Source organism: Quercus robur, chromosome 6, assembly GCF_932294415.1.
Source record: "Quercus robur chromosome 6, dhQueRobu3.1, whole genome shotgun sequence".
NCBI lineage: Eukaryota > Viridiplantae > Streptophyta > Magnoliopsida > Fagales > Fagaceae > Quercus > Quercus robur.
In genome coordinates this window covers 42,684,260-42,828,438 of record NC_065539.1, presented here as the reverse complement: position 1 = coordinate 42,828,438, position 144,179 = coordinate 42,684,260, and the positions used below count along the sequence as shown (strand labels likewise).

Genomic DNA, 144,179 nt, shown 5'->3' with positions numbered 1-144,179 from the left:
CTGAGCATATGGTCCGACAAGCCAGGCAAGACTAAGGTTCTGTTTAATCACTTATATAGATGTCACGGAGCGTTAACTTTCCCAAAGCGCCTGGTCTGAGTTGCCGGGCATGACTAAGGATCTGTTTAAACACTTATAAAGATGTCATGGTGTGTTAAATTCTCAAAAACATCTGGTCCGAAGAGCCAGGCATGATTAAGTTTCTGTTTAATCACTTATAAAAGTATTATAGTGTCAAATTCCCGAAAGTATCTGGTCCGAGGAGCCAGGCATGACTTAGGTTCTGTTGAAACACTTATAAAGATGTCACAGAGTGTTAACTTCCCCAATGCATCTGGTCCGAGGAGCCAGGCATAACTAAGATTCTGTTTAATCACTTATAAAATGTCATAGAGTGTTAACTTCCTCAAAGCCTCTGGGCCGAGTAGCTAGGCATGACTAAGGTTCTATTTAAACACATATAAAGATGTCATAGAGTGTTAATTTCCTCAAAGCATCTGGTTCGAGGTGTTAGGCATGACTATGATTCTGCTTAATCACTTATAAAGAAGTCATAGAGTGTTAATTTCCCCAAAGCATCTAGTTCGACGTGCAAGGCATGACTATGGTTTTGCTTAATCACTTATAAAGAAGTCATAGAGTGTTAATTTCCTAAAAGCATCTGGTCCGACGAGCCAAGCATGATTAAGGTTCTGTTTAATCACTTATAAAGATATCATAAAGCGTTAACTTCCCCAAAGCGTCTGGTCTAAGGAGTTGGTCATGACTAAGGTTCTGTTTAAATACTTATAAAGATGTCATAGAGTGTTAATTTCTAGAAGCGTCTGGTCCGAAGAGGCAGGCATGACTAAGGTTCTGTTTAAAAACTTAGAAAGATATAATAGAGCATTAATTTCTCCAAAGCGTTTGGTCCGACGAACCAGGCTTGACTAAGGTTCTGTTTAATCATTTATAAAAGTATCATAGAGTGTTAATTTCCCGAAAGCATCGGGTCCGAGGAGCTAGGCATGACTAAGATTCTGTTTAATCACTTATAAAGATGTAATAGAATGTTAACTTCTCCAAAGCATCTGGTCCGAGGGGTCAGTCATGGCAAAGGCTCTGTTTAATCACATATAAAAATGTCATGGAGTGTTAATTTCCCCAAAGCATCGAGTCCAAGGAGCCAGGCATAACTAAGGATCTGTTTAATCACTTCTAAAGATATCATAGAGCATTAATTTCCCCAACGCGCCTGGTCTGAGTAGCAAGGCTTGACTAAGGTTCTGTTTAATCACTTATAAAAGTATCATAGAGTGTTAATTTCCCGAAAGCATGGGGTCCGAAGAGCCAGGCATGACTAAGGTTCTGTTTAATCAGTTACAAAGTTGTAATAGAAAGTTAACTTCCCCAAAGCATCTGGTTCGAGGGCACAGTCATAGCAAAGGTTCTATTTAATCACGTATAAAGACATCATAGAGTGTTAACATCCCCAAAGCATCTGGTCCGAGGAGGCAAGCATGACTAAGGTTGTGTTTAATCACTTATAAAGATGTCATAGAGCGTTAACTTCCCCAAAGCGTCTGGTCTAAGGAGCTGGGCATGACTAAGGTTCTATTTAAACACTTATAAAGATGTCATAGTGTGTTAATTTCTCGAAGCGTCCGGTCCGAAGAGGCAGGCATGACTAAGGTTCTGTTTAAACACTTATAAAGATATCATAGACCGTTAATTTCCCGAAAGCATTTGTACGTTTTTAGACCCCTTAAAAACATAATTGGATTAACCTAGATAATTAGTCAAGTTATTACTTAGTCCAAATTCCAAATCTAGGTTATCACAGCCAAACAATCATATCATGCATAGCAGCGGAAAGATAAATAAGACAATGATATGATCACCGAGGAAACCAAACCGGTAAAAACCTGGGGAGGATTTAACCTAACTATCCTCAAGGTAAACCTGAATCCACTATGAAAGAATCGAAGTTTTACAATAGGACTTAGACCACTAACATCCTATTGGTACCCACCAGTAGAAACTTACTGACACGATCACGTGCAAGCTCGGATGTTAATAGAAACGTAAAGACCAGGGACTCCTTCTTTCTTGGATTCTCCAGCAAATACAAGCACACCCGCTTGTGTTTCTTTAAGTTCTCATGGCATCAATTGAATGATCATCAAGTTCTTGAACGACTCTCCTCTTGACAATGCTAAGCATTTGGTTAATCACTTATAAAGATGTCATAGATTTTTAACTTCCCCAAATCATCTGGTCCAAGGAGCCAAGCAAGACTAAAGGTTCTGTTTAAATACTTATAAAGATGTCATAGAGTGTTAATTTCCCCAAAGCATTTGGTCCAAGGAGCCTGACATGACTAAGGTTCTATTTAATCACATATAAAGAAGTCATAGAGTGTTAATTTCCCCTAAGCATATGGTCCGACGAGCCAGGCAAGATTAAGGTTCTATTTAATCACTTATAAAGATGTCACAGAGCTTTAATTTTCCCAAAGCGCCTGGTCTGAGTTGCCAGGCATGACTAAGGATCTGTTTAAACACTTATAAAGATGTCATGGTGTATTAAATTCCCAAAAACATCTGGTCCGAAGAGCCAGGCATGATTAAGTTTCTGTTTAATCACTTATAAAAGTATCATAGAATGTTAAATTCCCGAAAGCATCTGGTCCGAAGGTTAAGTTAGAGAGAATTTCTACAACTCTAGAGTGCTAGAGCTAGGTGAATTACGCGTACCTTGATTTGTGAGGGTTTTGGGGTTTTTATAGTAATGTAGAGCCAATCTTAATTTCTTGGTGGAGAGGGTATTTCCTTATAGGGAAGATCTCCATTAATATTCGCAATTTACGGGATTATTTCCTTACAGGGATTCCTATGATTATGGTGGGCGTGGAGCACAAGACATTTCCATACTAGAATCCTTGGAGAAAACCCATGCCACGTGGATGCCATGTAGATGCCATAAGGGTGACATGTGGCTTCAACAGACCGTCTCCTTTTTATCCGTTCATTTAAAAGTTTCTATCTGTTTCCTTATCTTTCTGTCCGGGTCGTTTCGGGTTACCTCATCTCTAAAGTTTGACTTTGTTAATTCAATCCATCTACGTTGGGATTTACCCCTATCAGTTTCATTTCAAATGGAAATGATCCTTATCGGGTGTTGATATGGGATAAATGAAAAGGTAAAAACATAACTAAAATCTTGGACCTTTGTCAAAAAACAGGAAAGAAGATAAAGAGAAAGAAGAAAAAGATTAAAGAAAAAAAAAAGATGAAAAAGGAAAGTTAATAAAGAAGAATGAGAATAAGATCAAAATTCATATTTTTCCGTTTCAATTTACAATCATTCATATTATTCAGTGCATTCTTTGATGTGGATTGGGTAGGAGTTCACACTAATCGAAGGTCAACCACTAGCTATTATTTTCTTCTTGGTTCTTCTCTAATTTCTTGGCAAATCAAGAAACAAACTCTCCAGTATTGAAGTGGAATGTCATGCCCTTCCCAAGAATTTAGATGCGTTCACATCCTCTGCCACTCCTCTTTATTGTTATTACTGGAGCGCCATTTAGATTGCTCACAATGATGTTTTCCATGAATATATTAAACACATCGAGATTGATTGTCATTTTATCTGTTATCATATTGTCCATGGTGCTCTCGAGATGCTTTCTGTCTCCTCTCAAGATCAACTTGCAAATATTTTCACTAAGTCACATCCTAAGGGACATCTTTGTACTTTGGTTGACAAACTTAAGATGGTCTCCCCCACCCACCTTGAGTTTGAGGGGGGTTGTAACGTGTAATAGGCTTGTGGGTTTTAGGCTTGTCTTGCACACATACTTGTACTTGCCTCCTATATTATTGCACTCCTATAGTCTTGTATATTTTTATTACTTGAGAAATAAAATACAATTATTTAGTATTTCTAACAATTGAAGCATTTTATTTCATCTTCCACAATGTCAGAACCACTTCTTTCACCTAGTGTAAAATTTTGCTTTAGCTGTTATGTCCTCTTTCGTTGGATAGAAAATGTGACAAATTTATGTTTTTGAGTTCTTTATAGAATCTAAGACTAAATTTTTTTTAATGGGTTTTGGTTTGTGGCTAGATTGTGAAGGAATTTCTAAAGCAACCCAAGGTGTTTATGGTATTGTAAAATGGATCTAGTTTTCATCTCATTGCCTTTTGCAATTATGTATTTATTTAGTCAAATTTTTTTGGGTGTGATTTTGATTTTGTTGGGAATGTGTAGGTTGTTTTAGCTCAATGAAATTTTTGAAGGGCAAGAGGCCTGGAAAGGGTGAGAATTGCTATTGGAAGACCCTTGGGTTGAAATTTGTTGAGGTCTAAAAGAGGAAGTAGCAGCGAAGACCTTTGAACCAGCAGAGATGGATTTTGCTCACTTGAGAAAAATGACAAAGAGGAAGGACGGCCAAAAGCTGAACGATAAGGGGTAAGAGGTTTTGAGGAACGTGAAATTAGGAACAAGCGCACTTCGGAATGGAAAGTCAGCCATGGGCTTTCAAAGAAACAACACCAAAAGGAGGAAAATATGAGAAACAGGGAAAGGCTCAACCTTCTGGGTGATGGGCACAAAACGGGCTCTGGTACCCAGGGAGCAAAATAGGGGAATTAATAGTTCCCCGGGACCCTAGAATAACACTATAAAAAGGGGGGGAAACAGCCGGCAAAAGGGAGGAATTTTTTAGGGAGAAATAAAAAAATCTCGACAAGAAACCATTAAGAGAACTTTGTCAAATTCAAGGGAAAATAGTGAAATATCTCCCGGTATCCCAGAAACAACCACTATAGCCCATACTTGGATTCAAAAGGGTTCAAATTTTACAAGTCTTAGAGGCCTAGATAGTCATCAAAGTCTGTAATTTTTGAGCTTATTTGAACCTCGTATCACGTCTTAGTGAGCGCAATTTAACTATAATTAAGAAAAACTAATGAAGTATTTCTTATTAATTTGAGGATCCCTAATAATTGTTTTGTGTATTTCCTGATTACTTTGCACTCTTTTGCTGTTTTCGTTGTTGATTCAATACAAATATTTTTGTTTTGCTAGTTTATGTGTATTGTAGAAAACATGCCATGTGCGCCACTTGGTTCTTAAACAACCCCTTAGCTGCGGCGAACCAAGCCCACTCCACCAAACTACAACTATTTGGCCCAGGATCCTAAGGCCAGTGTGCTGAAGAAAAAAGCACTCTCACAAAATTTAAGAGCATTGGCTCAATTTTTTTTTTAATTTAAAATTTTATTTTATTGAATCCCAAATGAAAATAAGGAATGTAACAATTTCTTTTATAATGTTAATTGTAAATATTATGTATAAATGCACTTTTGGTTCCTACATTTTGGGTCATTTCTCAATTTGATCCCTAAATTAATTTTGCTCCTAGGTCAGTCATTGATTTTTTAAAATCGTTTTTAAAATGGTCCCTACCATCAACCCAATAACAGAAAAATTTGAGGTAGCAAATGGAGTGCATAAGTGGCATGTTAGATACTGATGTGGCTAATAAAATAACATTAATAAATACCACGTCAGCATCCATGCCTGTATTTTAATGACAAGTCAGCATTTTAATTAATAAAAATTTAAAAAAAATTAAACTAAAAAAATTCAAAATCAAAAACAAAAAAAGATTTTTTTTTTTTTTTCCAGATCCTCTCTTTCTCTGTGTTTGTGTCTGTATCTATCTTCTTTTCTTTTCCTTTTTTTTCTTCAAATCCTCTCTTTCTTGTCTCTTGGTGCGTATTTGTGTTTGTATCTTTCTTTTTCTTCTTTCTTTGTTCAAGCTTTCAATCCCTCTCTCTCTCTCTCTCTCTCTTAATCTCTGACATTTCTCTCTCTCTAAACCCGACTCTCTAATCTCTGGGTTTTTCTAGTTTTCTGTGGGTGGTCAGTAATGGAGATGGAGATTGGTGGTCGGGGTGGAGACCGGTAATCCATGGGTCTTGGATTATGGGTTTGGTTAGAGATGGAGATGGAGATGGCTGGGTTTGGTTGGAAAGGCTGGGTTTTTCTAGGTTTTAGTGGGGGTGGTCTGTGGCCGTGGAGATTGGTGTGGTCGTGGAGATTGGTATGGGTCTTGGATTTGTGTTTACAGGTTTGGTTGTAGGTGGGGTTTTTCTGGGTTTCTGTAGGAGTGGGTGGTCGGTAGTGGCCGTGGAGATCAGTGTGGCCATGTTTGTGTTTCGGAGATCGAGATGTCTTGGTGAGTTTGGTTTTGTGTTTGTGGGTTTTTTTATTTTTTTATGTGAATTTGTATATTTATTTCTTGGATTTATTGGGTTTGATTTACTAGAGGTTTCTGGGTTTGATTTCTTGGATTTGTTGGGCTTGATTTACTGGATGTTTATGGGTTTGATTTCTTAGATTTATTGGGTGGTTTATGAGTTTGATTTCTTGGATTTATTAGGTTTGATTTCTTGGATTTATTGGGTTTGATTTGGGGAAGAACATGAAGCATGAAGTTCATGTCCTGTCCTGGGGAAGAAGAACAATGTTCTTCTGAAAATAATGAAAAGCAAAAAAAAAAAAAAAAAATTAAGATGTTTAAAAAAATTTATTTCGTTATTTGTTTTTTAATTTTCTGAGATGGCTTTTTTATTTATTAAAATGCTGACATGCATGTTGATGTGGTATTTATTAATGTTATTTTATTAGCCACATCAGCATCTAATATGCCACCTATACACTTCGTTTGCCATCTTAGATTTTTCTGTTACTGGGTTGACGAGGGACCATTTTAAAAACAATTTTAAAAAATCAAGGACTAACCTAGAAGCAAAATCAGTTTAGGGACCAAACTGAAAAACGGCCCAAAATGTAGCGACCAAAAGTGTATTTATGCCTAAATATTATTAATAATATTTAGTGTATTTTATATGCATACTAGTCTTGGCTAATTGCTTTGATTTTGTTAGTTATTGTGTATGCCAACCAATACCCGGGAAAAAAAAGGCTTTTTTTTTTGGCTGAAGCGAAAGATGCATTGTATTACTATTACACGATCAATTGACTCAACTTAGATGATGACGTGGGTTCCAGTTAGCTCAACTAGTAAAGTCTCTGATGGTTGTATAAGAGATCTGGAGTTCAATCCCCGCCTACACCAAAAACTGATTGGTGTCTTGGTCAGATGATAATGAGCTATCATTAGAAGCAGACGCCATAGGTTGAAACTCTCTCAAAAAAAAAAACTTAGATGATGACATTTTTAGGCTTTTTGCGTCAACAAAATTTTTGATGCGAAATAGATATTAGTTGACACTAAAAAATTTTATTTTTGTAGCATAACTCTGCGTCAAATACTTTTTTTTTTTTTTTTTTTTTTTTTTTTTGATAAACATAGATTCCTCATCGAACAACATAGTCAGGTCCTCAATCTTCATTTGGATCTTTTTTAATTCATCTTCTGATAATGGGAGGCTTTTTTTTGAATCATGCAAAATATCGAAGACTTCTTGCTTATACTGTTCAGATTTAGTATTACCTCTTTTATTCTTCTTAATAGATTTGTTTATAGTCTTTTTAGCATTCAGAGTACTATCTTCTTCATTATTGGTACTCTTTTCTTAAGTCTGTGTACTATCATCTTGATTCAGTGTACTCTCTTCACGGATACTCTCTTCAAGGGTACTATCATCACGGGTACAATCATCTTGATTCAGGGAACTATCATCTTCATTTAGGATTGATTTAGTCTTCTCTTCATCCTGGGTACCGTTCGATTGCATTTTAAAATATTTCTTGTAAAACTCTTTCCAAAATCTTATTAATTCCTTTTTAATATTATCTTTTTCTAGGCTTTTTTCTATTGCTATTTCAATCCAATTATTAGGATTTTTGATTCTAGGCATGGCTTTCCATTATTAGAAATACAATATTGCGTATTACATTGGATTGCCCTTCAAATCTTATCGGCCTTGATTCCATTTCCCTTCGCTTCTTTGTTTCTTGAATCTGGAATCTTGAATCTTGTCTGCTAGAATGAGGTGTCTCTACCCTGGACGCTCTGTCTCCTTTTATGACTTCCCTACAGCTATGAGAGGTTTTCGGTCAGCCGAGTCTGAATACATACCGCCAGTAGAACGGCATTGAATAGTCCCTAGATCCTTACAGTGAAGGTGAGTCTATTCAAGGGATTTCCTAAAGTGCCACAACCCAGCCATAAAAGTACGGAGGTATCCCTCCAGTTATACTGCTAGAGTATAACCAGAGAACGACATGAGTAATACTCTGAAGGAGGACATATTGGTTGGAGAACTTTTTTTAGAAAACACATTGAAACTATTATTATAACAACATCACAGTACAGATATATCCTGGATAAGAGCTTGCTGAATATAACAAGGAATCTCTTCAATCCAAATTACATCATTGACAAGGTTTTGAGCTTGTCTTGCTAGAATATGGGCTGGCTTATTGCCAATTCTGCGTACATGAGAGAAATGAACAACACCAATTTCAGCACCTAACTCATGAATGCCTTCCATAATAGCATGAACAGAACAGGGTGGTAGTGTAAGTCGCTTGAGAGCATTGGAGATTATCAAGGAATCACCTTCCAGCACAACATCTCGCAGCCCCAAATGCCTTGCCAGCAACAGACCAGCCTCATAGGCCTTAGCTTCAACTTCGAGTGATCCCAATGGAGCTTTAATTTTTCTGCATAAAGCTGCCTTTAATCTGCCTTCAACATCTCTTATCACAACACCAATCCCAGCTCTGCGTCAACTACTTGGTTGACTCGAAAAACGTTTTTCGCGGCAACATACTATTTTTAGTGTCAATTATTAGTTGACGCTAAAAGTCGTTTTTTCTTGTAGTGCAAGACTAGCATTGTTTTATTTCAAATGGAAAGGACTAAAATCTATAGACGTAGAATGGCAATCAAGTTTCTAGAAAAAAGGAATGAAAGAAAGAAATGGCAATCAAGAAGAATGAAAGTGTATATATATATATATATATATATATTTTTTTTTTTTTTTTTTTTTTTTGAGAAAAGAGTTGATTAAAATTCGTATTGTAATTTTTGTTCAATTTACAATTATTTATTTCCATATTGACTGGTTAGTTTTATTTATGCATATAGGTCATATCTGAGAACAGAATACAATTTGTTTCATTAAGCACACACAAATTGGATATGTCAAAATTCAAATCTCCTAAAAAGAAAAGGTGGAAAATTAAGTAAGAACATATATAATAAAATGATTTAAGACATCAAATTTTGAATTTAACATTTTATATTATTAGTTCAGTTTCTTTGATATGCCAAATTTCATTATTGATTTCTGCCTTGGTATCTCTCTCTTGACTTTTCTCTATATAGTATCCAAAGTAAGATTCTTGCTCCAACCGGATGGAAGTAAATGCAAATCTTAACTCTTATTCCCACTCTTCCTAGGTGTTGAACGTTTATTCAAAACACTCGATGTTTGTGCAAACCAGAGCAAGGTGAATATGAAGAAAGGAAATGAATCGTCATGCTTGATCGATTTCAGGATGCAAGAAACTGTGAAAGAGTTGACAGCTATACCTGAAGTGGGCAAAACTATGAAAATATTTCTTTTTTGGTGCTGGACATGTTTTGTAGTTAGTTCTTTAATATAAAACTGACAATGAAGAAGAATATGAGTTTAATACAAATGATTAAATGGGATTTATAGTAATGTCAAGGAGATTTTGCTTCTAGGACTCCATCATGATTCATATACAAATATTTGTCCACTGTCTCACGCTAGACAGTGGACTTCGTCGCTCCTCTGGGTTGTGATTCCCCCAAAGAAGTCTATGAGTGCGTTTGGAAAGCACAAAATGCTTTGGGTTTTGTGCTTCCCAGATGCACATTTGCGTTTCAGAATTTTTTTTTTTTTTTTTTTTTCCCCAGCCGTAACTTTTTGACTTTTCTTCTGTGAACAGTGTTCTCGTGCACTGTTTATGGGTCCCACAAACTACACTTTTCAGCAACTTTTTCATTAAAAATAGGTACCACGGTACTATTCACACATTTAAAAATTATTTTGCTACAGTGTTTTTCAGTTTACAATTTCAGTTTTCGGTTTTCAGCTATATCCAAACGGACCCTAAAAAGATTGATAGTGAGATATTGGAAGACATTAGGGCTACGTGGTTTTATACTTTAATTTTGCTCTATTTCTCTTACTCTCTCAAGTTCAATGTTCAAATTACAAAGTCTAAGCCTTTTAAAAAAAAATGATATAGCAGGATTTGAACTTATAACGCTCGTTCCGTGGTAATTATTCTTTATCATAAACTCATTACACAAATGGATTTATTGGAACCCAAATAAACTCTAAGCTTTTGAACAAACAAGAGAAAAAAAAAACTTAAAACAACAATTTTGTTACGCATATAATCATAAAGACTCACAAAAGATTTATTTATTTATTTATTATCAACCAAAAGGTTACATACTTTAAACAATGAACCAAAAAACACTAGAACTTGTTTTCTTGTAATCAAGCTATAGGCATAGAATTAATGTAGATGAGATCTGGCAATGTTACCATTGCCTCCTTTTGGATAGAACCCACCAGGTTTATGCTCATCACCGGAGCCATAAACAACCCTCAATATCTCCTCAGCGGTCCTATCATATGCAACAGAGTCTGCATCTCCAGCAAGTGCGTTCCCATTGATCTTTCCCTCAGCACCCTCAGATTTGGGAACCCAAAGACCTTCATCTTTGACACCTTCATGTCCAAGCTTGTTCCTTAGATCCGAAAAGTAATTTGAAAACTGTGCCACCGTTATTCCATATGGTTTCACAATCTTGTGTGCATGCTCATACAGGTATGCTCGAATAACTGCATCTTGGCCCGATTCCACACCTAATAGGCCTGCAACGAGCTAAACATATACACGTCCACATTCTTATCATAATAACTTCATGATTTTTGGACAAGTAGTAATATATTATGATATCAGAGTAAGTGTTATGAACTGAATTTGTGTTTTTGTGCTCTACTAATCTACCTTTCAAATCAAAAAAGGGTTTGGTTTAAATTAAACTTGGTGTAACTTTTATCAATGTTATATCACTTAATAACTATATATCAAACGTGGAATTTGACAAATCCACTGTTAAATAACTTGAATTGCATTGTCTCCTTATACCTTATATGCATGCAATATTTAAAGACGAGCAGAGATTAATTATAATGTCATATATAAAATGTTTAACTTTCCATTTTTGTACTTTGAAGTTAGGCAGAAAAAATGAGTTGATGGAGTAAAAAGGAAAATTACATATAATTGATACCAAATTTAGCGTGTATGTTAAAAATTTAGAGAACATAGGTAATCCAACAATAGGATTTTTAAAATATTAATCCCAAAAAAAATTATTAGGTGAGTTATACCAAATATAAGTTGATTATGGACCTTTGAAAAATTACAAATTCCATTAGTCAAGCTTTATCATTTCTAAGAGGAAAAATGATAGTTTATTCTATAAAAAACAATGGTAGTATATAACTATGTATATATACACATACATGCACGTAAAAGCAATAAATTGTGATTACTGTTTATTTCTTAGAACATTACTAGGGATCAATAATCAAGTTTAAATATCAGTTACCCTTCTAGAAGTAGGGGCCTGGAGTTTTGGAATTGTTCCAACGTAGCCCGTGAGTCCAACATAAGGAATAAGGTAAGATGCAAGGAGGTAGTGAACTCCACTATAATAAGGATCAAAAGGTGGGGACAGCTTTTTCCCTACTGCAGCATCAACCACTTTTGCAAATGATTCTTTACTTAAGTCCAATAATGGTCTTGGAAATCCTTTAACAACTTTTTGAATGGCCCTGCATCAAGAACTTAATAGTTAGTACCTTTGACATTTAAAAGAAATTATTGCTACGATAGGATTTAAAATTTATAGTATCTACGTTATGATAATTGTTGTTTGTCATTATGTTAAGCCATCAATGTGTTTCTTTTCATTATAGATGGTATTCAAATCCAAATCCCTTATTCAAGGATGAAAATCTTTATCTAATAAACTAACTAGAACCCATTAGTCATTATACCAACACACATAAAGACATAAATAAATTAAATAATGATTTCAAGAGAAAAACCTCAAGTGTCCAACTTCTTGGTAAGCAAATTGCTCAATAACATCCCTGGTAAAAGGATCTAAATTTGCCTTTTTAGCACCAATGGGTGTTGGACCTCCCTGCGTTAAATTTGGAGCAACTTTATCTAATCCATAACCCAGAGCGCCATACAAAAAGAATTCAGCTTCAAAGAACTCTAAATTTAGAGGAAATTCCAGAAGATCCACATCTGCTTTTGCGATTGATGTGTGTGAGTCGAGTTCAGAAGAATAAAATTTGGGAAGGAAGAGTAGGGATATTAGTAAAGTGGTGATGGTGGTTGTGCTAGCAGCAGTTAGTGCCATAATTTTCCTTTTTGTTGTCTATTGTTGCTAGATAGCTACTCTCAGATATGTCTGATTGATGTTACTACTGTTTATATTTATATATAATCTCTGGCTGGTTATATTTAGAAAAATGCCACATCGCTAACGTCGTTGGTTTTTTTTTTTTTTTTTGCTTATTTTTTTGATAAGGCTAATGTCATTGCTTATATTTAGATAATGCTGATGTAGATATGTCAGATTGATGCTGTAGCTACTGTTTATATTTGGAATAATGTCAACGTACGTAGATATGTCAAATTGATGATGCAGCTACTATTTATATTTGGAATAATATGGACATTATTTTTGAATGGTTCGGTGGCTGTTGAATGGGGGATGATTTGAAAAGGTAAAACTAATTCTATTTTATTTGAGTTGTGAATTTATGATGCACTTGACCCGTACAATAAGTCTAATAACAACCGTTTCTACCATTTTATTATTATTATTTTTAGATAAAAACTCTACCATATTATTTTTCTCTTATATTTTTCGTAGTTGCTGAAGTGGTGGCTTATGATTGATATATATTGTGTATGTAGCATTGTTTGGGTTCCATAGGATTTGGCTTATAGTCAAGCACATTGAGTCTATCCATTATGTGACATGGATGTCCCTTGGGAGGCTTATGCGCACGCTCTTTATGAATCCATGAAATGGTCTATTTCTAGGCGCTATTCCATGGCAATTTTCCTGCTGCAACTGGATGTAAATGATTGATAAATATAAGATAAAAGTTACAAAATGTGGAGAATGTGGCAAACCGTAGAAGTATGCAAGCAAGCCACGAAAACCGTCTCCTTATAGTGATATTGAATTCATTAAAATATTTTTGTTGAGCTTATAAATGGGGAGAAACAATTTGAATTTTGGATGTCCTTGTTATAATTACCAAAAAGTGCAAATTAATTTTCGAAGTTATTAGCAAATATAACTGTCCATTTCGTTGACCTAAAAAACATCATCCAATGCTTTTTATCAGCAATAAATCATTATACGATGAGTGTCTATAAATAAACATCAAAAAATTTATATTTGCTTCTACTTATGGGTGATTCTATTTTTCAAGTCTTCAAGAGTTATTTCTCAAAAAAAAAGTCTTCAATAGTTGTATTTTATATCTCAAGATATGGCTATTATAAACTATTAGTATATAATCTGTGGCTACACACAAGAATGATAAATTGAAGTGGTTCTATTGATGTTAGCTTGAATTATTAAATATATCTAGATCTTCGCATTTTGCCTCCTTGGCAACTGTATCAGCAGGTGACACTGGGGCCTTTGATTGCTATAAGTTCTTTTCAGCAGAGGCCGAGGACTTCGCATCGAGCCGATGTGAGATGGCAGCCACCACACACTACCTTGCCGTGGATTGGCAACCACGGATTTCAAGAACTTAGTCTCCTGACAGGAATTTCACCTTCTGATGCAAGGAGGAGGCAACAGCCCCCAAGGTATGGAGCCAGGGCCTACCTACGATGGCTGTATAGGGAGAATAGGTGTCCACCACGATAAAGTTCACCTCCACTATCTCTGGGCCGGTCTGAATGGGTAGCCTAATCATGCCCTTTGGAATAACAAGCTTCCCGTCAAAGCTCATCAAAGGAGAGTTATAGGGCATCAAATCTTCCGGTTTTAGCCTCAACCCTTTGTAGAGGTCGAGATACATAACCTCGGCCCCACTGCCACCATCCACCATCACTCTTTTCACATCGTAGTCCCCGATTCTGAGAGTGATCAACAGTGCATCCTCATGGGGTTGGGTGGTTTCGATCTTGTCTTCTTCTGAAAAACTTAGGATTGGGTGAAAATTCATTCTGGCCCTCTTCGGCTCTGGCTGGGACTCCTCGGCAAGCAGCTGAGCCACAGATAACACTCGTGAAGGGCACGTGCCTGTTCTTCCTAGCACGGCCAAGATCACATTGATCGTCCTTACGGGTGGCCTTAGGGCAGTATCTCTCTGGGGTTCCTGATGGGTCTGGCCTTGATGACCACTGGAATTATGCAAAAGGTGCTTCAGCTTTCCTTCTCGGACTAGCTGGTCTAGATAATTCCAGAGGTTCCTACAGTTCTCTGTGGTATGTCCGTGGTTCTGGTGGTATTGGCAATAAAAGTTCTGATTGCGCCTTGTGGACTCTCCTGCCATCTATTCGGCCACTTAAAGTATGGCTCGTTCTTGATTTTCTCCAACACCCGATGTACTAGTTCTCAGAATACAGTATTGACAGTCTGTGTGTTGGTTGCTCCGGATTGCCCTACGAAAGCTCTCCTCGAGCGGTTGCTATTATATCGGTCCGACCTGAAATCCCTCCTCTCCTGAGGGATAATCTTCTCTTTTCCTTTACCTTGCAGCTGGTCTTCCTCTACTCGTTTATACTTATCGATCCGATCCATCAGTTGGCGCACACTGGTGGCCGGCTTGCCAGTCAAAGACTTCCTCAAGCCATGCTCGGCTAGGAGACTACTTTTGAAGGTGCTGATGGCGACATCATCAAAATTGTCGTCCATTTCATTTTACATCTCCCAATATCTGTCCGAGTAGGCCTTTAGAGTTTCTCCATCATGCATGGATAATAACAATAACGCACTCAAGGGCCGAGGAGCTCTGCTGTTTGTAACGAAACGGGAGCCAAAGGCTTGGGTTAGCTGCCTATATGAATCTATGGAATTCGTCTTTAAGCCATTGAACCACCTCATTGCCACTGGTCCCAAGCTAGATGGGATTAGATGGGAAAATCTTGCACATCAGCTCCTCATTTTTAGAATGGACAGCCATCCTTTGGTTAAACTGGCTCACATGCTCCACGGGGTCTGTTTTGCCATTATAAATGGTGAAGGTTGGCTGCTGGAATCGTCGAGGAAGTGTAGCCCCTTCTATGTGGCGTATGAAAGGTGATTTGGAGAGTTGATCTAGTGCCCTGCTCATGGCATCATTTCCCAAGCCCCTAGGAGATAGGCTTTTATGTTTACGCCTCTGATAGTGCTCTTTTTTGTGAGAGAAGGCCTCGCTTGGAGGAGTCCTCGATCTTTGCCTATAGTCATCATCGCTTTCATCATCGGAGGGCATGTCAGGGCTAGAATGAGATCGCCTTCGTTGTGCATAGCACAGCCTTCTCTTCAAGTCGTCTATCTCTCGCTGCATGGCTTGCTTATCATTCTGTCTCTAGGATATGTGACTCCTAACTTCTTCTAGTTGCATGGCCCGGTCATTATTTTGTCTCTGGAGCACATGACTACCCACACGAGAGTAGCTTCTGCTAGTTTGAGTGGTGTGCACACTTCCCTCCCGAAACCTTCCATTCTCTTCATTTCGATCACGCTCAAGGTTGGGAAAGTTACCCTGTTGTTAGGATCTAGCCGGTTCAAGCTAATGGGAGCCTGCCTGATGAGGGCCTGATCCTACCATGCTTGATCGTTGCCCTTACTAACACACAAGTTCTTCCCACAGACGGCACCAATTGTAGGGACTGGGTTTGAGTACTTCTTCTATTAGATGAGTGGACTCAGACCCAACTAGCCCAATACAATAAATTTATAGAGAATGGGTTTAAGAATTAGGTCTTAGTGAGGGTTACAACAATTAGACATGGTTATGAGTGGGTTGAATAACAAGGACGTGGACTAAAGTGTGAAATTCTGTCCTCAGCCCTCATCTGAGGAGTTTCTTGTTCTTATTATGTCTTCAGTGATTGGTTACAAAGGTTTCAAAGATCATACAAATTGCTCCCGTATTCTCTATTTCTAATTCCTAATCCCTTTTACTGGAGGATTTCTCACATTATATACCCCCTTTCAGTTGATCTTGGCTCTCCATCTGTTGATTATGCAGGTCACCACTCGAGTAGGTCACCACTCGAGTGTTTGTCCCATCAGCCGCCTTCTCAAACCTTCTGTGAGTTGCAGTAACCAAGGCAGCACTACTCAGGGGTCATTTCCTTATTAATGCGGCCAGAACGTTAGTTGTGGGCATTTAATGTGGAGGTGATAGTTTCTCCTTGAATTGCTCCTCCACCATGCTCCCATGGCTGTCCCACTGTACTTGTCCTTTTTCTTGGGATGCTCTGGGAGGCTACCTTCGACGGCGTGCCTCTCTTCCCTTCTTTGATCTCAGTTGGCCAAGAACAGGATTGTCCTCGGCGATGTTTCTTGGCAATTTGGGCTTTCTTCGTTCATCCTCGGGCATTTCTTCCTCCTCGGCATGGGTCTTGGGCTTAGTATAAAGTGGGCCGAGGTTGCCAAATTCCTTGACCCCACAATTACATAAATAACTTATAAATTTGAATTATTTTTCGTTACACAAAAAAATGACTCATAAATATAAAATCATTCAAACTCTCTTTCCCTCTAATTTTATATATAGAGTTAGATATATGATTAGGTTTTTTTATGGCCTTTTTATATTGAATTTCTCATTTTCTACACTGAATTAACTCACTTGGCACGAAAATTAAAAACTTAGATTAGATAGGACACGTGGTGCAAAATTAAACTATAATTGAAATCTAATTTTTATACTAAATTAACTCACAATATATATAATTATTTTTTACACAAAAAAATTGCTCATAAATATAAAATCACTCAAACTCTTATTTCCTCTAATTTTATATATAGAGTTAGATATATGATTAGGTTTTTTATGATTTATTTATATTGGACTCCTCGTTTTCTACACTGAATTAACTCACTTAGTACAAAAATTAATAACTTAGATTAGATAGGACACGTGGTGTAAAATTAAACTCTAATTGGAATCCAATTTTTACACTGAATTAAGTCACTTGGCACAAAAATTTAAAAACTTAGATTAGATGAGACACATAGCGCAAAAGTAGACTCTAATTGAATTCCAATTTAAAATCTAATTTAATTTTCTCTTAACTTTAGCTATTAATATATATATATATATATATATATTGACTTTATGTAGGGTTTTTCTTGCCCCATATCTTGTTTTGAATATATGGTGACCTTCTTTTTTTTTTTTTTTAAGAATATATGGTGACCTTGATCCAAGAGAAGATTGCCTTTATTTAATTATTATTTGTATTCAATTTCAGTTGGTCTCTTGCTTGGCTGAAGCCATTAATTTGGCGAATTGTGTTGCTGTTAACCGCGGGTTTGAGTTTGTAGTGGTTGAGAGCGATGCCAAAGCCTGCATTGATGCACTCAAAGTCCCCTTTGATGAAGTGCCTTGGAGAATTTCATCCATTACAGCTGATACTCTTTTGCTGGCATTCCATGGTAAGAAGTTTGTTTTCAGGTGGAGTCCAAGAAAATCAAACAAAGCAGCCCATGTTTTAGCTTCTTGGTGCCTTGGGAAAAATTTATCTGGATGTTTTGGTCAGGGTTATGCTCCTAGCCCTTTTTTAGATGTAATTAATTCTGACCTCTTAACAGCTGTAGCTGCTGGCTAGCCTTTGTTTCTTTTTGGTTTGTCAATAAAATTTTATGTTCATCAAAAAAAAAAAAAGTTGGTCTCTTGCTTGGTTTGTTTTTATTAAACTTCTGTACGACTGCATTATGGGCAACATCCTAGAAAAAATGTTGGAATGTGTTTGGCTGTAAGTTTTTACTAAAAGTTTATTTGTTTAAAGTTGGTTAAAATGTGATTTGCCTTTTACCAAAAAAAATTTACTGTTTTAAAAAACGAACCAATGAACTAAAAATTAAAAAGTTGTTGAGGAAGAAATCAATATTTTAACTTTTTTTTTTAGTACATATTAACCACCAAACTCTTTACCATAATTTACTAATGAATTCATCTACTTTCAATTATAATCATTTTAAATAAATAAGTGATGTAAATGTAATTCATTTCAGTGAAATGAGAGAGGGATCCGATTCCTAATTATTTTTTTGTTGAAAACACTAAAAAATACAATGTAATGATATAAAAATAGATTCTTTTGCGTGCAAGAAATAGTAGGAGATGGATGCATCTCCTCTTTTCGTGGCTTTCTTTATGAAGCAGTAACCACCAGAAAATTTGGTGATAAGACTCGCCATGGTGACAGTTACCACTGGCAAATTTGGTATTTAGTCAAGCCTTGGTACGAATACTGGTTTTGTGTCATTTTGTGATCACGTGGCAAGCTCTACAGTTGTCAATTTTCAGATTAAATGAAATTTCCCCTTATTTGAGAGTGATACACTCCAAATTAATTATCTTATTAAAAACATATTTTTTATATATGTATTGTGGAGAGAGAGAGAGAGAGAGAGAATCCTCCATATGAAGGTTTTTTTTTTTTTGATATTTCCATAGGAAGGTTTTGATCACACATATAATGCACCACAATAAGAACTTACATATAAAATAAGTGTATTTTTGGACATCTTTGTTACATATAATTCTGGACGCTTTCAATAAATACACCAAAAAGTGCCAATTAATTTACAAATCTGTAAAAAAAATATAAGCAGCCATTATTCGTTGACTTAAAAAACATCACCCAATGCTACCATATAAAGCTATGAATCGCTATAGGATGAATTTCTATAAATAAGCATTTAAGCAATCATATGGTGAGCGTTTTTTTTTTTTTTTTTTTTAAAGAAGAATATATGGTGACATTGATCTTAAAGAGAGCTAGATTTCCTTTATTTAACTATTATTTGTATCCAATTACAATTTTGGTCTCTTGTTTGGTTTGTTCTTATCAAACTTTTGTACGACTACATTATGGGCAACATCCTAGACAAAATGTTTGGAATGCGTTTGGCTGTAAGTTTTTACCAAAAGTTTATTTGTTCAAAATTGATTAAAATATGATTGCCCTTGTACCTTTTAAAAAAATTGATTTATAAAGCTAACAAATAAACTAAAAATTAAAAAGTTGTTGCCACACAGATAATAAGGAAAGAACAATATTTGAACTTTTTTTTAGTACTTATTAACTAACAAACTCTTTACTAAAATTTACTAAAGACTTCATCTACTTTCAATAATAATAATTTTAAAAAAATTAATGTAAATGTAATTCATTTTTATGAAATGGGAGAGATGGATTTGAATCCTAGATATAATTAGTTGAAAACATTAAGAAATACCAAGTAATGATGTAAAAATAGATTCCTTTACATGCAAGAAATCCTTGAAGATGGATGCATCACCTCTTTTTGTGGCTTTCTTTATGAAGCAGTTATCACTAGCAAATTTGGTGATAAGGCAAACCATGGTGATGGTTACCACTGTCAAATTTGGTATTAAGTTTGGCCTTGTTGCGGGTACTAGCTTTGTGTCACTTTGTGATCACGTGACAATCTTTTCAGTTGTCAGTTTCATATTAAAGAAATTGACCCCTTATTTTAAAGTGATACACTCCAAATTGATTATCTTACTAAAAACATACTTTATATATATATATATATATATATAGAGAGAGAGAGAGAGAGAGAGAGAGAGAGTATGTATATCCTTCAAACAAAGGTTTTGATCTCACATATGATGCACCACAATAAGAACTTATATATAAAATAAGTTTCTTTTTTTTAATAATTTGATAGTTATGAGAGGAACAATTTGAATTCGGGACGTTTTCGTTAAAAACACCAAAAATTGCCAATTAATTTCCAAAGATCTTAACAAATAAAAGTGTCCATTATTTGTTGACTTTAAAAACTCCAATGCCACCGTATCAGCAATAAATCATTATAGGATGAGTGTGTATAAATAAACATATAAATATATATATATATATATAGGTTGGGTTCAAGTTACATTTGGTATAACTCTAAGTTATGTTATATCACTCAATATTTCTTTATTGAATGCGAATTTTAACAAATCCACTGTTGGATTAAATTCTATTTTTATACTCTATATGCTTGCAAAATTTCAAGATAATCTGAGATCAATAATTATGTCATTGATCATGTGCTTAAATCTTAAGTTTTTGCATTTAAAATTGTGCATAAAATATGGGCTTTTAGATCAAATGGTAAATCGCATTTGATTGATACGAAACTTGGTGTGCATATTAAGAACATAATGAACATATAATTCAATGCTTGGATGTTCTAAAGATTAATCCAATAAAATGTTATTAGATGATGTAACATTACTTGGAGCTATACTAGGTGTAACTCGAACTCTATCTATAAACATGGAGTTACATTAGGTGTAACTTGAACTCTACACACACCACACACACACGCTTGCACACACACATACGAAGGTGATTCTTGATTTGAAAGTCTCTTCAAATTTTATATCTCAAGATATGGGCTTTAGGCTCGTTGTAGTGCTTTCCTTGCCTCAAATCTTACTTAGAATATATGGTGACCTTGATCCTAAAGGGAGCTAGATTTCCATTATTTAATTATTATTTGTATCCAATTTCAATTTTGGTCTCTTGGTTGGTTTTTTTTAATCAAACTTATGTACGACTACATTTTGGGCAACATCCTAGACAAAATGTTGGAGTGCGTTAGGCTGTATATTTTTACTAAAAGTTTATTTGTTTAAAGTTGGTTAAAATATGATTGCCCTTGTACCTTAAAAAGATTATGGTTTTCGGAGGCATACAAATAAACTAAAAATTAAAAAATTGTTGCCGAGCAGAAAATAATGGAAGAAATCAATATTTTTACTTTTCTTCGGTACATATTAACCACCAAACTCTTTACTAAAATTTACTAATTAATTAATCTAATTTCAATAATAATAATTTTTTAAAATAATTAATGTAAATGTAATTCATTTTAATGAATTGGGAGTGGGAGTAGGGGATTCAAATCCTATATATTTTGGTTTGAAAACACTATGAAATTCCATGTAATGATGTAAATATAATTTCCTTCACATGCAAGAAATGGTAGGAGATGGATGCATCACCTCTTTTTGTGGCTTTCTTTATGAAGCAATTACCACTTACAAATTTGGTTATAAGACTGGCCATGGTGATGGTTCTCTCTAGCAAATTTGGTATTAAGTATAGGCTTGGTACAGTTACTGGCTTTATTTCACTTTGTGATCACGTGGCAAGCTTTGCAATTGTCAAATTTAGATTAAATGAATTATCCCCTTATTTTAGAATGATACACTTCAAATTGATCTAAATTGATTATATTAATAAAATCATATACATTCTCTCTCTCTCTCTCTCTCTCTCTCTCTCTCTATATATATATATATATACACACACGTGTGTATATCTTCCATACAAAAGTTTTGATCTCACATATGATGCACCATATATATATATATATATATATACACACACACGTGTGTATATCTTCCATACAAAAGTTTTGATCTCACATATGATGCACCACAATAAGAACTACACATAAAATAAGTGTTTTCTTTTAATAATTTGATAGTTATGAGATCAACGATTTGAATTCTAGACATTTTCCTTAGAAGCACCAAAAATTATTTTATAAAGCTCTTAACAAATATAAGTGTCCATTTTATTCATTTACTTCAAAAATAAAATCACCCAATGCCACCGTATCAGGAATAAATCTTATAAAATCACCCAATGCCACCGTATCAGGAATAAATCTTTATAGGATAGGTGTCTTTTAATATACATTAAAAATAAATAAAATCTTTGCTTCTACTTATGGATGATTCTAGTTTTCAGGAGTTTTATTTTATATCTCAAGATATGGGCATTATAAAGGCTCCTTGTAGGCTTTTCTTGCCTCAAATCTTGTTTAGGATATATGGTGACTTTTTTTTCTCTCTTTTTTTAAAAGAAGAATATATGGTGATCTTGATCCTAAAGAAAGTTAGATTTCCTTTATTTAATTATTATTTGTATCCAATTACAATTTTGTTCTTTTGTTTGGTTTGTTTTATCAAACTTTTGTATAACTACAATATTGGCAACATCCTGACGAAATCTTGGTGTGCATTTGGCTGTAAGTTTTTACTAAAAGTTTATTTGTTCAAAGTTGGTTAAAATATGATTGGCCTTTTATCTAAAAATTTAAGGTTTTAAAAAGTGAACAAATAAACTAAAATTATAAAAATAAAAAAAAATAAAACCTGTTCCCGGAGTAAGAAATCAATATGTTTACCTTTTTTTAGTACATGTTAACCAAACTCTTTACTAAAATTTACTAATTAATTCATCTACTTTCGATAATAATAATTTTAAAAAAAATAATTAATGTAAATGTAATTCATTTTAATGAAATGGGAGAGAGATTCAAATCCTAGATTTTGGTTGAAAACATTAAGAAATACCATGTACTGACGTAAAAATAATGTTATATATTTACTTAGTTATTATGATAAGTGTACTGATGTAAAAATAATGTTATATATTTAATTAGTTATTATGATAAGTACGTGTGTGTTTGTATTTATTTCCTGAATGAAGATCTTTGTATTAACCTCTCAGAAAGAGGAAGCATTTCATAAAACAACATTTACACGGATGGAAGCACATTTATCTACTGACTTTCTCAGCTCTCAGACTTCTCCCTCCCTTATTTCTTAAGGTAGTAGATCTGTCTTCAGTCTCATCCTTGACAACAATAATCCCATCTTCGAAGTCATCATCATGACCGTCAATCTCATCATCATCATCATCCTCCTCATCCTCTTCATCATAATCAATATCATCCTCCTCTTCATCATAATCATCCATATCTCCACGCAGGGTGTGGAACTCAGGAGGCGGAGGGCAATCCTCTGTGATCGCCTCATCTCTCTTTATCACAAGATGCCGAATGACCCTTTCATCTTTGTCCAGCATGCTCTTAAAATCATTAATCCATTTTGCTTCTAACTCAAAGTTCATTAAGATGTAGTGGGCATTCTTGGCTTTTTGTATCTTGTATGCTAATCTTCTCATACCCCAATCACTCACTCTCCATATCCTGCCTTTCTTCTCCCTCAAAAAATCTGCAACAAGCATTTCCCAAATATCAGATACTAATGCAGATTTTAAATGTGACTTAATAAAATAATAATAATTCTGCTTGAATTTGGACATGCATATGCATCAAGTCATGAGTTCCTACATGACGACCTATATTAAAGTAATACCTGACTTTTTTTCCCTCTAAAGTTGAATCTACACTTAGGAGGCTTTAATTTAAGCCTTTTCATTCTGGAAATCTTTTTTTTTTTTTCCAACTATTTTTAATTTTCAGATATGACACCTTTTATACACTACTAACAATCATTTCAATGACTGTAAAAGTCATTCTTGCATAGAGGTTTCCATTGCCTGCTTTTCTTATAGTAACAGTAGACTACCTTTGGTTGTGAAGAAACAAAAGGCAAAACAAAGAGTGCAAACAGTTCTCACAGATATCCAAACTAGTGATTGTATCACCATAGACAAGCTAAATTCAGCACCCTGGAAGATTCAACAGAGTCACTATCATCATTTCAAAAACATCCAGGCTTCTTAAAATTTTATCACTCATCTGAACTCCCGTCTTTTGACAGGTTTTAGTCCATTTATAACATAAAAGACAGTAAAGCAGAACCAGGAAGCATACAAGGTGAAAATACTATGAGCTAATAATAAATCTATTTCCATGGAAATTTTATCATATATGACTTCAGAAGAAATGTAGACTAAAAAGAAAGGTAGAAGGGATCACCTTGAACCTTCTCATTAACACTCCCAACCTCTTCTGCATGCATCTCATGAATTAAATAAACAACTTCATAGTGGCGCACTGTAGAATCAAGGGAAAGAATTATTCACAGATGTATAAGTAGCTCTTCTCTCTTAGTGGTAATACATTCTGGCCCCAAATTTTCATTAATAAATTCAACAAACAGAGCTGGTTCAATAGATGAAAGTAAATCACAGAATGTTAAGAAATGCTGCCTTAATCAATCTAGATCAGATTGCACCAAATCACATCCCACAAAATACAGGGATCCAAAGAAACACAAATTCCCTTCATTTATTGGAATGCTAAGAAAATAAGAAACACGTATCTATTTCTATCACCGGAAATCTCAGTAACCAAAGGACAATAACCCATCTAGCAAGGACTGGCCAACTGAGGTGAAAGCACACTTACTTTGTTCCACAAACGTTTCGCTTTCCAGCTGAAGCATCAGAGTTTCATAGAGATTTTCTGCAAATCAACAATCATTTCAGCAACTGAAACCTCTGCATAATCGGGGGGAAGAAAGGACCTTATATTTGAAAAAAGGAAGAAGAAACTAGAATTAATTTGAATTATGATAATAACTTACGTTCCTCAGCATCGGCAAACTCAGGCAGAAATTTACCATCCTGAAATTTCTTCTGAAAATCAAAGTAAAACTCCCACCTCAAAATCAACCAGAAAACTAATTAAATGAAAAAAGACTATCACACTCTTTAGAGAAATAGATAAAATCCAGGCTAAGCCAAAATATTTTTTGATAAGTATGATAAATTTACTAAAACACAAGGAACTCAAGTTACAAGACAATCCCCTCAAGAATAAACGAAATTAGAGCAACAAAGTCATGAATACAAAGATTGAGAATACGCAAAACTCATTACACAAGAAACAAGGCATACTCTACAGCACAGAACACAGAAACAGCAGGACTAAGACCTGCAACACACCAACAGCAGGGCAAGTAGCTTGAAAAAACACAAGAAGAGCCACAAAGAGCAACACTCAAACAACTCAAAATACAAGCAGCAAACCTATCAGAAGGGATTTGGCTTTGATGCAAAATTGCATTTCTCTCATCTTCCATATATCGTACACAACCAGTAACTACCATAGCATCTCCCATTGACCCACAAACATCTAACCAAATCTGTACAAAAAAGCACTTGCCAACTAGAGTACACATCTATCATCTCCCTTACCATCTCCCATTGACCCATAAACATTTAACCAAAAAGCACCGTAATGTTGCAAAGGAGCAATGAAGCAACAGATGATCAACATGTTCATCACCATTTTTTTTTTTTTTTTAATATTTACATACAGCACCAATTAAATAGTCTAACATCATGTTTTACATTTATGAGATAGTCAAGCTCAAGCAATTAAATTTTAACTTCACAACTTTTTTCAAAATTTTTAAGGGAGAAAAGTTATGGCTAGTACATCACTTTCAAATGAGTCCATCACTAACACAGTAACACCGCTTTTCTTGTATACCAAACACAACAAGTATCTCAACAGTTGTGGAAATGTTCGTGTCACTAGATTTATTGTTAAAGTAAATGCAAAAACTATAAACATTATTCATGGTTTTTGTATATGGCTATATTCTATAACATGTTCAGTTAAGACTTTAAGTTTTTACCCCTAGCAGAATCAGTAGCATACATAATAAAAAACTATCAAGTAAAAGAACCCAACTTTCAAAAACATCTAAACCAAGACTAAAACTACTATTTTTTTTCCTATATAGCACTCTGGGAAAGTAAATTAAAAATAAATAAATAGAATGAACACGGGATTTTGTGTAAAAAGCACCTCTTTAAGGAGAACAGCTTCAGGGAAAAATTCAGTAGCCTCTTCTGGTTTGGGCACAAAGCTATGAGTGTCTGGCTTTTTGTTCTTGTGGTTCTTCTTTGCCCCCACTATCACTGAGTCTCTATGTCCAGCAGAGAGCTTCTGGGTAGTGAATGGCCTTGAAAGAGAGATGGGAAAGTACCCATTTGCAAATTTCGTATATGGGTTTTGATTCCTGAGGAAAGAGCTAATTTTGATAGCAAAGTTTGAGGCTTTTGGTGTAAGATAGGCTGCAGAGGCAGTGTTGGTGAGTGCCTCCATTGGAGCTCTAGAGAGGAAAATAGATAATTGCAATTGATACCTGTGTTATAATAAAGGATGGAACTAATAAATAGGGTTGATTTGGTAATTGCAATGAAGTTTGCAGGTTTTTTTTGTAATTTTACATTTGGGTAAAGTTCAGCAGTTCAACTTATTCATCTCAAAATTTCACAAGTTTTTTTTTCTTTTCTTTTCTTTTTTTTAATAAATAATGTGGATATTTTCTTTTTATCTTTTAAAATGCACACATCAACGGTGAATATTATGTAAAAATGTAAATTAAGTGTAAGAGAATATTTTTTCCCAAAAGCAATCCGAATATGTTACCTCAATAAAAAAAAAAAGGTTGTTTACTTGTTTGGAATCTGGATGATTTTTTTTAAAACTTATTTGTTTATTTATTAAAAGTTGGTTAAAGTATAATTATATCTAAAATTATGAAACTGTACAAATTTTCTAATAAGTTAAAACCTAAAAGAAAAAGTTGTTAACAAACAGACTGGGTGGGGGAAAATAACTTTAAGAATAAGCTCATCTATTTGTAATAAGTTCTAAATTTGACTCACTTAGAACAGAAAAATTGAAAATTTTGAGATAACATGATTTTAATAGGAATTATCATTAGAAATAGAGCCAATTTCAAAGCAAAATATATTATAGTACAAGCCAGATATGTCTCTTATCAAAAGTCGGGACACCTCCACAAGCATAAAGTCTAAAATAAAAAAAATCTTGTTGAAGCTGAACTCCTTTCCCTAATTTAAGCTTCAGCGTAAGCCCTAGTTTCCTTAAGCAGTTGTTAATCTTTATTGATGAAATTTTGGTCATGAGACTCCTGCAATCATCAATAATTGGTGCAAAGTCAGCATTAGAATCATCATTGTTGGTAACAGATTTGCATCAATTCCTAATTCAACTGCATGGATTAAGAGAAGAATACATAAAGTAAGGATTGAGATCCAGTGTAATTGCAATATTTTTTTTTTTTAATAGTTGAGATTGAAAGTTGTTTTTTCCAACTCTCAATCTCAACCATTCTGATAGCCCCTAACTTAGTTTCTAAGCTATTAGTTCAACCTATAGCTCTGGCAAAGCCTTTAATCCAATATCCATGTCAGTCTCTACATGAGTCCACCACAACCAGCAAGCGTAGGGCACCAAAGTGCTATGCCATCAGCGTACAACTTTTGCCAATTTTGGATTGGAGGCTCCCATCTCACCAGAACATAGAGATGAGGAAACGTATTAGCGTGGCCTATATCTATCTTGCAAAATAAGTTATTGTAAAAAAAAAAAAAAAAAATTATAAAAAAAAAGGTTTTTATATAATTTGAATAAGTCTATGGACAAAACAAAGTCAGGCATCCCATATTATTTTACGTTTATTAATTTTACAAGCAAATAGAAATGGTTTTTATCTATAAAGGATAGTTTATTCATTATTTATTTATGAAACATGAAGTTTTTATGGACACGAATCCGTTTGGAAATAGCTTATTTAGCTGAAATTGAAAATTTTTTGTTGAAAATACTATAAATAAACTTAAAAAGTAGTTGAAATAGTACATTTGAACCCATGAATAATAGCAAAAATAAGCTACATAGTAAAAAAATTTGGCTTTTTAAGCCAATGTGAAACGCAACCTATATGTTCACACTTTGATGAAACACATTGAATTCTCTCTTTTTAGGTGAATTTACACAGTATTATTGCAACTGTATGGAATTCATTGAAAAATGTATAGTAGTTAATAAAGAATAGTCTATTTGTTATCCATATATGAAACATGAAGTTTCTATGGACACTGTACGTCCACACTTTGATGAAACACATAGAATGATCTATTTTAGGTGAATTTACACGGTATTGTTGCAACTGGATGGAATTCATTGAAAAATGTATAGAAGTTAATAAGAGAAAAATTGTGTTGAAATGAGGTTTTTTTATAGGTAAATAGGGGAGGGGGCTGGAAAGGTTCAAATCCCAGTGACCTTGGACTAGGACATCCCTTGAACCTCTTGTGTTTAGATGAAGTTACACTATAAAAATAAAAATAAATAAAGCCACATCAAGGGTAAGAATATTATTGCCCAAGTACCCCTTATGTTTAAAGCGTAAAAGGAAAATTCAATGCGTCATAACTTTTGAGCAAATCTTGGATTCAATATAAAGGTATGCTTAAGGCTTTTTTTTTCTTTTCATTTTTTTTGGGGGATACCACTTAGGCATTGCTTTTGAAAATGCATACAGACTGATTTCAATCCCCCGCAACAAGAAATTAAAGGGGAACATACAATCAAGCTTGATGTTAGATCCAATCAACCCACCAATGATGTCCATCATCTAGTCTTGATTCTCTATTCATGGCCCCTTGTCTTCTCTCCATACCTCAAATAGTGTTTTTTTTTTTTTTTTTTTTTCAGTCATCTCTCTTCCCAAAACCAAGAAATAAAAATAAATAAATAAAAATGCCCACTTTCTTTAATTCACTCACAAAACCATGCACCAGAGCAAGAACTGCTAGGAAACCAGATCTCTAAATCACCTCTAAACCCTCATATTTCCATAGAAAGTGAGTTAAAAAATTACGATGAAACCAATTAAGAAATGACAATTTAAATGAAAAAAATATTCGTCCAGTCAACCCCATTTTTTGAAGTCCACTTGAGACATGAGTGGGAGTGGCACTGTTGTGATGGTGGTAGGGAAGGACATGGGATTGTGTTTTCTAGAGAGAATTTGCATGCCTGCCTTTTTTTTTTTTTTTTTCCTCACAATGGTTACTTCCCAAGTCTTTCCTTTCAAGAATTTCTAATACTAGGTTCAGTTTAGATCACTCTCAAACAGCCTTGTCTTATAGTAATGGGGGATCTCTCATAAAGAAGTGTGCAAAATGTATGGCGTTCAAGAAAGACAAACGAGCTCTGTGCTTTTTTGGCTCACAGCTAAACCACCAAAAAAATACTAAGAATTTACTTGCCCATTAAAAAACAATAATAATAAATAAATAAAACTAAGAAAAAGACCATTAAAAAAAAAAAAGCAAAACTAAGAAAAAGCAACAAGAAAGGAGAAGGAAAACACTAACAATTTTTGCATCACTGAGGCCCAAGATTTTTTTTAACTCATTCTGATATGTATTAATGGAGAGTCAAACTTTCCTGAGGCCTTCATTTGCTTTAAAGAAGACTATAGACCACTAAACAAGTCAATATGTCTTGTGTGAGGTTCACAAATGCTTACAAAAGGTTGTGCTGCAAAAATCATGAGTGATCACCATTGCTTCTTTCCCTTTTTCTTTCTCTTATTGGCACTGGCACTATTGCTGCTACCACCACTCTTGGTGCCATTTCCAGTTCTGCCCGGTGGGCTCTCAGTGGAGGTACTCACACTGGAATTGTCAAACATGCCTGTTTGCACTGCATTCTGTAACCACTCAAAGAATTCCTCCTCTGTCATGGTCTCTTCCACATTGAATTGTGGCATTCGACCTCCTCTTTGTCCTGAACTTGTCCCCTTTCCGCTGTTATGCTTGGAGGTTACACTAGTGTTGACATGAAAACTTGGCTTGTGAGTGTTGGCTGGACATCTCATCCCCTGCATAAAATTTAGCTTTATTCAATTTACTTTCAATGTGGAGGTGCAGCATGGGTGCAAGGGTGACGTATGTGGCTGGTTCATGCAAAGAGAGAGCATCTCTTAATTCTAGATACCCAAATTTCCCATTATAAACATATACTGGATTCTTCCACTAAGCCACATTATATTTTTAATTCATGATTGCATTAGTTTTGGATGAAGAGATGGGGTTTTTTTTTTTTTTTTTTTTTTAATGATTGCATTTGCCTGTGAGATTTGTTTCTTTGTTGAAAATGGATAAGTCAGCATTTAGACACTGATTTGGAACTGAAACCATCCAACTGCCTTTGATGCAGAATTCCAAAACAATGCAGGGACTCTGATGCATAACATGTCACCAAAAGCAAAACCAGTTCAATTATATAAATAAGCATGAAACTGAGTCAGAGACAGTCATCTGCCATTAAAATACACGATGACCTCATTTTAAATAATGTATCAAAGCCTAGAACACAAAGTAAGTTCCATTCCAAAAGGCATCCAAATGCCTACCAACAGTTGATTTTTTTCATAGTGAGAGCTGCATATTTTCCTTTTCACTTGTAGTAGTGTTGTACATTGCAGCACATGATTGTGAAATTAGCACATTTATAGCTTCCTCAATTAATCTTTCACTCAGTATATTCATGAGGAAATGCAGATACGTTCAGAGAAATCCATTCAGATAATGAAAACATTAAGTTACCTGACAAATATACCATTCAGTAGCATCATATATCCTGCTATCTGCGCAAACAAAAGCAGAGGGAGCATCTACCTGCTTATATGACACCATGTTAAAAATCATATTCTTTTACTTATCAAAAAAGAAGAATCACATTCCAAATTCACATTATACACCATTTAAGATATACTATATGTATACTCTATAACACTCCTTCAAGATTATGATAATTGCTCTTTTCCTTCTCTTTTTATTTTTCTTTTTTTTTTTCTTTTTTTTTTTTTTTTTTTGGTGGGAAGAAGGGGGTGTTGACAAACAATTACTGTTTTGAACACACAAACTCACCTCCACCTTGCTCTTGCAATGAACTAGCAGAAGGGAGAACCATAAATATAGTAAAATTCAAAAACAAGCTTCCTCACATAACATACCTTCTGCAGAAGTCCAAAAAGGAAGGGCTGGGAAGACTGTTCAACCCATCCATCACCATCTTTTGCTTGATGAAAATCTTTGCATTCCTTCAAAAGGGAAATTCCCAGAGGAAAATTAAGCACCGGGGACAAAATTACTTCTCATTAGCAAAAAGAAGCAGTGTGTTTAAATCTGGACCACGTCATGCAGCATGATAATATGCTTAGTGCCAACTTTCACAAAATATATGCTAATTGAAGACCATTCTAACATACCTGGCACCATCTTGCTTGAGATTTTGATTTCCTGGTGTGCACCCAGACATGATGATTGCCACACTTTTTGCAGGCTATTCGTCTTGAATCTCCAAGTGGATCCTCACCACCAGCCTCTGAGTGTGCCAATCCAGAGGCAAAGAGACCATGCCCTCCATTCTGTGCAATTAATTGCATCAAAAGCTTAGGAAAGATGAAAGAATTAAAATACAAAAAAAACAGAAGAGCTTATTCAAGTGTCACAATCTGGGTGTGAAGTTGTAAAAAGCTTTTATTTAAGAAACAAAGTAGGGTTCAATCACTTAACAAATATAGTATAGTATTTGATCCTCTAAGTATATCTGAGAAAAAGACAGTTCGACGTGAAATCCAAAGACATTCAACTAGATACGCACACGTGTGAAACGAATGACAATAGGGATTCGCCATATGCTGTGGCATGGTTGCTAGGTTTAACATTAACTAGTTTGTTGTATCAAATCACCCTTACCTTTTGATACACATATTCATGATATTGCAAGGTTGCAAAAAACAACATGAATATTGCGGGAAATATGAAATTAATTACAGGCAGTAAGATATTTGATAGGAAAAAATGGCTGAACCAAAATGGGCAATCAATTCTTGTGAATTAGGGAATGGGAATTAGATGTCCAAGGAATTCCCATTCCGAAGATTTGATCCACATAATTAGGTCAAATGTATTGATTTTACCATTGGAAGTATCCATCAATGCTCTTTTCCCTACACATCTCTCATTCAAGTCACTTTGAACTCTTAAAAAGGTAAAAACAGCCTTTATTCCATTTACAGTTAGGGGGCCACTCTTATCATGTGATTTTGACTTATTATAGAGCATACGAATCAAAATCCACCTCCTCCCTGTGTTTGAGATTCCCACATTTTATGTGCAAACCTCGCCACCTGTCATTGATTCCCACACCCAATTACATCAAAGTTGCGTTACCAATATGATTCTGGGGCAGAAAAGAAGTAGGATACCGGTTTCCCACACCAATACAGATGAAACAAACAATGCTGAAAAGAATGGAATCAAGATATACACATAAATACCGTTTGAGAAGTGCTTTGGAATCTACGGAATAAGTTCAGCAGCTCCTCCCTTCTTAATTCATCATCATATGTTTTTCGCTTCTGAGTATCAAGTAGAACCTAGAAAACATAAAAACAAACCCAAAATATATATATATATATATATATTCGGCATTATAATCAGACATGAAAAACAAACAATAACAACAACAAAGCCTAAGTCGCAAATTTTCAGGGTCGGCCATGGATCCTAAAAAAAAAAAAAAAAAGAAAAATCTTTGCAATCGAAACCAAAAGATTTACCTCATATGCATTTTGAAGTTTCTTAAAAGCTTCTACAGCCTTTTCATTGCCCATATTCTTATCAGGATGGACCAACATTGCCTAAAGACAATTACAAAACTCAGTCAATAAAAACTAAATACTCTCCTTATACATTATAAATAATGGGAGGTTATAAAGAAACAATAAAAAATAAATAAAAAATAAAAAAATTAGAAAACTACAAGATTACACTTTTGAATATCATTGAAGCAAACTGAAAATTCACCTGTAGACATCACACCATACTCGACTGATAAGGCTAATGAAAACTCCAATGGAATAACATCAAGTGACAATTATATTACATAATCATGCCAATCTAGTGATCAGAGAATGCCATTTACCTTTTTCCTATATTCCCGTTTGAGTACAGAAACATCTATGTCCTCATACCGGGACAAGCCCAACACCAAGTAGTGATCAGTGCAGTTTAACAAGCGAACCACTTCTTCTTCAGAAGTTAACTCAGAATCAGTCCCACTGGTTGAGGGAACTCCTGGACCACGGTCAGCTGATAACCCCGGGCCAGTTTCAGAGGTTGAAGTGTGCGCCGTGTCACCATGAAAGAAGCCCGGTTGACCTTGCATTCCAGATGTTTGTTCTGGGAACCTATTGGGTCCTCTATGCTGATTTATATTATTCTTTAGGAAGTGTATTAGAACATCACTCGAAAAAAAAGAGAAATTCAAACCGATAAGCAAACCAAGCCATCCAATGTATGCCCAAGCACAGTATATAGAATACACAGTGGTGATTAATAGTGCAATGCGTTCGTGGCTCAACATGAATGCCAACCCTGAATTCGAAACAATGTTAAACCCCAGCAGTTTAACTATTTAACAAACTATTAGAAGAGAAGATCAACAAGTAAAGTTAGGTAAGAGGATCACCTCCAAGGAAGATGACAAACGCAGTTGTCCAAAAGCTTCCATAAAACCACAAGAAAACAGTTCCAGAAATGGCAACAACCAGAATTGCAAGAGTGAACCCAACAAAAACTCCAATAAGAGCAGCTAAGGCCTGAGTAATCATGAAAGTCATAATAGGAATATAAGAATATGAAAGATACAATAGCTAAACTAACAATACAATCAGCAAAGCACTTAACAAAAACTCTATGAAAGTGACAACTATAAAAGCAGTCCACAAAAAGATAAAGTCATGCCAACTATTCTGAAAAGATATATATAGACTTCATCACTCTTGTGTTTTAGCTGCATGCGTAACATGTTACACATGAAATCCACATCATGCTATCACCTGAATTTTTGAAAGGTTACATGAGGGTATATTCATGTTTGAGCCTGGTAAAAGCATAAAAGAGTTACAAGTGGCATCCACAAGGTTCAACTCCTAGTAACCAAAGGAGAATAGATATGTGCCCAGGCATAAAGGACTGCAGAACCAGGGATAGCAACTACAGTATCACCTGAATATATATTAGTACCATCAAGAGCAAACGTCATAGGTTGACACTAAAAAAAAAAAAAAAAAAAAAAACCATCCTACTTAAACAACTCACTAGGTGATCAAGCCTGATTAGTAGCTTCTTTGAAAAGATTATGGCCAAAGAGCTATTGCCCTAATTTCATGATCATAACACACATATAACAACCATAAAGCCTTAGTCCCAAAAATTTGGGCTTGATTATGGCTTCTCAACAAACTAATATGAGTCAGCCACATGTATTCTTCTTTGTCATTCTAACATATCCAACATCATACTCTCTGTCTCCTCCATATATATAAGTAACTTTGGCCCAAAGGGAGATTCGATATTCTTTGTCACCTTTTTAATTAACATGTCCTTTTTTACTACTTCTACCAATATTATTTTAGGTCCTCCTCTAACTTTTGTTATTTCTTCAACTAGAATCATATCACCTTTTCTCACTAGTGCATCAAATTCTCTCCTTTGCACTAATCAAACCATCTCAAATAACTCTTATCTCATCCTATCACCAATACGAACTACCCTATCTTTAAACGAAATTCTTCATTTCATTCCTATCTTAAAATTCTCATTTCAACTACACTCACTGTATGAACATGTTACTTCAATATCAATATCAATATCATAAAGCATAACTAGTCTTCTAGCAACTTCTAAATTTTTCCTTTTAACTTAATAGATATTTTATGATTACACAATACTGGTGATGAACTTCTCCACTTCATCTACCGTGCTTTTATCCTATGATTCACATCCTTGACATTCTCTCTATCTTTATTAATAATTTATCCAAGGTATTACAAGCGCTCACTCTTTACTATCTCTAGACTATCAAGTTTACAACTTCTTCATCTTTGTTTCTAGTTATACTAAACATACACTCCATGTAATCTATTTTAGTCTTACTTAACCAAAATCCTTTATATTCTAAAGCATCCCTCCAAATTTCGAACTTGGTGCCGATTCCAAATTCATAACACCCATCTAAGTCATATAGTAAGAAATCATTTGAAATCAAAATTCCAGTTAGACTGCTCACTCACATGAAACCAATCCAGTGCATCAAGCTTTTTTCACTCCAAAATCCTTCATTGTAGTAAGTAAGGATTTAAATGCCTCATTGAAATTGAATGGGACTACCATTTTCAAATATAAAAGAGCACATGAGTGGCAAAACCATCATCGAGATTCCAAAATACATCCACAAAACATAAAAGAGAGCCATGATGCACTGACGGTACAGAACTGCATTCAGGAATCTTTGACATGATGCATCTTTATTTTTCAATACGATATGACATTTTTTGACATACTGGCTTCCACTTCGACACAATAAATTTCAATACGGCAGATATAAACAGTAAGAATACTTAAAAATATAACCAGATTGAAGTCATAATTTACCAAGGGGGGTATCCAAGGTGCCCCTAATTTATAAATACAGAACATCAGGAGCAAGAAGGTGCGACCATGGTTTTGTACAGTTTAGGATGAGGATTTAAGATAGCTTCAATAAGAAGGGTTAAATTTTAGTATCCATGCTGTTAATTGTGAACTTTTTGTAGAGGTTGCCAAACTCGCTGATATGGCAACAAAGTCACATGAATGTCTTTTGGGTATCTAACTGTATTTGACTGCATTCTCCTTTAGTGGTATCAAAAATAAATTCAGAAAATTGGGATTCTTAAGAAAATCATTAACCCTTTTATTTTTGGTCTGACCTTAACAACAATAAACAAATGAATTGCAAAGGGGAAAATGGGACTGAAAAATAAAAGTATATTATCTTTAAAAAATAATTTTAAAATTTGAGTCCAACCAGAACTCCTATAAACAAATGAAGCACTGAGATTTTGTTGCTAACTCAAACATAAACAGGACTTACCAAAACAACAAGAAACTTGAGTATCCCAACCATAGCAATTACTGAGAAAATGCTGAACCATATTACTGAGAAGAAGGATGTTGTCCCCATGCGTAAGAAGGAATCCATGCCTCTAAGAGCACAGTCTAACCAAACCATTGATATGAGTAGCATTATGCTCCCAACTTGCATGAGCCATTTCAAAACAACAGGATATGCCTGCTCAATCTTCATTCTAGCATGGTCACAAGCATTTGATATTTTGGTTGTTAGAGTCATAAACAATGGTCTTTGCCTTTCTAGCCATTCACTAGATGCCTTTAAGATTGACAATGTCAATGCCCTCATGCTTCTAACCACCGAATTATCTGAAAACTCAATATTTTCTAACACAGATTTTATATTCAGACCATTATGCAAAAATGGCAGGCTAGTTTTTGTATGTTTTTGACCTTGATTAGTTCCATATAATGTCGCATTTTCTTGTTCGGTTGAAGCTTCAATATTTCCATTGCAATTCCTTAAATCATCCCTAGAAGAGATTGGTTTTTCTGGTTGTTGAAGTGCATCCATCCCCTGCTTCTCTTTCCTCAAAAGGTTCTCAGACTTTTGTGAACTTCTGTTCTCATCTCCTGCATAATTGGTTTGACTCACACTCTCTGCAAAATTGCCTGGTTGGTTACCATTTGGGAGTTCTTCTCCAGGAAAAACCTTCACCTCATGTGCTTTTCCCCGCCCTTTCATATCTGGTGGATTACACCCTGAACCTGAACCTGAACCTCTTCTTTTGTGGTTTAATGTATGGTGATCCACCCCATTCTTTTGTTGATTACCTTTCCGAGCCATGATGCAGTAATATCTCAGTATTGCTTTAAGGAGAAGTCAAGTCAAGTATTTACCATTTCCACCAAAGGGGCCATAGGCTAACTATGGTAAGAAGCACAACCTGTCAAAGGATACAGACAGTTTAGCAAGATTGCTAAATTGGCAGAAACTGCAAAAGCCCCCCCCCCCCCCCCCAAAAAAAAAAAAAAAAAAAAAAAAAAAAAAAAAAAAAACTGAAACCACTAAAGTAACACTAGTGAAAATATTCTGTAATAGATATATCTATAAGCCAGGCAAAGATTAACAAGGATCCAATCATTTTTAGGCTCATTTGGTAAAACAACTACATAAATCCATGTAAATAGAATGATCTTTGGCAACCAAAATGACATACTGCTAGATCAAAAAGGAATTCATTTTTATATCACTAAAACAAAAAAAACAAAAAAACGTTATTTTCTATAATTAGATATAAATTAAAAGTCCAATGAGGTCAATCCTATTACACATGAAGCATACCAGAAAAGCACCAATAAAAATCCACAACCACATCTAAATACATGAAAGGGTGTTTCATCATAAAAGTCTTGAGGATTAGGGGCTACCAATATATCTAGTGTAGCAGGAGCCAACTTTATAAATATACAAAATTAGTGGCAATGGCTATATGAAACCCTCATGACTAAGGGCCACCATTTAGTTTTGTTAATACTCTTACCATAGTGAATGGCAGCCTCCTACTACCCAATTGCTAAGTTCTCTAATATCTATATGAAGGTGATAAAAAAAGATGATATTAGCCAGTTGGGAAAAGAGGGCAAACATTGAGTGGCAATAGAATCCTAATGAATAAAGAGCAACCTAAATAGCTAATCAAGTATTACCAAAACCTGATCAGTTCAAGCCAGTAGAAATTGAAAACCCATGTAAGGAAATACATACTTCGAGGTTTACTTTAGTCCTTTCTAAACCAAATTTCACACACAAAATTTTACGTAATTATTCATATATCTCCAACCTTCAAATTTGAGCTATACACAGTCCTTTTCACCACAAATTTCACACAAATTTTATATAATCATTCATATATCTCGAAGCTTTTACGCCAAAAAAAAAAAAATGAGAATTACAAAGACCACGCCGCATATCTTCAAAAGAAATCGTACAACAAAAACAAATTTGTAAGAATACAAAATAAACCCATTTGAGAGCCAAACCCCCAAATTTCATTCAAGGAAAAATAATAATAATACAAAAACCCCCCCACTTCCAAATAAAGAATAAAAATGTTGCTACATAGAAAATAACGTTAGCTAACACATAGTAGAGAAACTAAACAATACCCAGAAAAGAAAATCTTCCATAGACAAAGATTTAGCAACATATAAACATCGACAAGGGCGTACCTTGAGCCATTGACAAGTCCAGGTATGTGCCAAACAGAAATTAAGCCCTGAAAACCAGATGGGTTTCTTTTCTTTCCTTTTTCTTAGTTTGGATTATCTGAGCATTTGTAAACCCTAAAGTGTAATCGTCTTCTTGGTCATCAACGACAATGAATTTCAGCTATTGACTAATTGCTTATTGCTGCTCTAAAATCTTTGTTTGTAATTGGACATGTGGATCAGTGAAAAAAAAAATGAAAATGAAAATGAAAAAGCTGTGAATAATATATATATATATATATGTGTGTGTGTGTGTGTGTGTGTGTGATATATATATATATATATATATATGTGTGTGTGTGTGTGTGTGTGTGTGTGTGTGTGTGTGATATATATATATATATATATATGTGTGTGTGTGTGTGTGTGTGAAATTGCCAAAGACAGAGAGACACGAGCGAAGCTCTAAGCCAAGTAGTTCCTGTCATGACTATTCCATAATATGCTCGAATACTACTCTGTTTGGTTGATTGAGACTGCATATTCTAATCAAGAATTAGGAATACCTTGTGCCTAGAGTTAGACATGGCAAAACGAATCAGAATTTTTTGACCTGACCCAACCCAACCCAAAAAATACTTGACCCAAACTCGAATTTTTTTACCCGAAGCAAAAACGGGTTGACCCGACCTGATTTTTTTGCGAGTCAACCCAACCCGACCTAGATAACCTGTGACCCGACCCATTAAAAAAATTCGCTAAAAAAATATTTAGACTACGTCCTAATGCTAGGTGCATAAAGCACAAAGCACCGAAACCAATAGATTATAGATAGATGTTCGCACTTTACAATCATAAGACAAGACAACCCATTTCAAAAAAAAAAAAAAAAACTCATTCAATTTGATACGACACTTCACAACTCTAAGCTCACAAACTTGACTCACAATTTCAATCAACTGTAATCTGGTAGTCTAGTACACTAACCTACTTACTATTTACTAACACAATAAATGGCTAGACTTAAGGGCTTGTAGTTGATTCTAAAACAAAACAAAAACAAAACAACCAAAAAAAAAAAAAAAAAAAACTTATAGTAGCTATAGTCCACAAAGGCAGAAAGGCACAAACCACTAAGAGGTAAGAGCTTTCAACCTTTCACAATTTTAGTCTTTCACAGAAGACTCTTGCACCTCAACTCTTTTCTCTCTACGCCTCTACTCTTTTCTTGACCTCTATTATACAATTTTAATTCTTTATTGATTTGCTTTCGTGTTACCTTAAATTATATTAAAATATTGTTATGCACACCCAAAATAAAGACAATGGGCTGGTCCAATCCTTGGGCTCACAACCTATTTATATTGTGGGCTTTGGATTTCCTACTATAGGTAGTCCCTGACTAAGAGACTCAAATGCATGCCCTGGTTTCACTAAGTCCTCTCCTTTTTCTTGTGTCACTTTCCTTACTAACAGCAAGTCCTCCTCTCTGATCTCCTCCTCCCCCCTCTTCCCCACACTTTCCCCCTATTTATAGCTCAAGATGAGTAAGGAAATCATGATTATTCCTGATTGTCAGTGGGAATGGAGGTCCAATGTCATTATCCCTAAGTGGGTGTTCAGTTGGGAGTGGGAGTGGTAAGAGTGGCATTGGAATTGGTTCCCATCTCAAAAGAGCTGCTCGGCAACAATATTCCCCAAGGTAATACCAGGCAACCAAGAAGTGGCACCCCCGAGCAATCACGTTACTGTCCGTGATGTAGCTGACCGGGCAAGGCCCAGGTTATGCACCAAGGTGTCTGGGCCAAGATTACAGGCCCAATAGGCCTTGGGTCGAGCATCGTGGCATGCGACCCGGGCTCCCGGCCTAGCAGACTTAAGGCCCCTCCTCGAACAAAGGGCTGGGGTCATGGACCATGCCATAGGGCCAAGGTTTAAGGCCCAAAGGGTTTGGGGACCCTGTACCGTACAATTGTATTGTTGATAAAGATGCTGACGAAATTGATCAACTTGAGCTACAATTTGCAAGTATGAATATTTGCAGTGCTGAATCTACTATTAACGTTGAGTAGATTGAGATTGAGGTGTAATTCTAATCAAATATTTACTTATACTTCTTTACTTAATATGTTATGTTTATTCTTAAAACTTTTTTTGTTTAGTTTATCTTTCTAAGTAATCTAACTTTACTATTATTTTAAATGCAACAGGAACATGTGTACTTAAGGAGGCTGATAACTTAACATGGCCCATGAAATGTAGTTTTCTTTTTCTTCTTCTTCTTTTGTGGGAATGATATTATTAGTGATTTAAACTAAAAATATATACTTGTAATTACATGCATTTTGACAGTGAGCTATTAATATTGAAGACTTTTTCCATCGTAAATTTATGACTATAAAGAATTTTTCTCATGCTCAAAACTGTCATAATTGTTTTTGATTTGTTTAATTAATTTTATTCATTCTTTCTAAACAGGTTGTCATTAATTTTATTTATTCTCTCTAAGCAGGTTGTCATTGATTTGTTTTCGTAAAAAAAAAAAAAAAAAAAAAAAAAAAAAAAAAACTAAAACTTGTTTAAAAAATATAGGTCAACCTAACTCGACCTGCAACTCGATTGACCCGCAAACCCGATTGGCCCGACCCAAACCCAACCCGACCTGCCCGTTTTGCCACATCTACCTAGAGTAGAACATAGCCAGTTACCACATAGGTCCAAAAATAAATAAATAAATAATAAATCTCGCAGTTTTTTTTTTTTTGGGTAAAATACAGATCTAAAACTTTTCTAAATTAACTTAGTTTGTATTTTACTCTATTTTTAAGACATATTACATAATATCCGATACAGACACAAAAGGATCTAACCTTTGTGTGCAGACCGCAATGCATTAAACCAATTTACTGCTAACTACCCGAGCGATGTGGGACAAATATATTCTTTTTCCTTTTTTTTAGAAGGTTTATTCCACAAGGAAGGTGGGAAAAAGACGCAATGGTTATTAGTTTGTTATAAACAAGGCTGTAAACAAGTCAAATTGAATAAGTTATTTACGTTTGTTCATTTAAGTTATTTTGAACATAATTGTTAAAATAAAAGAATAAAAAATAAATTAAAAAAAAAAAGGTATTTTGAACACAATCAAGCTCGAACTTATCACTAATTTCTATTACATGTTCAAGCTTATTTTATTTTTTATTAAATAAGTTCAAACTTGTTCACAAGTTACTTGATTAAATATATATATATATATATAAAACAAATCACAACTAAAAGTTGTTACATGTTCACAAATCCATTCTAATAATTAATAACTATATTATAGTTAAAATTATATTATTTGATTTAATCAATTGTAACAGTTTTTGGTTTATCAACTTATGAAAATTAGATTCATTAACCTTGTATTGTTAAATATTGTACACAAGTTTGACTATGAAATTGATTATTTATATTATCAATAAATTACAAATAATAATTTGAAACCTTATAAGCTTAGTTGCAAATTTACACAATCCAATTTCATGTTTATATAAATATATTTTTATTAATTCATACATATAAACACAATATTATATATACTCAAAACAAGCTTCATGCCTATAAATTTGTTTACACATACATTATTTTGTTTGAGCTTAAATCATTTTCTAAATAAACAAACATAAAAAAGTTTTTTTCTTGAGTTGAACTCGAGTTATTAATAAAAACTTAGTTCATTTATATCCTTAGTTATAAACACAAGTGATGTATGGCCATTTAGAACCTCAATGGTTTCGCCTTCAATATCTCATAAGATCTATAAGATAATAAGTTCAAGTTTCTGATGGTTGAATAAGCCTATATCAAAAATCGATTGGTATCTTGATTTGATGATAACACAATCATCAGGAGTAGACGTCATAGATTAAAACTCTATCAAAAAGTCTCCTAATCAATATCTTAGGGTTATCATATGGAGTTTTCTTAACTATTAATTAGTGTGCATAAGACAAAGAACGATACCTACCTAGAATAATAGTTAAATAGTCCAAGAGATAGGTAAGTAAAAAAAAAAATCAATTATTTGGAATATCTCTTTACAAGGATTATACATCCTATAAGAAACATGCAATTACTCACGAGATTACTTGAATATATATATATATATATATATATTTTATAAGGTTACATAAGTATTAAGTTCATTGGTTTGGGACGTGATGATCTCAAATTCAATCTTTTACATTATTAGTTTATGGAATTTTCAAAATGTCTTAATAAATTTTGGTTAATAACTGTAATTAATTTTAATTTGGACCTAATTCTTGCTATTTATAGTATTTCATAAATTTTTTAAAAAAAATTTCGCACAAATTTTTTTATCCATGCTAATCCTCTGCCATTCATATGTTGAATCGTTGATCAATTATTATAAAATTTTCTTTGTCCGTAGTGGAAGCGGTGTTCTTGAGTGCGACAAAAAAGAAAAACTACCCAATGCCCAAATTTTGAAGGCACTCTAGAGTCTGGACTCTGAGGCACTGAGTACACCCAAAGGTCCCACACTAACCGAAAATGATGTTGACTGACGCCCAAACTAACAGGACCAAGTGGGCTCTCCTTTGAAAAAAAGGCTAACCAAAGTCTAGAATAGAATAGTACTGTAAACTTTCTCTCTCTTTTTTTCCTTTTTTTTTTTTTTTTTTTCTTTTTTCTTTTTTTAGTTTGGCCTCCAAAGAGGAAGTCTACTGCTTAGAGGTTGAAGTTCGAACAGACTATGCATGCCCTCAAAACAAGCCGAGCTCTATTCATAGTTTGTTATATTCGTTATCTGCCCATCATCATGCATACACAATGGCTTCATTTGGTGGAAATATCAAAATCATAAAGATACCGTTTTGGTCCCCGTTTTAGTAGTTAAATTGAAATGGATATTCTCAAGAGTTCTATAACTTAATTGGTTTTTTTTTTTTTTTAGTTAAAGATGATTCACTGAAAGAAAACTAAGGAGCTACAGCAAGTTTAGGACACAACTTGTTAGAGTACATACCATTGAGGCCTTGCTCAAAAACATTAGAAACGTCCACAAATAGACTATCAAAGAAAATAAAATCTAGGTCCTAATCAGATCCCATTTTAGTGAGCACATTTGCACACCAGTTCACTTCCCAATAGCAATGGTTAAACTGAATCCGATGAAACTGGGAGACTAGTGTTGGGGGCGAAAAATTTTTCCTTCCAACAAATGAGATTTATGTTGGGTTGGGGGCCTAAATCAAAACCCGACAATGGGCTTGAGGCACAGCCCAAAGGCTATCGGTGAAGATCCAAAGAATTCGCTGTATTTTATGCCTTGGACTTAGATTGAGACTGACAAGAATGGCCCAAAAACAATTCCTACAACAGATACGCCAGCATGATTAAAAAGCATATTGCAAGAAATGGCCTAGCAGTAAAATGTTTCTGCAATAAACTAGCCCAGCGGTAAAATGTTTCTGCAGTAAACTAGCCCAGCAATAAAATGTCCCAGCAGTAAAGTAAGACAAAACAGAATAAACCTCTAGCTATTAGCTATTTCACAGATTAAAGAAAATATCTACATTTTCAAACTCATCATCTATTGGCTCTGGAGAAGAGTCTTCTAACACAATAATATGAGGGAAAAATTCTATAGTGACAGTTGTTGAGGTACAAATTTTCGAGCCTTGATTTTATTGGTCCACTCACAAAATACCCACATGAGCCCACACATTATTTAAAACCCATATAAATATTTCCCATATATATTACCCAAATATTCTCCATATTATTGGGCCTTCACAAAATACTCCATACCCAATCTCGTAAATTGTCATGGGCCCTCTCACAAATATTACCTATTATATCCCACACATCATCCAACTGAAATTTTCCACAAAATATGCTTATCACATCACTACCAAAATTGGGCCACAAATTACATTATCCCCACACAAAGCCCAACATCATTTGGCTTGTAGGCAAAACTCAAATAAAGCCCAAATTCCAAAAGTCCTACTACGATGTGGCTAATTCCAAAGTCCTACTATGATGTGACTAATTCCAAAGTCCAACTACGATGTGGCTAATTCCAAATATCCCACTACGATGTGGCAAATTCAAAACCCGCTACGATGCGACACTATTTACAAAAACTGCTATGAAGTGACACTATTTACAAAGCCTGTTGCTACACGGCAATACTTTACAAAATCTCAAAATCATTTTTACAAAGCCCAAATTCTCATTTGGCATCTATTTTCACAAAGCCCAAATTCTTATTTGGCATCTATTTTCACAAAGCCCAAATTCTAATTTGGCTCTATTTTACAAAACCCAAATACTAATTTGACACTATTTTATAAAGCTCAAATATTATCTTGGCAATTCTTTCATAAAGCCCAAATACTAATTTGGCAATTATCTTTACACTATTTTTATAAAAGCCCAAATGCTAATTTGGCATTCATTTTACAAAACCTAAAATCATTCTAGCAATTATCTTACAAAGCCCAAAATGACATTTTGGCAAAAACAATTACTTTATACTCAAAGCCTAAATGTTAATTTGGCACTTATTTTTGCAAAGCCCAAATAATCTTTTGGCAACTATTTCATGAAGCCCAAATGCTATTTTGGCACATATTTACTAAATTCAAATATTATTTCAACATTTGTTAAATCCCCAACTCATGGGAAATACAAATTATTCATTTCTCAAAAGGGTATCTCTTTGACAAAATTTTATGGGAACTATGTCTATTATTTCCATAATCAAACTATAAAACCCATGAATATCACCCATGGCAAAACTACTCATTTTGTAGGGTTAACAAAGCCCAAGCAAGCTTATCAACAAAGCCCAGCTGGGTCAGACCAGCCCATAAACAAATCTCAGCAAATGAAGAACACATGAACTGGTCAGCCAAATCTCAGCAATAAATAAACAGTTGGAGCCCCTTCCCATCAGGTCCTAACATGTCTAATCAGTCAGAAAACAGACATGTGTCCACCAGGGGATGAATCCTTCTTCCACAAGCTGAAATCTCATCATCTCTCAAGTGACATAAAGCTAAAAGTGATGTGACAAAAAGTTGAGAAAGCTGGGAAAGTTTCAGCCAGCTGTTACTTCTTTCTCCTTCAGCTCATTCAGTCAAGAAAACAAAGCTGCCATGACTAGACCAGTGAAGCTTCTGAAACGACACAAAATCAGCTCATTTTCATACTAAAAATATGTATTTTCTGGTTCATGAACCAAGCACATGAACCCTAAATGGGGAAACTTAGGGAAATGTGGTTTGGAGGGCACCAAAGGGGATCCCTACAGAGTTCTCAATAAGGGCTTCAAGGTTGACACCTGGCTTGGGGTGGTCCAATTTGCCCTGGGGAACTCTGATTCTAGTTGCAGCATATCCAAGATCATTAGCCTAAAGCATGCCCTAATCCCATCAGCCAAGGCTAATCAACATTCAATGCTAAAGCCAGAAACCCAGCTGTGGTTACCTAAAACAGCAGAAAACTTCTAAAGTTAAGCTTACTACTCTTAAATAAAAATCTTAAGAACGATTCTCTAAGGATTTTCTGGAGATTGAGGAAGATTTAGCAAAGATTATTTGCTAATCACTCCCTGAAAAACTTAATATAAATGGAACTCTCCATTAATGCTTCAACAACCAACAACACACTAAGACTTACATCAGAAAAGTTTCTGCCTTAACCTCTCTATTTAAGCTTTCTTTAAGCTCTGAAAAAGCATCCGAGTTCTTAGTTTCAAGCATGGAGACTAAGTCTCCCAGCTCCTAACTCACAAATACTTTCTCATAGCTATACTCATAAACACTTACTTGCCCCAGCAGAATATTCCAGCAGTATTACTATACACTCTCACTCGTTACTCATACTACTCACAAATGATTCTCTCTACTCACTACATATATTATATTCATGAGCATGCCATGGCACCATAATGATATTGCTGCGCTAGCTGGGATATCTCTCTCTCCCTTCATCTCACACTAAGTCTTCTCCATTATTTGTTATTATGGAACCGATGATATTTATCTACTCATTTACTATCAATGGTTATGATGTGATTGTCACTATAAAGTTTTTCCCTCATATTATTGTATTAGAAGATTCCTCTCCAGAGCTAACGGATGATGAATCTGAAAACATAGATGTTTCCCTTAGTTTGTAAAGTAACTAATTTCGTTTTACTTTACTGCTGAGCTATTTTCTACAAGAGTACCTTAACAGCTGGGCCCTTTTTTGCAGAAATATTTTTACCGCTGGGCTGTTTCCTATAGAAATACTTTGTTACTGGGTTATTTCTTACAATATGTTTTTCAACTGTGCTGACGTGTTTGCTGTGGGGATTGTTCATGGGCCACTCTTGACAGTTCTAATCTAAGCCCAAGGCATAAAATATAGTGGACTTCTTGAATCTTCACCGATAGCCTTTGGGCCGTTCATCAAGCCCATCGTCGAGTTTCGGTTTAGACCCTCCGACCCAACTTAAATCTTATTTGTCGGGAAGGAAACTTTTTTCACCCCTGACAATAGTTACATCATAACCTTCAATAGTAAATGAGTGAATGAATATTATGGGCTCCATTATGACAAATAATGAGAAAAACTTAGTGTGAGATGAAAGGAGAGAGAGAGAGATCCCAATTAGCGCAACAAGATCATCATGATACCAAGGCATGCTTATGGATATGACACATGTAATGAGTAGTGAGGGCCATTGTGTAAAGCTACTGGGGCTTTCTGCTAGGGGTAGATAAGTGTTTATGAGTATAGTTATGAGGGGTGTTTATGAGCTAGGAGTTGGAGAACTTAGTTTCTAAGCTTGAAGCTAAGAACTCAGTGAATCAGATCCTTGCTAAAGCTTGGAGAAAGCTCATCAGAGAGGTTAAGGGAGAACCTCTTTCCATTAGTGTGTCTCTTAGTGTATATCCCCCCAAGTGTTAATGGAGAGTTTCCATTTATAGTTGAGTTTTAGGGGGTAATTAGCAAATAATCTCTGCTAAATCTTTCTCAATCTTCAGAAAATTCTTAGAGAATCGTTCCTAGGATTTTAGCTAAGAGTGGAAAACTCAACTTTTAGAAGGTTCTTGCTATTTTTGGTAATAACAACTAGGATTCTGACTTAGCATTGAATGCTGATTGGCCTTGGCTGATTGGATTAAAGCACGCATTAGGCTAACGATCTTGGTTATACTGCTGCTAGAATCAAAGCTCCCTAGGGTAGATTGTATCACCCCAAGCCAGGTGTCAATCTTGGAACCCTTGTTGGGAACTCTGCTGGGATCCCCTTGGTGCCCTCTAAACCACATTTTCCTAAGTTTCCCCATCTGGGTTCATGTTTTTGGTCCATGAACCAAAGAGTACATGTTTTTTCTATGAAAATGAACTGATTTCAAGTTGTTTCAAGAGCTTTCATGGCCTGGTCATGGCTGCTCTTGGTTCTTGACAGAATAGGTTGGAGAAGAAAGAAGGGACAGCTGGCTGAAACTTCCTAGCTTTTTGTCATGTCACTTCAACTTTATGTCACATGAGAAATGATGGAATTTTAGCTTGTGAAGGAAGGGTTTAACCCCTGATGGACACGTGTCCTCTTCTGATTTGATTGGACAAGTTGGAACTTGATGGCAATGGGCTCCTACTGTTAAGTTGTGCTGAAATTTGGCTGGTCAGCTCACTTGAGCTTCAGCTGTTGGGATTTGTGTATGAGCTGGGCTAGCTTAGCTGGGCTTTGTAGTTGAGCTTCTTTGAGCTTGGTCATCCCTACAAAAATGAATGGTTTGGCCATGAGTAATATACATGGACTTTTGTAGTTAGTTGATTATGGAAAAATAAGCATAGTTATCATAAATTTTGTAAAATGAATATTTTTTGAGAGATGGGTAATTTATATTTCCCATGAGTTAGGGACTTTAGTATATACTTTTGCCAATAAATAGTTTTGGGCTTTTAAGCATAATGTAATTGTTTTTGCCTAAATAGTATTTTGGGCTTTTATAAATAGTTGCTAAAATAGATTTGGGCTTTGTAAAAATAAGTGCCAAATTAGTATTTGGGCTTTGTAAAATAGGTGCCAAAACTTTGTAACATAAGTGCCAAATTAGTACTTGGGCTTTGTAAGATAGATGCCAAATTAATATTTGGGTTTTGTAGGATTTTGTAAAAATATTGCCGTGTAGCAACAGGCTTTAGGGTGCCGTGTAGCAACGGGCTTTTAGAGCTGCCATGTAGCAATGGGCTTTTAGAGCTGTCGTGTAGTAACGGGCTTTAAGAAGTGCTGTGTAGCAACAGGCTTTAAGAGGTACCGTGTAGCAATGGGCTTTTAGAGGGTTTTGTTTGGCCTTTTGGATTCTGCCAACAGGTTAAATGATTTTGGGCTTTTTTGTGAAGGAAGTATAATTTTGTGGCCCAATTTTGGTAGTAATGTGATGAGTATTTTTGTGAAAACCCAAGTTGGATAATATGTGGGATATAATGGGTAATATTTGTGAGAGGGCCCAAGATAATTTATGGGGCTTATATATGGAATATTTGTGGGAAATATTTATGTGAGCTTAAATTAGTTTATGGGCTTGTGTGGGTATATATTTTTGTGAGTGGGCCAATGAAATTAGGGCCTGAAAATTTGTACCTCAACAACTAGCAGCCTACAATCATTTAGAATAGGGGACACAACATTATTTACATAGTCTGATCTGCATAAGACATCCACAATAGCTTTGGCATCAAGTTCAACCACAAGAGATAGAATATTACGGTTGCTGCAAAGCATTAACCCGTCCCTGAAGCCCCACAGTTCGGCCACAAAACTATTAGTTGTCTCGATATGCCTGGAAAATCCTGAAATCCACCTACCATGATTATCTCTCACAATGCCTCTACAACCAACTAGACCCGGATTGCCAGCGGAAGATCCATCAGTGTTTAGCTTCATCTAACCTTCTTGAGGTTTCTCCCAACAAATTCTTTTGACCATCATATGAATCGGGCTTCTTGGGGAGTGCATGCAATGTTTGAATTCAAACATTTGGTTAACTATTTCATCAGCCAAGTTTACATTCTGAGCTTTCCTAGAGAACACGACGTGGTTCCTACTTTTCCAAATAACCCAAACAACAAAAGGAAAGAGCATTTTCCATAGGGGTTTACTAGGGAGATAACTGTTGCTAACTTTACCATTCATATCCAGCCACTGTTGAAGGTTGCTCCTCCAAAAGGTTTGATTTGTCTCCTTAATTCCCAGCTGCATCCACACAGGCTTGACCCAAGGGTAGTCTCGCAAAGCATGTAGGACTTATTCCGGACCTCCATGGTAGATGGGGCAAGCATCCGCATCCACAACTCCCCCTCCTTGCAAGGCAGACCTTCACTCTAACACTGTTAAGCACACACCTCCAAAGAAAATTTTTCATTCTAGGCAACGTCACCACTTTCCATATCTAGCCAGCAATGAAAGGAGTGGTTGAAATGGTGTCCACAACAATTTTGTAGGCACTCTTTACATCAAAGCTACCTCTTGAGTTGCCCACCCAAGCTAGCCTGTCACTTCCTCTGCTTGTGATTGAAAGAGGAGTAGCTTGGATTATCGACATAATTTTAGTGGGAAAGTCAAAGGGAAAATGACCCTAATCCTAACCAGAATCTAGCATGACATCCTTTACCTTCCAATGGGTTGCTTCTTGGGTTAGGGGGCCTTGAATTAGATGACTAACAAGGCCCTTATTTTTCCAATTACCACACCAGAAATTTAAATTACTATCCCTTCCTACCAACCACATACTGCCCTTGTTGAAAACTTTCCTATCTTTTTCAATTCCTACCCAAATCTAAGAACACGAGCCTATCAGCATTGTTGGTGTTAATTCTTCTACTGTTGCAGTATTTTAGTCTTAGGACTTTGGCCCATGGTGCTTCTTACTCTATATGGAGCCTCCAGTTAAGCTTAGCAAGAAGAGCCATATTTCTGCCCTTCTCTATTTGCAGCCCAAGACCACCTTCCTTCTTAGATTTAATCACCTTTTGCCATCCAACCCAGTGGATTCTTTTTTGAGTTTCTAAAGTACCCCACAAGAAATTTCGATTCACCTGATCTATACCATCTAGAATTCTCCCTAGAACATAAGCACATTGCATAACATAAGAAGGGATTGTCGTCGAGGAAGCTTGGATTAGAATAGAGCGACCCGCCAATAAGAGCATATTAACTTTCCATCTTGCTAATTTTTGTTTCACTCTATCTAGAATAAAGTTATAATCTTGGGACGATGTACCAGGCTGTTTAATAGGAGTACCCAAATATTTACCAAGGAACGAAGTGGAAGCAAACCCAAGGATGTCACAAAAAGATTCTCTCGTATCCCTATCCATATTAGGAGAGAAATACACTCTAGATTTTGCTTCACTAACTATTTGCCTTAACATCTTGCAAGACTCATCCAAAACATCTTTAATGGTGGCACAATTAACATAGTCTGCTCTAGCGAAAAAGACCAGGTCATCCGCAAAGAGCAAGTGGGAAAAGGCGGGCCCACTTTAAGAGGCCTTAACTGGATTCCAAAGATTAGCATTGCATTTTTCCTTTATGAGCTAGCCAAGGAAATCCATGCAACGGATGAACAAATATAGGGATAGGGGACCCCCTTGTCTTATCCCTCTAGAAGGATATATCGGGTTCAGGGCTTCTCCATTAAACATAATAGAAGTAGAAACCGTAGTCACATAACTCATAATGATATCAATAAGATTCGCTAGCAAATTTGCTCTGATTAGCATATCTCTAATAAAACTCCACTCTAGCTTGTCATACACCTTCTCCAAATCAATTTTTAATGCCATATACACCCCTCTCTTCTTACTAAGGGTATGGATGATTTCCTGCATTATTATAGCAGTATCAATGCACTTCCTTCCCAGAACAAAAGCCGCTTGGAGGGGAGAGATAAGCTTATCAAGATACGACCTCAATCTAGCTACTACAATCTTTGTCACAATTTTGTAGACTGTGTTACACAAGCTAATGGGTCTATAATTACCTAGCGTCTCAGGGCCTTGGATCTTGGGAATAAGAACAAAAATATCCAAGGAGATATTTGGTATTCAAAACTCCTTTTCCTCTTTGTAACTATTAAAATATCCACACACAAAAAAAGATACGATTATGAGCATATATATATATATATATATATATCTTCGTAAACTCAATTTAATTTCATCAAAATGCATCATTATACAAAAATATATCCATATAAATCTCATTGCAAGCTTGAGGTATACCAAAATAACTTTATTGTTTTGCAAATTTCATTAAACGAAACTAATAGTTGGTACTGACCGAAACTAAAACCCATCAATACATGAAATTATCCAAAACCACTATAACAAACTGAAACTCTTCAGAATTTTCAATGAAACATTTTCCATCATTCCATGGGGGATGGGCCAAAATGGAAAAATGACCATTTTGGGAAAAAAATTTAGCAAAATGCCCATATTTTGAAACTATTTAGCAAAATGTCCTTAATTTTGAAACTCAATTTTAACAAAATCAAATTACAAGTGGAACTCTATATTAGCAATGTTAACTTCTACACATATTTTGTCACTAATTTTTTTTTTGAAAATTTAAGTCGAACTCAATAGTGCTAATGTCAAGTTTCACTTAAAAAAAACACATAGAACTCAATTTTGAGGCTATCGAGTTTTACACAGAACTCGATTTTATTAAAATTGAATTCCAAAAAAGGGGCATTTTGCTAAATAGTTTGAAAAGAGAGATAAATTGCTAAATTGTTTTCTAAAAAGGGGGCACTTACCCATTTTGGCCAAGGATTACGTGCACCAGTTTGATAATAGGTGTACTATATTTCCGCCAAATTATTGAAATTGTGTTGGATTTACAACGTTGCGATATCTATTTTTGTACACATGTAACCAAATGATTGAAGGGCAGTGATAAGAGTGCTGAGAGAGGCACATGTGTTTCGAGGATTTTACCACCTGAGGTTTGTGATAATACCAATTAGGTCCAAAACATTCTAAAATCCACCAATTTGGTTCTTAAAAGACAACTTTGTCCCTGGCAGCTAAACACTGTTAATTTCATTTTCTCATTTTCCCCTCTCTCTTTTTTGTCTTGTTCCTTCCCTTTCTACTCTCCCTCTTATCTGAGTTCTCTTTCTCAAAACTCTCTCTCTAACTAAATCTTAGCCTTGGTGAAACTCATGGCTTGGTCACCGGTATCAACACCACCACCATGCAAGGATCTTCTCGATTCCCACTGTAATCAACGTTGTCAACAGACACTAGTCCCTCTCTCTCTAAGATCGGAACCTACGCAATAGTGGTGGTGGCGCTTTGATCTAGATCTCGCCTTCAACAGACTCTCGTCGTGGTGTCATGGATCACGACATGGCTGATCTTGTGATATAGTGTGTTTTTTCTAGTTTCTCTTATGAAGATAGTTGGGATTGTGCTAGTTTTCTATGTTGTTTGGCTAGGATTTTTGTTGGGATTTTTAGGAGATTTCATTAGGAATTTACAAAGGTATCTGTGTGTTGTTTGGCTTGGATTTTTGCTATTTTTTTGGGTTTCTATTGGTTTTGAAATATATATATTTTTTATGCTTTTTTAGAGATTTTTTTTTTTTAAATTTTTTCATAGAGATTTTGATACTGATTTTTATGGCTTCAGAGATTTTGGTATTGTTACTATGCTGATTTTTCTGGTACGTTGGGATTATTTGTAAATGATATTATAAAAGTAACGGTTTTTGGCTATAAGGGATTGTAACCACTCAAATAAAATTGATTTCTAACAAGATTTGCTAAACAATTAGCCTGAGGTTAGAGAGAGCTTTTGAGAAAGAGAACTTAGAGAGCAGAGGGAGAATAAGGGGAAAGGAACAAGACAGAAAAGAGAGAGGAAGAAGAGAAAATGAAAGTAACGGTGTTTGGCTATTAGGGACAAAGTTGTCTTTTGAGGACCAAAGTGGTGGGTTTTAAAATGTTTTAGATCTAGTTAGTATTATCACAAACACCTGACTCATCAATTAAACTCATTTCACTATAAGCTATGACTAAACTTTTATTAGAAGTTTTGTAATAGAGTATTTACCAACGAGTAATTTATTCAAAAAAATGAAGATTCGGTCATAACTTTTGAATGAGAAAGAGAGAAGTTAATAAACAACTTAGAGAGAAAAAAAAGGCAAAGACTAGGCCTAGTGGCTAGCGATGGTGCACACATATGCAAAAGGCAGAGATCAGGTCTAATGGTGCACATATGCATGAGTGCGGGTGTGCACGTTAGCAATGTAAACAAGCTAAACCGAGTATAAAAAATTTAAGTTTGGTCATTTAATTTAATTTTGAACATGAACCGATCTCAAACTTACTGTAGGGACACGATTATTTAACGGCCCAGTAATGATGTTGGGCTCGCACATGAAAGATCCCTCACAATATGATTTGTAAAGAGTGGGCTTGAAAGGCTTGCCTTTGGTCACGAGGCGATGTTCCGGTCTTGATTTTAGAGGAATTCATATAGAAAAAGGAGTTGGATTTGAACATTTAAACCCTATAGCGTCGTATCCTGTGGGGTTGGACTCCTCGGACTTGGTCCGAGGATCATTAAGGTCTTACCTTGGTTACCCAACGGTGGGTTTTTTCTGTGATTTGCATGTGTTGTTAAGGTGTTTTCATCCATGGAGTCTTTCTCCTGGAGGTGGGATGGGAGTCCCTGGTTTTTTCTCCATTGTTCCCAGCCCCCCTATCCAGATTACTTACTTTCTCTTTTATACTCGCCGACGCTCGTTGTCCTTCGTCCACGTGTAGGGTCAACCTTTCCAAGACTGATATTTGTCCCGTCAGTCTAATCCCAGAATCATTGGGGGTGGTTGATAAAGCCGAAGAATCCGGCTTTGCTGGATGCAGAGTCTTATCTGGGAAGGATAATAAGGGCAGTTTTCCCGAGATATTTTAGATCTTCTTTCCAGTTTGGTCCTATACCGTTTTTGCCCCTCTTCTCAGTGGAATTTTGGGTCTGCCGAGGACTGAACTGTCCTCGGCAACATCTCCGGGCCATTTGGGCTTTATGTTATTGAGCTTGGGCCGTAGCTTTCTTTGGCTTGGGCCTTTGGACTTCCCCCGAGCAAGTGGACCTGACCCATAAATTATTGGGCCCCACACTTACTATCAAACAAAATTGCATGTTTAAACTTGATTCATTTTCTTGCATAACAAGCTCAAATTTATTCACAAGCTACTACATTGATTTTTTGTCTTTCCATATATAGAAAAATCATGACTAAAATACTTTAGTCCTTCACAAATTTATGAATTTTTACTACAAATGAATTGTTTATATTATCAATAAACTACAATCTACAATTTGATATCATATAAACCTAAGTATATTTAGACAAGATACCATCCAATTTCAAGAATATATTAGTATTCCTTTAGACAAATATACATATAAAAATATAATATTAATATAGTTAAATCGGGCGTTATGTCCACAAGTTTTTCACAAACATATTATTATATTGAGTAAATTACAGTAACCTAACTTAAGGTTTGTGATAATACCAAGCACATCCAAAAGTTTTAAAAAATTACCAACGTGGTCCTTGAATACAAACGGCATGTAATGCAGTTTGTTCATTCTCTTCCAAACAATTTTTTAGTTCATTTTGTATTCTTCATTCTCTCCTCTTTGCTTCTAACATAAACGCCTCTCTCTCACTCACTTTCAAGCTTAAATCAGTATCCAAAGGATCTACATTTTATAGACAACCATGTATTTAAGCAAAAATCAAAAGAAAATCACATTAAACCAATATCCACTTTCTAAAATCATACACAATTTCACTTGGGAAAAAAATTGAAAAACATTCAAAGAAAAAAAAAATCTCACTACATCAATGATCAAACCAAGATCAACCCAATTGGATCCAGCATCACACAACACAATCAAACATGGATCAACTCAACCATCCAACATCAAATCTCAAACATACCCAAATAAAAAACATTTAAAACATAACCTAGACCTACAACAAAGACCATCGTGTGACCCAGAAATTGCTGTCCACCACGACCGGTCCAACTGCCACTCAATTTGGTCCAGTTTGTGCGCAAATTATGCCTGGTTTGCCAAGAACATGCTTGCGGCAGGCAGAGCTGTTTCAGATAGGTTGTGGCAGACAGACATGGTAATAATAACAAAATAAAATATTCTGGCTACTTAATAGAAAATGACCAAATGATCCCTATTCAAGAAACATAATCACAGTAATAATAATCACTTTTACAAAAAGAACAAAGGGAACAAATGGTAATATATGTGGGTTAATCAGAAGAGAAAGAAGTCAGATTAAATCTGGTTCGCAGGAGCAAAACTAGAGAGGAAAGAACGTTTCTTCTCAACGCAATTAATCTCCTAGGAAAGCCCTGCCATGGAAATTAACTATCTTGAGGGAAACGGACCTGAATGGTTAATGCACAAAGGGCTCCTTTTGGTTTTGACAGAGAGTAGGATTTTGTGAGGGAGAAAGGGAATCAATATATTGGTGCATGCCTGCCATTCTAACTCTCTATCTATTTTCTTTTTGGTTTTTCTCTTTTCTTTCTTTCCCTCACACTCCTTTCTTTCTGTTTCCTGGTATATCTTTTCGAATTCCTATTCCTTTATTATGGTTCCCGACCTCTGTCCCTTTTGTTCACGGCAAGGGTCTCTTTTTATAGTGCCTGCCGTGACCGGATTTTACTGTTTTAGCCCTTAACCTCCTTTGTCTGGTCTGGGTGTACTTGTCGACCACCACTGGTCCGTCTGTGTGCCACCCCCCATCACTAGACAAAGAACGGTATTTTGTTTGTTTGTCCTCCGTTGCACCCTTTCTTGCTACGGTCTGAGTTCTTTTTCTCTCCCTATCCCTCATGGCATGCACCTAGTGGTTCCAACTCAGCTTACTTCTTTTGGGTAGTATGTTATCCCAACAGGACACTTCTCCCAAAAGAGCCTGAGCAGGAACCTCAAAAATAGATTTTTTCCCTCTCCCCACTACCAAACCATGCCCTTTTACCTCTGACCCACAACCTCACTATGTCCTGTATTGGCTGGATACAAGCTGATGGTGTCTGGGCCTTGCGCGTGCCTCCCTTCCATGCGTATCCAAAAATCTGCCTGCTGCTCATTCGTCCGTCGTGGTCTAAAGGCTTGCCGGCACAGTCTGCCGTTCGTTTTCTTTGACCTTTTATGTGAGCTGCTTTTTGATTTCCCACTCCCCTTAGGAGCTAAGCTTTATTTGACACTCGACCTTACATTTCTTTCGGCCTATTTCTTGATTGCCCTCATTTCCTGTCATATTACTCTGTCATTTCTGCTGTAATGACTCAATCCTGCTGAGCTTCTTTAGGCCTGCCGTTTACTCTTTCCCCTAGTGGCTTGGCATGGCCATTGGTTCTCCTACTTATCGACTCCTATGTCCCTTTTGTTTTTTCTCTTGGGCATCCTTGGCCCATTTGCTTTCTTCAAGCTTTCTTGACCATTTTATTAACTCTGCATTCTCATGGGTTTTTACTAACTTCATTGGGATTCCTTGGCTCAATTACCTTATTCTCACCCTTGGGGTTCGTGGGTCTGCCATTAACCCATTACTTTTTTTGTTTGCGTTACTTTGAGCCTGCAATGGCCCATTCTCACTTTTCTATATCATATACTGCCCATGGGTATGTTATTTCTCTCTTTCTGGGCTCCTTTAAGCCCACTTGCTTCTTCAAGGCCCATTTGTTTATTTCATGAGGTTATGATTCATTATTCCTGCCACTTAGGCCTAATGGTTTTGCCATCTGTTTGTCAACCCCTTTACTGCCCTTGTTGCTAGGCTTTCTTCTTTTTACTTGGATTCTCAAAAATGACCCTCAACACACCCAAACCCAAACGAACCCAAATCAAAATTAAAAATTAAAACTCATACTCACGACAGTGAGCTCCACCAGACTGTGATCTTGCAATCGCTGGCCACCACTCTGTTGGAAAAAGCTAATTTTGCATTTCATACAAAACCCACATTGGAAGCAACACAAGAATTTACTTCATTCATTATAGATAACATGTAACCTTGAATTCTCGAACAAAGAAAAAAAAGCGTACCTTGGTGCAATAAAATTCAAAAATAAGACTTGAGAATACCTTCAACTTCATCCCAATTCCATATGGTGCCCAAGATGAGTGGTCTCTCAATCAGTTCTTACGTAAGTTAATTTTCCTTTTTGGAAAAGTGTATTTTCAAGATTCTGTAGAGAAAAACTGTTTTCTCTTTCTTTTAATCATACATACGTTTTTAACTGTCTTGGCAGTTACTTTATTTAATAACTTTTATTAAATAAATAACTGATTATCTAATTGGGTTAGCATCTCGGGCCAACCCAATTGGGCTTAAGTGTGGCTTGAGATGAGACCAAAAGGACTAATAAATCTCTAACTCCAATGGGCCTCAGACTTATCTGTCAACTCTTAACAAGCCCAAAATTACCATCGATTATATAACAAGTACCACTATGGAAATATAATTGCATTCTAGGCTTTATTGATAAATTATATCCTAAGACTCTAATATGATATCATTTGACCCTTCTATGAAATATCCATAGTGAACAAAGTCATAATAAACTGTCACTTTGTAAACAACTATTTTGTTCCTTAAGTACCCAATTTAATCTTTTAGTTATTCATATTTATGAAATCTAGTTTCATAAATATAAACTTTAGTAACTCTTTACTAAAGTAGCTAGCACTGAATAACCAGTTTCCATTAAACTTATCTCAAGGGGATATTTCGTGTTCCCTCAACACTACGTATGGTTACCCAACATATTAAGGTTTTGACTGTTAAACTGGATCTCACTCTTGATATATCAAAGTAACCTACATTTCATGATCGGGTTCATTATCCTCTTAGGATTGAGAGTCAATGAAATTAGAAGTCGTGAAATTAATTGTTCAAGTGACAGTTGTTAATTGAATAATTAATCTCATATTGGTCTAGTTCAATATGTCTTACACACTTAAAACATATCAATACATCAACTAGAAGTCTCCACTTCCATGATCAATACAAACCATCTTAGTTGACGAGTTATAGTCTTCGCAGATGAAATGCTCAATTTCATCACCGACTAAGAACTATATTTTGAGTTTACAAGGAACTTGTGATTTATATATTCTGTAACTAAATCACATAAATCACATACAATGCATCTCAAGAACTATGATAATGTCTCATTAGTTAATTTATAAATAGTCTCATATAATTAAACAATTTAATTATTTATAACATGCCAATAAATGGGATTTTAGGACACAAACCCTAACACACTCATCGCTGCCTAGCAACCTTAGTCCACCATCCTTCTAGATAGTGGTCGAACCACCCAACTTTAAACAAAAGCATATGTTGTGAGATTTATGGGTAAATCAACTCTGAAACCATTCCGGTGGTGGAGTTTGTTGGTTCTTGTTGAGTCTGAAACCTTATGGCATGGCTTGAGAGAGAGAGAAAGAGATTTTCTGGCATGGAGAAGAGAGAGCAAAGCAACAGAGCAAAGGAAAGAAAAAACATAAAAGATGAAGTAGAATGATTTAATAGATGGTGCACAAATGGTGTTAGTGTTTAAGGACCAAATTGGTCATTCTTTAAAATTTTTGGATGTGTTTGGTATTACCCTAAACCTCAAGGTAGGTTATTGTAATTTACTCTATTATATTTTGAGCTTGACTTGTTTGCTAAACAAATGAATATAAACAAGCCTTTTTCATATCCGAGCTAGAGCTATTCATAAACAACTTGTTCATTACAGCCTACAATGCAATATGAAGATCAAAGTCTCAAGAAGTGCAAATATTGGAACTTGATGTTCCATGAAAACCTTGAAAAGGAAACACTCCCATCTTGGCCAAATCTTATTTGCTTAAAACTGTACAGTCAAAAAGTGGCTTCAAGCAAATAACCTAACTTTTTCAAGTTAGTCAGCTTATTTACTTAAAATCACTGTTGTCTATGCTTAGCCAAATACATGGATGTTTGTCAAGTGGAAATGAATTGAGTAGGCTTAGAGAAAGATACAAGCAGCATCACCATCCAAAACATGAAAACAAGTCAGAAATATGCACCATGACTAGTAATGATCAATACCTTTCTTGGCCTTTTGGCTAAGATCAAGAGTAAAAATGATCAAAGCTATAGCATTTCACAAAGAATATCTTCTATTTTTCTTTCCAAGTGAGGATAAAGAAAAGTCAATTTATGAACCCAATAAAAAAACTAGCCCCATTATTTTTCACAACAAGAGGGACAAGAACCCAGCCAGAGGCAACAACTTAAACTGAAAAGTTTATACAAAATAAGTAAAAAAAAAAAAAAAAAATTCTAATTTTTGACAAATACAACCAGTCAATCGAGCAGCATTGCTTGCAATAAGAATTTTATGTACAGTAGCTAGGCAGATGGAGTCCACATCTTAATGACAAGATAATATTGTGCTCCTAAATGCATGTGCCGAGAACCACAATGGGAGTGTACAGCCATTCTTCACAGAGTACATTTCTTTCCACACTCGATTCTTTCGCTGATACACCAATACCTGCTTATGAGTTGCTAGAAAAACATATTCACTTGTCTGACTTATTGGGAAAATGCCCGGCACAAGTCCTCTTATACATCTAAGACTCACCCTATCAGCCAAATCCCATTCTTCCCTCACATAGTCTTTCAAAACCCATATATTCATCCACGAATCTGATATCTCAATCAAAGACAAGCAACTATCCAATTCCAACATATAAATCCTATTCCCAGAACCATAGCCCGATTTGTCAGGCAATGACATCTTCCTCCATATGTCACAATCCAAATCAAGCACAAGAATACATGAACTACCCGTCAACCAATGCAATGAGCCATTGACAAATACAACCTGATTCCGATTCATATGCGTAAAATGATAATCTTGAAAAGACATAAACTTTCTCCATTTATTCGACTCTGAATCAAACACAAAACATATAAAAGTTCCATCCGACCTATGACCAAAAGATCGATGATAACCCGCTAACACAACATTAAACTTCTGAGTCCACAAATTGCACGCCAAACCAACCAGTGATGCCTCACCATCAGGGTAAAACCTTGTCACAGGCCTCTCTCTACTCTTTGGAAGCAACCTAAACTCCCTAGTCATAGGATTGCATACACAGTACACACCCTTATCAGGGATGCTAGAGCAACACAACAATCCATTACAAGAGGCTCTAATCTTAACCCTATCATTCAAGAAATCTAAGGAAATTTCAGACACACCCCTCAAATTATCAACACAGATCAAACTAGATTTCGATTCTGATACCTCAGAAACCTCAACCAATACCATTGGGTTCTTAACAGACACTTCATTATAGAGCTGAATAAAGTACTTGTCAGAGGACAATCTGTACCAAAGTTTACACACAGTTTTGGTTCTGAATAGAGACTTCACAGGCAGTCTTGCAAGGATTTGAAAAATAACTTCGTCCGGGAAAAACCCATCTTTTACCGAATTCATCACAATTCATCAATTTTTAAACAGAAAACAAAGTACAATTTGAGACACCCAGATGGGAAAATCAATAGAAAAAGTCTGAGATTCGCTTACCAGATGAAAATTTCGAGATGGGTATTCCGTGAATTCTCATTTTGAAGCAAGTAAATCTAAAAGCGGAGCATTCACTTTTGGCCTTTCGTTCTTCTTCGACAGTATTAATGTTTTATTTATATAGTATTTTTTTTCCTTAATCAATGAGTTCTGAGAGAGACTGAGAGGCTCGGTGTTGTTTAAGAAAATTGGATTTGGGTTGGCAGAAATTTTTTTGGGGAAAAATCTGTAAAGCAAAAGAAAGGAAGAGAGAGAGAGAGAGAGAGAGAAAATGTCATGAGAGAATTTGCGATTTAAAAATGAATATATTTAGTATGAGTTGAATATATTTAGTATGAGTTTATGACCGAATTGATTGACAGTTGTGAATAATAAATTTGAGAGGACAAATGGGCTTGTAGGCCCTCATCACGTTGGCTAATGGGCCACAAACTGTGATGAGGTAAGGCATCATGAGTTGAATTTCAAAGGAATATATGGCCAATGGGCTCAATAGATTTCATCCCATTTGCTCGAATAAAATAAAGGGCCCTGTTACCAGTGGGTTGTAGAATTCCCAATGCAGTCATTCACTTTTTTTTTTTTTTGCTAGGCGGTTGAATTTTGGTCAAAAAGTCTAATTTTTTTATTAACCTTTTACTATTTTTATTGTTTTGTGGCTGTTGATGGCTATTTTGGAAGCCTAAGTGAAAAGGAGAAGCCCAACAACACAAATAGAAAAGAATTGGTAAATAGATAGAAAACCCATTAAGATCAAGCAGCAGAAATAATGGATCACAGGCCTATGAGATAAACAAATGGGCCTTGAGGGGGTAAATGAGCTTAAAGGAACTCGGAAAGAGAGAAAAAGCAAACCATGGACAGTATATAATATGGAAAAGTGAAAGTAGGCCACGGTAGGCCTAAAGTAATGAAAGCAGAGAAAGTAAGGGATTGATAGCAAGCCCATGAATCCCAAGGATGAGGGATAATGTAATTGGGTCGAGGAAGCCCAAAGAACTGAATAAAAACCCATGAGAATGCAAAGTTAAGAAAAGGACTGAGGAAGCTCAAGGAAAGCAAATGGGCCAAGGACGCCCAAGAGAAAACAAATGGGACACAGGAGCCCGCCAGTGATATAATAAAAGAACCAATGGCCGTATTGGACCATTTGGAGAAGAATAAACGGCAAGCCCAAAAAGGCCCAGCAGGATTGAAGCAAACAACTTCACAACAGGAGTGATAGAGTGGTATGGCAAAAGATGGTAGCAGAAAAAAGGGTGGGCTGAAGAAAGGCAAAACCCACCGTCAAGCAAGGCCCAGCCTCTAAGTGGGGCAAGCCATAAAGGAAAGGGGAACCAAAAAATAGTAAAAAACGGATGGCAGACTGTGCAAGCCAACCATGACAAACGCATGAGCAGTAGGTAGATTTTGGACATACATGGAAGAGAGGCACGCACAAGGTCCAGACCTCACCAGCCTGTACCCAGCCAATACAGGACACGGTAAGGTTATGGGTCAGAAGTAAGAGGGTATGGTTTGGCGGTGGGGAGAGGAGAAAAACCTATTTTGAGAGTCGTGCTCGAACTCTTTTGGGGGAAGTGTCCTGCTGGGATGACATAGCACCCAAAAGAAGCAAAACTGAGTTGGAACCACTAGGTACATGCCATGAGAGATAGGGAGAGAGAAGGCACCCACACCATAGTAGGAAAAGGTGTCACGACAGACAAACAAACAAAATAACTTTCTTTTTTCTAACAATGGGGAGTGGTACACAGACGGACCAGTGGTGGTCAACAAGTATACCCAGACCAGACAAAGGTGGTTAAGGGCTAAAATAGTAAAATTCAGTCACGACAGGCACTATAAAAAGAGGTCTTTACCATGTACAGAAACAAAGACAACAAGCACCACGGTATTGGGAATTTGAAAATCAGGAAATAGAAAACAAGTATTAAGAAAAAGAGGAAGAAAGAAAAAAAGATAAGAAAGGGGAATATTAGAAGAGGAGGAAAGAAAAAGATAGAGAGTTAGAGTGGCAGGCATGCACCAATAGGTTGGTTTCCTCTCTCCCTCTCAAAATCTTGTTTTCTGTCGGAAACAAAGAGTTCTCTTTTGCACCAACCATTCAGGCCCGCTTCCCTCAAAGTGATTAATTTTCATGGCAGGATTTCCCTAGGAGATTATTCACTTTAAGAAGAGGCGTTCTTCTCTCTCTGGTTTTGGTCCTGCGGATCAGACTTGATCTGATTTCTTTCTTCTTTTGATTAACCCATATACTACCCACTTATTCCCCTTATTTTATTTATAAAAGTAATTGTTATTAAACTGTGATTATCTTTTCTTAGTTAAAAATTATCTATTCACTTTAATTAAGAAGTCAAATTACTTTCTTTTATCTTATTATTATCATATCTACCTGCCACGACTCATCTGAAATAGTTCTGCCGGCCGTAAGTGTGCTCTTGGCAAACGAGACATAGTTTGCGCACAAGCTGGACCAAATTGAGTTGCAGTTGGACCGATCTTAACTCCATTATTCAGAATATTTAGGCCCAGTACTGCAGGAGGCAGCCCAACCCGATTTAACCAAAAAGGCCCACTACAGTGGCGTAGATAGGATAATAGTTGTCAAAACGTGAATTGTATTGTGAATTAATTTTTTATTTTTTTATATCTTGTCTTGTATCATATTGTCCACAGACACCTAATAAATTTTTTTTTAAAAAATTATAAATATACATATAAAATATAAATTCATTATAAATTCAAAATATATTCAACTAATGACTAATTTTATCATTAATTATGTAATAATATTTAGCAAATATAATTAATCAAATCAAATTAACATGTGTTTATAGTATGTACATTCAAATTGATTAAACTCAAAAGTGATAATACATGACATATGAGCTAGAAAAATATTTTTTTCACCATATTCATCATCTTGCTTAATCAATACCACCTAAGTCAATGTTATTGTAATATTAATCATCTTGCAAAATTATTTCTTCATTAACATTTTTTTCATTATCATTAGCATTTACTATATCTTCTTATTCTTCTATTTTAATAATTTTTCTTGGCATTCTAACTTCTTAGACTTATAACAATAATAAAATAAAATAATATTATATTTTCAATTAATGTCTTATTCATAGTGTAGAAAAGAAATTTCCAAATGTGAAAGTTAAGTATTAAGTGTGTAGTCCAAATTTGATAAGAGAAAGAAAGAAGAGAGGGAGAAAATCATGAAAATGCTATTTTATTGGGCTCAATTAAGTAGCCCAATAATTTTGAGTTAAAAACAAGCTTAACAACTTGTTAGACTCAATTAAAAGTACAATTTTTAAACCCCCCCCCCCAAAAAAAACATTTTAAACCCACTTATCCATGTACTGTATGATTTATGAGCACTTTCAATACGTTATTACGATACATAACTTTTTGTATATGATACAATACTATCGTCTATCGTACGATACTGTCGTCTATTGTACGATACTAACAGCTATAGATGGGACTCATTTTATTTTCTTTAATGATTTCCTTTAGAGCACCCGTTAACATACCCTTGTCCACATATATGGTCTTATGAGTTGCCATGTAGTGGGTTAGAGCTAGAGGGGACTCTTCCAAACTGGGTTGGAAGAAAACTTTGTCCAAAATAAATAATGTACGAATTAGTCATGATAATTCTATCTTGGTGTCATCATAATCATCTTTAGCTAAAAATTTCAATTAATTTTTTTTAATAAATATAGTATAATTTAAATCTATGGCACAATGAATTTCCTTTTGGCTAAATTGCAAACTATATCCTTAAAGTTTGGGAGTGTTTGAATTTTACATTCTAAAGTTTCAAAATTTGGATTTTACCCCCTAAAGTTTTATTATTTTTAAATCAGCAACCTCCCAAACCATATTTTCCATTAAGTACAACATAAACTTGTCATATGTGTTTAGTTTGCCAATAAAATGAAGCCACATCATTTTTGTAGATTAAAAAAATTTTAAAAATCAAATAATTAAAAATGACGTGACATCATTTTATTAGATGAACTAAAAACGCGTGGCAAGTTTATGTGGCATATACACAAAAAATATGAATGGAGAGATTATGGAATGTGAATGGGAACGGAATAGAACTTTAGAGTGCAACATGGTATAGTTCGCAATTTAGCATTTCCTTTTTATATAAATGGAATTTGATTTTAGGCCTTTTATTGGACGGATCACGGTTGAGTTTATTGGAAATTTGGAACCCATATTAAAATAAATATTAAAAAAAAAAAAAAAACCCTCACTGTTTAAGGAGCGGGACTCAAATGAGATACTTACCGACACTCTCTCAAATAAATCTACCAATCATCACTACTCACGTTTTAAAACCCCAACTAACGGTCTAAAGGAATGGAATTATTTAATATTTGATCTCCTCCCACTAATGTTGAGGCTCGAACATTCTCACACAAGCATACAATTATGATAACTAATACGTGTCCCAAACTCTTTCTTCCAAGAGGTTTTGAAATTTGAATAAGAAAAGAATAGTTACTGTAACTAACAATAATAGGCCTGGTTTGAAACAGTTCTTTACTAATATATATAATATATATTAATATAAAGTCTCTTTGAGGGTCGTGTTAGAGTCGTATGCTCAATTCTACTTTTATCTTTATCTTTATTATTAAGAGATTTATACTTAATATGAATATGAAGATGAATAGTTACTTATCTAGAAAACACTAAAAACCAACTATTAGGTAGCAGTAGAAGTCCAGGTTTTATATTTACGTTACATACATGAATCCTAAAAGTCTAGATGCTAGAAACCTTTAGGACATCTCCATATCAAACAAACTTTGAAAAGGTGATTGTTCTTTGTTCATGTACATATTGTCAATCTCTTAAAGTGCCTTTATCTTCCCCACCTCACAAAGTGTGAGAACCTCCTCAACCCCAATCCTAAGCCCAACACACACATACAAAAATTCAAACACAAAGATGTCTCTTGTGACAGCAGAGATGAAGGCAAAAGCAGAAGTGTATTATGGGGATGAGATTTGTAGAGAGAAGTTCATGTTGTTGCTGTCAGAAATAGGTTTGCCTGATGGTCTACTAATCTTGCAAGACATAGAGGAATGTGGATATGTGAAGGAAATTGGCTTTGTTTGGCTTAAGCATAAGCAGAAGAAACAGTACAGATTTGACAACATACTTGTCTGCTATGACACAGAAGTCACAGCCTATGTTGAGCCCAACAAGATCAAGAATCTGACTGGTGTCAAAGCCAAGGAGTTCTTGATTTGGATTACTTTGAGTGAGATTTTTGTCAGGAATCCTCCTGCAAGATGGATTACCTTTAAAACACCGGTAGGTTTGTCCAAGTCTTTTCCGACATCGGTGTTCACTATGAAAGGGATGATGCATATATCTGCAGAATGAGATAGTTGTAGATTCCTTGGGAGAAGAACATTGAAGAAGCAAAGGAAGGGAAAGTAATGGAGGGCAAGTGTAATTCAAAAAAAAAAAAAAAAGAAGAAGAAGAAGAAGAATATCTTGTATTAAATATTTATTGATCCTTTATTTGATTACTTTGTATATTTAGAGCATGTTTGGATCCACGGCTGCGTTTTCTACTCTGCGTTTTTGTTCTTTATTTTTTATTTTTTATTTTTGGTTTTCACGCGTTTTTGGAGTATTGCGGGTACTGTTCATTAAACAGTAACGCAAAGGTTGACTTTCAACGGTGAACAGTGCATATGTGCACTGTTTACGGACCCATAAATTTTATTTTTTATCAATTTTTTCATTAAAAATGGATCCCACAGCACTATTCACACATTTAAAAATTATTTTACTACAGTGTTTTCAATTTTCAGTTTTCAATTTCAGCAAAATAAGTTCTATCCAAACACACACTTAATAATGATTTCTTGTTCATCTCAAACACGTCATTCTTTGGTTTATGAATAGTTTTTAAAGCAAGAAAAGAATATGCTAGTTAACAAGTGCCTTGAGAGGTTCCTCTCTTTCCAAGATTCTTCACGCAACCAAAGTGACAAAATTTTGAAAAGGTGACAATTACAGTGCTGCAACGCAAGAATTCTGGCTGATGGACCCAAAAGTGCAAAGATGCCCCTTGCATCGTAGACAGACAGAGAGAGTTCAATACAGTGATGGGTAAAAATATGCCGTACAATCAATGAGAGCCACTAGTTCTAGAGCATCCGGAGTGCATTTTAAGTCAGCAAGAGAAAACTGTATTTCAGATTTCACCAATCCATTTGGATGTTTGAAATTGAAGGTGACGTTCCCCCACTTGATGTCAGTTAATAAGGGTGGTGTTACATCCATTTCAAATGTGAAACTGGCCAAGTACTTATCTCAAACCCTTTTTTTTTTTTTGAGAATCAAGTTAAGGTATTTCATTCAAACCTCTTTTAGAAGTAGGAAATTACAGCAAGTTCAGTGTCTAACAAATGTTGGTCTTGTTGACAATAGAGTAACTTTAGAAAAACACTAATTATAAAACCACCTGTAGTTGATCAATCTAAACTATTAGTTTATGCTTGCAGAGAGAATGGCTTAATTGTGGAATTTAAGGTAGATAAAAACCGTGATAGTTTGAGGTCTTTTGGATTAAAACTGGTTATGGCTCAATGCCTTGGTTGCATAATTGCCTAAGGTAGCCATGGGCTTCAAACCAGTGAGATCCTCTACCAAGACACAAGAAATATCTGGCATTAATGTGAACTGTTCTTAGGAGAGATCAAAGGCCTCAAATTCAATTTGATATTTGAAATGGGGCTAGCTAGAAAAATGAAATCTTATTCACATGAAGAGACTACAAAATGTAAGTCCTTCCATTTATTGTAGACACTGACTGCATACTGAAATAGAACAGATTTCGTCATTTAATACGGAATAAGCTAAGCTGTTATTCAAAGTGAAATTAATCATGGAGGAGGAAAAAATGCAAGGCACGATCAAAAGCTTAAATGATATATCCATATTGAAAATGCTATGTGGAATTAGTAAGATACTAATATGTTTAATATTTACAAGATATCATATCAAATGAATCTCTTACATACAAAAGAAGTTGGAGGTTCATTGAACCTGGAATCTGGTTGGAGAAGGCAAGAGAACTCTAAGATCTGACAAAAAATATATAGACACAGCAAAGGATAGCAACATTCTTGAACACATTAATGCTTCAATTTTTAGACGCACAAAATGTTGATCTGATTGTAGCCAAAGACATTCTTTACAATAAGATAGCATATTGGCTTGAAGAACCTAAAGCAATTCATTCTTTGATCAGAATTTCCAATCCTGAAAAGAAATTAGCTGAGCATAAGTCATAGTGCAAAGAAATAAGCAACCAGATCAAGCATTTAGTTGTAGCATAACCGCAAAATGAAATAATATTATTTATAACAATTAAAAGGTGTATGAATCATGAATAGCATAAAGGAGTGGAAAGTACAACAAGGACATAATTTCATCTATATCAGTAAAAGAGAATGTACAGAGTAAAGGCCATACAACTTTTGAGAAAAATCTATCCAAGCATAAGCTTCTTTAATCCACTTAAAAAAGATATATATGTGTGCATGGTGCTGCTATAAAGCATCTGATGGAGAACTCATTCTTTTGAAATTGTTAGAAGCCAGCAGATAATTGATAATCAATCATTCATTAAAAGTTAATTTCGTCAATTTGGAAAAACTGGACAGCTAAAGCCATTAGTAGAAACACTTAATAAGAGACTTACAAAGTGGTTATTGTTTGTACATTTCAGGGCTTCAGACTGTTGAGAGATTTCATAGGTAGAAGAAATCATTTGTAGTTTATAAAAAGGGACAATATGTTTGCAAATTCAGAAATATTTACATAACAAGCTATATAAAAAGATTGCCTCAATAAAAGTACCATATAAGCATTACTGATGTCCTACCCTAGAAGCAGCTACCCAGTTTCCATCGACCCATTCTTGATGAGGCCTCAGATCAGAATGTTCAAATTCCAGCACCTCATTTGTGGTCTCAAAATATACTCTGTACCTCAAGTCATCTAGAACATTGGATATATAACCTACCCACCAGCCCTCATTATACCAAACATCAACTTTCTCTCGCACTGCAAAACGGTAAAGATGTTCAATATCAGGGGGATAAGGCCTTATATCTGACACATCTGCCTCTTCCCTAAGAAGTTCAGTTTCATCCTCTGTTCTCAGTGTCTGATATTCCACCAAGAACTTGTCATTCCCTATCAAATCAACAATGATTGCAGTGTACCAAGAACCTCGAAAACCTTCCTCATCACTTCTGACCTCTACCATTGCTCCCAAGTTGAACTTTGCCTTCGATTTGTTTCCAGCATCATTCATACTCACTTGTACATCCCTATATGCCATTGCCAGCTCACAAGACTTTCCCTGCATTTCAAAACTCAAGATAATGACACATTTTAACCAACAAATGGAAGACAAGAAGCTTTTAAGAATTATTTGCCTTGGCAATGCAGAAATAACATACAGTAATTTCCAGAAGAAGTAAAGTTGAATCTAGTTTATAAATATCCATTGAATAAAGTCCACGACCATGGGAATAATACACAAGTCAAGCATGGCTCAGTAGCTTGTTTTATTATTCTCTCCCAAGCACACTGTCTAAATACTTTCGATGTCTAATGGACTGGATGCCCAGACAAAGCCACAAAAATTTGTAAGGTACTTTTTGATAATTCGAAATAGCATTACTCAATAACACAAAAGAACATCATTCCTCCCAGCTTCCAGAACCAGAGCAGGGATGGAGAAACTATTACAACAAGAAGATGAAGGCAGTCTTAAGGCAAACTTACACAAAGTATGGGTTACACCATTTGCTTCCCTTTTCACCCAACAAAAATTACAAAAAACGAAAGATTTAGCTACTTTAATTTGCTGTCATAATTTTTCTAGACATTGCAACTTGCATCAAAGTGATTTATTTTAAAAAAAAACACCAAAAATTGATGATTTCCCTTCTAAAGCAACCAGCATATAAGATAAACATATCCAATTGATCAAAACATTGCAACATTGCTTAATGATCTTGATATGTATATAATAAATTTTTTAATCACTATTCAGAAGAAAAGGTACCCTAAGTTTGGATGGAAGGAGCGTAGAGGGAAGGAGGAGAGAGAAAGATGGCTGGAATATACTAAAAATTAACACATTATGGCCACCTTCCACTCTCCTTTCTCTCCATCTCCCTTCATCCCATACATACGAACATCATGTAATAGAAGCTTCTAACCTTGGAAGCGATGAGCCATGTTCCATTAATCCAATGCTGATGAGGCCTCAACTTAGAATGTTCAAATCTTAATTCCTCATTGGTAGAGCTGAAATAGACAATATACTCTGAGAAATTTATAACTTTGGAAATCACACCCTCCCACCACCCATCATTGTACCAAGCATCGACTTCTTGGAGCTTTTTAAAATGCACAATTCCAGAAACTTTAGGGGGGAAAGGCCTAATATGCCGTGCATGTGCTTCTTCTCTGAAAGGCTGGATTCCATCATCCATTGTCAGGTTATGGTATTCCACCAGAAACCTGTCAGATCCTGTAGACCCAATGACAGTAGCAGTGAACCAAGAACCTTTATAACCTTCCTCATCACTACTGACCTCCACTAATGTTCCCTTTCTGAACTTTTCTGTTGATTTTTTGCTGCTGTAAGTTATCTTTATTCTTAAATCTCTAGACTCCATCTCCATTTCAGATGGCTTTTCCTGCACTTCAAGCTTTCAAAATCTTATCACGCTTTAAGAAACAGATCTAGTTATTGAAGAAACAGTTATCCAGATGCATTTAAAAGAAACGATAAGATGGCCAGGCAAAAGGACACACTGTTTACATGGAAAAGATAAAATAAAAAGAATGACAGTATCAGGCATAGGTATTGCACTAATCATTTTTATGCCAAATGCCAATGGAATCACACTTTTAATGATGAAGTTCCACTAGCAAATTGTGGAAATGTACAGTCAACTGCTTGAACAAGAAAATCCTAATTCAATGTGAAACTTTTGCAGCATGAATGTACAAGTATTTCATTTAACTTACCTCTATGTTTATAAAAAGTAAAGAAGATAATAAAACTATATGCGCAGTGAAAGAAGATAATAAAACTATATGTGCAGTGAAAGAAGATGTCCGGAAATCAGGCCATTCATCAAAGATGTGACAACTGGAAACATATAAGATAATCATAACAATCATATCCATTTGGGCTAAACATTGCTAAATGATCTTGATATGTATTTAATTAAATTTGTAATCAACAGAGTTTTTTCAGAAGCAAAAGTATTTAATAATACAAAACATCAGACTTCCATGCATAATGTAAAAGAAGCTTCTAACCTTGGAAGCAATGACCCATTTTCCATTAATCCAATGTTGATGTGGCCTCAACTTAGAATGTCCAAATCTTAATTCCTCATTGGAATAGCTGAAATAGACGATATACTCTGAGAAATTTAGAACTTTGGAAATCACACCTTCCCACCACCCTTCGTTGTACCATGCATTGACTTCTTGGAGCTCCTTAAAAGACACAACTCCAGGAACTTCAGGGGGAAAAGGCCTAATATACTGCGCATGTACTTCTTCTCTCAAAGGCTGGGTTCCATCATCCATGGTCAGGTTATGGTATTCCAACAGAAACTTGTCACTTCCTGTAGACTGAATAACAGTAGCAGTGAACCAAGAACCCTTGTAACCTTCCTCATCGCTGCTGACCTCCACCATGGTTCCCTTTCTAAACTTTTCCTTTGATTTTCTCCTGCTGTATGTTATCATTATTCTAAAATTTCTGGACTCCACCTCCGTTTCAGATGGCTTTTCCTGCACTTCAAGCTTTCATAATCTTGTCACACACTCACACTTTAAGAAACACAGAAAGTTATTAAAGAGACAATTATCTAGAAGCATTTAAAAGAAATGATAAGAAGGCCAGGCAATAGAACACACTGATTACCAAAAAATAAAAATAGAAAGGACAGCATCAGGAATAGGTATGCTATTAATCATGCCAAAGGAATGACACTTAATGATGAAGATCCACTAGCAAATGGTGCACATAAGCAGTCAACTGCTTGGAAAAGAATATCCTAATTCGACATGAAACATATGCAGCATGAAAGTATTCATTCAACTTACCTTTATGTTTACAAAAAATACAGAATATTATAAAAATTATATATGCAGTGAAAGAAGATGTCCAGAAATTAGGCCATTAATCAAAGATGTACGAACATCTAACAGAATAGCTTAGTCTTGGTGAAAGAAAACACCTCAAATTAATGTGGCGCATGTTTGTTTCCCACATTCTCCCTGTTTTATCTACCAGGAGCAAAGGCACACTACTCCTCCTTATGACAACAAAGTCCAGTCTTCAATAAAGAGTTAAAGACACATTTAATGACCACCTTAGTCAGTATAGCCCTTATTCACCTCAAAAATCAATGACCTCTCCGTTAAGGCCCGAATTTGTAAATTTGATGTGTACACAGTAAACTGCACAGTGCTGCCTTGTAATTAACCTGATTATAATAGAAATTAGAGAAGAATCTATCATCAAAAGTTGGATCTGATTCTATACAAATAATCAAATTTTAATTGGGTCCGCTTCAGATACTGACCCGATTAGCCCGAAACACTGATAACCCCGAAATTCCTAACCCCAAAAAAGCACCATCACCCATCTCTTTCCCTCAAAGACAAAACAAAGGACCTGAAACCTTTTCCACCACTATAAACCCATCACACCCTTCCCCCACTCCCCTTTGCAAAAATAAATAAATAAAAATAGAGAACAAGAAGAAAGCAAAATTATTCTTATATTCATTTAACCAAGTGGGCCGTTTTCGTCTCTCTCTAAAACATGGTACAAAACGTTTCAAAATTCAAACCGTACATACATATATATAATCACTGAACAAAGTAATGACAAAAAAAAATTAACAAACACAAACATTCTCTCATTATATATATTTATTCCACCACCCAATCATTTCTCAACAGTATTATACTCACGTGCAGAAACAACCTTATACATGGCAAAAACCAACTTTCACAAATGCTCCAAAGAATCAAAACCCAGAAACACAAAATTAAGTACCAAAACCAAAAACCCATTAACATATATTAAAAAACACAAACATTCTCTCATAATTGCACCACCCGATCATTGCTCAACAGTGTCACACTGACATACACACTAACACACAGAGAGAGACCTCAACATAGCAAAAGTTAAAACTATCACAAATGCATAAAACAATCAAAACCCAAAAACACAAAATTAAACACCAAAACCAAAAACCCATTAATAATTAAAAAAAAAAAAAAAAAAAAAAAAAAACCTGTTCTAGAAGAGGTGCGTCCCATGAGCCACGAACCCAGTTCCTATGAAGCCGCAAATTCCACTGCTCAATCTCTAGCTCTTGTTCTTCCTCGTCGAAAAGCACCAAGTACTTGGAGTTTTCATAAATGTCCATAACCGTGCCTTTAACCCACGAACATCCTCGAAAGGCGTCGACGGAGTCACCGACTTTGAGGCCCTGGTGGGGGTCGTTGGGGGGAATGGGCCTTACCCGGGCCCAATGGACGTACTCGGTGAGGAGTTGCGGGCCGTAAGGACCACTGTGCAATGACATAAGGGTTTGGTACTGAATCAAGAGGTGGTGGTCTTTGGTGGGATGTGAGCGGAGCACGGTGGCGGGGTAGTAGGGTCCATTGGTGGCGACGCTGGTGGTGGTGGCGTAGGAATGGTGGTGTGGCTTTGTCACTTCCACTTGGTCGCCTTTCCTGAATGGGGTCTCTGAGTCTGACATTGTGAGTGAGATTTGAGAGAGAGAGTCACAGAGATCACAGGGAAGAGAGAGAGAGAGTCTCTGACATTGTGGCGGGAGACAAGTACATTTTAGTAACAAACGGACGGTATGTATTCCATGGAGGCACATGTACATTTCATTCTATTCTATTGAATCTATTCTATTCTTTCAAGGTTTTCAAACCAAAAAAAAAATTAAAATTTTAAAATTTTCCCGTTACAAATTTAATTTATATATTTGATGGTATAAAGGCTATAAGCATATTATTTTAGTACATTTTCACGAGATATTTTATATATATATGGTATGTATTCCAAGTAATTAAACATGTACATTCCTTCAAGGTTTTCAAACCAAAAAAATTTCAAATTTCAAATTTCAAATTTTAGCATAACAAATTTAATTTATATATTTGATGGTATAATAAGCATATTATGTTCATAGAAAAAAGTAACTATATTTTTTATAAATTTATTATATTTTTTCACTTTTATTTATATTTTTAACAAATATTATAAAGATATTAAGTCCAAGCCCAATTCTATTTGGTGTCCAAGCAACGCTTTTTTTTTTTTTTTTTTTTTTTTTTTTTTTTAAACTACTATTAGTCTTGTAACAACGGTTAAATATATATATATATATATATATATATTATATTTGATTTATTGTAAGTTTGTAATATATAATTCAACATAGTGAAGATGTAACTATTAATAACTTTTCTTTGTGAATGTTAGTCGTTAGGCTAAATCACGTAATATAGACGTTTTTTTTTTTTTTTCTTCTTCTACTTCTGCTTTTCTCTTTATTTTAGATCTCTAACAAAAATAACAAGTGAATGAAGAATATGATATTATTCAACAAATGTCCTTTTGAGATTAGGGATTTCAGCCTTCAATTGTTGAATCAGTCAACACCTTTAGAAGCCTATTGATTTTACAAGGAAATTCTTTGCAGTTTTATTCCTTGATTTTCTCAATCATATTAAAAAAAAAAAAAAAAGACTTCTACGAATTGCAATAATGTCCATCAACACATTACTTGAATGTTTTTTAATGTTCTTCACGTGCTCATATGATGTTCTTTACATGTTCATACATATAACCTTGCTAGATCTTAGGATGCTATGAAATTTAAGTCAAACACGTGCTGTTACTTGATTCTTATCACTTGGCACACACCATCGTCATGATTTAAACTTTGATCCAAATAAAATAATTATTATGCTAGAATTAGGATTTTTCACTATGCACACAAAATCACATGTTAATTTTCAATTTCAAGCAAGATCACATGTCACATTTACTTTTAAGTTCTAACATGCAATTGATGAATGCCATGTTATTTGTATGGATGATGTGACATGATCATTGGCCACCATAGTGACATGATTCCACACATTCATGCTAGTTTGGCCCAACTAAGGAACGTTGGTGGGTTGGGGGTGCAATCTCTCACATTTTCCCATTTAAATAATTAAAATATGCAATAACTTCATTTAAAACCCTTAATCTAAAGAAAAAAGAATCAACATTTTGAGGGAAATTTTTTTAAGTATGAATGATTCTAATTTTTTCATGTCATAATTTTTTAAAAATATATACAAAACTAATGACAGTCAGTGTTTATTTTAATGTTGGTAATGTGACGAAATTTGAACTATTAATTAAAATATGAATTGATAGAATTTTAAGAACTTTATAATAAATGTATTTATAGATACAAAATAGTGTTAGTCAATATTTGTTTAAATATTGATAACGTAATAAAATTTAAATTATTCATTTAAGTACAAATTGTTAGGATTTTAAAAAATCTGCAATAGAGATTGTTGAGGTACAAATTTTTGGGTCCTAATTCCATTAGCCCACTCACTAAAAAATACCCATACAAGTACATAAACTATTTTGGGCTTACATAAATATTTCATACATACTTTTCACATATTACCCAAATATTCTTCATATTATTACCCAACTTGGGCTCCCACAAATATTTCCTATATAAGTCCCATAAATTATCTTGGGCCATTTCACAAATATTACCTATTATATCCCACTTTGGTTTTCACAAAAATACTTATCACAGTACAACCAAAATTGGGCCACAAAATTATACTATCTCCACAAAAAGGCCCAAACTCATTTACCTTGTGAGCAAAACCCAAAAAGCCTAACAAAACCCTCTTACAAAACCCGTTGCTACACGGCACCTCTAAAAACCCATTGCTACATGGCACCCTAAAGCCCATTGCTACACAGTAATATTTTTACAAAATCTCAAAAAGCCCAAATACTACTTTGGCAACTATTTACACAGCCCAAATATTATTTTGGCAAATATTTACAAAAGCCCAAATATTATTTTGGCACCTATTTACATATTATTTTGGCACCTATTTACAAAGCCCAAATTTTATTTTGGAAAAAACAATTATATTATGCTCAAAGCCCAAAACTATTTCTTGGCAAAAAACATATTTTCATATACTAAAGTCCCTAACTCATGGGAAATATAAATTACTCAAAAATACTTCATTTACAAAATTTATGAGAACTATGCTTATTTTTTCCATAATCAACTAACTACAAAAGCTCATGTATATCACCCATGGCAAAACTATTCATTTTGTAGGGATGAACAAGCCCAAGGAAGCCCAACAACAAGGCCCAACCGAAACAGCCTAGCCCATGTGCTCATCTCATCAACTGAACCTCACTTGAGTAACTAAAGTGGTTAGACTAACCACTAGTCAAGTTTTAGCACAACCAAGCTGACAGCTAGGGCCCATTACCATCAATTCCAGCTTGTCAAATCAGATCAAAAGAGGACACGTGTACAACAGGGGTTAAACCCTTCCTTGTCAAGCTGATTTTCATAATTTCTCATGTGATACAAAGCTGAGATGACATGACATAAAGTTGGGAAGCTTTAGCCAGGCATCTTTCCTTTCTTCTCTAACCCATTCAATCAAGGACGAAGGGCAGCCATAACCAAACCATGAAAGCTTCTAGAATGACTTGAAAACAATTCACAATTATGCCAAAAATGTGTATTTTCTGGTTCATGGACCAAGCACATGAACCCAAATAGAGAAACTTAGAGAAATGTGTTTGGAGGGCACCAAGGGGATCTCTAGCAGAGTTCCCAGCAAAGGGCTCCAAGATTAACACCTGGCTTTGGGGTGATACAATCTGCCCTAGGGAGCTCTGATTCTAGCAGCAGTAAAACCAAGATCATTAGCCTAATACATGTTCTAATCCCATTAGCTGAGGAAAATCAGCATTTAATGCTAAGTCAGAACTCCAGTTGCCATTACCCAAAACAACAAAGAACACTCTAAAGCTGAACTTAACACTTTTGGCCAAATCCTAGGAACGATTCTCCAAGGATTTTCTGAAGATTGAGGCTGATTTAGCAGAGATTATTTGCTTATTACCCCCTTAAACTCAACTATAAATGGAACTCTCCACTAACACTTCAATACACACTAATAGAAAAGAACTCTCAGATAAACTTCTCTATTTTCATCTCTCTAATTTTCTTTAAGCTCTTAATGAGGTTCTGAGCCTCTGAGTTCTTAGTTTCAAATTTAGAAACTAAGCTCTTCAGCCCCTAGCTCACAAATACCCCTCATACCTCCACTTATAAGTTCTTATCCATCCCCAGTAGCAAGCCCCAATAGCTTTACTAAACACTCTCTCACTCACTACTCATACTACCCAAAACTAACCCTCACCACTCATTACATATACTATATTCACAAGCATACCCTGGCATCAAAATGATCTTGCTGCGCTAGTTGGAATCTCTTTCTCTCCCTACATCTCACACTAAGTTTCCTCATTATTTGTTATAATGGAGGCCATGGTGTTTGATATTCATTTACTATTGAAGGTTATGATATAATTATTACTATAGAGTTCTTCCTTCATGTTATTGTATTAGAGGACTCTTCTTCATTAGAACCAATGGATGATGATTTTGAAGATGCAGATACTTTCCTTAATCTGTGAAATAATTAACGGCTGGAATATTTTACCGCTGGAATATTTACTGCTGAATTATTTTACTGCTGGGCTATTTCTTTATTGCAGTATGCCTTTTATTGTGATGATGTGTCTGTTGTAGGAAATGTTTTTTGGGCCATCCCATAACCCTTGTTAGTCCCATCCTAAGCCCAAGGCATAAAATAAGGCGAATTCTTCAAATCTTCACCGATAGCATTTAGGCCGTGCTTCAAGCACATTGTCAAGTTTTGGTCTAGGCCTCAACCCAACATAAATCTCATTTGTCGAAAGGAAGAATTTTCCTCCCTCGACATTTTGGCGACTTCACTGGGGAGCCTACTGAAGCCAAGAGTTCACCATGCCTCTTAGGTTACGAAATAGCCAACAAGAAGGGACTCAAAACAGCAACCCTCCAGTAGCACAAAGCCATTACAGCCCAGCTACACAAGAAGAACAAGCTAACCAACATGAAGTTAATTAGGAGGGTTCCAACCATCGATTCTCTTTCCTCTTGGAGATGTTACAAGGAATGCAACAAGCTCAGTTCGAACTTGCTGAATCTATGAGAGTCTTGAGAGAGGCTCAAGAACCAGTTCTCCAGCCACTACATGAAGGACCAAATCCTAGACCACAGCAGGAGAGAGGATCAGCCACTGGAAACCCTCAATCTAGTGAGAAAAATGCCTCTCTTCCTCAGTTTGTTACATTATCTAATCTCACTGCTTTGTTAGAAAGGGAAAGGATTAGCCAGCTAAGGGAACCAAGGTACTTTTTTCGTAGGCCACCATATCTAGCTGAGTTACTAAGCAAGCCATACTTGGAGAAATATGAGACTCCCACCTTCACTCTTTATGATGGGAGGAAAGGGAATGCAATTGAGCACATCAACAAGTTTCTAGATTCTATAGGTCCTTTTGCTGGAAATGGAGATCTTTGTCTAAGGGAGTTCTTAAAATCCTTTACCGAACGTGCATACAGCATACACATGGTATTCCACTCTCCAGCTAGGTTCCATTGCCACATGGGATGATATGGTTGAAAGTTTCTGCTCAAAATACTTTCATGGGGAGGAAAAAGTTATTATCCTCACTCTTCACAACAATAAACTAAGTCCTTCGAAGGACTCCTTGACTTCATTCAGTGATTCAGAGATGCTGCTCTTGATTGTTATGGGCAATTCAAAGAACAAGAGCTTGTTGAAATTTGCATTGATAACATGTCTTATGAGTACTGGGCCCATTTGGAGAACCTTGATATTATTCAGTTTGCCTAGCTGCTCTAGAAAGCTTGTAAGACAACAGTATCAGTCAGACCTTCCACCACTGAAAAACCCAAGTCAGAAAAGAAAAGTGTTCCTCAAGCTCTCACAATCTCTAGTAGTGAACCAATGGTGGGAGTGAAGCGAAAAAGAGAGGAGGAAGAACTAGAAGAGTATCCTCCCATACCATGCACCGATGAAGAAATGAATGATATCATTGACAAATGGATGGGTGATGGAGTACTTAAGCCCTTCAAGCCTAGTCTAGAACCTACTCCGGAAGACACACGAAAGCCTTTTTATTGTTGGTATCATCAATATATGAGTCATGGAACCCATTACCTCATCATCACAGAGGGAAAGTCACAGTAGCTGTACTCTTTCATAATAGGGCTGATGAGGATGAAATGGCCAGCAGTACAAGTATGCCCCCAGCAGCTATCTCTGCTCTTCAAAGAAGCCCTACATTTCAGACTTTGTTCAATCAATTGGGGCTAAAGGAAGAGTCAAGTAGAACAGTGATCAAGGCTCTTGCATCCATTGCTGCCAACTCAGGAATCCACTGCCTCACAGTTGAAGCTCTTGCTAGCCAAGCTTTCCTAGAGACTACTAATGCCATTACTTTCACCAACGAGGATATGGAGGTACAATACCCTGATTATAGTAGACCATTATATGTTTCTGCTTAGATTAATGATGTTCATATAAGAAGGGCACTAGTCGACACGGGTGCATCACTCAATCTTATCCCAACTAGCACACTTAAAGCAGTTGGAATCCCACTCAGTAAAATAGCTAGGACTCCTATTGGAGTTTCTAGTTTTACTAGAATTCATGAGTTAACTATTGGAAGTATACAACTAGTTCTCAAAGTGGGGCCCGTTGTTGCTCTCACCAAATTTCATGTAATCAACTCACCCGTCCCTTATCATGCTCTACTTGGGAGGCCCTGGTTCCACAAACACAAGCTTGTGCCATCTACTTACCACCAATGTGTCAAGGGAAGATTTAATGGTAAGCCCATACACATCCTTGCTAATCCTACACCATTTGATCTATTCAAGGCACACTACTTTGAGGCTACTTTCTATGATGAGCTCACCCCAAGTGGGAAAGATTCTACTTCAAGGCATGTTAGGATCCCATTACCCAGCTGGCAAGACATTAAGAATGATCCAGAAATAGACATGAGGTCTCTCCTTGATCAAAAGAGAAAGAAAAGAGAACGTGGGGAAACCTCCAGCAGTGTCTCACAACCACGACGTGTGTAAGACCAGCTACCAAATGGTCATTTGGGGTATCGTTTATGATGGTACGCAAGGCCTAGCTGTCTCAAGCAGAAAGGTCTTAGACTGAATGAAGCAAGCACTACCCCAACATGTTGCTATACTCAAGACCCAGTGATAGAAAAAAAAATCTGCCTAGCAGTCTGGCAGAACTATTTGAAGAGCCTTCAACAGTGACCAATTTTTCACCTAATGTAGAGCTAGAAACCATTAATCTTAGTGATGATCCTAGTGTCTAGCAACCAACTTCAGTTAATGCAACTTTGCCACCGCTGGAAAAAGCTCAACTCATTTCTCTATTAAAGGAGTACACTGATGTCTTTGCTTGGGAGTACCATGAGATGCCCGGTTTGGATCCCAACCTAGTAACACATGCTCTTAACATGGAACTAGGGGAAAAGAAAGTAGTACAGCCCATGCGAACCTTCCATCCTGATGTTGAAGCTCAAATTATTCAAGAAGTCCAGAAACTCCTCATGGCTGGGTTCATTAAGCCCATCATGCACCCAAAGTGGCTTTCCAACATTGTACCGGTCAAGAAAAAGAACGGACAAATATGATGTTGTGTCGACTTCTGGAATCTTAATAAAGCATGCCCCAAAGATGAGTTTCCACTTCTGAACATGGATATTAACTCAACTACTGGACATGCTATGTCTTCATTCATGGATGGTTTTAGCGGTTATAATCAGATCAGAATGTCATCCAAAGATGCAGCCAAAATAGCCTTTCGAACTCCAATTTGCAACTTTTACTACACCATCATGCCCTTCGGTCTCAAAAATTCCAGAGCCACATATCAAAGGGCTATGACCACAATCTTTCATGATATGATGCATAAAGAAATTGAAGACTATGTGGACGACATTGTTGTGAAGTCAAAGATAAGAGGAGATCATCTTGCTATCCTACGAAAAGTCTTTAAAAGGTGTCGGCTCTACAAGCTTCGCATGAATCCACTTAAGTGTGCCTTTGGAGTTAGAGCTGGAAAATTATTAGGGTTTTTTGTCCACCAAAGAGGCATAGATGTTGATCCTAACAAAGTGCAAGCCATTGCTACTATGAAGCCACCTACCACCCTCACATAGCTCAAAAGTTTCCTTGGTAGAATCTCATACATCTGGTAGTTCATTCTAAGTCTCGCTGCTCTCACAGCTATCTTTACACCACTACTGAAAAAAGGAAGACCTTTCCGCTAGACTTCCAAATGCCAGCATACATTCCTCCAGTTGCAGCAATGACCAGATTGCCAACCGTATGTGCACCCATACCAGGAAAACCACTTAAGCTGTATTTAGCTACCAATGATGAAGCAATTGGGGCACTTATAGCCCAAGATGATTAAGAAGGGATTGAGCGACCAATTTATTATATTAGCAAAAAGTTAAAGGATGCTAAAACCCACTATCCAAGGGCTGAAAGGGCTTATCTTGCTCTAATATATGCTGCCCAGCAACTGCATCATTATCTGGCAGTTCACACAGTACAACTCTTAATAGAATCTCATCTGATCCACTCACTCTTGAGGCGTCTGGTTCTTTCCGGAAGGCTAGCACAATGGCTTTTGTAATTATCTGAATTTGAGATCATCGCGTTCACCTTAACAACTGTAAAGGGTCAAGCCATCATTGATTTGCTGTCAAACTTTCCTGGTGAAAACAGTTGGAACATTACTGATAATGTACCTAGCGAGCTACCAGAAATTGCACTGATGGAAAAAGTTAGAGCTGTTTGGACTTTACGTTTTGATGAATCCTCTACCACTTCTGAAGGAGGAGCTAGAATAGTCATGTCCAAGAATACCAAAGAAACAGTGACTATGTCATCCAAGCTTGATTTTCCATGCACCAACAATATGGTTGAATATGAAGCATATCTTACGGGCCTAACGGTGGCTCATGAAATGGGTATCAAACATCTTCAAGTAATTGGAGACTCAAATTTGGTTGTTTGCCAAGCTAGAGGAGATTTTGCACTTAAGGAACCATCCTTAGCTCCATACAGAGCTATGGCCCAAAGGTTGGAGGGCTCCTTTGAAGAGTTCAATATTGAACACTCTCTAAGGTTCGACAATTGTTTCACCGATGCTCTAGCCACCTTAGGATCAAAAGTCAGCTTTGAAGGTGCAACTACAGATGTCACTATTGTGAAAAGGCCTATTCTAGTCGTACAAATGCTGAAAGAAGAGTGTTGATGCTCATTTTGGAAGGCCCAGTAGAAGGAAGAAGCCCAACAAAATGGGCAGAAAAGAGTTAGTAAGTGGATAAAAAACCATTAGGCCCAAGTGACAGGAATAATGGATCATAGGCCTATAAAATAAACAAATGGGCCTTGAGGAAGCAAACGTGCCTAAAGGAGCCTAGAGAGATAGAAGTAGCAAACCCATGGGCAGTATGTGATGTAGAAAAGTGAGAATGGGCCACAACAAGCTCGAAGTAATGTAAGTAAAGAAAGTAAGGGGCTAATGGAAAAGCTCATGAGCCCCAAGGATGAAGGATAAGGTAATTAGGCCAGGGAAGCCCAAAGGAGTTAGTAAAAACCCATGAGAACGTAGGATTAGAAAAAAAGGCTGAGGATGCCCAAGGAAAGCAATTAGGCCAAGGATGCCCAAGAAGAAAATAAATGGGACACAAGAGCCCGTAAGCTATGTAATAAAAAGCCCAAAGATCATATTGAGTCATTGAGAGAAGAATAAGTAGCAGGCCCAGCAGGCTTGGGTCAAATAATATCACAGCAAGAATGACAGAGTGGTACGGTAGGAAATGGTAGCAAGACTATAGAAAGGAGTAAAAGAACAGGCTAAAGAAAGAAGAGCCCACAATCAAGTAAAGCCCAGCCCCTAAAGGGAGCAGGCCATAAAGAATGAAAAATAAAAAAATAACTGACGCCATAAGAAGTCAAAGAGGGGCGGTAGAATGTGCAGATGAGCCTCCAGACCACGACAAACGCATGAGTTGTGGGCAGGTTTTGGACATACACAGAAGTGGAGCAAGCACAAGATCTAGACATCACTAGCCTGTACCCAACCAATACAGGAAGTGGTGGGTCAGAGGTCAGAGGTAAGAGAAGGCATGGCCTGGTGTTGGGGAGAGGGGAAAACCTATTTTTGGGGTTCCTGCTCGGGCTCTTTTAGGGGAAATGTTCTGCTGGGATGACATACCTCCCAAAAGAAGTAAAGATGAGTTAGAACCACTAGATGCATGCCATGAGGGATAGGGAGAGAGAGAGCACCCATACCATAGCAGGTAGGAATGCCACGGCAAACAAATAAACAAAATAGTCTTCTTTGTCTAGTGATAGGGAGTGGCACAGCCATCATAGGTAAGTGGTGGTGGCTGGACAACTGACAAATTAGTGGTGGTCGGCAAGGACACCCAGACTAGAAAAAAATAGTTAAAGGCTAAATTGTAAAAGCCAGTCACGACAGGCATTATATAAAGGACCCTTGCCATGCACAGCCGAAGGGGGGATCACAGTAATAGTAACCTCTAGGAGAGAATCACAACATATAAGCAAGCACTGAGAAAGGGTATGTTGAGGACCATTTTTTCGGCCCACGTGGCATTACTTCATTGGCAACCCATGCTACATCAACATATTTTTGATTTTTTAGATAAATATATTTAAAACCCAAAATAAGCTCATATCTCATTCAACTATATGGATTGGGTTCACATGACCCACGAGATCTTTACTTCAAGAAGCGGATTCATGGTTCACATTTCCTCTTCATCAATTGGGATCATAACCCCACGACATCATCAACATCAACATACGGATTGGGCTTAAGCAATGAATCAAAGCTCACAGTCCATATTACCTCTCTTACACTCATGGCAAGTGGCTTTTTCAACAAGAGCCCATATTTACACAAAATAACAACAAAACCCAAGGTACGTCATCTCATCTTCGACTTATGACCCAAGCTCATAAGTCTCTTTGGGGAAACTTTGGGAGTCATGGTTTGGAGGGCCAAGAGGTATGTTTAGTAAAGCTCCAGCGGTTTAAAGTTGATAAAAGAAACATGTTGTTTGGCATGTCTTCTCCAACTCCCTAAACTCTGACGAGTTCGTGTGTAGCGGGTAACATAAGGTAAGCATCTCTTATCACGTAGCACTTAAAATGATAGAATTCCCCATTGCTCTTTTATAAAACTTAATATTCATCATGTGACAAATACTCAATATCTCCAGCCATCTAACTGCTGGGTAACTGTTCATTCAATCCCCAGCTGTTACTATACAAATTTAGAAACTTCATTATATTATTCTACATAAATCTCATTACTACTTTCAGCTAAAATCCAACTCAAACACATGGCCTAATCTGATTGGCTATCTTTAATCTCCAACTATATACAAAATATTCATGATACCTCTAATACCTAGCTGCTGTCTGCCACAATCAGACCATATATGTTTCTGCCAGCTGTTAGAGCAGAGCATTAAATACTCTTCTTGCTCAACAAGATTATGTCACAACACAATGAGACCTTGACCAAATCTCTAAAGCTTCCTTAGCCTTTAACAAATCCTTCTATTACTTGCTAGAAATGTGTTGTAATGGAACCTTGGACCAAAAACACAAACACTCGGAAAGAAAACATTTTTAGCTGAACCCCAGCAGTGTATTCAGTATTTGACACCTGGCTGGAAGTAATATCATCAGCCATTTAATACTGAAATCCCAACAACCAACTGTTATACCTAAAATAGCAAGATACCCTTCAAAGAAATCTTACCATTTTTCAGCCAAATCCATGAAATGACCTCTCCAGCAGTCTGAAATCACCTATCTGATCTCATTGGCTTCTGCTCAAAGCAAATAGCTGTCTTATGAAAGCTGTGACAACTGTCTTGTGATAGCTATCACAGCTTTTCCTGACAGTTGGGACAGTTTTTTCATGATAGTTGTCACAACTTTTCCTAACAGCGAGAACAGCCTTTTCAGAACAGCTGTGACAGCTGACCCAGTAGCCTGAGCATTATTGATTTTTCCACATTTGGCTAAAACCAAAACCAACTAAAGAAACTACCTTTCTCTTGCTAAAATACTTTCCTTTTCTACTGCTCTTTCCCCAGCAGCTCTTACCCGAAACAGCAAGAATACTTTAAAGCTAAGCATACCATTTTTGGCCAAATCTTAAGATGGATTCTCTGAAAATTCATTGCTGTTTGGGACAAATTTTGGCTGATATTCTTTGCTAAAATACCCCTTTAAACTCAGCTAAATGGAACCCTTGATCAACACTTCAAAAGGGGACACCAATGGAGAACAACTCTCTCATAAGCTTCCTTATTCTTTCTTCCTCTAATTATCTTCTGAAGCTCTTAATGAAGTTCTAAGCTTTTGAGTTTTTTAATTTCTAAATTAGGAACTAAACTCTTCAGTCCTTAGCTCATAAATGCCATTCATAAGCCTTCATACAATCCCAACAGAAAATCCCAGCAGCATTGCTAAATACACTACAATACTATTACTCTCTTATACTCATTATCTCACTCTCCATATTCTGAAAATACATATATCTTGCTGCCCATATCTCTAAACATCTCTTTCTTCACTTCTCTTACACAATCTCATACACACTTACTACATCATTACATATAACACACCATAACTCTTCTAAGCTCCACTCTCATACTCTCTCACTCTGAAATTCTACTATTTTGCTACTTATAAACACATCTTTATACTCTTCTCTTACAAAATCTTTCCTCTTGGAAAGCAATCTCTACAACTTCTCCAGCAGTTATAATCTCATATTTTTACTATCTTTAACCTCTATTTCTCTCATACTTCCATATATCATACATATTACAAATACTGCATCCCATAAAACATCTATGTCTTTTACCATCTCCACACTTCTTAAGAGATATCAAACACTCATACTAAAAGCCCTTCTCATGGAAGGCATGAACTTCTATTACTAAAGCCCTTCTCCTAGAAGGCACCAAGATCTCATATCAAAGCCCTTCTCTTAGAAGGCATAACTACTTCTTACAAAAGCCCTTCTTTTAGAAGGCACAACTACTTCTTACATAAAGTCATTCTCTTAGAAGGCACGAATAATCCATACAAAAGCCCTTCTCATGAAAGGCAACACTATTCATAACTTCACAACAACTAAAAGAGTATTGTCATAGGGGAAACTCATTTAAGTGCATGATAAGAGGAGCAAGCTTAACCAGCCCCTACACACAGCAGGGCATACTCTCTCTCCTTCTAATTAGACCAAATTTTCCCCTTCAATCTTGAAGTTATCATGGAAAACTGCTCCTCTACCGCTGGAGTCACTCTCTTGGGATATTATCAACTCACAGAAACTGTACAGCTAGGCTGCAAACTATTAGAGATAAGTAACTTTGCTTCCTTCTCTTTAAATTAACATCGTTGAGTATATGATTATTTCACATTTAAATACATATTATTTTATTCCAACTACTATTGCAACTATTAACCAAGGCTTAAACTCATTTAAATACATGATAAGAGGGGCAAACTTAACTAGCCTCTATCGCTGGCATTCTGCTGGAATCCCATTAGCTCACTGATGCTACACAGCTGGGCTGCAAACCATCAGAGATATAAGTGACTTTGCTTCCATATCTTTAAATTTACATAATTAAGTACATGATTACTTTACTTCTGAATAAATACTATATTTCAACTACTATTACAACTACTAATCAAAGCTATTATATCAAACACATATTATATATTTATTCAACCATAATCGTGATTCTTAGACTTTGGCTTTAATGATTTTGTAGGCCTAAAAATACACCGGTAGCCGTTGGACCACGTGGCCCAATGTTGAGTTCCGGAGGCAACTCCCCATAAAGAACCCGAGTCTAGTAAGGTCATTCCTCCAACGGACCACACGTGGCCAAGGAACCGAAAAAGGCCTCCGAACAGGGTAAAAGAAAAAAAAGAAAAGAAAAGAAGAATTATAAATAACCAAAAAACAGAGAGCATAGAATGACAGACATGCATCAATAGGTTAATCCCATTTCTCCCTTTAAGGTCCTACTCTCTGTTAAAGGCAAAGGATTCTTCTGGGCACAGGCCATTTAGGCCCGTTCCCTCAAAGCAACTAATTTCCTTTAGGGGTGATTATTCGCATTGAGGAAATGGTTACCTTCTTGGTTTCAGTCTTGTAACATAACTTAGCACGACATACTGACATTTCCCTCTTTAATTCAACAACTCATTACTATTTCTTCCCCACTTATTTATGTTATTTCATGTACAGGGTGCTTCTTATCGCTGCCCTTTATTTATTCTGTCTAAGTAGCGAATGTATTTCTTTTGTTATTTTTATTACATTTGCCTACCATAACTCTCCCATAGCAGCTCCATTTGTCATGGGCACGTGACCAAGGTTTTTTGACAAACGGAGCATAGTTTGTGCACAAGCCAGACCAAGGTGGGTTACAATTGGACCGGTCCTAACTCCCTCATCCATAAAACTTGGGCCTAGTACAGCAGGAGGCAGCCCAACCCAACACCACAAAAAGGCCCACCACAAAGAGTTCTTTGATCAATCGCTAGAACAAACAGACTAGCGGTCATCCCTTAAAGAAGCACTATTATCACCGGATGAAAAGGATCATTTGAAGGTGCTCAAAGATTACACTCTGATGGCAGGGGAATTGTACAAAAAAACTTCCTAGAGGAGTTCTAGCTAGATGCTTAAGCCTTGATGAGTCCACTAAGCGATTAAAAGAAGTTCATGAAAAATCCTGTGGCTCCAGCGGTTTTGTCAATCTCTACAGATGCCTTCAGCAGTTAGGGTATTACTGGCCAAAAATGAGCAAACAAGCTGCCACTGTCCAAGAACAATGTACCAACTACCAATATGCTTTTGATAAGATGGAGTCATGTGCAGTCGTTACCACCAGTGATTGGCGTATACCTTTCCTTGAGTATCTCATAGAAGGCATCTTGCCCGACAATCATAAGGAGGCCAACCGCTTGAAAAATTGGCTACTTGTTATTTTGTGGAAGGAAGTATTCTTTTCTGGAAGGGGTTCAATAGGGAGCCTTTGAGATGTTTAGGGACCCCCGAAGCATAATCAGTCATGCAAGAGGTACATGCGGGAGAGTGTGGTGACCATCAAGGCAAAAAGTGACTTCTCCAGCAACTGCTCAATCTTGGGTATTTCTGGTCCACCATGAAACAAGACGCAGTTAAATGTGTGAAGACATGCCATACTTGCCAAGTCCATGGGAATCTCGTACACACTCACCCCACCAACCTCCAAAACATGATGAATCCTTGGTCATTCCATACTTGGGGGCTTGATCTAATAGGCCTAATCAATCCAGCATCCAAGGGTGACATCTGGATACTAGTAGCTATCGAATACTTCACAAAATGGGTTGAAGCCATTCCCCTAAAGAAGGCTATAGGCCCAGCTGTTGCAAACTTTATCCAAGAGCATATAATCTGCAGATTTGGCATCCCTCATAAGATTGTTATTGATAATGGCACTCCTTTTGTCAAAAAAGATGTCTGAAAATTACTTGACCATCGCCACATCAAGCACCGCAAGTCCACTCCCTATTATCCACAAGGCAATGGTCAAGCGGAAGTCACCAATCAAGTGTTATTGAGAATTCTTAGCAAGATAGTGCATGAATATAAGGGTGGCTAGATAGAACACCTGTTGGAAACCCTGTGGGCATACCAAAGCTCAAGTAAAATAGCCACTGGACTATCACCATTCTCTCTTGTATATGGTACCGAGGCTATATCTCCAGTTGAGCTATTGGTTCCCACCCTAAGGGTTGTTCATAGACAGGAAGTAGACATGGATGCTGCCACTTGTGCAGAAATCAAAATTATGTACCTTGAAACCTTGGAGGAGACACGAAATCTTGCCTATAACTATACCCAGCAGTACCAGCAACAGATGGCCAATGCTTACAACAAGGCCATGAAATCCAGGGTTTTTGTCAAGGGGCAAATGGTTTTAAAGGCAGCAGATCATGTCAGGAGGAACCTGTTAGCACCCTCCAAGTTTGCCCTAAGTTGGGAGGGGCCCTATCTTATAAGGGAAGCCAGTGACAGCGGTTATTATCCTCTAGCTACAGCAGAAGGTGAAAGTCTCATGGAACCTATTAATGGCAAATGGCTTAAGTTGTACTATGCTTAACTCAAATTTCAAGTATGTACTAAGTAACTCTCCTTGTATAATCCTAAACTACTACTATGTGAATAAGAAGTAAGCATTGCCTTTTGCCTCAAATATGAATTTTTTATATTTACAAATATTCTAATATTACTTTCCATATATAAATATGCATACTCTGAACCATGAATAAAGTTATAGCCTTAATAGCTGGGTATTTTGAACCAAAACAGTCATAAGCACAATAAATATTTTCAAAACTATGTATATGATTTCCATGACCATACTTTAGCTTGAACACACTATTCTCTGATATATAAAGCATTTTTCACAAAACATATTCATATACCTGCATTTTTCACAAAACAAATTCATATACCTGTACAAAAACAGCCTACATAGCTAAATAAACCCAAAATACATAACATGTTTCATTACATCATAACTTAAGGACAGGTTGTTCAAAAAACTAAGCTACTAATAAAAAGCTAGTCTAATAAGCCATCGCCAAAGGTTTCCGCTGAGGAAGAAGCACCTCTAGCTGACGATGATTGCATCATTTCATCCTTTTGGCTCACTAAAAGAGAAAGCTCAACTGTCATTGCTACAATTTCTTTCTCAAGATCAGCTATCTTCACTGCAAGCTCATTCAACATAGTCTCATTATCTCGAGCAATACAAGCCTTAGCAGTAGTTCGAATCTTATCAAGGATGAATTGTACTCCAAACTTCATGAACAAAAAATCCTTAAGAGCATTCTTCCACTCAAGTGCTCTCTTCAAATTTGTACTCTCAAGCTTTTTACGCTGCATATCCAACAGTACTGCAACAAGCAACTGAAGTCCAGATTTCTTCAATGAAGCACCTAGCTTGCATCCAATCATGAAGTGAGGATGTTTCCTTACAATTGCTTCCAGTAGTGCTTGACCCTCTGCAAGAATCTCAGATCGCTGGAACATGATAGTATTACTTGAAAGGGGGTAGCAGTTAGCCGCTAATTTCTCATTCTCTTCATCCTCAGCAAATTGCTCCAAGAATTCTTCAAGGCTCATTCTCTGGATAGCAGCATTAGAAGATTCACTTCGCAACTCTGCAAAAAGGAACATGATTATATCTCTAGCAGTAATAGAAAGCATTCATACAGCCAGGCATTATTGAACAGGAAACTTACTCCACTCGATGTAAATAATTCAAAATTACCAAACTTGGAGGTTCCTTGCTCTATTGAACACCATGGACAATCGAAGAAGCAACATGCCTTTGGCTGGGCATCCTAGCAGCAACTCCCCTAGCAGAGACAGCGACATTAGGATCCTTGCCAGCATGTTCTTGGCTGGGCATTCCAGCATCAGTTTCTCCAACAGTGATAGCAGTCAGCCATCTCCATATCTTCATCAGTTGGACCTAGAGAATAAAGGATATCAGGAGAGGAAACACGAGAAGAAACCGAAGCGAGGAACAATAGTTTACCGAAGTCAGCAGTTGTATCCTCAAAATCGTACTCCTCTGATTGTGTCTCTTCACTATCACCAGACTATTGCAGCCATAAAAACATATGGTTAGCACCAAAAATGAAGGCAAAGAAGAAAAGAAAAAAGATAGAAAGGATGTAAGAAGATAAGGGATCTATTAGAATACCTCTTATGAAGATTCGGGAACCTTTACTCTACCAGCACTAGTCTTCCTTCTGTATTGCTTCAACAGTGAAAATGCACTAGCAGATGCAGCAATTGGAACACTGGACTTAGTGGCTGGAGCTGCACCAGAACCAAATGGGACAACAACTGGAGGCTTAGGACTTCCAGTCTTGGGCTTCTCAGCACTTGCTCTCTTACGCCTCACCTTTTTAGGCTTGTCTTCAGAAGGAGGTGATTTTCCATGAGATCTCTTGGTTGCACCAGTGGCTGGATTAGACTCGGGGGCTCTTACAATGGTGTTTTTCTCACTCCATTCTATGGGAACGTCACCACCACGAACCACCCAGCCATTAAGGTCAGCCCGCCACTCAGCAAATCCCAACTTCTGCCTTGTAGCCCATACCGAAGCTACCCTTGTATTCGAAATAAGCCGAGCATTGGTAGAAGGCTCACTCAAAGGGGGACTTATCACCACTTGGTCAACCTCTCAACTATTTACATAATCAACGAAGGTGCTCATCACCTTCCTCCAATACAGTCACATATTTGAAATGGCATACCCCTCACGATGCCTACTAGGAACCAACTCTCTCCACCTTGCTAGCCCAATATTCCATTGTTGTACCATGAACCAACGGCTTTATTGCATCACTCAAGGGACATCCTGTGGCATTGATGTCTGTGACATCTTGATCAAACTCGAATTGCCTCAAAACTCTATGGGGATTGTATTGTATCAAATCAAACCTAGCACCACTCGGATATGGGATGTACGAAGGGGATGTAATAAGCAAATAGTTGGAAATCTTCTCATGATTAGCCAATCCAAACTCTTGAGATCCAGGCCTAGCATTTGGAAAAGGGTTCGGACAACAAAAGTTACAAAACCAAGCAGCAACATAAGAATAGGGCTTCCAAGCAAAGTGAGCCCCATCATCTAGCAATGTGATTGAAGGAAGATTCCAAACCTTTAACCCCATCCACTTTATAAGCAAAGGAAGACCATCTTCAAAACCAAGAAATTGAAGCTCACCATTAGGTCCAGTAGCTCGGACCACCCAATTGGCCATTTTCACATCACCAACATCTTTGCCAACATCAATATAATCTTCTAAATGCTCCCATATGAAAGTTTGCGACAATACTACATTAACACTAGACTCAACAATATGGTATAGCGATCCTTCAAGCTCATTGCTACGTAATCTATCAAGCTCAGAATAAAGCGTACCTAAACATAACGTGCCTAAAGGCAAGGACACGCCTCTACTTAACACCACGACTAGAGGGAATGTGAAAGGCTTCATGAACTGTACCGAATCAGAATTAAACATGTATTTGCTCATCCACAAAGCTAAGAATGCAGCCCTCCTTATATCAACATCCTCGGATTCTTTAAACTTAGAAATCCAAAAGGAGAACCTGGCTCTATTACCTGTCCAAGATGTAGAAGTGCCACCAAAGGTCTCCAACATTTTTTTGAAAATCGCAGACTCTTCATCAGATAACCCTAGCTCTAACAGATTCACATACCCTATGCTAGGCAACAAGCAAATTCTTTCCACATCTTCAAGGGTTATTGTGGTCTCCCCCCAAGGAAAAAAGAAAGTGTGGGTATTAGGATTCCAACAGCGTGCCAAAAATCGAAGTGCTCTCATATCTCTATACATGTTCCACCCACGGGACACAACCATGCTTCAAAAATCTTGGCATTCTTCAAAATTTGGCAGAATCCTTCATCAATAACCTCTTGCTCTACCCAATCAAACCAACCAATGGTTGTGCCACAAGGGCAGAAGCTCTTTCCGCTAGAACCGCAGGTCCATTATACCAGAAGCAGCTGGGACCCATGCTATCTCATGATTGGGGGCTTCACCCTTCAAAATCCACTTCCTTGGCACACCGGGTGGGCTAACCTTAGGAGCCCCAACTGTTGGAAATAGAGAAGTTGAGCAATACCATGGGTCTTGTAGTGGCAACAAAGGCTCTCTTTGCCTAGCCTCTGCACCAACACCTACGACAATAGCCTCAACTTCGCCCCCAGATGCAGCCTCACTTCCTGACATAGCCACTCCAGTGGTACCATCATTCTCAGAGCCCAGTGGTTCTTCCCTTTTAGCCATGACTCACAGAAGCAGAAATATTTTTTTTCTCAGAAACAAAAAAGAGGCAAAGAAAACACTCACTGCCACCATGGGAAGTAAAAGAAATTGTGGGTCTTTCTCTCACTTGGCCGAAAGCAAAAAGGGAAGAAAGAAAATCTCAGTTTCCCTCTTAACCCTGGCCAAAGCTCTCTGTTTCTCTCACTCTTGGCCAAAGACAAGAAAAAGGAGGAATAAAAGGCTTTGAATCTCAGTCACTCTCTCTGCTTTGGTTAAAACTGGTGTTACTCTCTCACCCTTGGTCGAAAATAAGAAGGAGAAGGAGAAAAGGCTCACTCTATGCCTTAATCTCTCTATCCCTCAGTCCAAGAAAAAAAAAAAAAAAAGAGAGAGAGAGAAGAAGCAACCAAAGCCAACCTTTTTACTGGTAGGTGTGAAAGCTGCAAGTGACAAGACATGGGGAAGAGGCCAGCATTTAATGCAAGAAACCGGGGGAATAACTGAAAACTCACCAAGTGCTGAATGTGGGAAAGTTACAGGAGCTCAACTGCTACCAAAATTTTAAACTCGCACGTGTGACCAAACAAAAACTACTCACACGTGACTCAGGGGGCTAAATGTTGAGGTACAAATTTTTAGGCCCTAATCCCATTAGCCCGCTCACTAAAAAATACCCATACAAACCCATAAACTATTTTGGCCCCACATAAATATTTCCTACATACTTCCCACATATTACCCAACTTGGGCTCCTACAAATATTTCCTATATAAGCCCCATAAATTACCTTGGGCCCTTTTACAAATATTACCCATTATATCCCACTTGAGTTTTCACAAAAATACTTATCACACTACTATCAAAATTGGGCCACAAAATTATACTTTATCCACAAAAAGGCCCAAACTCATTTACCTTGTGGGCAAAACCCAAAAAGCCCAACAAAACCCTCTTACAAAGCCCGTTGCTACACAACACCTCTAAAGCCCATTGCTACATGGCACACTTACTAAGATCATTGCTACACGGCAATATTTTTACAAAATCTCAAAAAGCCCAAATACTATTTTGGCAACTATTTACAAAAGCCCAAATATTATTTTGGCAAAAACAATTACATTATGCTCAAAGCCCAAAACTATTTCTTAGCAAAAAACATATTTTCATATACTAAAGCCCCTAACTCATGGGAAATATAAATTACTCAAAAATACTTTACAAAATTTATGGGAACTATGCTTATTTTTTCCATAATCAACTGACTACAAAAACCCATGTATATCACCCATGGCAAAACTATTCATTTTGTAGGGATGAACAAGCCCAACAACAAGGCCCAACCGAAACAGGCCAGCCTATGTGCTCATCTCAGCAACTGAAGCTCACTTGAGTAACTAAAGTAGTCAGACTAACCACTAGTCAAGTTTTAGCACAACCAAGCTGACAGCTGGGGTCCATTACCATCAGTTTCAGCTTATCAAATTAGATCAAAAAAGAACACGTGTCCAGCAGGGGTTAAACCCTTCCTTGCCAAGCTGATTTTCATCATTTCTCATGTGACACAAAGATGAGATGACATGACATAAAGCTGGGAAGCTTCAGCCAGACATCTTTCCTTTCTTCTCCAACCTATTCGGTCAAGGACTAAGGGCAGCCATAACTAGACCATGAAAGCTTCTAGAATGACTTGAAAACAATTCACTATTATGCCAAAAACTTGTATTTTCTGGTTCATGGACCAAGCACATGAACCCAAATGGGGAAATTTAGGGAAATGTGGTTTGGAGGGCACCAAAGGGATCTCCAACAGAGTTTCCAGCAAAGGGCTCCAAGATTGACACCTGGCTTGGGGTGATACAATCTGCCCTAGGAAGCTTTAATTCTAGCAGCAGCAAAACCAAGATCATTAGCCTAATACATAATTTAATCCCATTAGCTGAGGACAATCAGCATTTAATGTTAAGTCAGAACTCCAGCTGCCATTACCCAAAACAACAAAGAACACTCTAAAGCTAAACTTACCACTCTTGGCCAAATCCTAGGAACAATTCTCCAAGGATTTTCTGAAGGTTGAGGCTAATTTAACAAAGATTATTTGCTAATTACCCCCTCAAACTCAACTATAAATGAAACTCTCCACTAACACTTCAACACAGACTAATAGAGAAGAACTCTTTCATAAACTTCTCTATTTTCATCTCTCTAATTTTCTTTAAACTCTTAGTGAGGTTCTAAGTTCTTAGTTTCAAACTTAGAAACTAAGCTCTTCAGCCCCTAGCTCACAAATACCCCTCACATCTCCACTTATAAGCTCTTATCCATACCCAGCAGCAAGCCCCAACAGCTTTACTAAACACTCTCTCACTCACTACTCATACTACCCAAAAATGACCCTCACCACTCACTACATACACTATATCCACGAGCATACCCTGGCATCAAAATGATCTTGTTGCGCTAGCTGAAATCTCTCCCTCTCCCTTCATCTCACACTAAGTTTCCTTATTATTTGTTATAATAGAGCCCATGGTGTTTGTTTATTCATTTACTATTGAAGGTTATGATGTAATTGTTACAATAGAGTTCTTCTCTCATGTTATTGTATTAGAGGACTCTTCTTCATTGGAACCAATGGATGATGATTTTGAAGATGCAAATACTTTCCTTAATCTTGGAAACAATTAACAGCTGGAATATTTTACCGTTGGAATATTTACTGCTGAATTATTTTATTGCTAGGCTATTTCTTTATTGCAGTATGCTTTTTATTGTGTTGACGTGTCTGCTGTAGGAAATGTCTTTTGAGCCATCCCATAACCCTTGTCAGTCCTATCCTAGGCCCAAGGCATAAAATAAGGCGAATTCTTCAAATCTTCACCAGTAGCCTTTGGGCTATGCTTCAAGCCCATTGTTGAGTTTCGATCTAAGCCCCCAACCCAACATAAATCTCATTTGTCGAAAGGGAGACTTTTCCGCCCCCGACAGAGATTACCTAAGTAATCTAGTGGATAATTCATAGAAATTAAATCATTCAAATCTAGGTTAATTTTATATGTTTATTTTTTTAAATTGATACAATAAGATTTGATATCTTTGATGTATACTCTATTTGGATCCCTTTTTAATGACAAGAATTGAAAATAATGCAATAAAAATGTATTTGAGCACATAAAATTCGGATAAACCAAGCTGGTCCACATATAACAGACTTCCTTAACAGCATCTCTTGACATCCTTTTTCATGAGAAGATTAATTAAACCCTTTTTTTTTTCTAACCCTCATCAATAATGTTGACAATTGAACCAAATCCTAGCCACTTAGTGAAATTATCATTGCCGTTTCGCCCTTCAAAAAATAATAATTAAAAAAAGAGAGAAGAAGAGAGTGGAGGGAGTTTATGTGTTGAGCTCAAGAGCTAGAGGCACACAATTGCCATGGTAGACATTTTTATGCTTTATTAAGGTACCTCAGAGTCTAATGGATGAGTTTTTAGTTTGCCTTGCATATGTGATTAGTTTCAATTTTAGCTCCTCATTACAAATTTGTGTTACAATTCGAGGCATCAAAATCATTATGCCAAATTGCCAATGATTGGAATAAGGTGCAGAAAATATCATCTGTGTGCAGGGAGGGGTTCACCAGTCAAGAAAGAGTGAATGAGGGAAAGTGCTTCACTTGGCTTGTTGAGAGGTACCAAATGACCTGCCCCTCTCACTGTTACAAATGTTAGCCCCTCGTACTCTACCATTCTCCCTCCAACCTGCATTTTGTTTACCAAAATATCATCAAAATCCAATTTCATTTTTAAGCCTTAAATAGATCAAGAATACACTTTTGGTTTGCAATTGAAACCATAGTATGCAGATAAATGTCATGACTCATGCTTAAAGAAAACAAGCAAACATTTATTTTCAAAAAAAAAAAAAAATGGAGGGGGGGGGGGGGTGGTGGAGTTGGAGGATTCACACCAATGAGGAATTTTTGAAATTCTATAACTAAAATTCTTTTAACTAACTATTTAAAATTGAGCAAGACTTAGATACAGTACTTAGATGCTGTTCCTTAGGTTCCCTTTTCAAGATTTTGTCATGTGGATTTTTTCTCATGGGAAGGAAGTGTATTTTTTAATTAAGTAGCCACATGGTTGAATCTTAAGAGGGAAACCTAAAAAATAACACCTAAAATACTGTACCTAAGTTTTGTCCTTTAAAATTTATTGATATATTTTATTATCAAAAATAAGAATTTATTATACCCATTTCAACTCAATCATTCTTGTAACTAATAATGTACTAATTCTGTAACAATTTTTCTTTTAATGTACAAAATCAAAGATTCCATTATAATATCATCTTCTATTTTGTTGTGAAATTTATCTTTGATAATATTCATGATTGAAAATGTTTGTTGTATAGTTGCAATAGAAATTAAAAGAATATGTACAAGTTCAACCACTATATAAACAAATTGGTAGATTATTGATTTTTCAATTAATAATGGTGTTCAATTGTAAAGTCATCTTGCTAATTACCAAAAAGAAACGCCCAAATAATCATTTTTGTGGTTTCTCAAAAAAAAAAAAAAAAAAATTATGTGGACCTGGATAACATGGTAGCACCCTAATCCCAAAATATCAAACTTTTAATTTTGCCTTCCAAATAAGCTTAACAAGTAACAACCAAAATATCATACCAAATACTTAATTATGATGCATAAGTCATTTGTATTATTTCGTAAGCGAATATTTTTTTCGCTTTTATTTAAATTTTCTTTATAAGTGATTTGTTTTTGTTTTTGAAGTGGACCACCGACCACATTCATGAGCTAGGTGACTTTTGGGGACTGATTTTCAATTTGAGGGATATGAATTTTTGGACCACAACTTTCAAATGATATTTATTATTAATAAGCTTTCAAAAGTCCAAGAAGGCCCTTTGATTTTTTCTTAGTTTTATCATTAGTGAGAGGTAGGGATGGTAATGATGTTGGACGAATTTAGATCATGGGTGTCTTGTCTTATTTTTGGGTGGAGAAAACCTGCATGGGGTGGGACTGTGGGAGTGGGGCAAGTTAGGTTCAAGGTGAGTTGGAGGTATTTTTCTAACCTGACATTGATGCCATAAAGATGAAACAAAAAGGGAAAAAGACGATGGTGAAAAGTACTAAGAGAGAAAAAGAGATAAGTATTTTGGAGAAAGTAACAGAATATTTGAATATGTATAAAAAAAAAACACAAATTATATGTGTATATATATATATATATATATATTAAAGAAAATATGCATATACACATTTAAGAGGAAAAATTACACTTTACCACCCTAAACTATATACCAGATTACACTTTGCACCCTAAACTATTTGAATGCACGCTTTGCACTCTAAACTATGACTTTTGTTACACTTTGCACCCCAACGTTAGTTTTATGGTTAAGTTGGACAGAAATTAATAGCATGTGACTTGCATGTGATTTTTCTTAGGTGTGACACTGTTTAATGACCAAAACACCCTCTTCATAAACAATTAAAAACAAAACCCTGTAACCCTAAATCCCCAAATCAAACTAACGTTGTCTTTTTCTTTATTAATTAGACTCTCTCTGCTTTGCAATCTTAATCCTTTCTCGCTCATCAAGCAATTGATGCAATTGATGTAGTTTCTATATTTGCCTCAAGGTGGAAAGAAAAGTTAGACCGCAAAAAAATAGCAGTGAGATACATGCTGGGATGCTTGGATACGTGGATATGAGTGAAAGAGAAGATGAAATTTATGAAGAAGACAGAGAGAAAGGGGAGAATGTGTAAGCCCAGAAAAAAGAAAAAGAAAAGAGATTAAGAAACAAGTGAAGTTCTGATATGAGGTAAGGGGTATTATAGAAGCAAGAACTCAAGTCAGGCGTATAGTAGAAGAAGGAAAACCTCTACCACTTTTCTCCATGCATAACAAATTGAGAAACAGTGGTTTCGTCCTTGGAAATGATAGCCCCTACTCAGATAGTATGTCACCCAGATTCTTCAAAAAAATATTGAAAGAATATGCTTAATAAGGATTCACCGATTTACCCATATCTCACTTTTTCATTCTTAATTTTTTAAGCAAGTTTGAAATTTGAATAAAAGAAAATGATTTTTATCTTTTATGGGTCCTGAATCCCCAAATCAAACTAACTTTGTCTTTTTTGATTTGGTGGAGCCGAATATATTTTTGATTAGGGGATTTAGGGTTACAAGCTTTTAATTTGGGGAAAGAGAGAGAGAGTTGTACCAAAGAGAAAGGGCTATACCTGTACTCACGAGACAGAGAGTGAGAGCTGGAAAAAGTAAAAAGAATTAAGGGCCCGTTTGGTATATGTGTTTAAAAACTGAAAATTGTTATTTGAAAACATTTATGAAAATACGTGTGGATGAAAAAGTGCGTTGAAATACGTGAAATGTTGTTTAAAAACTGAAAATGATTGTTTAAAAACACAAACCAAACACCCCCTAAGCTTTTGTTTTTTTTTTTTTTTTAATTGTTTATGAAGAGGGTGTTTTGGTCTTTAAACAGTGTCACACCTAAGCAAAAATCACATGTAAGTCACGTGCTATTAATTTTTGTTTAACTTAACCATAAAACTAACGTTTGGGTGCAAAGTTTAACAAAGGTCATAGTTTAGGGTGTAAAATATACATTTGAATAGTTTAGGGTGTAAAGTGTAATCTGATGTATAGTTTAAGGATTTCCTCCATTTAAGATAGGGTAATGTACGACGATGGGGAGCAAGCAAAGCCTATCCCTATCCCGTCACCTGTTCAAGACAGAAATAATCCATACAAGACAGTAAAATAGGACAGCTAGACGATTGATGTGTTTTTGCCATCCCTAATAAGAGGTCTAGTCATTGGTAAGGTGGACAGGTGGATTTTTTTGCCATATCTGCTTGTTGTTTGCTTGTTTACCATTACTCATATGGTTAGATGGCTATATATAAAGAATATTCATTCATTGCGAAGGTTCTCTACTTTAGTAAGGACAAGCGGTGGAGGTTATAGGGTCCTTGCCAAACTCAGTCATTCAAAACCTCATCACATACACATGAATAGAATCTTATCTATATCTGTTATATAATATTTTTTCCCTTTAGTTTGAAATCGAGGTTTTGAAAATGGAATAGAATAATACACCTCAAGGAAGATGAAATAGAATAATTTAACTAGAAATTGTCGTTCCAAGTAACAAAGAATGTAAAGCCCCATACGATAAAATTCATATAATTTGTATCTCAATTTGCTAAAATAAATAGTGGGCCAACTAGCTTTGGCAACGAGGAATCTTAAATAATAATAAAAATTCCAATTCTCCTGTTTACAACCACGTGTTCAATTAACTTAATTGATAAAGCTTTTTTTTTTTTGTCGAATAAAAAATTTGAGTTTTGAATTCGAACCCTGCCTACACTAAAAGGGTTTTTTTTTTTTTTTTTTTTTTTTTTTTTTTTTTTTTTTATAGAATGAACACCAAAAGTAATTGGTATCTTAGCTTGATAATAAAGTATAAAATTGTACGTTTCAATTAACTTAATTCGTAAAGTTTTTTATTGTCGAATAAAAAATTTGGATTTCAAAACCCGTTTACTCCAAAATCAATTAGTGTGAGTTTGGATACAACATTTGCGTCTGTGCATTTTTTAGTGGGTCTCGTGCACTGTTTACGGGACCTACAAGTACTTTTTTCAGCAAAAACAACTTTAAAATTAGATTCCATGACACTATTCACACATTTAAAAATTATTTTACTACAATATTTTCAGTTTTTAGCAATAAGCGATATACAAACAGACCCTTAATAACTTAATTTGATGATAAAGAATAGTCATTAAGTGAATGCTATGAATTAAAATTTTATTTTATCTATTTTAAAGGGTTAATTTTTTAAAAAAAATAACAACTTGCATTATATAAAGGGGAAAAAGAAGAATAGAATAATAAAGAGGATAATGAACCTGATGGTTGTGGTACCAAGAACGCCAAGGAGATTTGAGAGAGAGTCCAAGAGCCTCAATGCAGTAGCGTGACCCAAGCACTGGTACTCTGCCATCTGCATCCCCGCTGTTACCAACCCAAACCAAATGGAATCATTTCTTTTCTTTTTTTCTTTTTTTTTTTTACTTTCTAAAAAAATAATTTGATAAACAAAAGCAAAACCAATTCACGAGGATGTTGGGGTGTGGACCAAACTGCAAGAGACACGTGAGCCTGTCAAAGGTTAAAACCATGCTTCGTCTCTTTGCTTTGCATTATTTTTTTTCATGGTCCACCTCAAGGGTCCTTCACATTGTGTCCAATCGCTCCCATCTACTTACTATTAGGCGGCTACATCTTATCTATTTACTATTAGGCTACATCTTATTGCTTATTGCACTCTCATATACACACTTTTTGTTTCACTTTATAATTGCATAACGATGAAACACAATTTTACGATTTTAACTGAAATTTTGTTTTTACGATTTCAACTACCGTTAGTAATTATCATCATTCTTATTTATTATTAATATAACGATACAGGTTTTTCTTACTCACAAAAAAGTAATAGAAAAAGTTTAAATAAAAGAATAAGAATTAAGAAGAAAATTAGTTTATTTATTTATTTATTTTTAGAATCCGCATAATATGTACCTGTAAACCCATATCTTGAGGCCACCCTTGCTGAGTTTGGTGTAGATGGGTAGGATAGAGAAGACTGTGTCATTATATTCCCGAAGGATGGAATCACTGAAAAATAATAATAGTTACAACGTGAGGGGAAAATTTTATATATAGAGAGAGTTAGGTTTAAGTTATTCTTGATATAACTCTAAGTAATATTACATCATTTAATAACTTGTTATTAAAATCATAATTTGAAAATCTCACCGTTTGATTACATATTCTATATGTTCTTAACATGCATGCTAATTTTCATGTCAATCAGAAGTTATTTACCATTCGATCTATAAACTTATCTTTTATGCATGATTTTAAACTACAAAAAAAACTTGAATTTAAACAATTGATTGATGACTTGATTATTAATCTTTGATTATCTTGAAATTTTGCAAGTATGAAAAATATACGGAGATAATATAATCCAACAGTAAATTTTATCAAAATCCACATTCAATAAAAAAATATTAAGTGGTATATAAACCTTTATCTAAAGGCCTTAAAGTTTTAACTTTTAAAACAATGTAATAATTTTATTGCAAACCAAATTGAACAAAACTACTTTAAAAGAAAACAACATGTGTGGTTTGCAAAAAATACTTCAAAAGATAAAAACATATATGTGGTTCCTTAGTTTATACTTACTTGCAGACCTTCCATTTTACATTGGTAGTTCTTCCTTTAATGCCTGCATGAAGGGATGATTGAACATCTTCCCTGTTGAAATATTCTTCTATGTTATCAGAAAAACATGGGTCATAGCCTCCAAAGATTCTCATCCTCCTCATCCTATAATTATTCACCTTTTCAACCATAATTCTAAGTTAATATTCAGTGCATCCAATGTTCTTATTATTTTGTCTAAAATTAAGGAAAATGCTATAATTATTATCAATTTTATTATGAAAAACTTACAACTGAGATTAATAATTATGACTATTGTCAAATCAACAATGCAATAAATCATTTTTTAAACTACTTTTTATTTTGTACTTTAAAAGTTGACATGTCAATTTATAAGAGAGATATATGATAAAATTCATAATACCAATTATCACCTTAGCGAGTGAATTAACACTGTCACTGCTATCAGCTAGCGAAGATGCGCTGTTGGAAAGGCACTTGGGGGCATAAATATTGTAGATGTCAATCTCATTATATTTCTCAAAGAGTTGGTTCATGACAATGTTACATTCGCTAGACCAGTTGGGGCTCTTAAAATCACACGCTTGTTTAGCCTTGTCATAGTGCTGGTCTGTTATAACAGTGTGGCTCCACGCATATTCTAGTAATCCCTTATAATCATAATAATCATCAGTTTCCGGATTTCCTACCTGCAATACATGTATAACATGACAGTTTTATGTTATAAATAAACTATATTTTGAACAAAGAATCATGATGAAAGCTTTTGTGCAACATATAAAGATTTCAATTTACGTACTATAAAACCTTTGAGATTGATCTTTGGGTATTTACTTGTATCCTTGTTTCGGTCATATACAAGCTCTGCAAGTTGTGGCACGTAGTGGCCTACAAAACATAGAGTTTATAATTGAGTGATAGTAAAAATACTACAAATTTTATTTATATAAATTTTACAAATTAAAGCATCATCAATTACAAGTAATTTGGACATTTCTTTTTAATTTATTGTCAAATTAGTTTATAAGCTTTTTATTATAAAATTGCTAGTAATTTTGAGAGAGAGAGAGAGAGAGAGAGAGTGCTCAAAGTTCATGCAACTCACCTGCATAACTCTCTCCTGCGATGAAGAAATCATGGGTTTTAAACTGTGGAAATCTTTGCAGCCAGTTCACCAAGAAATTGTAGGCATCCTCAGCTAAGTAAAGTGGACAAATTAGAGGTCACAACTAGTAAATATTTAATTTAATCCATTAGGAAAAAAAATAGTATATAATTAATTGATTCAATAATGAGGTAGAAAATGGTGAACTATGTACCCACAAACCCATCATCCAATTTGGTGAAGTCAGAAGATGTATTAGTGTAGGAGAACCCTACTCCAACTGGGGACTCCACAAAGAGCAAATTTGCTTCTGCAAGGGTAATAAAATATTAATTTTCAAGCTTAAAATACGTACAAAAGTTTTTTTTTTGGCTCTAAACATATTATCCAACAGTGAATAGATATCGAATAATCAAAATAGGATCAAAGTATTATATGAAAGGACCTTTATTCCAAGCATATTTATTGAAGTGAAGTCCAACTCCATTTTTATTAACTCTAAGAGGTCCCAACTCCGCAGCTGCACCATACCCAACTGAGGAACATCCAGGTCCTTCAAAGTTGCAATTCCACAAAATAATTAAATATACTACACCTTTATATGACTAAATAATGCACAAAAGATTTGTTAAAAAACAAAAAAAAAAACAAAACTTTATAGTATATGATTGGTAAATAAATTGGAAATATGGGGAGAGAGAGAGAGAGAGCAAATTAAGCTTTATAATATATGATTGAGAAGAACAGCAAGCATAGTTTTAGTAGGACTAAAATGTTTGTACACCTCCATTAAGCCAGAGAAGGAGAGGCTTGTTGGACCATTGAGATTGAGCTTGAAAGAACCAGTAGAAAAGGGCCCTCCCATGGTGTTGATTGACATTGATGTAACCTGAGAACTGGGAGATAGATGGGCTTGTGGGTTGGCCTGGTAGATTTATTACCCTATCAGATTCCTGGGATTTGGGGTATTCTTCTTGTGATGCTTTAATGCAAGTTGTCATGCACTGAAGAATGAGAAACATGGACAAGAGAGAGAGAAAGAGACATTTCTTTGAACTAGGATTGGCCATTTTTGTTCCGAGCTTTTGCATTCCCTCCACTTGTAAATACTAAATAGGTCCTTGAGTATGCGTGTGTGTGTGTGTTTGTTACTTGTTAGAGAGAGAGAGAGAGAGCTAACGGTACTAGATAAAGCGGACGGTACTTACAAGATAAAGCGGAAGATAACAGATGATGATGAGGTCGGAGCTAACTGATAAATTATTCGACGGATAATCTTTTTTTCTTTTTTTTCCTTTTTTTTTCTTTTTGTTAAACTCACGTGCCACAAGCAAATCTGTATGTGGCAGTTACTTGCGCGGAGCGAGTTATTAGGAGAAACACACACACACAACTGCTCAATGTGTGATCATATAGAGGCAATCTCTAAGCAGAAGCAGTAAATATTTTTTTCGTTAAACTCGCACGTCATAAGCAAAATTGCATGCAGTAGTTACTTGCACAAAGCGAGTTATAAGGAGAAACACACACACACAACTGTCCGATGTGGGATCGTATAGAGGCAATCTCCAAGCAGAAGAGTAAATATTTTTTTGTTAAACTCACACACCACAAGCAAAACTGCATGCGGCAGTTACTTGCGCAGAACAAGTTATAAAGAGAAACACACACACATTCAACGGATAATCTTATGTTATCAATTTTATTGCAAAAACTTTATCAAGGAATGTGATAATAATATTCTTCTTAAAAAAGAAAAAGAAAAAAAAAAGAGTAAAGTGATAATAAAATGATTGGTGTTATTTCAACAATATAATTGTAGGGACACGATTATTTAACGGCCCAAGAATGACGTTGGGCTCGTACATAAAAGATCCCTCACAATATGATTTGTAGAGAGTGGGCTTAAAAAGCTTGCCTTTGGTCACGGAGCGATGGTCCGGACCTGATTTTAGGGGGGCTCATGTAGAAAAAGGGGTTCGGTTTGAACACCTAGGCCCTACAGCATCGTAACCTGAGGGGATGGACTCCTCGGACTTGGTCCGAGGAGCATCAAGTTCTTCCCCTCCTTCTCCCCCTTTTCTCTTGGCTTTCGTTTCCTTTTATACTCGTATTTCTTCCTCTCTTTTGGGTCCACGTGTAAGTTTTACCTTCGGGGAAGAGGACTTGTCCTATCCGCCCATACCTCAAGTGGTTGGGAGTAGACGTAAAGGTTGAATAGCATGGTCAAGAGTAGGGGCCTGTCAGGCACAGAGTTCTCTACTACAGTATTGACAGTCTTTTCACTTATCTTATCCGTGCATTAAACTCATTCTTGACAATAGGTCTCCTCAGATCAGGCCCTGGGCCTTGATATAGAGCGGGCCTGGGCCATGAATTTTCTGGCCCACAATAATTAATAAAAAAATAGATTTTGTTACTTTTTTCTATAAAAAAAAAAATTGAAAAAATACATTTTTTTCTTTTTTTCTTTTTATGATTTTAGATGCACTTTTTTTTAGATAAATTGATAGTAGAGTAGGGGAAGTCTTATTTTACTTCTATTTTTTGTCTTTTTAGATAGGTAGGCAGGGGGAGAAGAGGTAAGATTCAAATTGTAGACATTGGGACATTTGGTACCACAAATGATGCTTTCTCATTAGAACATCACTTGAACCTCGATTATTAATATATGAAAAATGTTAAAATTATTACAAATTTTACTACAAAAGATTACAAATTAATGCAAAAATGAATGTAATTAGTGGATTTTCAACAAAATAAATGAATACTAAAATTGTCTTTATGTGATTGGTGTCACATTAGTTTGTAAGACTATAACTATATATTAAAATTTATAATATCTTTAATATTACTCTTTTCTTTTCTTTTTCTTTTTTATGAAAAACTTGTAACTTTATTAAAAAAAAAAAAAAAAAGATAAATTCAATATATCCTGAAAAATAGTCGACTCAATTACTAGCATTCAAACAAAAAAGGAATATTTCTTATCTTAACTCTCAATTTGATGGAGTGCACATATATATGACATATTTTAACTGATACCTACAATAATTCACATGTATTGGTTAAGAGATGTATGGTCCAACTGAATGATTGAATAATATGTTGAGCTTAATTAAAGCAGTATTATATTCAAAGCCGCCTATTTTGACCACTCAACAACAACGTGCATAATGACATAGCTTAAAAACTATTCCCAGTTTTTCATCAATTGGAGAGATTTGAATACCTGAGGCTGATTGCTTTGAGTCTTTTTTAGATTTCTTGCTAACTTTGTCTTTTTTCTCAAACCAATCAGAATGGGTCCCTTCTTTTTTTATGAATCATATGTCAGGTCCAGGAAGAGATATATATTTATATATTTTATTTTATTTTTAAGGTTAATTCCAATCAGTGTTGTTCCACTTTCCTCAAACTAGTTGCCAAAATCACAATATTCAAACTTTAGAGTAACTTTTTAGGTGGATGATAATTGAGTGAAAGCATCAAAAGTTCAAGATTGGTTTGTTGAATTTTCTTTTGAACAAGTTGCCAAGAAAGATCATATGTTTAAGCACATTATCAAGTTAATTAAATTATATGGTCATTTTGATTTTTTTTTTTTTAAATAAAGGTAAGTTTGTTCACAAATTACTTGATTAGATTTTTTTTTAGATAGTATGATTACATTTTTTAATCCATTTGCAAATTTATGCTAACAATTAGTTAATTAGATAACTAAAATTTATCAAAGCACATAAAAAATTAAATGTAACAACCCTGAATTTGTCTAAAAAAATTCTTATAAAATTTTTTGCCACAAAAGTAGGCTAATTATGCCGATAAATTGAAGATGTGATTTTAAAAAAAAAAAAACATTATATTGCTTTATCTATAAACTTAAAAATCTAATCTTAAGTCTATATAAACATGTGTATACACACATTACTAATGAAAATAATAATTTTATTTTTTATCACCCTATCTTACGCGTCAAGCTTGGTTTGTGGACTAAAATAAAGGCACAAGTGGTTTGGAAAACGTTTTACAGAAACAAAATCTGTAAATCATCTTTTTACATGGCGTTCTGTTTGTATGTTTAATAGAAATCATATTTTCTGGTTTGACTAAGGTTTGTTTTACAACAAAGCAAACACCTAAATATGCTGAAAATGTTTTCCAGGAGAACATTTTATAACCAAGCAAATGGAGCCTAAAGATGCACAAGTTTTTGTCTAAAGTAAAGTCTACATTTAAACAGTTGGTCCATTTGTACAGTGTACTCTGCATACTGCGTGGTGATATGTAGTTGTTGTGGTTACATTTTTGAAAAAACTAATTTTGATTGGTGCTATGTCGCTATGAAAAAGTATATGAGCCAAAAGAACTGATCACAACCTTGCAAGCCTACCGACAAAGAACCACATCACTTCAAGATTTACACGTAACTTTCTTTTAATGCACCCAATTAAGTAATAACAAAATATATGAATTTAGAAAGGTCATTCCACTGCAACAGTAAAACCCCAGAACTAAAATTCTTTTAGTCAACACAAGATTTTGTAGGTAACTAACAAGCAGTCTAAAGAGATAAATTTGTATTCTTCTGTTTTTCTGAATTCCATGGCAAAGTCTCCAAAGTGCTGGAAATAATTTTTTTTTACAGGAACTATATACTGTAATATACATGAAACCAATATGGTAAAAAGATAACATGTTACATATACATTATATTACAGTTAAGAAACAAGGTCTGAAATACATGCTGTGAAAGAATTCACACCAACTTAATGCCTTCCATGTCTAACAAGCAGTCTCCTCATGTTTTAATCAAATTACTTGAGAAGCTATATATGCTTCGGTTATCAAAGACTGCTTTCAGGAACTTGGAATCTTGTCTTCACTGCGCATTTGAAAAGGAAAAGAAACACTTTAAGATCTTCACAAAAATATCACATAGCATTTTGAGCAATACAGAGATATTGTATGATGTTTCTGCTGATAAGAAGAAAATCAAAATAAATAAAATAAAAATAAAATAAAAACTAAACAAAAAACAAAACGAAAATGCCTTGTCCAGGAGTGAACATGGATTAGAAATGCTCAAGGTCCTCAACCTACAGCTACTGATCCTATGGGAAATCAAGGATTTGTCGGTGCTTTCGTTTTTGGTTGCAACCCCTGCATGCAGGGGATTGTGTCCCTTTCTGTATGAATTATTTTCTGTTTTGAGGTTTCTTAGGATATGAAAAATTATTTACAGGGGGTCATATCAACTTGTTGAGTCATGCAACTGAAGTTTACTGTAGCAGGAGCCATGCTTTGGCAATTAGCTGTTTGTTGGATGCAGATACTAAGATATGCTAGAATATTGGATAAATATGCTAAAATATGCAACACCAAAGAAAAAAAAAATTTAGGTTACTAAAGACAGCAAATCAAACTAGATCATTAAGAAACCCTGAGCAGAATGGGTGGAGCTCATGTCCCTTGCCTTGGTAGTGCTATAGTTTGAGATTTCCCATAAGCGTATAAAGTATATAGAGATTCTGGACAAGAGTGGGTAAGCCATCAGAGGCTAAAGATGCTGAAGAACCAATTCAGCGTCATCCTTTTGAGGTTTCCTTTTCCTTTTGATAGAGAAAAGGCGGAGAATAAATCTTGATAAGCGACTCAATGGGTCCTGCAGACCTTCCATCTCATAGTGTCCAAATCGCCAATCTCGTACAACATAAGGTCGCATTATAGGTTCCTCAAGTCCTCCTGTTAAAATACAGAAGAATAAGAATCAACATATACATTATTTTTTGGGATACTAATACAAACGAATTATATGCACTGCCATTAGCAAAGACTTTGGGTCATGCACAAGAAACTACCACATTTCTATCGAGACAGTACCATATATAAGCAAGTTCAGGAAACTAGAACTTACCTGAGGGTACAGTATTTCGAAAATGCATTATTTATTTATTTATTTTTGATCAGTAGATAAGAAGCTTTATTGAAAAAGGAGAAAAAAGACATATAGCAATAGAAACAGATTCCTTGGTATACAGGGAGTGTATAACGAAACCAGGAAAATAACTATCCAAAACTACATAAATCTAAAAAATCCAATAAGAAGGTATGGCAAAACCACGCAAAGCAGTCATCCAATTAAAAAGAGACAAAAGGAAAATGCACTTCAACTCAATGGTAGAACGCTCCTCCCCTTCAAAAGTTTGGTTATTCCCTCCCTCCATATATTCCACATAATACAATGTGGAATGACACCCCAAATAGATGCTACTCTATGCCACCCAATACCACTTTGCCAACCTGCTAACAACTCAACCACTCGTTTAAGTATAACCCATGAAACACCAAACAAGCTAAGCACAAATGACCACAGGTTAAAGGTATATGATGTGGGAGACACAAGAAGATTCTTATTTAGTATTATTTATGTTTGCAAGCCAATTGTATTTTTATATTTTAGGTTCTATTAGTTTAGTGGGCTATTAGTATTTTAATTTAGAAGTAAGGTTATTTTTGTAATAAGGCAACTAGGGTTTCCTAGCCAATTAGAACTAGGGTTTAGTAATCCTTTATAAGCAACCTATTGTACTCCTTGAGGAGATAGTTGATATTTTGACGAATGAAAACAATGGTCGTTTGGTCTTTCTTTGGTCTGGTGCTGACTCCAGGTCTACCCTAGGTGCTGTATTACAAAAATAACCTTACTTCTAAATTAAAATACTAATAGCCCACTAAACTAATAGAACCTAAAATATAAAAATACAATTGGCTTGCAAACATAAATAATACTAAATAAGAATCTTCTTGTGTCTCCCACATCATTCTCCTCTGGTTGGAGAAAACTCGACCTCGAGTTCTAAAGTGTTGAAGGATTAGGATGCTGACAAGTAGCACTTGCTTCAAGTCTGGAATCACTGTAGGGAGCACAGAGAAAATAAAAACCTTGAATTCCACCGCATTAGACTCATTTGAAATTACAAAATCAATGTGTGGAATTAGCATAATCTCATCTTGAACTTTATGAACCCTAGGAAACATTGTGGTTTTAACCTCTTCGACTTTACCAAGATGTAGATCTTCAAGGATTGTGGAGGGTTGATCAGAAGCACGTTTAACAACTTCAACATTCACATCATGTGCACTCTCAAGCTCGTTGGGTAGTTTTTGAGTGGGTGCCATTATCCTTTCTAGCTGGGCATTAATCCTTGTGATTATTTGCTTCCCTAATGTCCACGAAATAGGTGAAACATTTTGATTTGCCTTTCTTACAATAGCAAAAAGTGAACTGAGAAGATCCAAAGAAATGTCTTCACTTTCATCTATGACCAGATTCATAATTGTTTCCATGGCTGAAAGTACAAAAGGTGGATAGTTGGACCTAATTATCTTTAAGAAACTTTGAAACATCTCAACAACCAATGCATCACACTCAAGATCCAGCATCACAAAGCATAACTTGACCTTTGCAATGGTATCAAGAATTGAAACCACCTTCTTATAAGAGCGAGTAGACACATGAGGCATATTTTCAAATGCTGCCACAATAAACTGAAATATTTCTTTCATTTGCTCATCCTTATATGGGGCATCTGGTGCTGTTATCCTTGTAATCTCAATAATGCAAGATACAACTGAAACCTTCACATCCATTTCAGCATGTCTCAAAAGTTTATCAGTGATCAATGCCTTCACTGAGGGTAAAAGTGCATCTCGCATTGATTTGGATGGTTCTTGCTCCACATATGCTAACAAATTTTCAACTTTATCAAGAAGAGTGAGAAGATCATCAATGGAGGAAGGAGGGTTAAGGAGTCTATTCCCAGCCTCCTTAATTTGCCTCTCAAATTCTCTATCTTTAAGCTGCTTCTCAAGCTTTCTATCAAAGGAAGTCATTTTCCAGCTCCAACTTTGAGGCACAATACACAAAGACTAAATCTTAATTTTCTGCCCTTTTATTTTTGGTCAGGCAAGGTTTTATGGGTTGGTATAGTTCTGGGTTGTCAAACAATAGGCATATGCTTGCGTTTGTTAGGAAATGGGGCTGATGGGTGGACTTTTAAAGGGAAAATTGGGCCAGGTAAAGATTTTTTTTTTTTTTTTTTTTTTTTAACAGGTTTGTTCTGGGGTTAATGGGTAGGTCACGAGTTATGTATCGCGTGAGGTCATATGGATTGGGTATTGCAAAGAGAAGTGTGCTGGGATTTTAGGATTTTAACACATACTATTTACGAGTTACCTTATTGGATCGGGTTGAGCTTGGCGTCGCAGTTGGGTTCGGCGAAGTCTCGACCACAGCTCTCATGAGTCTGGTGGGCTTGCGACAGCGCAGAACAGAGGTGGCTGGCTTTCCTGGCAGCTGGGTGGTGCTTCAACGGTGGCCAAGATTGACAGATGGGGTTTGTTGGTTGTTGGGTCAAAGGCCTTGGTTGACGGGTAACCTTCCGGTGGCTTGATCGATTGGAGCAGGTGAGCAAATGGTGGTTTGAAGGCTGGATCGTCGTTGTGGTGGCGCTGGACAATGAAATTGGAAGTTGTCGGTGTGATGGGGATGCTGCCGGTGATGGGGTTTAGTAATCCTTTATAAGCAACCTATTGTACTCCTTGAGGAGATAGTTGATATTTTGACGAATGAAAACAATGGTCGTTTGGTCTTTCTTTGGTCTGGTGCTGACTCCAGGTCTACCCTAGGTGCTGACTCCTAGTGGTTTCCCCGCTTGGTGCTGACTCCAAGCAAGGCCTAGGTGCTGACTCCTAGGTCATATCTTTTATTTTTCCGTTATTTCAGTTTTGTTCTGGTTGTCCTGCGTCAGTATAACTGCATTAGGACAATGAAGGAGAAGGTGGTCCACTGATACCCAATCATTCCTACACATGCAGCATCTATTAACAACACAAATATTCCTCTTCCCCAAATTATCCAAGGTAAGAATCTTCCCCTTCACAGCTGTCCAAGTGAAAAAAGCTACCTTGGAAGTGGCTTTCACCTTCCAAATACTCTTCCAAGGGAAAGAGTGGCTATCTCTACCCAATTGCCCAATTGAAGATATGTTGGGCTTATTCAAGTCAGGCATGTGGTGGCAATTGATTCATGTGTGGAATCAATTTCCTAGCAAACAACTCATTCTGGGATTAAAGCGCCTTCCATCCGTTACCAGTTGAAAATGAAAAGAAAATATTAACATTGAGAATGCATTGTGTTTGTTAAAATTTCCTTATTCAGGTTATCTATTATATTCATAAAAAATATTTCTGTTAAAATAGCCTTACAAAAAAAAATTCCGATATTTTGTAGGTGGCTAAGGGCCCCATTTCAATTTCCATATCACTAACACAAAATTTATTTATAAAGTTATCAGTGTTTAATATGAATTGCAAATCCATCCTTTGAATAAGCGAATTGGGGAGAATGAATTACAAAACTTAAATCCAAGAAACGAGAGATTGTAATTTGAAACTAAAAAGAACTTGAGTTGCATGATTTACCTGCATACATGAAACCATGTTTATTAACTGCCCGATAGAATGGACGTGTTTTTTTCTCCTCAGCCGCTCTCTGGAGGTCATTCCATGCTCGTGCCCGGTCTTCACGTGTAATTCTACCTGATGTCACCACCTGAAATCAGGACACCCACTTAAAATTCTACTAAAGATTGCAATCAGAGGATATAAATATGACCAAGGCAACAAAACAAGCAAAAGTTCTAACTTTAGAGAATAGATGGTACGAAGGACGTGGACTCCGGGAAAGCCCATCAGCCCGATCAACAGCTACAAGTCCAAACTTGGGACCATATCCATCAGCCCACTCCCAATTATCTGAAATTGTCCAAAATAGGTACCCAATCACAGGGACACCCTACAAAACAAACATAGGCAGGTCATCACCAATTATCATTAATGAAGTCCAAATTATTGCCAAAATAACTAAAAAGTTAAATTCAGTGTAAAAACCATGATCATGGCTGCATAAACAGCAAGCAAATGTTCTAAAATATATGGCCGACGGATCAAGTCTGTCTCATCTGAAACCCCATTTTCAGTAATGATGAAGGGGACATTGAGATGTTTGTATTTTTCATGGAACTGTAGCAGCATGCGGTACAGGCCATCGGGATATACCCCACGTCCAGATTCACTATACTCATCAGTCTCTACAAGCTTCAGTCCAGAACCAGAGATCACTTCCTAATTGGTCAAAAAAATAATGTCAATTAAAAATGTGAGTATGTATGAGATGTACTTAGCAAGAAAACTTGAGGTACCTGTCCATAGTAGTTTATGCCTATAAAATCCAGTTTGTCAGAGATACTATCCACATATGGGAAAATAGTCATGGAATTTGCCAATGTAACAGCAGCAACATCAAAGAGCCCATATGGCCGCATAAACGAGACATGGTGTGCAACTCCAACTATTGGATTTGTTAAGGTACTGCTAGAAATACAGAGAAATTTTGAAGAGGCTTAGAATCTTGTGTAAGCAATTAAATGTTGTGAATAATTTTGAACAGAGAGAAGGTGAGATTGCCAAGAATAAATGGAGGGTGTAGCTCTAAGTAGAACTCAATGATGAAAATAGACGTGATATAAAAACCTCAGTATGGATCAAACATGGTTGAGCAGTCCATACAGTAGGGCACATTGAGGGTCCATGGGCCATGTAAAATATGAAAGTGCTCAAGATTCAAAATTTCAAATTTATATGAAAACCTTTCACACATTCGAGATTCTGTGAAGAAGAGAAACCTTTTCTCATGTATGTAGTCATAGGCTTTTGAGTGTGCAATGGCCATCCAATGCATTGCCTGTTGGAAAACACCAGTTGGTAAGGCAGATGTGGCAACCTCCAGCATATCAGGATGACCACCAGGCCAAGCACCAGCACAATACGTCAGCATACAGAAAACATGAGGCTCATTAAAAGTCACCCAATAGTCTACAATATCTGATACACGGTCAACAACCAGCCTGCATGAAATAAAAAAAGAGTTCACAGAACTGACAGGACAAATATGACTCACTCCACAAATAAAAGAAGAGCTAAATGCAAAAGAGCAAAATGGCATTAATAAAAAAATTAAAAATTAAAATTAAAATTAAAAAGAATGAAAATTAAAAGGGGCCTCAACATTTCTGACTTAGCAGTCTCTTCTCTTCTCTACTCCTCTCTCTCTCCCTTCCCCCCCCCCCCCCCCCCTTTTTTTTGATAACTAGAAGCTACTTTATTGATGAAGAGATATTTTAAAGAAAAATGAGACAGCATTCAAATAAAAAATAAATGAGAAATGGATGGTCACTGGGGAAACCAAATAGACATTGACAATTTAACAACTGAAGTGCTCTAAATCAACCATTTAAAGGAAGACTAACCTGGTAAAATCCATGAAATAATCAACAGTTTTTTCAAGCTTCCACCCTCCATACTCACCAGCCCAAGGTGGCAATGAGTGATGGAATAGAGTAAGCATCACCTTCATTCCATAAGAGCGAACTCTATTGATGATCCACCTATAATGTTCCAATGCCGCATAATTGACCTAAAAAGGGACATCATGCAACTGAATAGGTACAGATTTTATTTAAAAAGGAGCCCTAAATTGTTAGTTAAACTCCAGTATAATTTCCTATATGCACTGCCAAAAACCAGATTTCATCCAATGAAATCATCATACATCAAAAGCATTTCTGTCTATGAATGGTCAAACTATACTTACAATATCCTTAAGACCACTGACAGGCTCTTCGGGCATGATTCTTGACCAATCAATTCCCATTCGAAAAACACTGATGCCTGTCCTTTTAGCCAAATTAATTTCTACATCAGGATCAGACCAAAATTTAAGCCTTTCTTCCCTGAAAATCAAGCAAGCAAACTAATGTATCCTTAAGCCAACCATATATTTTTGTGATCTGCATAAATGTAAGGGCTACACATAAGCAAGTTACATCTTATACAATCAACCCATTTTCAAGACGTCATATTGGAAACCAAAGCTTACGGGTGTGGAACATTGTGCCATGCAGTTACTTTGTGATGGCATTCTTCGCTTTGTACAGGTTCTTCTTCACCCTTTTCTTCTATGTACTTCACGAACCCCCTAATCATTGCTTCCATTGCTATCTTACGAGATTTTTTCCTCTTAAGTTTTCTATTAGTGTCTTTTTGTGGTAATGAAGCTTGCTGCGACCCACCATCAGCAGAAGCTGAACCTATCAAAGCATCTGCAGGTTGCTGGCTGTGGTGCTCTGATTTATCACAAGTGTCTTCTTCTGCAAATTGGAGCCAAGCATCATTGAGCTTGTCTTCAACATGTGCTGGTGCTGTCGCCAGTCCAAAGAAAAACGAATTCTCTCCTTCTGCAGAAAATCAAAACATAAAAATATATCATAAATTATAAATTATCTACAAAGATGCAAAGGCCAAGCGCTTTACAATTCACCTAGTACTCTCCAACCAGCAAACAGAACTGTTCAATCCACCACATTTGAAAACAAATATAACAGCTCGCAATCATTATTATGACTTTGCTGCTGTCTTTCAGGCATTTTTAAGTGCCTAGTTCTAGTGCTTGTTTGAGATAACTTATTTTCATAATTTCATTAGTTTATTTGGCTTAAAAATAATCTAGACAAAAGTACAATTGTACTTAGAAAGGTAAAGCTTTAAAAAGTCTCTAATAACAACCTAGGAAGCACAAATATTTCAAACTCACAGCCGTATCTATATCAAACACATATCCAATATATCGACACTTTCTAATAAACTTTTAAAAATAATAATAATCTTTCTTTCCCTCATTCTGACTTACTTTCTTTCTATAAAATTAATAATTTCTTAATAAGTTTTGTTACTCAGACATATTCTACTCCTTTTTTTTTTTTCCTTTTTTTCTCTGTTATATCTCAAACTAAAAACTGTGAGAATCATGTTTGAAATAGTTTTAATTTTCACATATCAATATAATTACAGGTGAATCAATTTGATTGCCAATGTATTGATGACCTTTCTCAGGCATCGATTTTTGTGATATGACTTCATATTCAAAACGATGTGGTTCAGTATTGCCTCGATGAAAAGGACTTTTACTCTATTGATGCTGATGCTATTGGATCACACTGTGTTTATCATTAACAAAAATGTTAAAGAGATTAGAACTTATTTAACTATGATGCTACCAAGCTATATTGATGGAATATGATTGAACTAAGGATTCCAAAGATCTACAAAGTTAACAGCTACAAACTTGTTATGAATCTAAGAAATTTTCATAAATATGAAAGAGTAATGATCACAAGCAACCTACTTACTTGCATTAACGCCTTCCAAAGATTCTAAGAACTAGAAAGTAAATACAGTACCAACTACCAAAAAGAGAAATCTTTGTTCAGTATTTTTCTCCAAGCTTAATACAAATTTTTTAAACTAAAAATTAACATGATTATGCTCTCAAAATATCTATTCAAATGTCAATTAATTGAAGTATCCATGCGTATCGTATCCTAAAGTTTCAAGAATTGACGTATTCTCGTATATGTATCATATATCCGTATCCAAAATGGACGATTGAGATTCTTCCAAAGAATCTAAGATTGCAATATCTTCAAAAACAATTTCAACTAGTGTATTACAAGCTAATGCAAGTAGATAAAGTTAAACTCAAGAGTTTGAAGGCACTTTGTATTGTTAGTAGAATTTAGAGTTGTAAGGGTTTGAAAGTGCATGCGTTACTTACCGTTAGCATCGAAGACGGCGAGAGTGTCCGAGGACTCGTCGATCGGCGATCGGAACGGGCGGAGGTTCTTTTTCCGGTAGCGATGGAAGGAGAAGGCGTTGGCGGCGACGGTGACGGTGACTATTACTCCGGCGAGCTGGGTGGCAGTGACGAAGAGTGCTATAAACGGCATCGTATTGATTACTCTCTGAGCTGAGAGATGAGGAAACGAGAGAGTTCGAGAGGCAATGTGAGAAGAACTCTAATATACTGAGCTCCATTTGGTGAGAGAGATTGATTTTGAAGTTAAAAGGATATGAGACGAGGGGTTGACACGTGTCCAATACGTTAACGGACTTGTAAATTGTAACAGAATCTGAGTGGGAAATGAATAGGTAAGGTTGACTGCCGACAAGACTGTAGGGTGCACGCCTTTCAAAAGAATAAAGACTCTAGGGTGCACGCAATTGTTTAATTAAATGATATTTGTTTTGTAATGGGTTCGGAAGGGTATCAAATTATCTATCATTTTTTTTTTTTTTTAAGGAATGTAAGATCTGTTTGAATTAAACTTATTTTTACTGAAATTGAAAATTGAAAACTGAAAATATTGTAGTAAATAATTTTTAAATGTGTAAATAGTACCGTAGAACCCATTTTTAAATACATAAACAGTGTATGCACAGTACGTAAACAGTGTATACACTGTTCATAAACAGTAAATTTTGTCTCTAAAAATCAACATAAGCGACTTAAAAAAAAAAAAAAAAAAAAAAAAAAGAGAAGCAAAACGCCAGACGCCATACGTCTGTGCAATCCAAACCGCATCGTAATAGAATTATCATTTTGCCATTTTTTAAAGGAATGTAACAGAATGATTATATATATAAAATGATTCCTTCAAAATTTAAATTGAAAGAAATGAATAAAGTGATACCCTTAAAATATGGATGAAATGTTTCATAATGCTTAAGGGAAGTTTGGTATGGTAGTTTAAGCAATATTTTTTAGTTTTTAAATAACATTACGCATATTTTTATACATTTTTTTACTCATACGTATTTTCAAAAAATACAAACAACATTATTAGAACAATATTACCAAATGACCCCTCAATTTATAAAAAATATATTATAATTTTCTGGTTTTGTTTTCTCAAGAATTATTCTAACTTAAAAATGAATACAACTTCCAATAAATCAAATGGGTTCCATAAATTTTTATCTCTCTCTTAAAAAAAAAAAAAAAGGGTTTAACAATCCCTTGATCATAAGGACTGTTGCTTTTTGGCAATGGGCGAATGGAAAGCACAATAAAAACAATAAAACTAATGCCAGTAGAATTGTCAACTAAAAAATTAACAATAAGTGATTACATAGAAGATCTCTAGTGAGACAAATGGTATGGCTAGGATTTCATTTCAAGAGCGCAAGTATATATATAACTAAAGTGTATATATTTCTTGAAAGAAAATTAATATTAATCAACACTAAAAAATTAAAAATAAATAACTACAAGTATATATATTTCTATCATTACGATGGTTGATGAGGATAAAAGGAGAGCCTCAGACTGACGGTCTAGTGCAATCTCTCGTACGTAGCAGATGGAGCGATAGCTGACGGTCAGACGAAGCGATAGCTGACGGTCATCGAGTCAACTGTCTCCAAGAGTGACGGTATCACTAGATGACGCCCAAAAAGCTAAAGGAAGTAAATTAAGGCTGACGGACCTAGCATGTGTTGACTTGCTACCCACGCTACGTATAAGGAGTTGTCTTGCTTCCCACGCTAGAGAATATTCGGGGGACTCCTATAAGGAAAGGATCCCGAAAAATACGCCCAAAAGGACTCCTATAAGGAAAGGACTTCTACTCCAAGGTAAAGAGGGATGACCCTCGCTACTATAAAAACCTAAGCATCCTCGCAACTCAAGGTACGCATAATTTACCCTCTCTAGCACTCTAGAGCAGAGAGAATAGTTCTAACTTAACCTTCGGAGGGTATTTGGCCGGTACCACACCGGTACTCTCTGCTAGGTTATTCCTTTTTGTTGTGCAGGTGCCATTTGCAATCGTACGAGGAACGTGTGACTCACTGGTGGTATTTCCAGCATCATCAGTTGGCGCCGTCTGTGGGAACGTTTTAGCACATTCTCGCTTCCAAGACAAAAGAGTTACATGGTACTCACTCGCTCAATGGCGACCACCAACGACGTTCAAGAAGAAGAAGCCCCTACGACTGCGCTTGAAAGACAGGTGAGGACACTCGCCGCTGCCGTGGAGCGCCTCACAAAACAAAACCACGACCTAGAAGAGCAACTGAGACAGAAAAATGCAGCTCCCAACAACCAAGGAGCAGATCAAGAAGGAACCAGCGCCGACAAAAGAAACCAGGAAGGACCCCAGGCCAGCAACGCCCCAAGCAAACCAGAACGACAGAACACAAGCATCCCCTCCCTCGCAGAAACCACTCCGCCACTTGTTATAGCGGAGATGCAAGCCATGAAGGAACAAATGGAGGTTATGATGAATGCTCTCAAGGGACGAGTATCAAGCGACCTTGACGACCTTGTCAACCGAACTGACTCGCCGTTCACCGCCACTGTCAACTCCTACCCTTTACCAAGTAAGTTCCGCATGCCGCAGATAGACAGTTATGACGGGGTCAAGGACCCACTGAACCACCTGGAGACCTTCAAGACCCTAAAGCACCTTCAAGGAGTAGCGGACGCCATCATGTGTAGGGCCTTCCCTACAACGCTGAAGGGCGCAGCGAGAATTTGGTTCAGTCGACTGGCACCAAGCTCCATCAGCACCTTCAAAGAACTCAGCGCTCAGTTTACCGCACACTTCATTGGAGGCCATCGATACAAGAAGTCTACGGCTTGCTTGATGAGTATGAAGCAGCGAGAAGATGAAACTTTAAGAGCCTACATCTCCCGCTTCAACAAAGAGGCACTCTCGATCGACGAAGCCGACGATAAGATACTTGTTGCGGCATTCACGAATGGCTTGAAGAAGGGCAAGTTTTTGTTTTCCCTATACAAAAACGACCCAAAGACCATGTCAGAAGTGCTTTATCGCGCCACAAAGTATATGAATGCTGAAGATGCGCTGTTAGCTCGGGAAGAGAGGCCCAGGAAAAGAGAACGGCAGGAAGACAATCGGCAGGACCAAGGCCGAAAGAAGGCAAGAACCGCAGACCGAAGGGACGAAAGGCGCCCCAAGCCTCTGGGGGGAAGGTTCACGAGCTTCACTCCGCTAACAGCCCCGATAGATCAAGTCCTTATGCAAATTAAGGACGAAGAGGCTCTGACGTTCCCGGGAAAGCTGAAAAGTGACCCCAACAAACGTTCCCGAGACAAGTATTGCCGATTCCACCGCGACCACGGACACGACACGGCCGACTGCTATGACCTCAAGCAGCAGATTGAGGCCCTTATCAGACAAGGAAAGCTGCAGAGATTCGTTAGCAAGGAGAAAACGGATCCCCCCGCACGAGACCAACACCCCCGACGGGACAATGAGCGACCGAGACCCCCTATCGGGGATATTAGGATGATTGTAGGAGGAACGGCTGCCGCCGGGTCATCCAAGAAGGCCCGCAAGACCTATCTTCGGATGGTACAAAATGTTCAGCTAACGGAAGTCGTACCGAAGATAGTACGGAGAGAAGGTCCCATAATCGGATTCTCGGAAGAAGACGCGCGACGCCTTCATCATCCACATGACGACGCACTCGTCATCAGCTTGCGTGTAGGAGATTACAATATGCACCGAGTGCTGATTGACAATGGCAGTTCAGCAGATATCTTGTACTACACAGCGTTCCAGCAGATGAGGATCGACAAGGAGCGACTGGTCCCAACAAATGCCCCGCTTGTGGGCTTCGGCGGGAGCCGAGTATTCCCGCTGGGCGCGGTCACAATATCCGTAATTGTGGGTGATTACCCTCAACAAATAGCCAGGGACGTGACATTCTTGGTAGTTGATTGCTCGTCAGCCTACAACGCTATCCTCGGGCGACCCACGCTCAACTCATGGAAGGCGGTAACTTCCACCTACCACCTAATGATAAAGTTCCCAACTGACTACGGAGTAGGGGAGCTGCGCGGGAGTCAAATAGCCGCGCGCGAATGCTACATAGCCATGATGGAAATGGAGGATCAGGTTCAGGCTTTAAGTATAGAAGAGCACTGGACGGTGACGGAGCCGGTTGAAAAGTTAGAAGAAATACCCCTTGACAGTTCCGAACCTGGCCGGACGACCAAAATTGGAACACTTGCTAGCCCCACTATCCGTCAGGAGCTCATAACCTTCCTCAGACGCAATCGGGACGTATTCGCATGGGGCCATGAAGATATGCCGGGAATAGATCCTTCAGTCATGGTGCACAGGTTGAATGTATCGCCCGCCTTTCCACCTATCAGACAAAAGAAGAGGGTGTTTGCCCCCGAGCAAGACCGAGCCATAGCAGAGGAAGTCAGAAAACTACAGGAAGCGAACTTCATTAGGGAAGTATACTATCCCGACCGGTTAGCAAATGTAGTAATGGTCAAAAAAGCGAGCGGGAAATGGCGGATGTGTGTGGACTTCACCGACCTTAACAAGGCCTGCCCCAAGGATAGCTACCCCCTCCCGAGGGTTGATGTCCTAGTAGACTCTACGGCCCGACACCAGTTGCTGAGCTTCATGGACGCTTTCTCGGGGTACAACCAAATCCGAATGCACAAAGCCGACCAGGAGAAAACGTCGTTCGTAACCAGCCAAGGCCTCTTCTGTTACAAGGTCATGCCCTTCGGCCTAAAGAACGCAGGCGCAACATACCAAAGGCTCATGAACAAAATGTTCACGCAACAGATCGGGAGGAATGTCCAAGTCTACGTAGACGACATGCTAGTCAAAAGTCGGAGGGAGGAAGATCATCTAGGAGATCTCAAAGAAACATTTAACACACTTCGCTCCTACAACATGAAGCTCAATCCAGGGAAATGTGCCTTTGGAGTGACGGCAGGAAAATTCTTAGGATTCATGGTGTCTCAAAGGGGAATCGAGGCGAACCCGGACAAGATCCGGGCTATTATGGACATGGCACCACCAAGAAATGTGAAGGAGGTGCAAAGCCTCAATGGAAAGATAGCGGCACTAAACAGGTTCGTGTCAAAAGCGACGGACAAGTGTTTGCCCTTCTTCCGAACATTGAAGAAATCCTTCGAATGGACCGACGAATGCCAGCAAGCATTCGAAGAATTGAAGATTTACCTATCCTCCCCACCGTTGCTGAGCCCGTCGCAGCCGGAAGAAGAGCTTTTTCTCTATCTGGCCGTCTCCCCCGCAGCCGTTAGCGCAGCCTTGGTCAGAGAATAAGAGAAAGTGCAAAAGCCCGTGTACTACGCAAGCCGAGCGCTTCACGGTGCCGAAGAAAGATACCCGCCCATGGAAAAACTTGCCTTCGCATTAGTTACGGCAGCCCGTAAGCTCAAGCCGTACTTCCAAGCTCATACGGTAAACGTCCTGACTGACAAGCCCTTACGGCGGGCAATGAGCAGCCCCGAGGCCGCGGAACGATTGGCGTTATGGGCTATAGAGCTGAGCGAATTTGACATTCAGTATCGCCTGCGGACCGCCATCAAGGGACAGGTCGTCGCCGACTTTATAGCTGAGTTCACTCATGATGAAGACAAGGGGGCAGCAGAGTCCCCTCAATGGAGCATATATACGGACGGATTGTCCAACAGGCAAGCCGTAGGGGCCGGCATTGTGCTACTATCGCCCAAGAAAGACACCATTGAATGTATGGTCCGTCTCAACTTCCCTGCCACCAACAATGAATCGGAGTATGAGGCTCTGATAGCGGGGTTTGACCTCGCCAAAGCAGCAGGAGCCGCGAGGGTAGTCATCTACTGCGATTCACAAGTCATCACTAACCAAATAAATGGAGACTACGAGTGCAAGGGCGAAAAGATGAAGAGGTACCTTGATGAAGTAAGGGCGAGAGTAGGTGACCTAGAAGCCAAAGTCGTCCAAATTCCCAGAGAAGAAAACGAGAGTGCTGACCGTCTCGCAAAGGCCGCTTCAGCTGAACAAATGGTCATCCCTGGTAATGTACTCTCTTTCGTACAGCTTTCCCCGCTGATAGATCTCAGTAACATGCAGGAAATATGCTCCGATAGCAGCTGGACAGCGCCGTTAGTTTCGTACCTAAAAAACGGGATCTTACCAGACGAGAAGGAAGCCGCAAGGAAACTTAAAGTCCAGGCGGCAAGGTTCGTCCTGATAAAAGACGTCCTGTATAAAAGAGGTTTCTCCCGACCATATCTGAGATGCTTGGGTACGGAAGAGGCAGACTACGTCATGAGAGAAGTACATGAAGGGATCTGCGGAAACCACTCAGGGTCTAGATCGTTGGTGCACAAGCTTGTGCGAGCAGGGTACTATTGGCCCACCATGCAGAAGGACGCCGAAGCCTATGTCAGGGCCTGCGACAAATGCCAAAGGTTCAGCAACATTATTAGACAACCAACCGAAGAGCTGACCCCGATGACAGCCCCGTGGCCGTTCGCGCAATGGAGATTAGACATTATGGGACCATTCCCTACAGCCGTACGACAGTTGAAATTCCTGGTAGTGGGCATCGACTATTTCACGAAATGGGTGGAAGCTGAAGCTCTGGCCACGATTACAAAGAAGAACGTGCGGAGCTTCGTCTGGAGATGCATCATATGCAGGTTTGGCATTCCTAGAGTCTTTGTCTCGGACAACGGGAGACAATTCGACAACGACCATTTCCGGGATTTTGGCTCACAGTTAGGAATAAAGAACCACTACTCCTCCCCCGCCCACCCTCAAGCTAATGGACAGGTCGAAGTCACAAACTGATCCTTACTCAAGATCATCAAGACTCGGCTCGAGGGTGCAAAGGGTATATGGCCCGAAGAATTGCCGAGTATACCATGGGCATACAGGACGACGGCAAGAACACCCACAGAAGAGACACCGTTCCGCCTGACGTACGGAGGCGAAGCAGTCATCCCAGCCGAAGTCGGACTCACAAGCTACAAGGTACACAACCATGATGAGAACAGAAACGATGAGGCTATGCGACTACAGCTCGACCTAGTGGACGAGATCAGAGCAGCAGCAGAACAAAGGCTCGCTAGGTACCAGGACCGCATGGCCAAATACTACAACTCTCGGGTTCGACACAGAGACTTCCAAGTTGGAGACCTTATTCTTAGAAAGGTCATGGGCGCCGCTAGGGACCCTACCCAAGGGAAACTCGGCCCCAATTGGGAAGGTCCTTACCGAGTTTCATCGTGGCAGAGAAAAGGTACTTACCACCTAGAAACGTTGGAGGGACAGAAACTACCACACCCATGGAACACTGAGCACCTACGAAAGTACTACCAATAGGAGCGGCAGCATGAAGACCAACCTCTTTTCTATTTTCAGCAAATTATAGTTTTACTCCTCAGATTTATCATTTACTTTAGTTTTTTTTTCGCAACAATACTTTTTAGCCCAAGGGGCAGGATTTGATTTTAATTACTTTTATTTAAATGCATGGCAATAAGAAGAGTTTTATTCAGAAATTGCTGAAGTGTATTTTTCTACGGTCCACTAAGTCTGCGGCCAAAACGACTAAGTCCATAACACACGAACTAACGAAAAAACTGACGGACCAACAAAGGTGTCAAAGACATCGAGGCTAAGGCCAAGAAAATAACGGTCCGGAAAGGCTAAAGCTAAAAAGCTGACGGTCCAATAGATGAAGCTATCATCATATGGATCAGGCCTTAGAAACTGACGGACTAATGAAGGTGTCAAAGACATCGAGACTAAGGCCAAGAAAATAACGGTCCGGAAAGGCTAAAGCTAAAAAGCTGACGGTCCAATAGATGAAGCTATCATCATATGAACCAGGCCTTAGAAACTGACGGACTAATGAAGATGACAAAAGACATCAAGGCTAAGGCCAAGTGAGTGACGGTCCTAAAAAGCCAACGCTGGAAAGTTGACGGTCCAATGGATGAAAATATCATCATATGGACCAGAACCAAGACCTATAAGGATGACGGTCGAATTGATGACGGTCTGACCAAAAAAAATAAAACTACTTACAAACGAGGTTCTCAAACCAACAAGCCTGTAAAGATGACGAGCTAATCGAAAAAGGCTAAAAATCAAAAAAATAACGGTCTCATTGAAATTAGTCAACAAAGGAATAAAAACATCGATACACATGTTCGAAGCAACGGATACCAAGCGCCATAAAAAGGGCAGATAGAATTACAAGTAAAAAGCCCAACAAACATAAGGGCACTTAAAAGTATTGTTCAAAAATTAAGATAAATAGCCAAATATTGTTCAAAAATTACAATAAATAGCAAGGATTAAGTGGCAGGAACATCCTTAGAGACCCCGTCAGCTTTATCCTTAGCAATTTGATCTAAAGACTCGGTAGGGGTAGGGACAGCAGGCTGGGCTAAAACAACCCCGGCATCATTAAGCAGAAAGTCCATACTGAGGGGTTCGTCATCTTTGTCAGCAGCAGGAGTCATCGGCACGGAGGCATCCATGGTAATTCTAGACAGATCCAACTCCGGATAAGCTGACGCTACTTGCTTCAGACAGTCATCGAAACCTGTGCCATAATAGTCAGTGCAGGAATCAATGAAGGACTGGGTTGTCTTGAACTTTTCGACCGCGTCGGTCCCAGCCGTCTCTACTTGCGCACGCAAAGATGAAACCTCCTCCTCAAGTTTCTTTTGCTGGCCCTCAGCTTCTCCTAACTTCTCCCTCACATCCTTCAGATCTGAGTTTAAGAGACGGACGGCCTCTTTATATTGCGCCTGCTGATCCATCAGGTTGGAGTTGTGCCTCCTCACCCGAGAGACGACGCCTTCTTTGGCCACGCACTGGTCTTGAAGTGCTTTAACACGAACCAAGGCCTGAAGGAAACACAACCGTCAGCTATTAAGCAAGGCAAAGATTAGATTGTTCAAAGTAGGAAGCATACCCGTGCTATATCAAAGAAGGCTGACGCTCCCAGGTCCTCCGTCCCTAGTTGAGCACAAGGATCCAGATCCGTCTGTTTAATGAGAGATTTCACCCCCTCAACAGCGTAATCCTTGTGAGTCAACAAACAACGGGGCCCCTCAATGACTAGACTTGGGGGGCGACTTCTTGGAGGGCACGTCCATAGGAGTGACGGTCACCTTCTTAGAAGGAGGATCATCCTTTCCGTCAGCTTTTCTCTTAATTGAACCCTTCAGAGAAGAATGAGGGGTTGACACTCCTTCTTTTCCCTTGGCTTTGTCTTCCTCCTTCTTACGAGCAGCAACGGCCCTCACCCTTTGCTTCGCAGCTTCCATCTCTACGCAAAATAAACTGACGGATAAGTAAGAGCAGACGGAATAAATAAGCCGACGGATTAAATAAGGCATTCACTTACATTTTCTAGAAAATTCTTCCAACCTCCGAGCTTCGACCGTCGGCTCAGGACCCCCACAATACAAATGGAGAGTGTCTAGGGTTATCAAATCCCTACACTTACGTTGCTCGAGCGGTATGCTGAGTATCCGACGGATGAATTCCCTTTGTTCGTCAGACACCTCCGGGTGAGCGATAGCTGAAACAAAAGGGAATAGACGGTGTTAAAAGAGACGGTGAAAACTCCCTAGTAAGTGAAAAGAGACGGTAGAAAGAAAGAGAAGGGGGGCAACCTGACTCCCTAATATAAGCCCAGTGTTATCAAAATAACCCCCGGGCAACGTATCCCACTCATCCGGACGGCACACCCAGTCCGTCCCCTTAACAAAGAAAAATCTATTCTTCCAATTCCTATTTGAGTCCGGCATGTCAGACACTAATCTTAAGTTCTTCTCACGAGGAGCAAAATGATATGTCCCTTTGGCGGATACTTTATGCTGGGGTCTGTAGCAATAAAAGAACTCGTCTAGCGAAAGGTGACGGTTCCCCCCACTCAAGCGACCCCAAAGGATCTCAGCACCAATAAAGATCCTCCAGGCATTCGAAGCAATCTGGCTGACGGATAATCCCAAGAAATCCGCCAGCTGACGGTGTAAAGCCGTCAGTGGTAATCTAAGGCCAGCTGCGAACATGGCATCATACATTCCCACATCAACAGTCCTCCCCGTATAACACCTCTCGTTTTTTCTAGGGAGACGGATGGGAATGTGTTATGGGATTTGAAAACGGATACGCAACTCATTAAAAACCCTGTTGCTCATCTTTGGAAGAAATTTATTGATGGCCCACTCCTCCGGAAGGATGAAGGGACGATTACCTCCAGAACTCCCTGAAGTTCCCTCACTGGACTCTTCGTCACCTTCATCCTCATTCCCGTTACTATTGACCTCGTTACCGTCATCTCTATCCCCGTCACTATCTATCTTCTCGTCGCCTTCATCCCAGTTCCCGTCACCAACATTTTCCTCGTCTCTCCCCTCGACCTCAACCTCACTTAACACCTTCTCCCTAACTCCCTCGACATGGTCTTCTACGTCAATACTAAGGGATTGGGTTGACGTTTCTTTTCCTGACGACTCAGAAAAGCCGTCGGACTCTTGACCTGAGCCAAAAAATTCGTCGTAGCCCGCTCCATCGCGGATTGACGACTGATCACTCAACGCGTCACTTGACATCTGACTACCTACAAGTGACGGATACACTCTAAGTTCCTAGATTGACGTTCTCAATAAAAAAAATTTTAGGCTAAAGTAAAAAAGCAAAGAGAAAGGAAGAAGAACTTACAGGTGAAATGGATCTTGAATGGGTGAAACGACCTCGGGAATGACGGTATTAGTAACAGTTGATGGAACAAACTGAGTAAGAAGGACGGGCTCTCTCTTGGAAGTTCTGCGAGGTTGAAATGGCGAAATGAGACAATGGGCGTGGTATTTATATGAGGGAAAACGCACGGAAGGTGAGGCGACGCCCGTGCCCAGAAACGAGGCCAACGACTGCGCGCCACGTGACCTTGCATTTAATAGCTCGCGGCTCGAGGTGTCATTCATAATTCGTTCTCTTTTTCGTCTTTAAAAAATAACTCCACATGCTAACGGTTTTAATCGTCGAGCATGTAGAGTAGGGGGCAACTGATGAGGATAAAAGGAGAGCCTCAGACTGACGGTCTAGTGCAATCTCTCGTACGTAGCAGACGGAGCGATAGCTGACGGTCATCGAGTCAACTGTCTCCAAGAGTGACGGTATCACTAGATGAGGCCCAAAAAGCTGAAGGAAGTAAATTAAGGCTGACGGACCTAGCATGTGTTGACTTGCTACCCACGCTACGTATAAGGAGTTGTCTTGCTTCCCACGCTAGAGAATATTCGAGGGACTCCTATAAGGAAAGGATCCCGAAAAATACGCCCAAAAGGACTCCTATAAGGAAAGGACTTCTACTCCAAGGTAAAGAGGGATGACCCTCGCTACTATAAAAACCTAAGCATCCTCGCAACTCAAGGTACACATAATTTACCCTCTCTAGCACTCTAGAGCAGTGAGAATAGTTCTAACTTAACCTTCGGAGGGTATTTGGCCGGTACCACACCGGTACTCTCTGCTAGGTTATTCCTTTTTGTTGTGCAGGTGCCATTTGCGATCGTACGAGGAACGTGTGACTCACTGGTGGTATTTCCAGCATCATCAATGGTAATCAGAAAATTTTCTTCTTAAACATGAATTTGCAGGAATATGGCAAAATCTACCTCGAAGCAAGTTCGTTTAAATTTTAATATTATTTTTCTTTTTTCTTTTTTGAGAAACTAATTATTATGCTTAGATTATCACTATAACCTTAAATAACTAAAAGTGTATGTAATATATATATATATATATATATAAAGAAACAAAAATAATCAATTCATAACTAATAGCAATCCCTTCAAGAGATTTATTTAAGTACATAAAACTTTATATGTAATTTGATTGCTCTAATATTAAAGTGTTAAAAAAAATCTATACTTCAAGTTATAATGTAGTGAAAAAGATGAATTTAAATGTTCAATAATGTGGACCAACAAACTAACCAATGACTAGTTTTACCAAGGAAAAAATAAAACATAGAAAAAGAAAAAAAGATACAAACTACAAGAACTACATCACTCCTTCCAACAGCCTTGTAGTGTTATTTTTTTAAGGGAGATATCAATGGTTTAAATCCTTCCTCCTCCAAAAAAAAAAAAAAAACCCTACCCCACTCCTATGATAAAAAGAAGACATCTTGAAGAAGCGTTACATCGCTACTTCACAGGACAAGGGAGTAGTTTTTTTTTTACTTATTTTACCTTATTGTTAACCACTTAGATTATTTCAACTCCTTTATTATATTGACACATAATGTTCATTTCATTCATCTTAATGGTCCAATCAGGGAGTAGAGTAGAGTAGAGTTGGCCTAAATTAACTTAATTTTAGCAAATTTTATTCTATTCCTCTCCACTCTCCCCTCAATTCAAACGGACTCTAAGTGACAATTAACTTCATGTCTTTTATTTCATTGACAAGCAGCAATTATTGCCACATACAATAAAAGTAAGTAGGTAGGTTTTTCCTACATACTATTTTGTTTTTATTTTTCAAAGGAGCCTTTCCTACAAACTTACTCCTCAAGATAAGAAGTTAGACTTTTTAGTTTTTAGTCCTTTTATAACTACTCACCACATGGCATAATTGCCAAATTACATGAGGCCTGGTTACCAAATTCACACATGGCCTGGTTTACAAGATTTCATGTGACATATGCTAATTATAATTATAATTGTTAATGTTCTTGTCAATTTTGTTCTCAAGACCATAGTTTGGTCTATATATATTGAGACCACATTTTGATATTGGCATTAAAACCATTTTGATATTATTTGGTACAAAGGCTTTTTTAGTTTAACTTTTAAACTGAGGTGGAAATAGATTGGATGGAAATAAGCTGATTCTATGTTTGTAGAGTTTTTCTATTTCATTCCTATTTCAATACCCAACCCAAACACCATAGAACAATTTTCTTACATGAGACGGACTTTCTTTTGGGTTTAATCCTTGGGAAATGGGGGAGGCCTTTGGATCTTATCTTGTCAGAAGGGTTCGGTGGTCCTGTAAATTTGTGGTCCTGCCCAATCTGATATTGTCTTGGGCCACATAACTCTGAATTTCTGAATGATCCATTATTTGATGGTCCATATAGATTTTTACATGGACTTTATGACCAATATTATTCATGGATGCTGGATGGTAAGGATTTTTGCAACCTGCAGACATATTAAAAAAGCATTTCTTCTCATTAAAAAAAAAAAAAAAAGCATTTCTTCATTTTCCCATTTATGTGTTGGCTTGGGCCGTTGGGCGTACTTTAGTTTATGTTTCTCCTCTATACTTCTCCAAATGATAAGAATTATTTAAAATATTAAAAAAAAAAGTGACTACTAAGTATTACCCTTAAATCAAAATATAATTATAAATATTTTTAACAAATATAGCCAAAAGACCTTATTCAAAATCTATATATACATATATAGTCAAAAAATCAGTTTAATCATTCTTATGCAAAAATATAATTGTGTTAATCATCAACCATATGGTCACTAAATATAGCAATAATAGCATCGGGAGAAGAGTAGAACACCGAGCAATTAAGACAAAAAAAATTAAAAAAGACTAGGTTCAGGTTTTATGAAAGAGAGTTATCAAGGCGAAAGTGAAGTTTTAATGTTGTATAGGTAAAACTAAAAGGCAACAAGTTGCGCCTCAAACATACTTTTAATAACGTGCAATTAATATTCAAAAAAAAAAAAAAATAACGTGCAATTAAAAGTGTGTGTATATATATAAATCATATTATATCATATATTATATAATAAAAGTTGAAATTAAAAGTTGTAGTTGCGCTAAGTGGCTATTCTCACTAATTAGTAAATTCTTTTACTCACCACCAATTAGTAAATTAATTTTATATAAAAATAAAATAAAAAAACCCACCTTTTAACTAAGGGATAAGATTTAACAAAAATTTAAAACAAATTATTAAAAATATATAAAAATAGATAAACACATATAAAGTCTAAACTCTAAACAATCAGAAATTAAAGTAATTTTTTTATTAAAATTATTTACTTGTTTTATAATTTATTGTAGGGACACAAAATCTTCAGCGGCCCATCAACGATGTTGGGCTCGCACAAGGAAAATCCCTCACAATAACATTTGTAGAGAGTGGGCTTAAAAAGGCCATCGTTGGGTCGCGGGGCGGCGTCTCGGGCCGGACTACAGGTGTACCGATATGAGAAAGAGCTTTGGGCTGGATATTCAGGCCCTTCAATCTTGTATCTAGGAGGATTTGGCTCCTCGGATATGATCCGAGGAGTGATGGTGCTGTCCCCGGTCACCCGTCGGTGGGATTTTAGGTGATGTCCGGCGTATATTATCCAGACATTCTCTTTCATCAAGTCTTTCTCCAGAAGCCAATTGGGAGAGAGAGAGAGAGCCCTCCCTTTGGTCACATAACATTCTCTTTTATACTAGCCTACGTTAATTGTCCTTCGTCCACGTGTAGGGTCGATCTTTCCGGGACAGATATCTGTCCCATCAGTCTAGTCCCAAATTTGCTGGAGATGATCCATAAAGCCTAAGATCCCGGCTCTGTTAGGGGCAGTGTCATGTCAAGGAAGGGTATTAAGGACTATTTCCATGAGATATTTTCTGACCTCTCAAGCTCGCCTGTATCCCATTTTCGTCCATGGGGTTCTGGGCTTTCCGAGGACTGAGCGCTCCTCGGACGTGTCTTTGAACCACATTGGGCTCACTATTTTTGGGCTTGGGCCCTGGCCTTCTTTAGTTTGGGGGCCTGTGGACTCCCTATAAGCGAGCGAGCCGGGCCCATAGACTATTGGGCCCCACAATAGCCCCTCAAAACCCTGTTGTCCAACGTCTTGGTTGGAAAGGTGGGTTTTGGTAATACCGAGCCTTAACTGCGGCTCATTTAATTCGACCCTTGATCAACGTTGGTGACCTTTCACCTCCACGAGGAATGCGCCGGTCTACGAGCCGTTTTTTCTGGATTTGCGTACGTCGCCGTTATGCCGCGTGGTTATCTGCAACGTGTCTTTAATGTATTACCATTTACGAGACCTTCTAGATGTAACGGTTACTGATGGTGTGGGGGAACGAAGCGGCGCGTTATACTCTGGACTTCCCTGGGGATCTGAGTGCGTTACATACCCTCTTCTTCGTCCCCTATATAAAGAGAGAAGACAGAGGGTGACTTCTTCATATCCGAATTCCTCACGTTCTTCTCTGAATCCACTTTCTCCATCCAGTTACTCCTCCTTCTATAATACTTATCTCATAGTAATCCACCATGAACAAATCCCTCCTTTCCCAGAAACGCCACGTCCCAACAAAACTCGAGATGGCTCGGTCTGGGCAAGGATGGCGGAGGCTTAAGATTTGCCTCCCCATTCTTTTAGCCAAAATCCGAAGCAGGGACTCGTCACACCCCATTTCTGGTGTGACTGAGTCGAAAACCTCCCTTGTCATCTCCATCCGCTCTCTCACGAGCATACCTAATAAGGCTCCCCTTCTCCCTCTTTTGCTCCTTTTACTTTCTTTTCATTGCTTCACTCTTCTTCTCCTCCTTCCCGCTCATGTCCTCCATCTTCTTTTTCCCTTGCATTCTTCAGTAACAAGAGCTTGCTGAAGTGCTTCCATGTCTTCCAATTCTTCTTCCTTCTCCTTCATTATTTTTGTATAAGGATCTTCTCCTGATATGAGCAGTACTGAGGCATGGATTTCAGGAAGACTTTGAAGGCGAATTCAGAGGACACCTGATGGTTTATTTACTTGTATTACGGATATTGTTATTGTTTTAGCAGTTCATTTTTTGTATAGGCTTGTTTAAGCCCTTCCTTGTACGTTGTAACAATTTTTTTATATTAATAAAAGTTATTGTTATTCTACTTCTTATGTCTTGTTTATATATTTTAATAAGCATAAAAGCGCTGCCCGGCATAATAGTATAGCATTTGAATCAATAATAACTAAGACCAAAGTAATCCTTAATAAAAAGATGCCACGATAACTTTAAAGAGATTACTATTCAACGTAACAATCCGACCAGTGAAGAATGAGACTTATCTTAAAGTTAGCCGTGATGTGTGTTGAATGCTCGATAAGGTGTAGGAAGTAGTTGTCCGAGGACATATTACCCACCGGGTGAATGGCCTCCTTAGGTTGACGATCATTAGGTTATTCCGCCATCTCCATGATACGCAAGCCTTAACCTTTTCCAGTATTTAAACCGAGAAATTTCTTCATTCGGGCAGTTGATTTCCCAAGAAGCCTGAGTCCGAGGACTTTGTAAAACCTGGGTTCTGTTCAGGACTTATGCGTTTTATCTTATGTACTTGATTTTTCCCTTAGGCTTGAGTCCGAGACTTGTGTCCGTATTGGTACTTGGTTTTCCCTTTTTAACTTGAGTCCGAGGACCATGCAAGCCTCAGGTTCTGTCCAAGACCAATGTCTGCATCAGTACTTGGTTTTCCCTTTTAGCTTGAGTCCGAGGACCATGCAAGCCTTAGGTTCTGTCCAAGACCAATGTCTGCATCAGTACTTGGTTTTCCCTTTTAGCTTGAGTCCGAGGACCATGCAAGCCTTAGGTTCTGTCCAAGACCAATGTCTGCATCAGTACTTGGTTTTCCCTTTTAGCTTGAGTCCGAGGACCATGCAAGCCTTAGGTGCCGTCCAGGACCAATGTCTGCATCAGTACTTGGTTTTCCCTTTTAGCTTGAGTTCGAGGACCATGCAAGCCTTAGGTTCCGTCCAGGACCAATGTCTGCATCAGTACTTGGTTTTCCCTTCCATTGAGCATTTCCCGAGGTGCCAAACAGGGTGTCCCTGGGCCTTCACGCAAAGCGCGCTTGGGCCGCGAATTCAATGAATCCGCGGATTAAGAGATATTTCTGCAACCTCTGGCCACGCAGTACTTCTCTGACGCCCCAAGGATCGAGGCGCGCCTTTACGAGGCTCCTGGAGTCTCTTGGCTGCAGTTGATGTTGGAAGTTGAGCCAAGACTACTTTGTCTGTAGTGCTCCTTGGGACGCCGCGTGAGTTGACTTCCATCATCTTGTCTTTTCAAATAAATAGGAGGGAGAAAAGGGTTGCTTTATATATACACCCATCCTTTTATTTTTCTCTCACATCTCGCTTCCCATATCCGGAGCTCTTCTTTCTTGGCATAACATGTTGAAAGCGAGGGTTGGGAAGAAAGAATTTTCTCCGCCGCAGAAGCGCCGTGTACTCATGAGGCTTATAACAGTAAGGTATGGGCACAGGAAGCACAAGTTCAGGAGAGTACTCCAGCTCTACCGAGGGGGAACGGCGTCTCTCCCTCTTTTAGTCAAAATCCGAAGCAGGTTCTGTCCATGCCAGAGTTTTGGTGCGGCAGAAGAAGGGTTTTCCTCCATCAGCGCCTCTGCTTTGCGGTAGGCGTATATTTAGAGAAAGCCCCACCACCTCCAACTCCCTACACCTTTTCTTCAACGGTGTCAGGTTTAAGTTGGGTCTCTTTGGCTGCCTGAGTTATGGGCAGGTAAGTGTGCGGGGGAAGAATAAGATCTCGGGGCTGTAGCCAACCTCTCCTCCGACATACCTCCTCGGCTTTCTCCAGCTTTCTTGTATTTTTCTTTTTCTTGCTTATGTAGTAAGCTTTGACGTAGGCTGATTCCAGCTTTTCGTTCGTACACTGTACTATTTCTTCATCGTAATAAGAATGGAAATTTCTTTACTTGTTTTGAGCACTGTTTCGTGAATGGGTGTGCCCTATATGTGCGTTTCTTCAAGAATGGTTAGAGTAGAATGGCTTGAAGCGTAATTCAACTAACTCCAATTTACCAACACTACCAGGCATTATATCGATAATTCATAATAAATCAAACTTTAAGAAAACTGACCGAGATATCAGTTGGATATTCTGTGGTGAGCGCATGAATATCGTCCAAGGCTGATGATTTCTAAGCAATCCATCTGAGCAATTGACTGGGATATAGGGGACTCCGATGATGCTTTCTTGTATTTGGCTTCCCCCTAGGCTTGGGTCCGAGGACCATGCAAGGCCTTGGTTCTTCTTTGTACTTGGTTTCCCCATAAGCTTGGGTCCGAGGACCATGCAAGGCCTTGGTTCTGTCCGTTACTTGTAAGAGTTCTTTTTGTACTTGGTTTCCCCATAGGCTTGGGTCCGAGGACCATGCAAGGCCTTGGTTCTGTCCATTACTTTTAAGATGTCCTCTTTGTACTCGGTTTCCCCATAGGCTTGGGTCCGAGGACCATGCAAGGCCTTGGTTCTGTCCGTTACTTTTAAGATGTCCTCTTTGTACTCGGTTTCCCCATAGGCTCGGGTCCGAGGACCATGCAAGGCCTTGGTTCTGTCCGTTACTTGTAAGAGTTCTTTTTGTACTTGGTTTCCCCATAGGCTTGGGTCCGAGGACCATGCAAGGCCTTGGTTCTGTCCGTTACTTTTAAGATGTCCTCTTTGTACTCGGTTTCCCCATAGGCTCGGGTCCGAGGACCATGCAAGGCCTTGGTTCTGTCCGTTACTTGTAAGAGTTCTTTTTGTACTTGGTTTCCCCATAGGCTTGGGTCCGAGGACCATGCAAGGCCTTGGTTCTGTCCGTTACTTGTAAGAGTTCTTTTTGTACTTGGTTTCCCCATAGGCTTGGGTCCGAGGACCATGCAAGGCCTTGGTTCTGTCCATTACTTTTAAGATGTCCTCTTTGTACTCGGTTTCCCCATAGGCTCGGGTCCGAGGACCATGCAAGGCCTTGGTTCTGTCCGTTACTTGTAAGAGTTCTTTTTGTACTTGGTTTCCCCATAGGCTTGGGTCCGAGGACCATGCAAGGCCTTGGTTCTGTCCATTACTTTTAAGAGTTCTTTTTGTACTTTTCTCTCTGCACTGATTTATTTTTCGAAGGTCAGCCCCTAGGCCAGGGAGGAAGGAGTTGGCTCGAGGCCGCAAGCCCCTAGAGCTGTCCGCTACGTTGTCAGTGCAAGGTGTAGCCCCCAGACGAAGCTCATGGCGGAGCAACGACTGCACGTCGCCGGAGATGAGAAAAACTTGTGAAACTCTGTTTGCGAGGGGGCTGACTCCTGTGCCACTCGTGCCAACGCGCAAGCCTTTCCCACAGACGGCGCCAATTGTAGGGACACAAAATCTTCAGCGGCCCATCAACGATGTTGGGCTCGCACAAGGAAAATCCCTCACAATAACATTTGTAGAGAGTGGGCTTAAAAAGGCCATCGTTGGGTCGCGGGGCGGCGTCTCGGGCCGGACTACAGGTGTACCGATATGAGAAAGAGCTTTGGGCTGGATATTCAGGCCCTTCAATCTTGTATCTAGGAGGATTTGGCTCCTCGGATATGATCCGAGGAGTGATGGTACTGTCCCCGGTCACCCGTCGGTGGGATTTTAGGTGATGTCCGGCGTATATTATCCAGACATTCTCTTTCATCAAGTCTTTCTCCAGAAGCCAATTGGGAGAGAGAGAGAGAGCCCTCCCTTTGGTCACATAACATTCTCTTTTATACTAGCCTACGTTAATTGTCCTTCGTCCACGTGTAGGGTCGATCTTTCCGGGACAGATATCTGTCCCATCAGTCTAGTCCCAAATTTGCTGGAGATGATCCATAAAGCCTAAGATCCCGGCTCTGTTAGGGGCAGTGTCATGTCAAGGAAGGGTATTAAGGACTATTTCCATGAGATATTTTCTGACCTCTCAAGCTCGCCTGTATCCCATTTTCGTCCATGGGGTTCTGGGCTTTCCGAGGACTGAGCGCTCCTCGGACGTGTCTTTGAACCACATTGGGCTCACTATTTTTGGGCTTGGGCCCTGGCCTTCTTTAGTTCGGGGGCCTGTGGACTCCCTATAAGCGAGCGAGCCGGGCCCATAGACTATTGGGCCCCACATTTATTATTACTATTTATTTAATAATTTAGTTTTAATTATTTTAAAATTTTTGAGTTTACATATGAATCTTCATCAAGCCGTGCATTTTTGTATTAGGTTTATCTATTTATAGGTTTTTCTCATAAAACTTTTGGAGATTTGTGTCAAATTTATGTTGTGTCAAAAGGTTGCACGCAGTTTACCCACTTTATTGACATCTTATTAAAGAAGCATTAATCAACATAAGGAAATAATATCCTCACACACTAATTAAAATATATAATAAAGGTAACTTAGCATGTTGAATAAGATACCAAGAAATGTGAACAATGTGTTACAATTTCTATAACTATATTCTTAGACATGGCACAAGTGCAACCTCATCCTACAGGTTTCAATTGCTTAATTTATTACAATTCTATCACCTCCTCTTGGTGTTTCCAAAAAACAAATGTCTAAATTTTAAATCCACTATATCCCAACTATTGATTTAATAATAAATAAATAAATAAAACCTTACAATTCTGGCATGCTATCGTCTCTCTTGTATTTTCCTTGCACAGTGGAGACTTGCCTTCTTGTTTTTTTATGTCTAAGGAGAGTAGTATAGGAGGCATGGTTTTAAAAATCGGTACGATCAAAGAATCAAAAAAGCACTCAATTCTCAAGTTTTACTGGTTCTGGGTTGGTTTTGGCCAGAACAGATTGGTGCTCGGTTCCCAACCAGTTCAATTTTTAAAACTATGCTAGGAAGAGTACTAGTGGCTCAGTATAATTAACAATATCTAGCTTAACTACTTGAAATTCCATGGAAATGGGACAACTTGACCTAGCACTGTAGAGAAAAGGTTTAATGTTGACTTGTTGCTAACTCAAATTCAATATTAGTTCCAAAAATTGAAACCCAAAATTGGAACTAAGATGTGCATAAAACCATTGTGTGCAGTGTGTTACAGGCTAACAAAAAATTCTTTATTTGTTGAAGGGCACCCAATTGGACTAAACAACTTTACAAAGGATGATATAAATTGTGATCATATAATACTACACCACATGAGAAGTGGATGAGCAATTGAGTAAATTTTCTGAGTTGGCATTGAAAAGTTTCGTTGAATATGCAACTAAGAAGTATAGACACTTTAATTGAGGTGACGTACCTGTAGTGTTATATTATAATTTCTTTAAAATTATTCGTATTGCCATGTTGTACTCGTATCCATACCTATGTTCGTGCTTTCTAGATATATACATGTATCATTTATGTTCGTTGTCCTTTTGAGTTTCAGAATAAGATGGATGATGGTTCATTTTTCACTAGTAGTTTCTTTTTGGTCATAAATTTTCATTTCCTCTAAAGTGCCGACAATAACCATATTATCATTTTTTTTGTTTTAATAATCATATTATCAAATTTCACTTTTGAATGGTTTTGAATGTGAACGCTTGGACTTCTACTGCCAGCTATATATTCTTTCCGTTCATATTGTTTGTTTCTATTAGGATCCTTTCAAGTTTTTATGGTAAGTGGTAACTATACAAGTCTCTAAAGTTTACAGTTTCTAAATAAAATAAAATAAAACCTTTAAAGTTTACACATTTTTTTTGTGATCATTGTTAATCCCTTATTCTAATTTTGTTAATTTTCTTATGACCAAAAAAAAAAAAAAATGTTAATTTTCTTATATATGGAACTAACAGAGTAATAATGTGACATTATTTTAATAATATGACAAGACTGTTTTATTGAAAAAACTACTCAACCCTTTTCCATTTTATCCAACCCAAACCCATTTTCATGGACAGAATACACATCTCTTAGAACAAGATTTCTTTCATCTGGAAGTACAGCTTCTAGAGGACCTGAGCTGGTAGAGCTCAAATTTGTAGACCAAATTGGAAATGTGATTCATTAAAACCTATTTTCAAATCAGCAATGATGTGTACTTTGAAAGAGAGGGGATGAAGAGAGAAATTATCGATGAACTTCAGCAAGGTTTTTTTTTTTATTATTATTTTTTTATGGTGATCTATTAAGTATGTATTGTTCGAGAAAACGTTTTCCATTTTAAATAACAAAACACATTTTTTAGATACAAAACCAGTTGTATCCTAAGGCTACAAACACACAAAAAGAAGGGTTTTATGTTAATTTATGTTTTTACTTTTTTTTTCATACCAAACATAAAAATTGTTTTTCACCCTAACAAAGTGCTCTTTTTTGCGAAGGGTTTTTTTTTTTTTTTTTTTGATGCGGGGAGGGGGAGGGGGACATTTTCCCTCATATTCATTGCCACTACTCTCATAATATGGTTATCCATTGATTCATAAATATGAGTGTGCATTCAACCCACTAATCCAATCTAATTCGACACTTAGAATGATTTTTCACTTGTTTGTGGGTCGGGTTAAGTTAGGCTCAAGTTGACAAAATTTTCAACCCATGAACCCGATTTAACTTTTGTTATCAATAATTTAAAAATATTTGTTTTTAATTTTTATTTATATTTATTATAGGATTTGATATTTAATTTGATAACCGAGAATGCTAAGAACCAATTGTGTGATAAATTGAGCATTAGAATATAATGCTCAATTGTGTGAATTTTAATAATCACACACACACACACACACACATATATATATCATTATTAAAGTCGAAGCACAATCAAAATCCAAATTAGTTTCTAATTGTAGTATAATTTTGCGCAAAATGTATATTTTAATTTTCTTAATTTTGATGTCAAGTGACTCATTCATAATAATTAACGCATACAACAAAATGACCACCTCACTCACCTATGTAAGACTACCTCAATATTTGCTACCATTAAAATGTTTCCACACATAAACATGCGTTACAAGTAGTTTATTGAGTAATGGGCTTATAGAGTTAAATAAAAACCCAATTTTTTACTCTTTAAAAAAACTTAATTTTTCTAAGGTCAAACAAAATCACCTTAAATTGATGACCCAATTTGACCTGACCCAATTCAATAGGTTGGGTTGGATTGAAGATTTATGAGTTGGCATTGACAAGTTTTGTTGAATATGCAAGTAAGAAGTATAGACACTTCAATTGAGGTGTTGTACCTATAGTGATATTATAATTTTTTTGATAAAATGGCATGGAAGTTCTCCCCTAGAAGGGATTTTGATATGAGAAGTGCCTATAGTCTTGCCATTAACTCTTCAGGCAATGAGTCTTTCTCTGGTTCTTGGATTTGGAAGTTTCCTTCCCTGCCTAGAATTCAAATGTTTATTTGGAAGTGCATACAACAGAGTACAGGTGTGAAGGAATGCTTAGCAAACAGAGGCATCCCTTTAGAAATCACCTGCCCTCTGTGTCACTCAGAAGCTGAATCTATCTTACATGCCCTTCAAGATTGCAGCTTGGTTAAACCCATATGGTACCAGCTGGGAACTCACTACTTGTACTCCAATTTTTTCTCCCAAGACATCAGGGAATGGTTAATCACTAATTGTAGGCTCAAGTCTTCCCAGAATGGCGTGGGCATCCCCTAGTATGTGCTCTTTTCTTTTACTCTCTGGTTGGTTTGGAAGCAGCGAAACCATATTGTCTTTACTAACAGGGGAGTTAATCCAAATCTATGCAAATCTATTGCCTTACATGCCTCGGAATTTTTCTTGTGTGCTTCTCAACCGAGGTGGCACAATCGGATGGTTATTAAACAAATCAGATGGGAGAAGCCAGATCAGGGGTGGTGGAAACTCAACACTGATGGGTCTTAGGTTGCAGCTTTAGGATCGGCAGTAGGAGGTGGTTTGATTAGAGATAGTAGGGGCAATTGGGTGACTGGCTTTACAAGAAAACTAGGGAATGCTAACAGCTTCACTGCGGAAGTTTGGGCTCTCCGTGATGGCTTGATGTTGTGTGTTCAAATAAAGATTCCAGCTGTTATTGTCGAGATGGATGCAAAGGCTTTGGTTGATACGTTGAACAATCCTTCTTACCGAAACTCAGTGATCTCTCCTATTTTTGACGACTGCAAACATCTGATTCTGCAGATCCCTCAAGTTTGTATTAAACATGTCTATCGTGAGGCGAATAAATGCGCCGATTGGTTAGCTAATTCTGGCCATTCTCAATCTTTAGATTTATTATTCACTTTGTTCCTCCCATGAGCTTAATCCCCTCTGTTGAGGCTGATTGTCATGGTACTTGGTGTAACAGGCTTTGTCCTGAGTTTTCCTTTTCTTGTTAGTTGAATATACTTCCAGTTTACCAAAAAAAAAATATATTATAATTTTTTTTAAATTGTTCGTATTGCTATGTTGTACTCATGCTCATACGAGATGTCCATGCTTTCTAGATATATAGGTGTATCATTTATGTTTGTTATCCTTTTGAGTTTCAGAATAAGATGGATGATGGTTCATTTTTCACTAGTAATTTCTTTTTGGTCATAAATTTTCACTTCCTCTAAAGTGCCGACAATAACCATATTGTCATTTTTTTTTTTTTTTAATAATCATATTATCAAATTTCACTTTTGAATGGTTTTGAATGTGAACGCTTGGACTTCTACTGCCAGCTGTATATTCTTTCCGTTCATATTGTTTGTTTCTATTAAGATCCTTTCAAGTTTTTATGGTAAGTGGTAACTATACAAGTCTCTAAATTTTACAGTTTCTTAAAAAAAAAAAAAACCTTTAAAGTTCACACATTTTTTTGTGATCATTGTTAATCCCTTATTCTAATTTTGTTAATTTTCTTATATATGCTACTAACGGAGTAATAATGTGACATTTTTTCTTTAAAAAGAGTTTCAACTTATGACGTCTGCTCCTGATGATAGCTCTTTATTATCAGACCAAGAAACCGATTAGTTTTTGGTGTAGGCAGGGATTGAACCCTAGATCTTTTATGCAACCATCAGAGACTTTACCAATTTTTTTTTATTTTTTATTTTTACAAGATAGAATCTCTACTCTAGCCTAATCTAAGTATAAATGTATATGAAACGCCCTCATAGAGACTTGAACCCCGACTCTTAGTCCTCACACCCCATAAGCACTTATACTTGTGGAGTGATCATCACACCAAATTAGAATCCACGGAGTAATAATGTGACATTATATCTAACCCAAACCTGTTTACGTGGACAGAATACACATCTGTTAGAACAAGATTTCTTTCATCTCGAAGTACAACATCTAGAGGACTAGAGTTGGTAGAGCTCAAATTTGTGGACCAAATTGAAAATGTGACTCATTAAAACCCATTTTCAAATCAGCAATGATGTTGTACTTCGTAAGAGAGGGGGTGAAGATAGAAATTATCCTTGAGCTTAAGCAAGTTTTGTTATGGTGATCTATTATGTCTTTATTGTTCAAGAAAAGGTTTTTCATTTTACGCTCTGTTTGTTTTAGTGATGATATTTTCTAAAAAATGAGTTGTTTTTCAAAAATTTAAAAAGTATTTTCTATAAAACTATTCCATTTTCTTATGTTTGGTAGCAACTTTAAATGAGTTGAAAAATAATCTCCTTACTTCCCTTATTTAGCTTGCTGTGAGATAGAATTATTTTCCAAAAAAAATTAGTGGAAAAAAAATCTCTAAAAATAAGCCATACTTTTTTAGTTAACCAAAGATAGTTTTCTTTTGACTCATTTTTTCTGATACCACCAAACACTGAAAAATACGGAAAACTAACAAAATACATTTTTTTACTCTATTGAGCTTACCTTCCATTAAACACACAGAAAAAGAGATTTTATGTTAATTTATGTTTTTGCTTTTTGTCATACCAAACATAAAAATGGTTTTTCGCCCAAACAAAGTGCTCTTTCTTGCTTTATTTATTTATTTATATGTTTTTTTGAGGGGAGGGGGTCTTTTTCCCTCATATTCAGTGCCACTAATCCCATAATATGGTTATCCACCAACTCACGAATATGAGTGTGCATTCAACCCACCAACCAAACTTAATTTGACACTTAGGATAATTTTTCACTTGTTGGTGAGTTGGGTTAGGTTGGGTTCAAGTAGACAAAATTTCTAACCCATGAACCTGATTTGACTTATTTTATTAATAGTTTAAGAATATATATTTTTAAATTTATAGTTTTATTTATTTTGGTATTTTGAGATTTAGTTTGATAAGACTATAATATAATTTTTTTTTTTTAAATTATGAAAAAAAATGGCGTCTCAGCCTTTAGCTAGACTATTACACTCCCCACACATGAGATACCTCAAAAACCCTAAGGACCAATTGTGTGGTAAATTGAGCATTAGAACATAATGCTCAATTGTGTAAATTTTAATAATCATATATATTATATTGAAGTTAAAGCACACTCAAAATCCAAATTAGTTTCTAATTGTAGTCTAATTTTGTGAAAAATGCCTATTTTAATTTTCTTAATTTTGATGTCAAATGACTTATTCATAATAATTAACATGAACGACAAAATGACCACCTCACTCACTTATGTAAGACCACCTCAATCATCACTACTATTGAATGTTTTCATGCGTAAACATGAATAAAAATCCAATTTTTTAGTCGTTAAAAAAACTTAATTTTTCTAAGATCCAACAAAATCACCTCCAACTGATGACCCAATTCGACAGATTGTGTTGGATTGAAAATTTCTCAACTCGAAAAGGTTGAATTGATTGAAAATACCTCAAACCTAACCCAACCTAACCCAAGCAATGCACCACTACTCATGAATGACGTGTGTCCCCTCTTGTGATAAGAAATTATGTCATCACTCCTAGCTCATTAGTATGGAACACTGCAGATGAAATCAACGAAGTTATCACTTAGCACCACATAAATAAATAAATACTAAACAAATAAGAGAAAGGTGTTACAGTTTTACCTGGAAAATGTAGTTGGACTTGGACCACCAAGACAAAATATTCGAATTATTTTTCACTCTTTTCCTTTCCCCACGAGAATCTTTGCAGGGCTTTTGTT

The 144,179-nt window shown here is 36.9% G+C and overlaps 10 protein-coding genes and 1 long non-coding RNA gene across 19 annotated transcripts; 3 read left to right on the top strand and 8 right to left on the bottom strand.

The window, feature by feature from the left end:
* Positions 1-10,405: 10,405 nt before the first annotated feature.
* Positions 10,406-12,455, bottom strand: LOC126688868 (desiccation-related protein PCC13-62-like). The gene is made up of 3 exons (XM_050383755.1): positions 12,132-12,455; positions 11,630-11,855; positions 10,406-10,896 (listed from the first exon to the last, which is right to left on the bottom strand). Exons 1-3 carry the CDS (start codon positions 12,452-12,454, stop codon positions 10,525-10,527), a joined length of 921 nt encoding a protein of 306 aa, XP_050239712.1. The 5' UTR covers position 12,455; the 3' UTR covers positions 10,406-10,524.
* Positions 12,456-13,874: 1,419 nt separating this feature from the next.
* Positions 13,875-14,624, bottom strand: LOC126690223 (uncharacterized). Its single transcript, XM_050385346.1, has one exon. It carries the CDS (start codon positions 14,622-14,624, stop codon positions 13,875-13,877), a length of 750 nt encoding a protein of 249 aa, XP_050241303.1.
* Positions 14,625-22,736: 8,112 nt separating this feature from the next.
* LOC126688865 (protein REGULATOR OF FATTY ACID COMPOSITION 3, chloroplastic) lies at positions 22,737-26,241 on the bottom strand. Its single transcript, XM_050383746.1, has 5 exons — positions 25,895-26,241; positions 24,663-24,714; positions 24,485-24,541; positions 24,053-24,130; positions 22,737-23,342 (listed from the first exon to the last, which is right to left on the bottom strand). The coding sequence occupies exons 1-5, from the start codon at positions 26,192-26,194 to the stop codon at positions 22,885-22,887; spliced, it is 945 nt and encodes a 314-aa protein (XP_050239703.1). The 5' UTR covers positions 26,195-26,241; the 3' UTR covers positions 22,737-22,884.
* A 3,044-nt stretch (positions 26,242-29,285) lies between these two features.
* LOC126688864 (uncharacterized) lies at positions 29,286-38,366 on the bottom strand. The gene is made up of 10 exons (XM_050383744.1): positions 38,110-38,366; positions 35,900-36,824; positions 33,452-33,581; positions 32,906-33,357; positions 32,541-32,621; positions 32,259-32,357; positions 31,185-31,343; positions 30,930-31,016; positions 30,520-30,591; positions 29,286-29,792 (listed from the first exon to the last, which is right to left on the bottom strand). Exons 2-10 carry the CDS (start codon positions 36,722-36,724, stop codon positions 29,469-29,471), a joined length of 2,229 nt encoding a protein of 742 aa, XP_050239701.1. The 5' UTR covers positions 36,725-36,824; positions 38,110-38,366; the 3' UTR covers positions 29,286-29,468.
* Positions 38,367-59,364: 20,998 nt separating this feature from the next.
* Positions 59,365-61,097, bottom strand: LOC126688863 (F-box protein At5g49610). Its single transcript, XM_050383743.1, has one exon. It carries the CDS (start codon positions 60,714-60,716, stop codon positions 59,637-59,639), a length of 1,080 nt encoding a protein of 359 aa, XP_050239700.1. The 5' UTR covers positions 60,717-61,097; the 3' UTR covers positions 59,365-59,636.
* Positions 61,098-65,460: 4,363 nt separating this feature from the next.
* On the top strand, positions 65,461-66,392 carry LOC126688862 (uncharacterized). Its single transcript, XM_050383742.1, has one exon. The coding sequence runs from the start codon at positions 65,796-65,798 to the stop codon at positions 66,234-66,236; it is 441 nt and encodes a 146-aa protein (XP_050239699.1). The 5' UTR covers positions 65,461-65,795; the 3' UTR covers positions 66,237-66,392.
* Positions 66,393-67,765: 1,373 nt separating this feature from the next.
* Positions 67,766-73,772, bottom strand: LOC126688860 (protein AGENET DOMAIN (AGD)-CONTAINING P1-like). Of its 5 annotated transcripts, none has more exons than XM_050383738.1 (5): positions 73,223-73,772; positions 71,220-71,714; positions 70,106-70,600; positions 68,730-69,237; positions 67,766-68,129 (listed from the first exon to the last, which is right to left on the bottom strand). In XM_050383738.1, exons 1-4 carry the CDS (start codon positions 73,691-73,693, stop codon positions 68,740-68,742), a joined length of 1,959 nt encoding a protein of 652 aa, XP_050239695.1. In that variant the 5' UTR covers positions 73,694-73,772; the 3' UTR covers positions 67,766-68,129; positions 68,730-68,739. The 5 variants fall into 5 exon arrangements, with proteins under 5 accessions (XP_050239695.1, XP_050239697.1, XP_050239694.1 ...); XM_050383740.1 differs by having other exon boundaries at positions 68,755-69,237; positions 71,220-71,702; positions 73,223-73,771; XM_050383737.1 differs by having other exon boundaries at positions 68,755-69,237; positions 73,223-73,770.
* Positions 73,773-81,454: 7,682 nt separating this feature from the next.
* On the top strand, positions 81,455-82,441 carry LOC126690222 (uncharacterized). The gene is made up of 2 exons (XM_050385345.1): positions 81,455-81,502; positions 81,833-82,441. The coding sequence occupies exons 1-2, from the start codon at positions 81,455-81,457 to the stop codon at positions 82,439-82,441; spliced, it is 657 nt and encodes a 218-aa protein (XP_050241302.1).
* Positions 82,442-96,543: 14,102 nt separating this feature from the next.
* On the bottom strand, positions 96,544-104,781 carry LOC126688859 (serine carboxypeptidase-like 33). Of its 4 annotated transcripts, none has more exons than XM_050383734.1 (10): positions 104,347-104,781; positions 104,008-104,115; positions 103,777-103,872; positions 103,563-103,655; positions 103,257-103,345; positions 102,871-103,107; positions 102,458-102,615; positions 101,786-101,881; positions 101,110-101,215; positions 96,544-96,887 (listed from the first exon to the last, which is right to left on the bottom strand). In XM_050383734.1, the coding sequence occupies exons 1-10, from the start codon at positions 104,651-104,653 to the stop codon at positions 96,741-96,743; spliced, it is 1,437 nt and encodes a 478-aa protein (XP_050239691.1). In that variant the 5' UTR covers positions 104,654-104,781; the 3' UTR covers positions 96,544-96,740. The 4 variants fall into 4 exon arrangements, with proteins under 4 accessions (XP_050239691.1, XP_050239692.1, XP_050239693.1 ...); XM_050383735.1 differs by having other exon boundaries at positions 102,871-103,097; positions 103,265-103,345; XM_050383736.1 differs by having other exon boundaries at positions 102,871-103,097; positions 103,292-103,345.
* A 3,346-nt stretch (positions 104,782-108,127) lies between these two features.
* LOC126688856 (beta-glucosidase-like SFR2, chloroplastic) lies at positions 108,128-117,548 on the bottom strand. 2 transcript variants are annotated; one of them, XM_050383730.1, is made up of 10 exons: positions 117,298-117,548; positions 115,564-115,921; positions 115,279-115,417; positions 114,935-115,101; positions 114,311-114,532; positions 113,828-113,999; positions 113,517-113,750; positions 113,272-113,421; positions 113,049-113,178; positions 108,128-109,307 (listed from the first exon to the last, which is right to left on the bottom strand). In XM_050383730.1, exons 1-10 carry the CDS (start codon positions 117,467-117,469, stop codon positions 109,123-109,125), a joined length of 1,929 nt encoding a protein of 642 aa, XP_050239687.1. In that variant the 5' UTR covers positions 117,470-117,548; the 3' UTR covers positions 108,128-109,122. The 2 variants fall into 2 exon arrangements, with proteins under 2 accessions (XP_050239687.1, XP_050239688.1); XM_050383731.1 differs by having other exon boundaries at positions 113,828-113,996; positions 117,298-117,547.
* On the top strand, positions 109,952-112,333 carry LOC126688858 (uncharacterized). The gene is made up of 2 exons (XR_007644356.1): positions 109,952-110,244; positions 112,254-112,333. It is a non-coding gene; the product is annotated as an uncharacterized LOC126688858 (long non-coding RNA).
* Positions 117,549-144,179: the final 26,631 nt, after the last annotated feature.

What these genes read in the sequence shown, in the direction of transcription:
- LOC126688859 (XM_050383733.1), bottom strand. Translation starts at nt 104,653, where the DNA reads ATGCAAAAGCTCGGAACAAAAATGGCCAATCCTAGTTCAAAGAAATGT. An exon ending in CGCAGGAGAGAGTTATGCAG is followed by an intron (nt 103,346 to 103,562) that starts GTGAGTTGCATG and finishes TATGTTTTGTAG; the next exon opens with GCCACTACGTGCCACAACTT. An exon ending in CTTGGTACCACAACCATCAG is followed by an intron (nt 96,888 to 101,109) that starts GTTCATTATCCT and finishes AACAAAATGCAG; the next exon opens with GTTGGAGGGAGAATGGTAGA.
- LOC126688865 (XM_050383746.1), bottom strand. Translation starts at nt 26,194, where the DNA reads ATGGAGGCACTCACCAACACTGCCTCTGCAGCCTATCTTACACCAAAA. An exon ending in GTTTGCCGATGCTGAGGAAC is followed by an intron (nt 24,542 to 24,662) that starts GTAAGTTATTAT and finishes GTTGATTTGCAG; the next exon opens with AAAATCTCTATGAAACTCTG. An exon ending in CGAAACGTTTGTGGAACAAA is followed by an intron (nt 24,131 to 24,484) that starts GTAAGTGTGCTT and finishes TTGATTCTACAG; the next exon opens with TGCGCCACTATGAAGTTGTT.
- LOC126688862 (XM_050383742.1), top strand. Translation starts at nt 65,796, where the DNA reads ATGTCTCTTGTGACAGCAGAGATGAAGGCAAAAGCAGAAGTGTATTAT.
- LOC126688868 (XM_050383755.1), bottom strand. Translation starts at nt 12,454, where the DNA reads ATGGCACTAACTGCTGCTAGCACAACCACCATCACCACTTTACTAATA. An exon ending in CAAGAAGTTGGACACTTGAG is followed by an intron (nt 11,856 to 12,131) that starts GTTTTTCTCTTG and finishes TTCTTGATGCAG; the next exon opens with GGCCATTCAAAAAGTTGTTA. An exon ending in AGGCCCCTACTTCTAGAAGG is followed by an intron (nt 10,897 to 11,629) that starts GTAACTGATATT and finishes GTATATGTTTAG; the next exon opens with CTCGTTGCAGGCCTATTAGG.
- LOC126688856 (XM_050383730.1), bottom strand. Translation starts at nt 117,469, where the DNA reads ATGCCGTTTATAGCACTCTTCGTCACTGCCACCCAGCTCGCCGGAGTA. An exon ending in CGCCGTCTTCGATGCTAACG is followed by an intron (nt 115,922 to 117,297) that starts GTAAGTAACGCA and finishes GATTTTCTGCAG; the next exon opens with AAGGAGAGAATTCGTTTTTC. An exon ending in GCATAAACTACTATGGACAG is followed by an intron (nt 113,751 to 113,827) that starts GTACCTCAAGTT and finishes TTGACCAATTAG; the next exon opens with GAAGTGATCTCTGGTTCTGG.
- LOC126690222 (XM_050385345.1), top strand. Translation starts at nt 81,455, where the DNA reads ATGCCAGCATACATTCCTCCAGTTGCAGCAATGACCAGATTGCCAACC. An exon ending in CAATGACCAGATTGCCAACC is followed by an intron (nt 81,503 to 81,832) that starts GTATGTGCACCC and finishes TCTGAATTTGAG; the next exon opens with ATCATCGCGTTCACCTTAAC.
- LOC126690223 (XM_050385346.1), bottom strand. Translation starts at nt 14,624, where the DNA reads ATGGCAGGAGAGTCCACAAGGCGCAATCAGAACTTTTATTGCCAATAC.
- LOC126688860 (XM_050383738.1), bottom strand. Translation starts at nt 73,693, where the DNA reads ATGTCAGACTCAGAGACCCCATTCAGGAAAGGCGACCAAGTGGAAGTG. An exon ending in ACGCACCTCTTCTAGAACAG is followed by an intron (nt 71,715 to 73,222) that starts GTTTTTTTTTTT and finishes AGATTATGAAAG; the next exon opens with CTTGAAGTGCAGGAAAAGCC. An exon ending in CATGGCTCATCGCTTCCAAG is followed by an intron (nt 69,238 to 70,105) that starts GTTAGAAGCTTC and finishes TTTGAAATGCAG; the next exon opens with GGAAAGTCTTGTGAGCTGGC.
- LOC126688864 (XM_050383744.1), bottom strand. Translation starts at nt 36,724, where the DNA reads ATGGCTCGGAAAGGTAATCAACAAAAGAATGGGGTGGATCACCATACA. An exon ending in AACTTCAAAATGCATATGAG is followed by an intron (nt 32,358 to 32,540) that starts GTAAATCTTTTG and finishes TATGTTTTCTAG; the next exon opens with GTTCTACTTGATACTCAGAA. An exon ending in CTCAAGCAAGATGGTGCCAG is followed by an intron (nt 31,017 to 31,184) that starts GTATGTTAGAAT and finishes TCCCTTTTGAAG; the next exon opens with GAATGCAAAGATTTTCATCA.
- LOC126688863 (XM_050383743.1), bottom strand. Translation starts at nt 60,716, where the DNA reads ATGAATTCGGTAAAAGATGGGTTTTTCCCGGACGAAGTTATTTTTCAA.